At 36.1% G+C, this 144,179-nt stretch overlaps 1 protein-coding gene across 1 annotated transcript; it reads right to left on the bottom strand.

The window, feature by feature from the left end:
* Positions 1 to 37,806: 37,806 nt before the first annotated feature.
* FSIP2 (fibrous sheath interacting protein 2) lies at positions 37,807 to 139,908 on the bottom strand. The gene is made up of 16 exons (XM_004601382.2): positions 139,810 to 139,908; positions 139,370 to 139,495; positions 135,804 to 135,965; positions 135,058 to 135,147; positions 133,365 to 133,501; positions 132,524 to 132,665; positions 131,917 to 132,027; positions 126,455 to 126,581; positions 107,100 to 107,172; positions 90,173 to 90,209; positions 75,276 to 84,141; positions 64,160 to 73,623; positions 61,275 to 61,754; positions 59,547 to 59,638; positions 45,528 to 45,544; positions 37,807 to 37,940 (listed from the first exon to the last, which is right to left on the bottom strand). The coding sequence occupies exons 1-16, from the start codon at positions 139,906 to 139,908 to the stop codon at positions 37,807 to 37,809; spliced, it is 20,157 nt and encodes a 6,718-aa protein (XP_004601439.2).
* Between the last annotated feature and the right edge of the window lie 4,271 nt (positions 139,909 to 144,179).

Here is a 144,179-nt window from a genome sequence, read left to right as displayed (position 1 = left end):
TCAGACATCCAGTCTCCAGAACTAAGAGTTTAAGCCACCTTGGCATTGTTTTGGTTATAGCAGCTCTACAAACCTAATATATTCTGTAAGCGAAGAAAGACTTTATCTTTACTTTGACTTGACTCTTCATCCTCATTTGACACTTTGACATCTCAGCAGTTTTTTTATTTAACAGCCTATGATGGATGTTTTGATGAAGGAGGAAGCCTCAGTTTCCTCTTGGCAGCTGCTGGAACAGTCCCATTTTCACTGCCCTCATCCTACATTTTAATGTACTTTCAAATTCCTGAATTTTTTCTGAAAAATGGGAGGTTAGCAACTGTCCAACATCATAAAATTCTGCCCCAGAGCTTAGGCTCATAGGAAGAGTAAGATTGGGCTATACCTGAGATAAAAGTCAAAACCCTTCTCTATAATTCTTGCATTCTCTGTAACATTCTTGTCAAAGAAATGCAAAGAGCCCAATTTTCATTTAAAAGTGCCCTCATCCCCCAGATACCCCTTATTTTTAACTTACCTGCATCCTATAACATATTTGTCACTCAGTAATACAAAGACCCAGTTTCCTATAAAGATTTCACCAAAACACGTATACTAATAAACCAGTCCCACACTAAGTTCCTCCCAGTTGGAATTTTTTTCCCTTTCTTTACCACTTTCCAACAAACTTTTCTACTTTCTGATACTGGGGATCTTTATTACTCAATATTTTATTTTTTGAAAATATTGACGTACCTGGGAACCATGGACTAACACAGAGACTCACCGTTCCCATTCCTGTATCTTATGAAGATTTTTCTTTATGAAGAAAGATTGCAAGATTGTAAATAAACTATGCTTTTGTAAAGTTTGGGGTTGAACTTCTAGACATGCTTTTCATTTTGAGAAAGTTATGCTAGGTGTGAGGAAGAGGAAGAAAAATTAATAATGAATGCAACTTAATGCAAACATAATGATAATAAATTAATCTTAATTGGGCCCAGATACCTAGGAAAGCTCAGATTCAGATAGAGCTCAGATGCCCAGGAAAGCTCAGGTTCAGGCAGGGCCCAGATGCCCAGGTAATGGCAAGGTACTGAGCACAGGAGTCTCATCCACACGCACCTGGCCGAAGACAGGGAAAACGTACATGGGATTGAAAAAGCAGGGCAGGGACAAGATGGGAGTCATTCACGAGAGAGTGCAGTGTGGGGCAGGACCAGTGATTTCATTCACAGGGAGGTGAGTAGAGTGCGTGGGACAAGACAAGGGAGTTTTTTACAGGAATGCGCAGTCAGGGGCAGAATGGGTTCACGAGTAAAGGTGTGGACTAATTTGGATAGAAACCTGGACCTTCTACCCTTATCTGTATAATACACTCTAACTTTTCATCTACCAAGTTTTGTATACATATCTCTCATACAATTCTCAGTAACCCACCAGTGCAGGAAAATCTGCTTCGTGCAGATTTTACAGTGCTTAGTACAGTGCTTAGTACAGTGGGTAAGACACTTGCTTTGCAAGCTAGCAAGGTAAGTTCAATCCCAATGTCCCCATATGGTCCACCAATGTCCCAGGAGTTATCCCTGAATTCAGAGCTAGGATTAAGACCTGAGTAGTGCCAGGTGGGGCCTCTAAACCAAAATAAATAGATAAAAATTATTGCTATGAGTTAACAAAAATACAACCAATTTTGGTATTTCAACTTCATTTTATTCTTTGTTAAAGCAAATTTATTAAATTTTTTGTTATTATTATGGTTAGAAAATAGGATTATAAAAGTATTTAAGTTTATAGTATTAATATCCAAGTTATTGGTTTAGCACTGCCACAACCAAAGTGCCCATAATCCTCCACTCTTGTCTCTATGTCACATTCCTCCCGCACTGCAGGAGGAAATTTTTGCTCTATTGTAGAGGTTTAGAAAAATGCTGAATACGTCTTAGAAGTGGAAATAATTAGCTTTTTTTTGATTTTATGTAGGAAAATAATTCAGGATTTCTTAAATAAAGAATATATGGACTCTAGATATTTCTTGTACTAGTTTTATGGAATTTAGTAAAGTTTCCATTTTTTAAAGTTGTTTTGAGAACTAATTGATAAAGAGCTATACCCATTTAATATGCCTATTGATATATTGATACCATCACAAACCATAATAATATACACATATCTTTCCAAATGCTTAAAATTTTAGTTGTGATAAATACATTTAATTTGTAATCTACTATCAAAAAAGCTTTAAATTTTCCATACTACTTTGTTAATTTTAGGCATTGTGTTATACAGAAGTTGAAAAACATTGAAAAACATTACCTCCAGCATGTGCAAAAGTTTATACATTTGAAAAACAATTCTAAGTTTGTCGATCTTAGCCCCTGACAACCACCACTATATAATCTTTTATTAACATAACTATATAATCTTTTATTAACAAAACTATTTTAGATGCTTCATATAAGAGAATAATGCAACATTTGTTATTCTGTTACTTAGTTTTTTCACTTAGCATAACGTACTCCCTATTTGGTCATGTTGCTATAAATGGACGAATTTTCTTCCTTTTTATACTGAATAACATGAATGTATAATTATATTACATTGTACTCATTAATTTACCTCTGCTTAGCCATTTGTATTATTTCCATATATTAGATTTTGTGTACTTGGATTCACAAAATTGGGGATTGAACACAGGTTGGCCACATAATATAAGTGTACAGACCTTATTATGTGATCTTATTTTAATTCCCTAGAATGTGTATTCAGAAGTATGACTGGTGAATCATATGAGAGTTTTCATAATGAAACTTAATTCTCTACCGGCATGCAAAATGATAAGCCAACTAATACTATATTAGCTCTTCAGACACTCCAGTAGTTTTGCACAGCCATTAGATCTATTTCAGGCTTTTTTAAGCTTCTACAAAAATTAAGATTTTTGTCTTCAAACCTTAAATATAATCCAATAAAACTGTGCAAAATAAATGCACTTTTCATACCAAGATACTTATTATTTTGTGACACTTGGGGTTGAAACATCCATTTTAACTTTGTGTTTCAGTTTTCTGTTTCCTTTTTTTGTTTTTGTTTTTGGGACCACATCTGGCAATGCTCAGGTTTTTTCTACTGTTTCTGCACTCACTCTGAAGTCATTTCTGGTGGTGTTCCAAAGACTGTGTGGGATGCCAGGTATTGAACCTGGCTCAGCATGCAAGGCAAGCACCCTCTACACTACACTATCACTCTAGCCCCTCATGTTTCAGTTCTATTTACAATTTCTGACATAAATTATGTGTTGAATGTTTTTTTAAGTTGAAAATGCAAACTCACATAATTATACTTGTTAAATTGTAAAGTTTCAGTTACTCAGCTAAAATAAGACATGATGATGTCTTACAAAATGCACTGCAATTTAAATTATTTTTTAGCATTTCCTTTTCATATTTATTTGGTTTGGGGGTCACAAGTGGCAAGATTCAGGGCTTACTACTGGCTCTGCACTCAGGAATTACTACAGGTGGTATTCAGGAGGCCATGTGAGAAATGGGGGATTGAACGCTGGTTGGCCACATGAAAGGCAAGTGCCATACCTTCTTTATTATCTCTCCATGCCCCAACATTTTCATTCTTAGTTCATAGTATGTTTCCAAGTTCTGGTTATTTAAAATATTTTTTTATTAAGAGAGAGGGCTACTGCATTCATTAGAAAACTGCATTCATTAGAAATCCACACTGCTCATATATATTTTGAGCGGTTTTCAAAATTTGCTGCCAAGAAATTGTTTAGATTTATATACAGAGAGCACCAAAGGAGAGAACACTATTATTATCAGAGTCATTTATTATAATACACATTGACCTCTTCCAGAAGAGTGTTTACATGCTTTCTCTGTAGTTCAAAATATATTACTCCTTTAAAATAATATACTACTCTGTGGAGATCTTGCTGGCATAGCTCCCTGACCATCTGAGCTGCAGGGTTTGTGGGAAATCTCCAAGGCCCAGCCATGATGAAGGTGAACTGACAACAGGGGACCAGTCATTCCCGGGAGGTTAGTATAGCTTGATGGCCTTGCAGTTATAGGAAGCCGGCTTAAAGCATGAGAAACTGACACTGGTGGTATCTGGCAGACTTACTGCTCTGCTTCTGCATTAATAACAGTCCCTGTGTTCTTAAGACTTCCTATAGCCGCTGGATGTCTACACTACTCCTGATATAGATAAAATTGACAATAATATTATAATTGTCATCATTCTGAAAAGAAAAAGGGTTTATTTGTAATCATAAACTATGGAACTTATTCATTTTTTGTGATGGTGATGGCGATAGGAGCTGTATTTGTTTCAGTGTCCAGTGTTCACATACTGGGTTGCAGTGCTGGGGATTGCATCTGGAAATGCAAAGGATCATCCTTCACAGTGCTGGGGATCACATTCATGATTCAGGGAGGGCCTGGGAATTGAACTTGTAACCTTACATATCAAAAGCAGGATCCCTAAATAGTAGTTTTGGGTTTACAGAATATGAAATTTAACTTATCTGTGCTTAATGATTCACTGTAGCACTGTTGCCCCATTGTTCATTGATTTGCTCAAGCGGGCACCAGTAACGTCTCCATTGTGAGGCTTATTGTTACTGTTTTTGGCATATCGAATACGTGACAGGTAGCTTGCCAGGCTCTGCTGTGTGAGCGAGATACTCTCGGTAGCTTGCCGGGCTCTCTGAGAGGGGCAGAGGAATCAAACCTGGGTCGGCCGCATGCAAGGCAAATGCCTACTCGCTGTTCTATAGCTCCAGCCCATGCTTAATGATATTTTATTAATATTTGAAAACCATTCAACCAAAAATATTCATCTGGAAAATTTAAATTGTTTAAATAGAACTAATAATAACTTATTCAATTATATACATCATAAACAGAACAAATGTACATAGTATAATAGCTGGTAATTCATATGGGGTGGCAGTTTTCAAATTTTTTTCTCTCAAGAACATATAAAATCCTTTTTCTTTTTTTATTTTATTTTCTGTTTCTTTATTGTTTTTGGCCACAACAGCAATTCTCGGGGCTTACTCCTGGCTCTGTGGTCAGGGATCACTACTAGAGAACTCAAGGGACAATATGAGGTGCTGTGGATTGAACCCAGGTCGGTCATATGCAAGGCAAGCACCTTCCCTGTGATACTATTGGTCTGGCCCCAACATTTAAATTCTTTAACGTTACAAACCTTGTGGGACAGAAAGATAAGAGAGGGCTAAGCCCTGCTTCTCTGTTCAATTGGCTCTGAAAGGTGGCAGTCGCCATGCTGCCATGTTAATGACAGTTTAAAAAAGAGTTTTACTATAGATATTACAGATGTAGTGGTCACTAGAAAACACTAGAATATTATATTACTAATATAAAACACTAATATAGGTAAGGTGGTTGCTAGAAAACTGTCTGAAGACACATTGGAAAACATTAATTCTGAAGGTACTTCGGAAATTTTTAATTTTATTATTATAGTATTACTTATGATTATGAGTAACTCAGGATGTGTATGATGAATTACCTATGAGAATAACCTGGAACACACTTTGTCATTTTTTTTTTTTTGCTTTTTGGGTCACACCCAGCAATGCACAGGGGTCACTCCTGGCTCATGCACTCAGGAATCACCCCTGGCGGTGCTCAGGGGACCATATGGGATGCTGGGATTTGAACCCGGGTCAGCCGCGTGCAAGGCAAATGCCCTACCCACTGTGCTATCACTCCAGCCCCCACTTTGTCATTTTTAACAAGCACTAGCTACTCTAGAAGCATAGTAACTTCTGGAGATGCAATGTGTTTTCTCTATCAGCTTTATGGACTTAGATGTGTCATTCCCACCACCTTAGTTATCATTGAAAAGCACTTGGGACTCTTTCTGAAATGAGATGTGAGAGTTAATTGCTTTGAATTTGTAGCAGTAGATTATATTCTGTCACTCAACTTATGTCAGTGGCCTAAGTGAAATGATATCGTTTCTTGGAAGTGAATTTAAAAGGAAAGCTCTTAAACATTTCCATAGGAATCTTAGTGTGCAATTGTCAGTTTAATATAGCTAAGATAGCACCAACCTAATTTCCTAGTAAGTTTTTCTCGAGGTAGCGGCTAAGATCCACGACTAGTTACAGTTTTGAAATTGAATGGTGAGAGACATTTTTGTAAAGAAGTAAATTGCTTAATTTATTACTGATGTTGCTTGTCCCATGCACTGAAACACTGTGTTGCTGCTGCTGGAAAATGCAGCTACTTTCCTTATTCTTAACTATCCTTATTCTTATATTACAATAAACAACACACCACAAAAAATGCATTAGATATGCAATAAGACAGTTTATCACTGTAAAATTGACAGTCAGAAAAATGCAAATATATTTCTGTTTTAATTTTATTAAAATATTTTTCATTTTATTGAAAATATAAATATATTTTTAATAAATTAGTATATAATTTAAATAAGAGCATATTGATGATGTCCAATTATTCCAATTGTGTTGAAGCATTTTTAAAAAAATAACTTGTATTTTTTTTGTTAAGACAAAGTATCCATATTTCAAACTTTTAAAGATTATGAAAGCTCACAAATTTTGGTATCATTCTGTAATCAGAGAGGGGTGGGTGAGAGCGCTCCCTGCCCCAAGGGACACAACCCCAGCAGCTGACACTTTCGTGGCTGTGCAACACAATGTAAGACACTCCGAACTCATTTTGCATAATTACCACATCATATTTGGTTGGAGGCAAGATGGCGACAGTGCCGCCTGAACTCCTCGCACTCTCCCAAACCTGGCTCACCATCTCACCTTAGACAATTCGCAGCTCAGCACATCAGGCATGGAAATCTACGCATGATCCCTGCTGGAACACTACTCGTAATTCCTGATGGACATTGCTGGCTGTTTTGCAAGATTCAGACAGAATGGCATCATCAGGGCATGGAGAAAGCACGTTGGCAGCCACATCATCGCTGCCTTCCCTGGCTGGGCCGAATCGCAGTGCTGTTAGACATAGAGCCCTGGCAGCATTGCGCGCAGTGGCTCATCCACTGTGGGGTGCTTTGAGCCAAACACGGGGTGACCTGGGACTCGGTGCAGGTGTTCAACCTGGCACAGACCCTCTGAGATAGAGTCTTGTTCTGCCAGCTGCTCAACAACCTCTGTGCACATTCCATCAACCTCAAAGAGATGAACATGAGGCCACAGATGCCCCAGGTGCTGCCCAAAGATGCAGGCAGGTGCGTGTTTGTCAGTGTGCAGATTGTTACAACATGCCATCCTACCAAAAGCTTACATTCAGTAGGCTGGGCACACCTGTAAGGCAACTAGAGCCCGTGCCAAAAGCTTCCATCCCTCTCGGAGAGAACGGCAAACTACCAAGAGTATCCCCCCTGCACAGCAGAGCCTGGCAAGCTACCCATGCTAAATATGCTAAAAACAGTAACAACAACGGTCCTCATTCCCCTGATCCTGAAAGAGCCCCCAATATGCCATCGAGCTACACTAGCATGCCACAGGGATGAATGGAGACGTTACTGGCACCCTCTCCAGCAAATCGATGAACAACAGGATGACAGTGATACAGTGATACTGTAGTCATCTACATAAAAGGATTAGATGCATTTTTTACAGATATATGTAATTATACTAGAGTCTGGAACATATTAGTTATGGTAAACTTAAAAATATAATTGTTATTGAATGATATAATAAATTATAAAGATATGTATCCAAAATGCATACCTCAAAGTATGACTTAAGTGCAGATAAAACTCAGAGCCTTATAAATTTGAGGTATGTATTCCACCAGTGAGTTATATTTTTATTCCTTTAAATAATATATTTTCTAAAAAATTGAAGGAATAGTATTTTTAAGTAAAGTTCATTAACATGATATAAAGAAAATAATTGCTACTTAGAAAAAATAGTTGTAAATTTGGCTTTAAATTGTGTTACTTATGATTTTGGGTAATGCCTATTAACTTTTGGGGTCAGTTTTACATTTTCAAAATCAAACTACTAAACAAGTTCAGTAGTCGCTAATTGAAAATAAAAAAGTTATTGAGTATCATGTGTCTCATTCATTATAATGTTTTAATGAAATTAAAATATTTACTAGTTTATTTTATAGTAGGTACCCTAACTTACCCAAGAGATAATAGTATAAGATAGAGAGAGTGTATACCAGGTATATTTGCTTCTCACTTTCAGCCTGCTAGTTTCTACTACAATAATTCTATAGTTTGTAATGAAAGTAATACACATTAGTAGCTTATTAACATTAAAATAATGTCAATTTAATCATTTCATTTACAAAACCAAATTCTAAACACTCAATCTGATGCTTAAGCTAAGATATTATGATTACACAAGAAAGCCTTAGCAATAATAGTAATACTTTGTTATGCTTTCTTTTTCATAATTTTATTAATCCATATTATAAAAGTATTTTAACTAAAGCATTTTTAACTGCAATGCTTATATTCTTATAAAATTATGAGATTCAGTAGAAACCTGTTTTCCAGTTAAAACTGTCAAAGACCTTATTTAGTTTTCAGGGAGATACTAAAATTATTGGAAACATAGAATGCAAAGGACTGGAGCGATAGTGTGACCAGTAGGGCATTTACCTTGCATGTGACCAACCTGGTTCGATTCCTCCATCCCTTTCAGAGAGCCCAGCAAATTACTGAGAGTATCCCGCCTGCATGGCAGAGCCTGGCAAGCTACCCGTGGCATATTCAATATGCCAAAAACAGTAACAACAAGTCTCACAATGGAGGCGTTACTGATACCTGCTCGCGCAAATCGATGAACAATGGGATGACAGTACTATTATTATTATAGAATGCAAAACTGAACAACGTAAATCTAGAAGCATTTAAGCCAAAGCATTTTCTGCAGATCAAAGAGATTCCTTAAAGTGATAATGGATGACTGGAAAGTGAGAGCCAAAACTTGGGGACCATTCCCAAGCACATTGCATTTTCTGTGATGGAAATGATTTTAAAGAGCACTTGAACTACTGAAACATGAGAGTATTCCTTATTACTATTGGTTTTGGAAAAAGATTTCTTTCATATTGACATTGAATTTAGTGTCCTTTTCCTGAGTTTCTCTGCTGGAGAATTGAGAGGAAAATCATCCCTTTACCCTAAACAGTCTGCTAGGAGCTTGGAGGAGACAAGTAGAAAAGGCAACCAGCAATTCACATACTATTCTTAAGTTCTTTTACTCAATCTGGAGGGACCTTCCACTCATATCTGCTCTGCTTAGTCACCCTGAGGCAGAACCCTTCATGAAATCCTTGATCTTGGGTTGAAAAAAAAAATCTATTGCAGAGAATTGGCTGTGTATTCAACAACAGTGACTCAGTTAACCTTTCCTTCTCTTAAATAAGCAGGCAATTGTAGTATACTTTAGAAATGAAAGGCCTCTTCCATACAGGAAAGCATGCAGCACTCAGTCCTCTAGTTCACACCAGTGAGATACAACCACAGCCAGCATCAGAGATGAAGGTATAAGAATGACAAATGAGATTACCGCCCTTAGAACAGAGTCGGTTGCCTCCCATGGCGGCTCAAAGAAGAAACCCAGTCGTAGGCCATACTCAGAGCTTATGGGTCTTTGTCTTACCTCACAGAAATGAATGTCAGGAGTAGAAGAGAAATGAATTAAAACCAGATTTTATTTGGATGTTTTTGAGGAAGGGGAGGAGGGATAGAAAATGAGGAAGAGATTAACAATCAAGAGAAAAGGTGAGCTTTTCTGAAAGTTGAAAGAACATCTCAAGAGGGGAGATGCAGGCAACTACATGTTCTCAGTTAGCAAATGTGCTCAGTCATGTGAGCACAAGAAGCACCTGGGCTTGGGCAGCATATGCATGCACTTTGTGTGTCCAAGGTGGCTGTTATAAGGTATTTCCCAAGCTGCCCCATATGAGGCATTTTAGCTAGTTAAGAGTTCATTGCTAGGATGATTGCCAAGGGGGTAAAGTTGGAATTGGTAGATTGTCCTCTTTGAAATTCTTTTCCTGGCATTGTTCCTGCCAGAGAGCTTCTCTCAAGAGTGGAGGTCCAGCTTTCTCTGGACTGTTGGTGCCAGCTAAAATCTTATCAGACCTTACTAGGAACTAAGGTGCAAAGTGGGCTTTTTGCAATTTTGGGCTATTAGTTTTAATAATTCCTTGCTATGGGGACTTTTCCTTATCTACCTGAGTACATAAGGAAACTTCAGTGCCACCCTCGAGAACATCATGCGACTGGAATGGGAAGGAATGGGAGTGAAGATAGACGGTTGGCAACTACACCACCTCCACTTTGCTGATGACATCATTCTCATAATGCCAAACATTAGCCAAGTGGCACAAATTCTGGCCGATTTAGATTGTGGGTGTGGAAAGGTCGGATTGCAGCTGAATCTCAGCAAAATGATGCTCATGAAAAACAAACTAGTCCCTGATGTTCCATTTGCTCTCAATGGAACGAACATCTCCGAATGCAGCAGCTATGTGTACCTGGGTCGAGAACTCAACATGAGGAACGACTTAGCACCAGGACTGCGCAGGAGGAAGAGAGCAGAATGGAGCGCCTTCAAGAGCATCAAAGAAGTGGTTAAGAGGATGAAGAACCTCCGACTCTGGGCACATCTTTTCGACTCCACCATTCTTCCTGCACTAATATATGCCTCAGAGACCTGGGCCCTACGAAAACAGGATGAGAATGCTATCCGGGTATCCCAAAGAGGAATGGAAAGAGCTATGCTAGGAGTATCACATTTCACTCAAGTGAGAGAAGGAATTCAGAGTTCTCACCTCCATCGAGGGTCAAGAATCAGGGATGCTGTCTCATTTGCCAAGGCATCAAAAATCAGATGGGCTGGATACGTAATGCAATTCAGATATGACTGCTGGACTAGAGCTGTTACCAACTGGGTTCCAGGTTATGTCAAAAGACTGCATGGCTGCCCACCAACGAGATGGTCAGACTCCTTCTTCAAAATCCTGAATGAATGATTTCAGGGTCTTCCTGTTCCTGGAGCAAGCAGATATCATTGGGCTACATTAGCACGTAACAGGGACAAATGGAGACATTACAGGCGCCTGCTCGAGCAAATTGAAGATCAACGGGATAACAAGTGATACAAGTGATACCTGCATACATCAGTTTCATAATAATGTTTTGACTCCTGGAGTCCAGTTTATTGCATGGCCTGCAGTAGTCACTGAGCTCTAAGTAATTTGAGGAACCTGAGAAATTCATGGTGAAGTAGAGAAAGGCAGGTAGACAAAGCTCATTTTTTAAAAAAAATTTTTATTGAGTCACCATTTGGAAAGTTATAAAGTTTTCAGGTTTAAGTCTCAGTTATACAATGCTCGAATACCCATCCCTTCACCAGTGCACATATTCCACCACCAAGAATCACAGTATAGCTCCACCCCGCACCCCCACACCCCTAGCCTCCCCATGCCCCTAACCCCCAACCCTTAGCCCCCCTCGCCTGTGTAACTAATAAATTTCACTTTACTTTCACTTTGATTGCATTCAATATTTCAACAAAACACTATTATTGTTTGGAGAGTCTCTCCCCTAAAGTCGGACCTGCTTAAAAGGAAGCATTAGATAATTTGTTTTCCATTGCTGAGAATGAAGAGGTATGAGGTCTAGTGACCACACTTAGCGGCCTCACGGTTTTGGGTTTCTGTATTTTAGTAACTAAATCCAGAGAGATATCTGCCAGAAATTGCATCATTGCCAACTTGTACTTCTCAGTTACATTATATTCCACATATGAGTGCAGTCTTTCTATGTCTGTCTCTTTCTTTCTGACTCATTTCACTCAACATGATACTTTCCATGTTGATCCATTTATATGCAAATTTCATGACTTCATGTTTTCTGACAGCTACATAGTATTCCATTGTGTAGATGTACCAGAGTTTCTTTAACCAGTCATCTGTTTTGGGGCACTCTGTTTTTTTCCAGATTCTGGCTATTGTAAACAGTGCTGCAATGAACATAGAAATACAGATGCCATCTCTACTATACCGTTTTGCCTCTCCGGGATATATTCCCAGGAGTGGTATTGCTGGGTCAAATGGAATCTCAATTTCTAATTTTTTGAGAATCATCCATATTGTTTTCCAAAAGGACTGAACCAGTTGGCATTCCCACCAGCAGTGAAGAAGAGTCCCTTTCTCCCCACATCCACGCCAACACCGGTTGTTTTTGATTTTTGGGATGTGGGCCAGTCTCTGTGGTGTGAGATGATATCTCATGGTTGTTTTGATCTGCATCTCCCTGATGATTACTGATGTTGAACATTTTCTCATGTGCCTCTGAGCCATTCGTATTTCTTCTTTGGGAAAGTTTCTGTTCATTTCATCACCCCATTTTTTGATAGGGTTGGCAGTTTTCTTCTTGTGGAGTTCAACTAGTTCATTGTATATCCTTGTTATCAACCCTATATTGGATGGGTACTGCGTACGTATCCTTTCCCATTCTGTAGATTATCTTTGTACTTTGGTCACTGTTTCTCTTGAGGTGCAGAAGCTTCTTAGTTTGAGATAGTCCCATTTATTTATCTCTGTTTTCACTTGCTTGGCCAGTGGTGGGTCAGCTGAAGATATTTTTGGCTTCAATGTCATGGAAGGTTTTGCCGACCTTGTCTTCAATGTACCTTAGGGATTCTGGTCTGATGTTGAGGTCTTTAATCCATTTTGATCTGACTTTTGTACATGGTGATAGGTGGAGGTCTAAGCCCTTTTTTTGCATGTAGCTGTCCAGTTTTGCCAGCACAATTTGTTAAACATGCTTTCCTTGCTCCACTTCACATTTCTTGCTCCCTTATCAAAGATTAGATGGTCATATATTTGGGAGGATGTGTCAGAGTATTCAACCCTGTTACATTGGTCTGCCACTCAGCCTTTGTTCCAGTACCAAGATGTTTTAATGACTACCACTGACAAAGCTCATTTGAACCTGGGATGAATGCTTTGGAGTCAGGGTTTTAAACTCAATGGTTAGTTTATTGCTGATGACTTCCCCTCTCTGAAGAACTTGTTGGGAAGCTTGCTTTGGCTTAGAATATACCTGTTTCCTCAGGTCATCAACTTTCGGAGCCTAATCTTAATGCTTTTCGATCCACTGGGGCCTATTTTTCTCAGTCACTATCACTAAATCTATTCCCCCTTTTTTAAAACACAATTAACTTCTTTCTTTTTTCTAATAAAGACAAATGCCAGACTAAAATCCTCTCAACATTCTCATACTTTTAATTTTATGCCTAGAAGATATTCTATTGTGGAAATTTCCTATAAAGGGGCTGGATGATAAGCAAAATTATAATAAAGTTCTAGAAGTATATCCCTTTCTTACTGATGCTAAAATTCTCTCAATATGATCTATGTTATCCAGAGAATATAATTCTTTATAAATAAGAAGGTTATAGAACAGTAAGTTGTAACCTCATAACCAAGTGTTAAAATGTTAAATAACTGGAACTGGAGTGGTAGCACAGTGGCTAGAGCGTTACTCTTGCATGCAGCCAACCCAGGTTGGATTCCCAGCATCCCAATGGTCCCCCAAGCAACGCCAAGAGTAATTTCTGACTGTGGTGACCCAAAAAGAAAAAAAACAGGTAAATAACAAAAGTAGAATTTGCTTTCATATCTAATAACTGAAACCATTATTAATTTGTAAACGAATTAATTTTAAGAACTTGCCTCTGTGTATTGGTATTTAATATATCATCCTGAAGCATATAGATTATGGCAAAAATATTAATTTCATGTATGATTAAATTTTTTGCTAAGAAAATAGAGACTTTAATTGGGAGTAAAAAAACTTTACTTTTTCCACTGGAACAGTTAGATACCTATCTAACTAGTTGTAAATATTCAAGTATGTAACTTTTAATCATTAGTTACTGTGGCAGATAAAGATTTTTTTGCAAATAATGAAACTCTATTAAGGCAATGTGCATTGGCCTCAGAGATAAGAAAAGGCTTAAACACTTGCCTTTCATGAGACCATTCCCGGATGAATCCACAACACTGAATATGGTTCCCCTGGACACTGGCAAGGGAGACCCTGAGCACAGAGATAGGAGTAAGCCCTAAGAACCGTGGTGTAATTTCAAAACCAAAAAATCAACAATGAACTGAACAAACAAAATTTAAAAGTAGAGGCATTGTCATTAAGTGAAATTTTCGTAGCTAAAATAAAAAATGAGGAGTGATTATTATGATTCTTACTATTTTTAAAGCAGTATTATTTGAATCACCTCTCTTGTCTCAAGATGTACATTATCCTATTAAACATGTAAACATTTGTTGTTTTTAACTTTTGGAAGGAGGTAGATTTTTTTAATTTATCACAAGTTACCTGTGGCATATTCGATATGCCAAAAACAGTAACAAGTCTCACAATGGAGATGTTACTGGTGCCCACTCAAGCATATCTATGAGCAGGGATGCAGTGATATAGTGATCACAAATAGCTTTTAAAAGTATATAAAACTTATGCTACTAAAGAGAAATTAAACTATTAGACAAAGATGGAGGAACTGGATAAACAATTCTTTAGATCTCTGGGCCATACTGATAGTACTCAGTGCCAGGTGCAAGCACAAAAAGTGGTCCAAAAATAAGCTATAAAACAAACAAACAAAAAGCTAAAAAAAAAGAAGGAATTACGAAGGAGTTCACTTTTTAGAAAATCCAGGAAATCTCTAATATTTCTAGGATTGATCTGAAGCTGGACAGCAATAGTATGAAAACCAATCAATAGTGATCATCTGTGCAGGAGTGGGTAGCCATAAAGCAACCATATTTGCACATCTGATTTTAAAGCAATTAAACACTTTGAAATCAGTTTAAAAGTAACTAATCTAGAACATGCTGAATTACAAGATAGTGTAAAGCTCTCCAAGTGTATTTTAAAAAACAAGTTACATTAAGTAGAAATGCAAAAACAGATAATCTTTTAGTTGAAAACATTGGAAAGTAGGGCCTGAGATTTTTTTTAAATGATTAATTGGCTATGCATCATCCAGCATTGCACATACCTTTCTCCTGTACAATGTAGGAGAAATGGATTTAAACATTTCAGAAATGTCTTATTAATTTCTGAATTGGAAGGGTCAACATCTCAAAGACGAAGAAAAACTTCTAGTTATCCTCACAAAGACATGAAATAATATTGATGAAAGCAATATTCTATGTCTTTAGACTCCCTTTTCAAGTAGACAGGCATTCAACACAAATTTACACTTGCAGAAGTATCACATAACATGTAAATCATCCAAATCACCATTACCAATAGTCAATCGAGATTCCCAGAACAGTATATGCTTCTAGCTTTCATCCGCTAACAACTACCACTACTGAGATGGTTTGGGATTACAGATACAAATATAATAAAACTCTATCTTATTATGAGTTTCCACAAGGTACCAGATTTCCAACTAAACCTTTATTTTCCAAATTCTAATTCTAATATCCAGAAATCAATTTAGAACAGTTTTTCAACTCTACTTCTTCTAACCCTGTCCAGTTTTAGAAACTCTTGATCATATATATATATATATATATATATATATATATATATATATATATCACTGTATCACGGTCACTGTCATCCCACTGTTCATTGATTTGCTTGAGCGGGCACCAGTAATGTCTCCATTGTGAGACTTATTGTTATTGTTTTTGGCATATCAAATATGCCACAGGTAGCTTGTCAGGTTCTGCTCTGTGGGCGGGATATTCTCGGCAGCTTGCCAGGCTCTCCAAGAGGGAGGAAGAAATCTAACCCAGGTCGGCTGCAAGCAAGGCAAATGCCCTACCCACTGTGCTATATATATATATATATATATATATATATATGTGTGTGTGTGTGTGTGTGTGTGTGCATATATATTCTTACATATACATATATATGCACACATATATAATGTTAAAGTTATGAAATAATGTTAAGGTTTTATATATATGTATACATATATGATCTTAAAGTTTACAGATTGATGTACAAATTTACAGGACCTCCACCAACTATACCAATAACCCTCTGTGAATGTCTCTATGTTGCCTCTGGTCAGTTCTTAATTCTTTCCCTTTCTTCCACCCCACTATTTGGTCATCATTTGGGGAATCCTAGGCAAAGTATCTTTCATCATTCAGTATGGTGTACTTTCTTGTTTTTGTTTCTCTATATTCCACACATAGGTGAAATCATATCTACTTGTTCCTTCCCCATGACTTATTTCACTTAACATGATGCCCTCTAGTTATAGCCAAATTGCAACAAACTCTATAGTTTAATCTTCATTTAATTTTATAGCTTCATACCATTCTCTTGGGTATATAGAGCACCACATTTTATCCACTTCTTGTTGGAAAATTGGCTTTTCCCCTTATCCTGGGTATTGTATTAAATGCTGCAATCAACATAGGTGAACATATATCTTTTTTGAACTGATGTATGTGTTTTAAGACAAATGCAAAGATATAGAATGCAAAGATGTGGAATTGCTGGGTCACTTGAAAGCTTTTATTTCATTGAGGAATCTCCATACTGTTTTTCATTGAAATTGAGCCAGAGAACATTCCTACCAACAGAGAATAAAGGTTTCATTTTCACCTCATCTACACCAATCATGTTTGTTTGCAGTTTTTTATATATTCTATATCACTGCTGTAAAGGTCATATCTTATGTTGTTTTGCTTTGTATTTTGCTTATAGTAAGTGTTGACGAACACTTTTCATTCATGTACTAACCATCTCTATATCTTCTTTCAGAAAATTTCTGCTCATCTCCTCTTCCCATGTTTGATGTTATTGTTTTGTTGATGTTATTCTTATTGAGCTTTGTGAATGTTTATATCATTTTTAACCATCTGTCCATATGCCAATGCTAGCATTAATTAGAAGAAGACTGAAAACACTGGTATATCACCTGGTTTATAACTGCCATGCTGTGGACCAGTGTACAAGGCAAGTGCCAGTCTGCAGGTGTAAAAATGTTGCAGAGAACTACTTTACATAATCTCAGATATTAGCTCTTTAAAATATTATATGCAAATATTTACTCATGTTCAACATTATTTTAACACTCTCCTGAGTTTTTTGCCATACAGTTTTTAATGTAATCTCATTTTTTTGTCAATGGAATCAATTTTTGTTTTATTTAAAATTTTTAATTGCTTTTTAAAATTTTTTGGTACACAATGCTACTAATAATGGTTTCTTATGGACATAATTCCAACCATACCCACGACCAGTGTACTCAGCTCTCTCTCACAGGGCACTCATATCCCCACACTCCCACTCTCCCTCAACTTAATTGTATGGGTCAGTTCCCCTATTATGTTTCCTTTAGATATTTGTTGTTATTTTGCCTTGTATCTTTATGTCCTGCATATGAGAGGGATACTGGTCTCCATATCTGTCCATTTCACTCCAACTGACTTCACTCAGTGTGTATCCTCCAGTTCCATGTTTCTGCAAATTGCGGGACTTTGTTTTCTTAGAACTGCAATAATATTCTATTGTCTTTATACACCACAGCTTCTTGATCTATTCATCTATAGTTGAGCATCTGAATTGTTTTCATATCTTGCCTATAAATGCAAATCAAAACAATAAAATACCATCACATGCCTGTGAAAATGGAATGCATTTAAAAATCTGGAAATAACCAGTGTTTGTGGGGTTGTGATGAGGAAAAAACTCTTATACATTGATGATAGGGATATTGTCTGATTGAGCCTCAGTAGAAAACAATATAGAATCAAATCACTTAAAACATTTCTGATGCCCAAATCATGAAGAGTTTTGGTCAAGTTTTAATTCATGCATTTTATGGATTCTGATATAATCTATAATCCATTAATATACTTTAAATAATGTTTTGTAAAGAAAGTAATATATAATCCATGGGGGGTGGCATGTTTTATCCACACCATTTGTTGAAGAGAACTTCCTTGTTCCACTTCATACACTTCACGTTTTGGTAGTATATTAACTGTTCTTGAATGATAGGTTTTTTTTTTTAAATCAATTTGGACCCCTTTGATTTCTTTCACTGATTGCTGTAGCAAGAAATTTTAAAATATATTGAACAATAGTAGAGAAAGTAGACATTCTTGCTGTCTTGAGGAACATTTACTCTATCCTTATTTTGTTGAGGCTACTACCATGAATAGATGTTCAATTTTGTCAAAAACATTCTCTGCATCTTCTGAAATCACATGAGTTTTACATTTATTGTGTAGCTATGGTGTATTACATTAACTGATTTATATAAAATGAACTGGGCTAGAGCAATAGCACAACAGGTAGGGCATTTGCCTTGCACACGGCTACCCAGGTTTGATTCCTACACCCCTCTCAGAGACCCCGGCAAGCTACCGAGAGTATTCCACCCACATGGTAGAGCCTGGCAAGCTACCCATGGCTTATTCAATATGCCAAAAACAGTTACAAGTCTCACAATGGAGACGTTACTGGTGCCTGAAAACCGATGAGCAATGGGATGACAGTGATACAGTGATATAAAATGAACTGTCTTTGTTTGCCTTAAATAATTCCATTTGAATGGGATGTGTGGTACTTTTGATGTCCTATAGGATTTGGTTCACATATTCTTGAGGATATTTGTGTTGATGCTTACCTGGGATGTCTACTTGTAATTTTGTTTGTTTGGGGTTCATACTTGGTAGTGCTCAGGGCTTATTCCTGCCTGTAGTCTCAGAGTAACTTATGGAGTGCCAAGTACAGAACCCTGATAGCCTGCTTTCAAAGCTGATTCCTTCTAGCCTGTACTAGCTCTCTGGTCCCTATACATTTCTTTTTAGTAATATATCTGCTTGTAGCTCTAGAGTATATTAATTTCATAGAAAATGTTAGGGTTTTTATTTTTTTAGTGTTTTGGAAAAACTTGAGGGGCACAGTAGAAATTCAAAGGTTCTATAGAAATCACTAGTGAATTTATCTGGACTTGGATTTTTGGTCTTGGAGAGACATTAAATTACTGTTTCACTTCGCTTACTTTGGTATGCTCAGGTTTTTTACCTTCTGATTGGTTCTTGGGGTACTGAAGATTTTAAGATTTCATCAATTTCTTCTAATTCTCCAGCTTAGTGGCATAGAGTTGTTCATAGTTAATGTGTTATAGTCAACTTTAATGACATTTTTGGTGAGGCTTGGGGCCATACCCAGCAGTGTTCAGGGCTAACTTCTGGCTTTGTGCTCAGAGATTACTGCTGGCTGGGTCCAGAGCACCATATGGAGTGATGGGGACCAAACGAATGTTGGTCATGTGCAAAGCAAAAACCCTATTTTTTAATAGGTATAGGCAATGCAAAAAACCTATTTTTTATAATAGATATTAAAATAGGTTTTATACTAGGTATTCCTATGGTACTTATTATAATTTTATTTTTTTATTTGATCAGATTTATTTGGATTTTCTCTTTTTATTCTTGTAAAAATTTTTCAGTCTTTGTCAGTCTTTTAAAAAATCTGCTTCTGCTTTCACACCTTTATATTGTTCTTTATACCATTTCTGCTGTAAACTTTTATTATTTCCTTTCATCTATTTGTTATAGAATTAATTTATTGTTCTTTTTATATATAAGCTTCTCAAGCCATACAGATAGGTTATTTGCATTGATTCTTGTTTACAGTTCAAAGTCTATTTTGTTATGAAATTTCCCATTAGTACTACTTTTGTTGCATTTTATGTTATAATGATAGTGTCTTCATTCTTGTTTATTTTGAAAAATCTTTCTTCTTTAATTTCCTATTTTACTCATTGATAATTTAAATCTGTTTTTCAGTTTTTAAATGTTAGAGCTTTTCCCAGTTTTCTTTGTGTGTTTAACTTTTACTTTCAGTGAATTGTGGTCTGAGAAGACGCCTGTTGTGGTTTTAATTTTCTTGATGTTATGAATACTCAAATTGTTATCCATGGGACAGGAGTGATAGTAAAGTGAGTAGGGTGTTTACCTTGCACAAGGGCCACCTGAATTCATTCCCCAGCATCCCATATGGTCCCCCAAGCACTGCCAGGACTAATTCCTGAGTGCAGAGCCAGGAGTAACCCCTGAGCATCACTGGATGTGACCCAAAAAGGAAAAAAAATGTTATAGTCTATTAGGGATAATGTTCCATGTTCTCTGAAAAGAAAAAATTTTCGACTTCGCAGTGGGTTGAGTGGGAGTCAGGGTTGATGAATTCAGTACATGTCTTTTAACTCCAGTTCTTCCAATTTCTTATTTTATTATTTTATTATATAATTATATAATTCCTTAATTGTGCTCTTGATTACATACTGATGTACTCTCCAGTTGATCTGCCCAATGGCAAAGAGCAGAATGTTAAAATCTCTCACTATAATTGTGCTGCCATCTATGTATCACAAATGTATTAGCAGTTGCTTTAAAAACCATACTACTATTTCATTTGGCATATGTATTGATAACAGTTATTTTATTTATTCATCCTAACCAGTCCTTAATGTAATGTCTGTCACTATTTTTTACCATTTTTATTTACCTTTTTATTGAAAAAAAATACAAGTATTAGTAGTCTTTGCTATTTCCAGCCTAGTATTAGCCTGTAAAATTATTTGTTCATTCACTCTGAGCTGGTGTTTATCATGGTAGTTCAAGTGTATCTCTTGCAAGCACATGGCTGACTCCAGCTTAATCCATGAGTATTGCCGAGTGATCCCTGAGCACCAAACCAGTGGTAAACCCTGAAAACCACTGGTTGTGATCCCATAACAAAAAAATATTTGCCATCTTTTAAGAAAATCTTTACATAGGTTAAGCTATGAACAAATTCATTTTTTAAAAGATATGTTAGTTTTTTCAGTTAGATCTCTACACAATTTATTTAACGAGATAGGAATTTAATCCTTTCTCCTTTCATAATAACATCTGTAGAAAATGAATTTAATTATTCAGTATGTGTTATCAATTCACTTTTCCCATTTGACTTTAGTATGTCTGCTGCTTCAGTGAATTTCTACTCACTGTTGAATCATGGCGGCAGTAAACACAGCACCACAAAAAGTGCCCCTGAAGAGAGTAGCTGATGCCAAAGAGAATAAAACAATTTCCCATTATAAAGTTTGTTGTATTTTTGTCAAGCAAGATTCCCCAGCAGTTTTCCAAGTAGAATTGCTGATATTTTAGAAATATGAATTGCTAATTGACTATTATTTAATACATTTCTTGAGTTTATTTATCATCTGAAAAAACTATTGCCACTGTAGTTTCACTACCTATACAAGCTTTCTATCATTGTATCACTGTATCACTGTCATCTCATTGATCATCAATTTTCTCGAGCGGGCACCAGTAGCATTTCCATTCGTCCTAGCCCTGAGATTTTAGCAGCCTCTCTTTATTCTTTCTTCCCAGCGGTGCCACACTAGAGACTTTTTCAGGGTAAGGGGAATGAGACCCATCATTGTTACTGTATTTGTCATATCGAATATGCCATGGAGAACTTGCCAGGCTCTGCCAGACAGGCAGGATGCTCCTGGTATCTTGCCTCCTTTTCTGAGAGGTTTATAGTCTCTGTATGTTGGCTGTTGATTGGATTACACAGCATTGCGGGGAGTAGTTTGTGGGTGTGGCAGCCAAGCTACTGGAAAATAGGGGTCTGGGTGGAGGAGGCCCAGTCCTGATCCAAGCAGGCTTGGAGATCTCAGCCCCGGGTCCCGCACACCTGGGTTCCTCTGCCAGTTCCTTCATGCATGAAGCTTGTCCAAACATGTGGAGAGGGGCCTTGAGCATAGCTGTGGCTGGGTTCCGGAGGTCTTCAGCTGCTGGGGCTCTGCTCGGGCCAGGGAGGGAAACTCAACCCACCCTGGTTGGAGGGGTCCTGGTGAAGGCAGCCTGGCACGGGGGCAAGAGACTCTGCCTTTCTATATGAACATTTTTCTTTAATTTGTTTGTCAACTCCTCCCAGGCAATGAGGGAACGTAGCACAGCTAGCAGAGCTGCGGTCTGGAGGGCAGTGCATGCCCCGAGCTCTCCGCCTCCCCCCACTCGCAAGACCAAGGCAGCTCAAGCCCAGCCCACGGTCCCAGAAGCAGTGCCGAGAGCAGCCCCAGTAGCAGCATCATGGCCGAGTGGCAGGCCTATATCACTCCAGCCCCAATATTTAGTCTTTTGAAAAAAATTAATGCATTTAAAACCTCAGATAAATTATTTCTTACCAAGACTTATATAATTATGTGCATGCATCAAATAATTCTGATTATCTTGATTTATAATACTGCAACACGTAGATGGGTTTGAGGAATATGTGACTTTGCTGATTAAAACATTTTAAAATGTTTTCCTTATTTTTTTTAACTTTTTTGTTTCATCTTCCCTTTACTGCAATTTCTGACATGAAGAAGCAATGGGGCAGGTCAGACTCAGTGGTGGTATAAACTGCAAGCTTCACACGTGGTGTGGTGCTTGTACCCCTGTAGTTGTGCTCCTGTACATTCTTGGCTTCAGGGCTTACTGCTGTTCACACACTTTGTTGTGGCACTGTGAAGCTTTTGGTTGTACTCATTGGGTCACACTCTTGGTGTGGTACTCCTACTGCAATGATCTCTGTATTTCTCATACACGCTTGGTTGCTCTGTATCAGAGACCTCAGTTTTTGTGTTGGTACTGGAATCCCAAATAAGAGAGCTACTGGAATTTTTCTTGGTTAGGTATGGTGGTGATGGCAGTCAATCAATAATCTTTACTACTAGCCTGGTACTAGCCATGCATGTACTCTATCATGGACCCATCCCTGAGACAAGAAATTTTTACCGGCCAGGGGGAAATAGTGCAGAGGTTAGGGCTTTTAGGAACATAATTCCTGTACTCTCTCTCCCTGGACACTAAATAATTCAAGGCTTTCACTCTAGGGCTCACTTTAGCACTGCATGGCCTCCCAAGCATTTCCTTGTGGTTCTAGAGGTCTTTAACTCTGCTGGGATTACACTTTTTCTTGACACCCCAGGGCAAGCACAACACTTCATTTCCACACCCTAGCAATGAACTGCTCTGCATTTTTGGGTAAGTGTTGTCTAATGGTACAAGGAAAACTCTAAGGACCATTTGGGAATATCCTCCCCCCAAAATAAATAAATACCCAAATAAATAATTTTAACTCATTATTTAAAGATATTTAAAAAAATTTGTTCTTCACCTGTAAAATTAAGGACATAAGATATTAATGCCCTTTGTTTCCTATGTAAAAATTTCATGTTGTTTAAAAATTAATATTACTTGCAGTAAAATGCAATGAAAATTTAATTAGTTTTGTGTAAATGGAATAAGCATATTGATTATTGCCCTATAGTAAACATTAGAGCAATGTACTTATCACTTAATATGTTTTATTAATAAACATGAATCCCCAGTTTCCTCAAAACACAGAAAAGCAAGATATTTAGCAATTCAGAAATATGTTTGAAATGTAACTGTATTAGGAGACATATCTAACAGACATATGTGGAAAACTTAGGTATTTTATTTTTAATGCTTATTAGTCGAAATAAATTAATAAAAATGTGAGTAAGTCTGGAAATGTGAAAAGAAAGCTAATGTTTCTCTACTTCACATGATGAAATAATGTATTATAATATGGTGTTATCTAATTGAAAAGCTAGGACTGGCTCAATAGCACAGAAGGTAAGGTGTTTGCCTTGCATACGGTCAACCCAGGTTTGATTCCTCCATCCCTCTCGGAGAGTCTGGCAAGATTCTGAGAGTATCCTGCCAGCATGGCAGAGCCTGGCAAGCTACCCATGGCATATTCAATATGCCAAAAACAGTAACAAGAAGTCTCACAATGGAGACATTACTTGTGCCTGCTTGAACAAATCGATGAACAACGGGATGACAGTGACAGTGATACAGTGATATATAGTGCTATACAGTGCTATATAGTATGTCTGTGGAAAGCAACAACTTAAGATGAATTCATGCTTCAAAGTATACTAGTTCAGATACATTTGACATATTGAAATATGTCTAGTAAATGTTTAAGTATACATAATTTTTTCTAATGTTGCTAAGTATACCTTTATTTAAAGCATTTCAGTGGTGCTTGAGAAAGGTGCTTGAAAAACTGTGACATTGAAATATGTTATTTTAATATTGCATTGTCTGTAGCACTGTCATCCCGTTATTCATTGATTGGCTGGAGCCAGCACCAATAACATCAACATTGTGAGAGTTATTAACAATCAAAATTAATAAATGATTGCAGTTTTTATTTTATTTATTAATATTGATTTTCAAAAGTAATTTATAAAAGAAAAAATGTCTAAATTTAAAGCAATTTTTCATATCACATTCTGGACTTTTTTTTTTTTAAATTGAGTCATGGTAAGAAACACAGTTACAAAGCTATTTATGATCGGATTTCAGTCATACATCCAGCACCCACCCCTCCACCAGTGTCCATTTTCCATGACCAGTGACCCGAATTTTCCTCCTGCCATGCCCTCTTCCCCCATCCTGCCTCTATGGCTCTAGGACAGGCTCTTCCCTTATCTCTTCTCCCCTCTCCCCTCTCTCCCTCTTTCCATCTCTCCCCTCTCCCTCTCTCCATCTCTTCGTTTGGGTATTATGGTTTGCAATGCAGATACTGAGAGACCATCATATTTGGTCCTTTCAGCATGCAGTTCTTATCCAGAGTGATCATTTCCAGCAATCTTTAGCTTTATCATAATGGTTTCGTCTCTATCCCTTCTAGACTTTACAAAAAAATGCATGCTTATCTATAAATGTTTCTTTACATGTTTTTGTATCCAGGTTTTAGTTATGTAATGATAGTCCGTTATATTGTAATTTACAATATATTTTTAATTACCAAAATATTTGTATTTTAGTAATTTTATTTATTCATTTTTATGAATTACCGTGAGGGTACAGTTAGAGATTTACATATTTTCATGCTTGTGGTTCAGTCATACAATGCCCGAGTACCCATCCTTCCACCAGTGCCCATTCTCCACCACCAATGACCCTAGTATCCCTCTCACCCCCTCATCCCATCCCACTCCACCCCACCCTGCATCTGTGGCAGGGCATTACCTTTTGTTCTTTCTCTCCTTTTGGGTGTTGTGGTTTGTAATAATGGTATTGGGTGGCCATTGTGTTCAATTTATATATAATCTACTTTCAGCATGCCTCTCCCATCCTGATCGGGTCCTCCAACCACACTTTAGTTGGTGATCCCTTCTCTATCTGAGCTGCCTTTTCCTCCAGCATGTGAGGCTGGCTTTCAAGCCATGGAGAAAACATCCTGGTACTTATTTCTACTAGTTTTGGGTGCTAGTCTCCCATTCTGTTGTTTTATACTCCGCATATGAGTGTAATCCATCTATGTCTGTCTCTCTCTTTCTGACTCATTTCACTTAGCATGATACTTTCCATGTTGATCCACTTACATGCAAAGTTTATGACTTCATTTTTTCTAACAGCTGGATAGCATCCCATTGTGTAGATGTACCAAATTTGCTTTAACTAGTCATCAGTTCTTGGGCACACAGGCTTTTTCAAAATTCTGGCTATTGTAAACAGTACTGAGATGAACATACAAGTGAAGATGTCATTTCGATTATACTTCTTTGCCTCTCCGGAATATAGTCCCAGAAGTGGTATTACTGGGTCAAATGGGAGCTCAATTTCTAATTTTTTGAGAAGCGTCCATATTGTTTTCCAAAAGGGCTGAACGAGTCGGCATTCCCACCAGCAGTGTAGGAGGGTCCCTTTCTCCCCACATCCACGTCAACACTGGTTGCTTTTGTTCTTTTTTTAAAATTTTTTTTTATTGAATCACTGTGAAATACAGTTACAAAGTTTTCATATTTGATCCACTACCAAACCCCCGCAATACCTCCCTCCCACTCCCCCTCTGCCTGTGTGGCAGACATTTTTCACTTTACTCTTTCCTTACTTTGATTACATTCAATTTTCAACAGGAATCTCACTATTATTATTTATTTTTTTTAAGAAATATTTTATTAAACCACCGTGAAAACAAGAAAAAAATACAAAGCTTTCAGGTTTAAGTCACAGTCAAATAAAGATTAAACCACCATCCCTTCACCAGTGCACCCGTTCCACCACCAAGAACCCCAATACACCCCCCTCCCACCCCACCCCCCATCTAAGTAGCTAATGATATTCCCATTATTCTCTATATATATTGAGTACATTTCATATTTCCATACAGAACTCACTATTATTGATTGGAAATTTTCCCCAACAATCAGGCCTGCTGAATAGGCATCATCTAATAATTTCTCTTCATTGGTAAGTGAAGACTTTGAGTCCGCGTGGCCGCACGATTTTGGGTTTCTAATATTTTAGCTCAGTTCACATTCAAAATGGATGGCTGCAAGCATCCGCTCTGGTGCCAAAATGGGTTAGGAGACCTCAGGATCACAGTCAATAGGCGCGGAGGCTCTGCTTCTCGTGCCGCGGCTCTTGGTTCATCTCTGGGCGGAAGGCGCGCCGGGAACACTCCCCCTCCCAGGACCACCTACAGGCTACGTCACTAAAGAAAGTCCTACCTCCTGGTGGAGGGGTCTTAGAGGGTGGCTCTCACCGCGTGGCTGCTGCCGCTGCCACCATTTTCACTCAGAAAAATGGGGTGGAGAGGGAAAAAAATCCCTCCCCGGGCTGCACGAGGTTGTAGCTCAGTTCAGAGTCAAAATGCATGGCTCAAGCATCCGCTCTGGTGCCAAAATGGGTTAGGAGACCTCAGGATCACAGTCAATAGGCGCGGAGGCTCTGCTTCTCGTGCCGCGGCTCTCGGTTCATCTCCTCACTATTATTATTTAGAGGTTTTCCTCCAACAGCCAGACATGCTGGATGGCATCAATAGATTGTATGTTTTCATTTTTCAGAAAAGGCTGCAAAGCTATTTTGTTTGGAGATGTCCCAGTCCCAAATCCCGGAGCCGTGTTAGTTGCTGCTCAGTGTCACCCGGGCTCCATCTGGAGAAGGCATGCTGGCTGTACCTCCTTCGTCTGGCTCCCTGGTGTTGCTGTCCCGGTCTGGGGTCCGGAGCATTCTCCGGCCAGCCTGCGTAGCTTACGGAAACTCCCGGATTCTTCTCTGTTGAATTCGGCAAGATGGTGCCGAGGGTGGGTGGAGGGCGTGACTTCTGGAGGCCGGGGCGACCTGGAGACTGGGCTTGCGCCGCCCCACTCCAGTGCCCCCCCCCCACAGTCTGGAGATGTCCCAGTCCTGCATCCCGGATCCGTGTTAGTAGCTGCTCAGTGTCGTCAGGGCTCCATCTGGAGAAGGCGTACTGGCTCTACCTCCTCCGTCTGACTCCCTAGTGTTGCTGGCCCAGTCTGGGGCCCGGAGCATTCTCCGGCCTGCATGGCTTACCGGAACGCCTGAATTCTTCTCTCTGCTTTTGTTCTTTTGGATGTGTGCCATTCTCTGTGGTGTGAGGTGTGTCTCAGAGTTATTTTGATCTGGATCTCCGTGATGAAGAGCATTTTTTCATGTGACTTTTGGCCATTCATATTTCTTCCTCGAGAGTTTCTTTTTTTTTTCTTTTTGGGTCACACTCAGCGATGCTCAGGGGTTACTCCTGGCTTTGCACTCAGGAATTACTCCTGGCGGTGCTTGGGGGACCATATGGAATGCCTGGGATAGAACCCGGGTCGGCCGCATGCAAGGCAAATGCCCTACCCGCTGTGCTTTCGCCCCAGCCCCCTTTGAGAGTTTCTGTTCACTTCTTTGTCCCATTTTCGGGTAGGATTGGATGTTTTCTTCTTGTAGAGTTCAACCAGTGCCTTATATACCCTTGATATCAACCCTTTATTGAATGGGTATTGGATGAATATCCTTTCCCATTCTGTAGATTGTCTTTGTATTCTGGTCACTATATCTTCTGTGGTGCAGAAACTTCTTAGTTTAATACAGTCCCATTTGTTTATCTGTTTCCATTTGGTTGATCAGTTGTGTTTCATCTTTGAAGATACCTTTAGCTTCAATATTGTGGAGGATTTTGCTGACCTTATGTACTATATGGAATGTGGTCTGATGTTGAGGTCTTTAATCCATTTTGATCTGACTTTTGTGCATGGTGTTAGGACAAGGTCTAAGCCCATTCTTTTACATGTGGTTGTCCAGTTATGCCAGCACCATTTGTCAAAGAGACTTTCCTTGCTCCACTTCACATTTCTTGCTCCCTTATCAAAGATTAGATCATCATACATTTGGGGTTGTGTGTAGAGATATTCGTTGATACCCTTGATATCAACCCTTTATTGAATGGGTATTGGGTTTATATACTTTCCCATTCTGTAGATTGCCTCTGTATTCTGGTCACTGTGTCTTTTGTGGTGCAGAAGCTTCTTAGTTTAATATAGTCCCATTTGTTTATCTCTGTTTCTACTTGATTGCTTAGTTCCATGTCATCTCTGAAGATAACTTTAGCTTCAATATCGTGGAGGGTTTTGCTGACCTTCTCTTTGATGTGCCTTATGGAATGTGATCTGATGTTGAGGTCTTTAATCCATTTTGATCTGACTTTTGTGCATGGTGTCAGGTTGAGGTTTAAGCCCATTCTTTTGCATGTGGTTGTCTAGTTATGCCAGTACCATTTGTTGTAGAGGCTTTCCTTGTTCCACTTCACATTTCTTGCCCCCTTATCAAAGATTAGAATATCATACATTTGGGGTTGTGTGTAGGGATATTCCACTCTGTTCCATTGGCCTGCGGCTCTGCCTTTGTGTCAGTACCATGCTGTTTTAATTGTTACCACTTTGTTATAGAGTTTAAGGCTGGGGAGGGTGATGCCTCTCATTGTCTTTTTTCCCAAGAATTGCTTTAGCTATTCGTGGGCATTTGTTGTTCCATATGAATTTCATGTTGCTTGATCCATTTCTTTGAAGAATGGGGATTACATTATAGGGATTACATTGAATCTGTATAATGCTTTGGGGAGTATTGCCATTTTGACAATGTTAATTCTCCCTATTCATGAGCAGGGGATATGTTTCCATTTCCTCATGTCCTCTTTTAGTTCATGGATTAGTGTTTTATGGTTTTCTTTGTAGAGATCCTTTACTTCCTTAGTTAAGCTGATTCCGAGGTACCTGATTTTCTGGGGTACGAATGTAAACAGGATTGCTTTTTTTCATGTTTCTTTCCTCTGTCTCATTATTTGCATATAGGAAGGCCATGGACTTTTGGGTATTGATTTTATAGCCTGTGACTTTACTGTACAAAAGTCTATTGTTTCTAAGAGTTTCTTGGTTGGGCCTTTAGGATTCTCTAGATATAGTATCATATCATCTGCGAATAGTGAGAGTTTGATTTCTTCCTTTCCTATCTGGATCCTCTTAATATCTTTTTCTTGCCTAAATATTTTAGTATATTTTTTGGCATATCGAATATGCCACAGGTAGCTTGCCAGGCTCTGCCGTGCCAGTGGGATACTCTTAGTAGCTTGCTGGGCTCTCGGAGAGGGACGGAGGAATTGAACCTGTTCAGCCACGCATAAGGCAAACACCCTACCCACTGTGATATTACTCTATTTAAATCCTAGTAGTACACATAAATAAATTTCCCTCTCTTTTTTTCCAAAATCAGTAACAAGTCTCACAATGGAGACGTTACTGATGCCTGCTCAAGCAAATTGATGAACAATGGGATGACAGTGACAGTGAATATGTTTTTCTGGAAACAAGAAGAACTGAATGTTTAGAACATAAAAATTATGTGATCTGGCACCTTTATACCTGTCTTTAATCTATCTTTCAGTTTTTGTTCATTTGCATTATTGGTCATACACTCATTACACAGTTTTGCCACTGCCAGTCAATATGCATTCCTTAAATGTGTTATTGAACTAAAGACTATAAGTTGTTTTAATTATTCTTGTATTAATTTATCACTATTTATAGAACCCAAACTATAGCAGAAGTTCAGGAAATGTTTGGTGCGATTCTACTCATGGCACTGAAGAACATCAGGTTATAAACTTACATTTCTTAAGAAAGCTTACATTTTCTTGCAGTTTAACTTAGCTTTTAAGTTTTTTGAGATTAATTGCAGATGATTTATAGTAGAAAATGATAGTGAAAGTCATTACTACTCTCCTGTGTCTTTTAGATCTTTCTGAACACATGCTGCAGTATTCTCTAAGGATGCCTCTGTGTTCATTGGGAGCAATTTATCCCACAATAAAATAATATATTGACATGGATGTAAAAGAAACAAACCCTTCTTTCAGAGGGGGACTTAATTTAGGCCTAGACCTAGCTGTGCTCAGGGCTTACTCCTTGTTTTGTTCTCAGGGATCACTTTGGGCTGGGATTGGTGCACTAGAGAGTACCTGGGTTCAAACCTGGCAAGCTCCAGAACCACCTCTCTGGCCACAAAAGAAATGAACTCTTCCAAGAGATAGACTTCAACAACATTAATGCTTCCTTAACATATTATTTTTATCCCTTGAAATTCTTAGTACGTCTCCAAGTTATATAATTTATCTCCTAAAAATAATGTGAACTTAATGACACCATTTAGCTGATATAATTGGCATACATGCTTCATCTTTAACACAATACAAATTCTTTTCAAGGACATATGAAATAGCCACATAGATAGACTCAATCTAAGCTAAGAATGCAACTTAGTAAATTTCAGTGAATAGAAATCACGTAGTGTTTGCCCTCACTTCAGGATAAAATTTAATTAGATTAACAAAAAATGAGAACTTGTAGAAATTTTCTTAAATTATAGTATTATAATTTAAGTTTTAAAATTGTATTACTTTTTTATTTTATTATAATTTGGGGGGATCCTCCCAAATGGTGCTCAGGAAACCCAGGGCAATACTTAGCCGACTGAACTAATTATGAAAGGCATCTGAAAATCTAAGATTTCCCATTTTTGAGCATTTGGTACTATAAGCAATATATCCTCTTTTGTTCATTAAATTTTGTGGTATTTTTCTCCATATAAATAAAAAGGTCATAAGGAAAGGAGAATAGTTAAGCAAAATCATAATTTAAAGATTATTAATACCTGCTCAATAAATTTTTTAAAAAGAGAATAAAGCTATTGTACTGAAAAAGAATACAGCAAGTTCATCCATTTTTAATGTTTCTGTAAGAGACTTTATCATACACGTGAACTTTAAAATTTTTAAATATATATAACACAAAATAAATTTTTAGCAAACTTTAGAAAATTCTTACTGTAAATTACTCAGATTTTATATATACTTCCTAAATGGTATTTTGTTTAAAGTAATATCATACAAATAGATTTCAAGTGCAAAATGAGCATAATTGAAATAATACCGCTTTGCAATTACAGAATTCCTGACTTACAATAAAATTGTTAAGTTGGGGGGAAAAAGAGTAAAACTATTAGTGCCATTTATTGTGAAAGTCCTCAAGTTTCAGAGAAATACATCTGGGAGCAATACATAACTAAAAGACATAACCCTTTTTTACTATTTTGCATTTTTATTGTCTAATATGTTGTCCTTTAACCATTTTGTGCAATGGACATTTGCATGTCTTCAAAATCATCATTTCCCTGATGACCCGCCCCCCCATCCCACCAGAATTTTTGTGCTAACATAATGAACTAGAATAAAATTGATTTCTGGATTGGAGATAACATCTTTTTTTTTTTTGTATTGCTAAGTTTAAAGGTAGATGGTCTCAATTTCCTGAAGTTGGTGAAATCCAGTATTGGGGTAAATGGCAAGTATTTTTTTTTTTAATAAAATTTGGTGGCATGATTTACTCCTGACTCCGTGTTCAGGGATAACTCCCAGAGGACCATATGTGGTGCCAGGGATAGAATCTGGGTCATATAGGCAAGTGCTCTATACACTACACTGTCACTCTGGCTCCCCAAAGTTGTGTGTATGTGTGTTTTTAGCCATCGGGGGGAGGAATTGTTATATATTTTCAAGTGGATTATCTATAATATCTGAGACTAACTGCTGAAAATTTTAGTCAACCAAGTTTGTTTTGATATTTTGTCTTATGCATGGGCCTTTTCATGATTCTGTATAATAAGTGGGTTGCTTTACATAGCTAAAGAAAATGGACCCCAAAATATTACAGGTAAATTTCATGCATCGCTTATCTCATATAGTGGGTACCCCCTTGGACATCCTTTGCACTGTGAAAGCCAGGTGACCTCCATCTTATCTCCTTCCTGTATCCTGATTGGTGGGTGGGAGTAATTTGGTCAGCTCCATCCTCAGGCTGTCAGTGACAGGAGTTAGGAGTGAGGGCAGGTGGGCCATTGTGCAGAGGATGAGTAGCTGGTTTACGCCCAGGTTTACACAGACTAGAAGTTCCCTGGAACTGCTCTCAGCAGCAAGGAAGAGAACATGGGGGGCTTGTGCCAGGTAGCTTCGCTGCTGCCTTCTCCTGTCCCAGTGAGCCTTAGTGCCTTTAGACTGCCAGGTTCGGTTTTATGTTGTACAACTTATCAAGCTTTCATTCCTTCTGATGACTGAGAAATAGTCCACCCTATGCATTTATCATTTTTCCCAATTAGTTTGAAAGACATGTTGTTTTCATTTTTCAAGTCTAATTGAAGCTTATAAATTTTATTCATCTTTGAAAAATAACCGCAACTTTGGGTTGGAGATTTATCTTACTGTGGGTAAGGCCCTTGGCCAACCCAACATCAAGGGTTCATATTGGTGGTCTTCCAGCACTGCAAGGATTAATTTCTGAATACAGAGCCAGGAGAGAGCCCTAATCACTGTTGGGTGTGGACCAAAATCTAAATTACAACAATAAAAGTAATCATAATTTGAAAGATTAAAAAACTTCTGAATTCATAAATGTTATTATTTTTATCATGTCATTGTTATCTTTGAGTTTAGTTTGTTTCTTTTCCTATGCCTGAAAATTGCACATGTAAGCTAATTTATTTTTTTTTTCATTCCTTTAATTGGGAAACACGCTCCAGGTGGTGCTTAGGGAATCAGTCATGGATCACTCCCAGTAAATTGTGTGGTTCAATGCTAGACACAGAGGATGTGGTTCTGCTCAGGACCTTCAGTATCAGGGGCCCTTATGGTCACACTCGTAGTGCTGGGAGTAGGGGTGGGGGCTGAAACATTTCTTTTTAAATGTTTTCACAGCTATACATTTCCTCCTGAACACTGCCTTTGATACACACCATATGTTTTGATATGTTGTGTCATTAGTTTCATTTATTTAAATTGTTTCTAATATTTTTTATATTTCTTTTAACATATTTGTTAGTGTTTGTCTTGATACATGCTTGTAAATTTTCCAGTTTTTCTTACAGAGAGTAGCACCACATCTTCATGATCAACAAAGACAAAACAACTGTGGCTGATTATGTATTTTAAAATTCAGTGCCTTCAGCAGAATGAACACTGAGGCAAAGTCAAGCAAAACAAAGACAAACATGGAACATTGAATTAAAAAATGTCCACACAGCAAAATATTATTAGCTATAATAAAAAGATATCCTATTATAATGAGAAAATGTTTGCACACAACACATCAGAAAAGAGATAATATCTATAAAGCACTTACAAAACTCAACAAAGTCTAATGATGTCCAAAAGTCATATGAAGCAGTGGTCGTTGTAACTTATGACTAGGAAAGTACAAATCAAAACACTGAGATTATATTTCAGATTAAATCTCAATATATGCAAATGGCATATAACAAGAAGTCTGGAAACAGTCACTATTTTGGTGATAACAGAGCCTTCATCCACTGTTGGTGGGAATATTGTCTAGTTCAACCTTTATAGGATAATGTTGGTTTGCCCTTCCTCCTTGGCCACTGGGAGCTTGTGTTTGTTGATTGCCACTTGACTTGAAAATTACCTTTGTCTTCTGATCAGACTCTGACTTATAATATTGTCTTTCTCTTTTCCTTAATGTCCTTTGCATGATTAACTATTTCAGAGCCATTGCTTTTTGTATGGATACTGGAAGACAGTTCAAAAAGACAATTCTGTGGCTTGGAAGTTGACTCCAGATAATATTACCTCCAGGACCTCTGCTCTCTCAACTTAAGCCTCAGCTGCCCTTACTTCCTAGATCCCCAAAAGTAGGGTCCCCACGAGGGATTGGATTGATCCAGGTCATGTGGTGAGCTATGAGCTTCTCTGGCATCGACATGGGCCTGGCCAAAGTGCTCAATTGATTAACTATAAGTAAAGAGCGTGGTCATGGATAGATTCTGTAATGATCAAGAAAGCAATAACTAGATTTGGACCCTGCTGGAGTTAGGAATGGTTGATACGGCCTGAGCACTGTAATCTGAGTCTGTGGTGAGACGTCCCCAGGGGAGTCACTCTACAAACCTGAAAGGATCTATTACTGTATCCATACAGAATGGTAAACATTAGGAAGTAGAATTAAAGATGTTAATTAAGTTGTTGGTCTAAGGAGAGGAGAAACCACACCTTGAAGGTTGTTTTGCCCTTGTGGGCTGCAGGTGGTAGGGAGGACTGGAAAAACAGTTTTTATTGCGCTTTCCATGGGGAGGCGTGGCTGGAGGGTTCTGGTGAGAGAGAAAGAAAAAGCAGCTGCTGGGAGAAAGGGGGGTATTGAAGGATAGAGAAAGGAGAGAAGAGGAGAGAGACAACAGAGAGAGAGAAAGGGAGAGAGAGAGGAGATGGATGCAGCAGGAAGAAAGAATTGCGCTGTTAGAGTGAGATAGACAGAGAAAGAGGGTTGGAGAGAGCTGGGAGAGCAGAGATTGAATAAATGGCAACTAATCAGCAACCAGCTTGGGCCCTCATGCATCCTTTGTCCATTCAAGGCAATAGTCTTCCCAGATGGAGAAGCAGCTCAAGAGCACTGAATGCAGGCAGTTAGAGAGAGTCACCAGGAGAGCCCATGAACATCTGTTAATATGCAATCCCCTCGCAAAAGGCGTTTAGACAGCCTGTGAGTTGGGGTTTACACGGGCAATGTGGAAATTTCTCAAAAAAACAGCAATAGAACTCCTATTGCTACTAGCAGTACTAGTAGCTGCATAATTTGCAGTACTAATTCTTGTCATCTACCACCTAAACACAACCTGTTAAATTTAAAGGATATATGCACACCTATGGTAATGGTAGAGCCTTATATAATAGCCAATACATGGGCATAATCCAAAGGTTCAACTACAGATTAAGAAGATATAACATGGACCACCATCCTGTCTGCCCCCGTGCCATCCTCAAGCACCACCCCCGGCTTGCTCCTTGTCCCAGCACTATTTATAATAGCTGTTTACAATACACTGTTTACAATCTGGAAAAAATACCCAGTGCCCAAGAACAGATGACTGGTTAAAGAAACTTTGGTATATCTACACAATGGAATACTATGCAGCTGTTAGAAAATATGAAGTCATGAAATTTGCATATAGGTGGATTAACATGGAAAGTATCATGAGTGAAATGAGTTAGAAAGAGAAGGACATACAGAGACAGATTGCACTTATTTGTGGAATATAAAGTAACAGAATGGAAGACTAACACTCAAGAATAGTAGAGATAAGTATCAGGAGGATTACTCCACAGCTTAGAAGCCAGCCTCACATGCTGGAGGAAAAGGCAGTTCAGAGAGAGAAGGGACCACCAAGTAAAGGGTACTAGGATGGCCTGCTCAGGATGGGAGATGCATGCTGAAAGTAGACTATAGACCAAACACGATGACCACTTAATACCTCTATTACAAACTACAACACCCAAAAGAAGGGAGAGAGCATAAAGGAATGCCCTAGGGGCTGGAGTGATAGCACAGCAGGTAGGGTGTTTGCCTTGAACTCGGCCAACTCAGGTTCAATTCTCAGCATCCCATATGGTCCTCGAGCACAGCCAGGAGTAATTCCTGAGTGCGTGAGTCAGAAGTAACCGTTATGCATTGATGGATATGACGCAAAAAATAAAAAAGCAAACAAACAAACAGAAGGAATGCCCCACAGAAGCAGGGTAGGGTGGAGGGGACATGGTGGGGGTGGTGGGAGGGATGCTGGGAACATTGGTTGTGGAAAATGGGCACTGGTGGAAGGATGGGTACTCGATCGTTGTATGCCTGAAATACAAGCATGGAAGTTTGTAAGTCTGTAACTGTACCTCACAGTGATTCACTAATAATTTATTTTTTTAAAGAAGATATGGTGTGTATGTGTGTATGTATACACATATATATGTGCATATATGTAATGTAATGAAGGACACATATATATGTGATGTAATAAAGGACAAAACCATGCCATTAGCTGCAACATGGATTAAACTAGAAGATAGTTGAGTGAAGTCAGTCAGAAGGGCAGTGTTAGACATAGAATGCTTTTTCATACGTGGATCTTAGATACACAGTGAGGTAGCAATTAAAGGCTAAAGGCAGCTCAAAGGGAGAATTTATCCACAGAATTCAGTGAGGGAGGTAAAAGAAAGGGTATTAGGAGGGAGTTAGGGGATGGAGTTTATTACATTAGAAATGGATATGGTGTTGGAATTATGTACATATGAAACAATCATTAATAGTATTATAAATCACAATATTTCAGTCAATGAAAAAACTAAAAAGTTGTTTTGCTTTGTACCTAGTTTGTGGCCTAGTCTGAATAATGATCTTTGTTACACATATGTATTATGCTACTGTCCAATTAAGCGTTTGCTGTGTTTAGTCTAACGAATTAATGTTTTCAACTCTTTTGTTTATTGATCTTTTCTCTATTAAAGTTCTATTATAATAAACAAATTTCACCATTTGAAGCAATATATTGAAGACTTCAACTTATTGATAACTATTTTCCTTTGAATTCTATCAATGTGTGTTTCATGTATTCAGGGATCTATCATTAGTTATATGTTTATAATAATTATATTTCATGTATTGCTATGCAATTATAGCAATTTAAATAATTACATACTTTAAATAATTACATAATATAGACACACTGTTTTTTAAAATTGTGTATGAATTGACATTTTCATCATTTTAATTATGATGATATCTTGTAAAAATTTAAGTCAAAATCTTTCCAGTCTGATACAATGTAGCAATCCCAGGTATCTTAACTATTTATTGAAATCTACTACGTTTTTGTATTCCTTTAGCTGATTTCACTATTATGTCCAAAATGAGTTGTCTACAGACAGAATAGTTAGATTATGCTTGCTTTGACTTAACAAACTGCTTTTGGAAAGTTTAATAAAATTGCATTAAAATAATTACTGATACAGTTTTTCCCATTGTTAATTTCTTATGCTTTTTAATTTTAAATTTTCTCTACCACTGTCTCCTTTTGTGTATTGTTAATTTTTCTTTCAGAAATAACGTGATTTTTTCTTCATTTTAATTTTTTGGGCATGTTATTTCTAGATACTATGAAGGTAAGATTTAAAACCCTAAATTTATAACATAATTTGAAATGATACCAATTTTAATGATATGATGGTGCTTTAATATTATGCCGTTCAGGGCATTGAATTTTGACTTATGCACTCAGCCCAAAGTGTTCACTCAATCCATTGTAGTTTGTACAAAGATACCAGCATGGGGTAAAGAAGATGGACATGTTTTATCGAGCTCTCTTCAGTCTCCAGTATTTATCAAATATTTTGCATGCCCAGTGGAGTATATGAAATATAAAAAGAAAAGAGTTTCTTTAATACTTCCTTCTTTGTTGTTCATTATTATGAGAATTACCTATAGGACACTCTTTTATGCTTTAAATATTATTTTATTTTGTAAGTGATATGAGAATAGTTGTATTAAGTATAAAAACTTTAATTTTCATCTTGGTGGGGGGATGAAGATTTGGGGATATTGGTGTTAGTTTGACTAAACACCCTTGATAGAGCTGAAGATACCTTTGCCAGCATTTTGGAGCCTTGCTTGGGAACATTAGGTCTTGAAGTTTCTATGGATAAAACAAACAAAAAAAAAACCATGGGAATTTATTAGAAATTATAATCATAATACTCATGACAAACTGATAATTTAGAAATCATAAATTGATATTTATAGAATATTTCATGCATTTTCAACATATTCCCAAGCATTATTTTGATCTGAACCTTTCATTAATTTTTTTTTGGGGGGGTCACACCCGGAGATGCACAGGGGTTACTCCTGGCTCTGCACTCAGGAATTACCCCTGGCGGTTCCTGGGGGACCATATGGGATGCTGGGATTTGAACCCGGGTCGGCCGCGTGCAAGGCAAACGCCCTACCCGCTATGCTGTCACTCCAGCCCCTCATTAATTTTTTTTATAGAAAGAACATCATCTCCCTTTTATGGACAGTGAACCTTGGCATGGTGAGCTACCTAAGTTCACAGAGAGTGAAAGTGATAAAGTTTATATGCCTGCATATTTCTCAAGCTCTGTGACTATCACTTCTGGTTACAAGTTTACATATAACTCATCCCCAGAGTCAAGAGTGTGTGTGTGTGTGTGTGTGTGTGTGTGTGTTTATGTGTGTATTGTTTCACAGCACACTATAGTTACCCTTGGTCCAGGCTAATGTGGACCTCTTTCTTGGATGCAGTGACTGGACTGTGGAACCACAGTGCAGAGTGGTGAAATATTCTGGATAAATGTCAGAGGTTTGCTTTTGAGCCCTCAGAGCTCTCCATTTGTTGACTGGGAAATCGCAGATGGTCCTTGATCTTCATTTTCATTATTATTTTTTTTTATTAAGGCTTTGTGGTTTGTACAAAGATACCAGCATGGGGTAAAATAGGTGGGCATGTTTTATTTTACAAAAGCTGTGCTTACTCAATAGCAATTTAAAGTCAAAAATTTTTACATAAAGTTTCCATTTTCAGTTCCTTTGGAAAAGTGTTAAGAGCTCAATTGGAAAAGTAACTTTTCCACTTGCCACTGACTGAACCTGAATAGCACAGCTGTCTCACTTATGCTATTGAGTCTTGTGAGCATTTGGGTATGTCAAGTATGGTCAAGTTTTAAGTTTGAAGTCTTAATTTTGAAGTCAGGTAGATTTGTGTTTAATTGCTAGTATTGGAGTTTTGTGGCTATGGGGTGAAATTGAGTGACCAATGACATTACTTTCATTCTCTGCCTCTTAGTGATAGTTGCTTTCCTTTTCACATATAAAGGTCATAGTTAATTTCCCACAAAGATTAGTTTATTTCTTGGTGAGGCAAAATAGAGAACACAATAAGCTTATTATATAAAGTGAAATTGATACCAAATAGTAGTAAGAGTATTATTATAACTCATATGGATAGACATAATAGTGCAAGGAAGAAGTTGCTCTCTCTTTCTAGTAAAAATGATTTAAAAAATAGTTCATTAAAAATGATGAAACTGAGATCTTCATCATATGAACCGTTAAGGGAATAGTGCATTTTGTACCTGTAAAACCTCTTGAGGAATACATACCACCAATAACTTTCTCATTTCCTCCAAAGAGAGTGACAAACTGTTAATATAAAGAAGAATACTTAAGTCTTTTGGTGAACACTCACATTCTTAAAATTAAAAAACTATATTGGTCATTTTCTAGAATCATAGATAAAGGATTAATCCTTAATACTTAAGACACCAGGGAATAAACCCTGTCTCATGCTTGCCCAGGGAACTTATTAAACTTCTTAAACCACGGAGACAACTTGTAGGCATTTTTCTGTCTTGAGAATGAAACCGATGGCAGAGTTGTCAGGATCTCTTCCATACACAGGGGTATCACCAGAGTTTGAACACATAAGCTTATGCTTGCTTGGCAGGCAATTTAAGCCAATTAACTATCTTTTGTGCACCAAAGATTACTTAGAAAATCTGAGAAATATGAAGAGACTATATATATATATATATATATATTTTTTTTTTTTTTGCTTTTTGGGTCACACCCAGCGATGCTCAGGGGTTACTCCTGGCTTTGCACTCAGGAATTACTCCTGGCAGTGCTTGGGGGACCATATGGGATGCCGGGGAATGAACCCGGGTCGGCCGCGTGCAAGGCAAACGCCCTACCCGCTGTGCTATCACTCCGGCCCCTATGATGAGACTATAGGAACAACTTGGGCTGGAGCAATAGCACAGAGGGTTGGGCATTTGCCTTGCACGCGGCGGACCCAGGTTTGATTCGATATGCCAAAAACAGTAACAAGTCTCACAATGGAGACGTTACTTGAGCAAAGAGATGAGCAACGGGATGACAGTGGTACAGAAATACAGCAATAGAAACATCTTACATAATTAATAATGGTGAGCCGCAATCTGACAACAGTTCTTTGACTTTAGTCTCACACTTTTTTGCCAATTTTGACCATCATCATGGATATGGACCTTGATGACCATAAAATGATGATCGCAAGTCATAAAAATGTCAACCTGTATACTCACCCTCTTTGCCTGAATCAGAATGGGTACGAAATAATGCATTATTTTCTAAGAATTGTTATAAGGGAAAAAGGGAAGTGAAGTTTCACTATATACTCTCAATTTTCTTTCTTTTTTACTCTTTTTATCTTTTGCTTTTTGGGTCATACCCGGTGATGCTCAGGGGTTACTCCTGGTTCCACACTCAGAAATTACTCCTGGTGGTGCTTGGGGGACCATATGGAATACTAGGGTTCGAACCCAGGTTGGCTGTGTGCAAGGCAAACGCTCTATCTGCTATACTATCACTCTGGCCCCAACTCTTAATTCTCTTTCTACAAAATAATCCTAAGCCATTTGCAAGTGTGGAGTAATAAACAGGTTATGTGAAAATTTGATAGACCATGACTCAGAAAGTGGTTTTGCTCTGCTGGCCTTCACTACCTCTTCAAATGCAGAAGTAGCAGCTTCCCAAAAAGTATAACATAGCCTCCAATGGAATAGAAAGTATAAATAATCATGAAGACAGACCTACATATGTACAGATTATATAAAGAAAATTAGTATTATGTCTGATTTATATTGATAGAGTCAACATTACAATATTACAACATTACAATATTTCTTAATAATAACATTGATGATCATAATTTTTGTATTTATCATTAATATAGCACATAATATAAATTATATAACTATATAGTATAATGTTTTATGCCATTATATTTATTTATATATTGTATTTATGATATATATAATTAGGTACAGCATAATCCTTGTAAGGATTTAATGCTTCTTCCTCTAAGATTATTTGAAACAGTCTCTATATTACTATTACAGTGATACATTAAAATTTAAAGCAGGTTATCTGTGGAATGAACCAAAACAGACTAATTGCAGATTAAGTGCTAATTGTTAATATTGACTACATAATAGGTATCTTTGGAATGTTTTTTAAGTTGTGAATTCTAATTTAAATTCCTGAAGGTGGGTGAAGTAGAAATACACATACGACTCTAATGTGTGAGAATTAGAGTTGAGGTTCTCTGGTCTAAAAATAGTTGTTCCATACATCTGAGATTAGTAGATCCACGTAAATTCTGCAGAGAACATCTACTATCCCATTAGACTAGAGTATTTTGAAAACTTCAAAATTTTGACTACATTGAAGTTGGTATCTCTTGTTCTTTCTTTAAAGTTCTAGATATTGTCTTAGGTTTTTTAATACTGAGTGAATTTGAATCATATCCTCGGAATCTTAAATAACTTATCAAATTCTAAAATCAATTAAAATCAACTGAATAAGGTTTGTGCTTTGCTACCTTATGTAATTTGTGAACTCTGTTTCACACCACCCATATCTGTATCATTTGTGGCTTTGTTTTCAACAAAAATTCACTTTCCAAAGTATATGCATAATTTTTTAAAAAATTATCTCTGTATGTACGTTATTTTTAATGCTATAGTTCCCAGAGTCTTTTGTCTTTATAACTTCTTGTCAGATTTACAACATTTCTCTGAGATTTCCTTCAAGGTCCCTGAAACTCAGCAGCAAATACTCAAATTTTAGGTCCCTGCTCTCCACAATTTCCTTCCGGCCCCTGATTCCCCCACAGCTCTTTTTTCTGGTCGGAAGACAAGAACCCTGTGGTTATTGTCTCAGAATTGCATGCATGCCAGGGCATAGCAAAGTGGCAAGTTGTAGGATGACATTACTTTGTTGTAGGATAACATAGCCTCAGGTAGTTTAGGTTTATTGGGTTACTCCCATTACAGTGCTCCCATTCCTCTTTGTTTATTTGTAGCTTCTTTCTTAGTGTTTTGTTGACTTGTAAATATTGTTTTTCTCTTCTCCTTGAGTCCTTTGCATAGTTTATTCAGAGCAATGTCCTTTTTGTATGGACACAGAAAGACTTAGCAAATGCTATGCTTTTATAACCTGGGAGTCATTTGACTCTACATGATATTTTCCTCCTGGGCATCTGTTCTCTCAACCTAAGCCTCAGCTGCCCTTACTTCCTAGCACCCCCAAAAGCAGGCTCCCGATGTGGGACAAGATGGACCCAGAGCAAGCGGTGAGTTGTGTGCTACCCTGGCACTGAGATGAGCCTGGCCAAAGTGCCTAATGCTTAACTATAAGTTAAGAGCTTGATCATGGACAAATGTTGTCATGATCCAAACAGTGATAACTAGATTTGGACCCTGCTAGGGTGAGGAGTGATTAATCTAGCCTGAGTGCTGTGGTCTGAGACTGTGGCAAGATGTTGTCAAGAGAGCTTCTTTGCAAGCCTCAATGTATCTCTTGCTACGTCCATACAAAAATAACTAGTATTAAGATGTTACTAAGTGTTTGGACTAAGGGAAAGAAAAAAAAAAAAAACCTTAAGAGTCAGGAAGGGCTTTGGAATGCCCTGCCCTCAGGAAGGGCTTTCTTATGTTGATTTTGCTACCTGGCTGGGTGTAGCCTAGAGGGCAAGGTGGGAGAGAGAAGTAGGAGGAGAGACTGAGAAGCAAGAGAGGCTGCAGTTGATTGAGAGAGGCAGGAGCTGGGAGTGCCGGAGATGAGAAAGATGGAAGATTGAATAAACGGTAACTAATCAGCAACCAGCTTGGTCCTTGTTCTTCCTTCGCCTGTCCTTGACCACCGGCCGTCCTGATCCATTCCACACACTGCGGTTCCAGAGCACTGAAAGCGGGCAGTGAGACAGAGCCGCCCAGAGAGCCCGAGAGTGCACGCGCCTCTTGGCGTGCCTTAGTTTTTTACACTTTGTCATCTCCCCTCTTGCCATAAGGAGCTTGTCCCGGTTTTTCCCAGAGTTTAGGCTTACCCCAGTCACACCCATCAAGGTGCTCCCGAGTCATTCCAATTCCTTTGTTTAGGTGTAATCACTTCTCTATGCGCTCTTCCCCAAAATAGTTAATCAGCTTTTCCCCTAATCTGACTCTGCTAATTTGTAAGGTCAGACCTTCCTAGGACACTGAACTTATGTTATAAGTTAATATTGACTTTCTCCTCTCCTTATGCCTTTTGAATAATTTACTTTAAGGCAATGTCCTTTTTGTATAGACACAAGAAGACAATATTATGATTTAGTAACTTGGGACTTAGTTGGCTTCGAATATTATTCATTCCCGGGCATCTGCTTTCTCCACTTAAGCCTCAGTTGCCCTCAGTTCCTAGCACCCCAAAAGCAGGGTCCCGACAAGGGACGAGACGGATCCAGGGCAAGCGGTGAGTTATGTGCTACCCTGGCATCGAGATGGGCCTGGCCAAAGTGCCAAATTCTTAACTATAAGTTAAAAGCTTGATCATGGACAAATGCTGTCATGATCCAAAAGTAACAATGAGACTAGGACCCTGCTAGGGCTAGGAAAGACTAATCTGGCCTGCACACTGTAGTCTGAGATCAAGATGGCCTCAGGAGAGCAATTCTATAAGCTTTAATGCATTTCTTATTGTGTCCATACAAAATGATTAACATTACAAATGCTTATATGTTTGCTGGATGATGAGAGGAGAAACACACTCATGGGACTCCGCCCTTGGGTGGATCCTCCTGCTGAAAGAAAATCAGTCCTAGGAGAAGCATCCTCTGAGGGAAAGGAACCTTACCCCTATTGATTGTGACCACACCTAAGTGTACGCCCCAACCCCCTCATGCTGGAGAGATTTAACTAGGTTGTAAGAGTGGGTTGGGGGGCGAGATCCAGAGAGAGATCCAGAACCGGGAGAGAAACAGAGAAAATGAAATAAACTGATCGAGCAACCAGTTTGGCTTTCTTCCTCTGTCACCGCCCTTGACCAACAGCCACACACAGTGGTTCCAGAGCACCGAACGAGGGTGGTGAGACAGAGCCACTCGGAGAGCCCAAGAGTGCACATGCCCATCAGCGTGTTTTTTACAGCAAGTGAAATCATGGAAACAAATTAGCAAGTTTGTTCTGCATATTCTTCAGATTTATAAACTTCTTTCCTTAATTCCTTTGGTCAGATACCAGTACTTTCTCTCTGACTCTTAATTGCTTAGTAGTCTTCATTGCTGAAAATTACCTTCATCAAGGCAGGGCCAACAGAGGAGGGGCAGAAATAATATAGGAGAGAGTGGGATGGAGTGTGGAAATGGCCTCTCTCCTTCAACTAGATCCCACCCCACAGAGAATTTCTCTAAGAGCTTTATTTTATCTATTCTCTGTATTCAATTCTGGAATCTAAACTGCTATGAACCAACATTATAAAATTTAAGGAGAAAAAAATAGGAAATTGGCATTGGCTGCTCTTTGAATCTTGGGTTTTCTACCCAAATTCACATAGTTATTTTTGAGAATCCATAGTAAACATCCAGCATTTTTAATTTTAAAGACTGAGTGATACAAGGTGGAATGTACTTAGTTCACCATACTCAGACCTTAACTGAATAATATCTTTTGTTTTCTGTTTGTTTGTTTTTTGCTTTCTGGGTCACACCTGGAGATGCACAGGGGTTACTCCTGGCTCTGCACTCAGGAACCACTCCAGGCGGTGCTCAGGGGACCATATGGGATGCTGGGAATCGAACCAGGGTCGGCCACATGCAAGGCAAATGCCCTACCGGCTGTGCTATCTATCGCTCCAGCTCCTCAACTAAATAATGTCTTAAACCACGATGTTACTATAGAAAAACCAGCAATTGATAGAAAAGATGAAGAATAAAAAGAGTCTATACTTGCCCCAAGGTTGGCAAATAGATGTTTATATTCTTAAGGCTGAGAGAGGAACTAATTCAGCATCTTTGGTGGTTTTTTAAAGTTACTATCAGTATTAACTGTGAGACCCAATCCTGAAAATGACTGATATTAGATGTCTTGGCAATTAGTGGGTTTTTTTTTGTGTGAGATGCTCTTAAACTTGTGATAAAATTTAAGAAACAGTGTGATAAAACGCAAGAAAGAGGACCTGTATCTTATAAAAGCAATTGAAATTTTCTCAGCAGAATAGGAAAAAGGAAATTTCCTGATTTTACATTGGAGAATAATTGTATAACCTAGAAAATTGCTTTTAAATAGCCATCAGAATTTTTTAAAAAATCCGGTGTAGGAGGTCACTTCTATTTTGACTAGTCCATTCCCTCTTTATCAAGTCCAACATGTGAATCTATCTGCCTAGCAATGTCCAAGTGACTTACTTTTTCTAGGATTTTCCCTAGAGAGATCATTATCAGAGTCAAGAAATAGAACCATATTTAGGTGCTGTTTTGGAGAATAGTGATTTATTCAGAGCACTTGGATCAAGGACTTAAACCTATGGGTAGAAGAGCTGTGCAGGGATTATTTTTGATTACCAGAACTAAGTCTGTCTGGGAAGAATATAATGAAGTTTATATTATTATATGTATTATATTATTATATGTAATATAATAATATAAAGAGGCAAATGTATTCTGATGTCCCACAAATTATACCACAAGCTCCCGATTTTAGCTGAAATCAGGGTTATATTTAACGGAAATATTTATATACTAATTAGAAACTACTGAAAAACATACTTACTTGAACATCGTTTAAATTATCTGCCTGTTGTTTCTGACAACATTCTGTGGGGATGAGGGAGGAAAACATTAATATATTTTCTGAGAATAAAAAGTATCAACACAAGCATGATGTTATTTTCCATTAAATTTGAAATCATGCAGATACAAGTTATTCTTTATTCAGCATATAGACTTTGTAAATAAAATTGAAACAGATGAGATCCCTACAACTCTGGAAATGTCATAACCCTTCTTGTAGATGTAAGATTTATGAAAAATACCGTGGCACTAAAATGGAAGAGGCTGACTCTAACTCAGTAACTTGTAACTCTGCAGTTATTTTATTTTAATAGCCCTCACTATTTATTTGTACAATAAGGAGTTACCCTATAAACTAAGAGGTTTTTTAAGCTCTAATAATCTTTTATTCTTCTTAGATAATAATAAGTCAATTACAGGAATAAAAAGAAAGGTACTAGTTTTATAAAATACTTCCACTTATAATCAGGATTATTTTGAAAAAATAACAAGAGGATATCTGGTGGTATTGATATAGAACTGAACATTACATTCTTTCCAGAGGTTATTATGTCATTAAAAAAAAAAAACTCACTTCAAGGACATGGAAAATACATTGCTAGTGTATTACACAAACACCCCACCAGGGAGAGAGTTTACCTGCTAGGGAGTTAGGAAATCCGAGTTTGAGTCCATTTCACTGATAGAAGCTAAGCTGAAAAATTAACTCTAATTTCTTAGTCTTCTCATATGCAAGATATGAATGAGACAATTTTCTTTGTCTTTCACAGGGACACTAAATAAGACATTTTATGCGTGAACACTTTTAGAGACTTACAATAATCAAAAGTTAATATACGGGATAATTCTCTGAATTATACTTTGGGTCACTATAGGTCCTGAGTAAGAATAGTAATCGTAAAATCTCAAATGTTATAGTAAAAATTCAAATGTAATAAGAACTGCTTAACTTAGTTGTTTGGTTAAACTAGTAAAATTTAAAATTTTGTTGTTGGTTGAAAATTTCTATGTTTAACACTATACATCACATTATTAAAATGATTTTTGCTTTTAGATGACTAAGGGTACTTGGGTTCATCAATGAGGCTGCAGTTTTAAGTTTTAATTTTACAAGATTCTGAATTAAATAGCTGTCTTTGAATACACTATGAAATTTGGCCTGGTAAAAAAAAGTTTAAAATTTCCAGGAATTGGAATTAAAATTTAAAATATTCAGAAAAATTTCCAGGAATTGAGAAATTCACATACTCATGTGTAACTTGTTAGATATTGTGTGTGTGTGCATGCATGTGCATGTTCATGTGTATGTGTGTGTGTGCATGTGTGTTTGTGTATTGGGGTCCTACCCTTCTGCGTTCAAGTACTTATTTCTAAATCTTTGATCAGGAATCCCTCTTGGCAGTACTTTGGGGATCTGATGGTACTGGGGATTGAACTGGTGTCAGCTGCATGCAAGGCAAACATCATACTATCTCTCCAGACACATTTATTTAACATGAATCTAAGATGTTTATATCCAGCCCTGACCTCTCCATTTACCTCATCTTAAATACCCCATTACTAATGTGACCTCAGCTCAAAACTTTAATGGGTACCACAATCTCAACATTAAAAATAGATAATTTGTCTGACCTCTTTCCCAGCTCCCCTTTCTAGTTATTCTTATTTTTTTCATATATCTTACCAAAGGCCCCTTCTCCTGAATATTTTAATCCTAAGGGAAAAACCCAATATATTGCTTATAGAGCATGCACTCTACAGGATATAGTGAAAAAAATCAATAAAACAAATGTATCAGATAGTAAGTTCATAGGTGGAATAAGAGATGTCATGGAGAGAATGAGGTAACAAATTTAAAGAGCCATCTAGAAATGATTCACTAAGAAGCTAAAAGTCATTCTTTAAAACTGAGCTGGAATTTCCTCGTATAAAAATGAGGGTGGTGAAAGTAGTGATTTATTTTTATCTTTAGCAACTGATTATTTTAAAATCATATCAATTATTATTTTGACACCTTCTGGTTATGACATCTAATTCAAAGAATTTTAACATAATTACTTGAATTTTCTTACTGAAACTTACTTCCATTCACAAGTTGAGAAAATGTGCTCCTCACAAGTAAATCCATGAAGGATTTGGGTATTTTAAAAGGGTCAGGGTTAATCTTTGATTTGAGTTCAAGATCACTTTATAAATTAACATAAAATTCTATTTGCTCCTACTATTAGGACATATTGATTTTCTGAGGCTTCAAGAAAGAACAAAACAGATCTTTAAAAATATTCTAAGGAATCTACTGATCAAAAAAGAAGTTAACTACAAACTAACTAGATTCTAATATGAGAAAATCCAAAAATTTTTGTATCTAATTTTAAAAGACTTTGGGGGAAATAGTGGTATAGCTAAGCACAGGAAGAATAAATACTGAAAGAAACTGTTTGACAAAAAATAAAATTGTTGTCTTATTTTTTTTTGTCTTATTTGTAATTTCAATTACAAATATAAGCTACTGCATAATACACCATTATTTTGTTGCTATTTCTCATAAAAAGTATTAAATTTTGCCAAAATATGAATAAAATTTTAGAAACAATTCAGATAATGCAAGTGGTTGCTCTAATACAAGTGGGTGTCATAATTTTACACCTAAGTTATATAGTGTGAATTAATTTTACAAAAAATACATAATCTCACAGAAAAATATTTTTAATTTGATAACTAAAAAATTTATAGAAGCAGCAAATATGCTATTCTTTTGAATATGTTTTAATTTAAATTAAGAAATGTAGTTCAAACCTTCACATATGTTAGTACTTGTATCACGGGAACTATCTTCAGTCTCTCTAAAACAAAAAAAAATTCATTTTCTTTGTATTTAATCAATGAATAAAGTGTCTAAGTAAAAGAACAATCTGCCAGTTTTCACATGAAATCATACTTGGAACAATTTATTATGTAATCTCCATTTTAATAAAAATATTTCTGAAACTTAATTTTTTACTTAATTTTTTTGAGAAAGTATACCATACAACTATTGTTCAGTATACAGTTCCTTGATTTAAAACGTTTACATTGTTTAAAATTATTTTTAAAAATTATATTCTTATAAACTTTATAAACCAGAAACATCCATACACAACCTAGTTCATTTCCCCAACTGAAACTAGTTACATCCATTTCCCTCATCTTCCTGTCAACGGGACCCACTCTCCTACTTTTGACTTGGGAACCATAAATAGCTGTAGACATGCAATCTTTGCCCTTTAGAGCTTATTTATTTCATATGTTCAGTAAAAATTCATATGTTACAGTATATGTCATAGTATTTTTACTTTTAAGGACTAAATAATATACACTTAATTAACACATTTTGTTTACTCATTGATGCTTACTCATCATGGAATCTTGGGATTGCTTCAATGATTTAGTTACTGTAAATAAATCTAATATGAACATGTTCGTACAAATACCCATTCAAGTGCCTATTCCTAATTCTTTAGGGGAAATACCAAATTCTTGGAAAATGCCAGAATATTCAAAAGTGGGACTGTGGGATCACATATTAAATATATATAAAATACATATTACATTTGTATCATTATATCACTGTTATCCCATTGCTCATCAATTTGCTCGAGTGGGCACCAGTAACATAGCTTGCCAGGCTCTGCCGTGTGGGTGGGATACCCTCAGTAGCTTGCCGGGCTCTCTAAGAGGGATGGAGGAATAGAACCCGGGTCGTCTGTGTGCAAGACAAACGTCCTACCCACTGTGCTGTAGCTCCATCCCATATATAATATATATAAATATATAATAGGATCACCTGTAAGGATGATTAGAGGCCACCCTAAAAGCCTCTGTCCCTCTCAGAGAGCCCGGCAAGCTACTGAGGGTATCCCCGCCTGTACGGCAGAAAGTGGCAAGTTACCTGTGGCGTATTTGATATGCCAAAGACAGTAACAATAATGGCCTCATTCCCCTGACCCTGAAAGAGCCCCCAGTAGGCAGCATTGGGAAGGATGAGTAAGGAAATTCTGTGAGGCTCTTCGTTTTCCTAGAGTAAGCAGACACCATTGTTCTACACTAGCATGAGACAGGGACAAATTGAGACGTTACTGGCGGCTGCTGGAGCAAATCAATAAGCAATGGGATGACATGTGATACAAGTGATATATGTATGTGTGTGTGTCTGTGTGTATGTATGTATTTCAGAAAATATGAGTAGGATTATGTACTATTGCTGCGAATGCAAATTCACAAAATATGGTATGGATAGTTCTTAATAAAGATGGAAACTCCTGGCTGGAAAGTTTGTATAAGGAGCGGGACATTTGTCTTGAATTCTGACCTCCAGTTTCAATTGTGACACCTCATATGGTCCTGCAATGCTCACCAGAAGTGATTGCTAAGCACAGAACCAGGAGAAAGCACTGAAATACACCAGATATGACCCAAAATCAAATAACAAAAAAGGAAATTCCATTTTTATCTAGCAATACTATGCCAAGGATTTGACCTGGAGAATATGAAAACACTAATTTAAAACAATATTTGCACTCATATTCACAGTATCATTATTCACAATAGCCAAAACACATAAAATATATATAATATGTTATATTATGTTTATTCAAAGAGTAAAGTAAGTTTTACAGGGGCCAGAGAGAGAGTACATTGAGTAAGGCACTTGTCTTGCTTGAGGCCAACTTATGCCAGGTGCGGACTGAAAACAAAACAAAAAATTTCCATTCGAAATATTAATAATATTGCGGCTGGAGCGATAGCACAGCGGTTGGGCCTTTCACGCGGCTGACCTGAGTTCGATTCCTTCTCCCCTATCAGAGAGCCCGGTAAGGTACCAAGAGTATGGAACCCTCACAGCAGAGCCTGGCAAGCTACCCGTACATATTGGATATGCCAAAAACAGTAACAATAAGTCTCTCAATGAGAGACGTAACTGGTGCCCACTCGAACAAATCGATGAGCAACGGGATGACAGTGACAGTGGCTATATTCAGTTATACCCAAATGAGACTATTTTTTAATACATACTTCATTTTCATAAAAGTAGTTCACAATAGTTCATTAAAGATAATATTCAAATACCAATCCCACCACTGAGCACCTTCCCACTACAATAAGACGGAAGTGTGTGAAGTTTGTTGTATTTCATTCTGGAACCATTAAGTCTGTATATAAGAGAATACAAGCAAGTATGTTAAAACCAAACAAACGTGTACTACTTTTGTTACATCAGTGGGCTAGGGTATAAGAGGTCCAGGACATTATGCAGCGCTCTTTTCCGGGAGCTTTAGTTTATAGTCTCTGGATCTTGGTGGTTGATGTAGTCTCTGGATCTACATGGCCCTGGGTGACCAGTTTGTGCGTATGACTGTCAAGCTACTGGAAAACTGGGTATGGCCAGGTCCTGCATACTGGGTTTTCCAGCCAGATCCCCCTTGGGTGACGCTTGTCCCTGCTTAGGTGAGGCTCCTCCAATAGTGTGGAGAGTGGCCTTGAGCATGGCTGCAGTTGGGTTTAGGAGGTCTTTGGCTGCTGGGGTTCTGCTTGGGGCAGGGAGGGAAACTTAACCTGCCCCCCTCTGGGGTGCCCTGGTGAAAACAGCCTGGTGCGGGGTAAGGACATTCTGCCAAAATAAAACTATTTTATATCCTACAGATGTTTTTAAATTTTAATGGGAGAGCCTGGTAAGCTCCCAAGAGTATCCCACCTGAACGGGCAGAGCCTGGCAAGCTACCTGTGGCATATTCAATATGCCAAAAACAGTAACGATAGGTCTCATTCCCCAGACCCTGAAAGAGCCTCCAATTGTTGGGAAAAAGGGGTAAGGAGAGGCTGCTAAAATCTCAAGGCTGGGAGGAATAGAGATGTCACTGGTGCCCTCTCGAGTAAATCGACGAACAATGGGGTGACAGTGATACAGTGAATATTATACACTATCATATACATTATTATAAAAACTTTTTATACCATACATTATAATACTATATATCACATGTAGATATATAATATATACTATGTACATAATTGGTTGGAGTGATAGCACAGCGGGTAGGGTGTTTGCCTTACACATGGATGACCCAGGTTCGATTCCCCCATCCCTCTCAGAGAGTCTGGCAAGCTATTGAGAATGTCTTGCCCGCACGGCAGAGCCTGGGAAGCTACCCATGGTGTATTCAATATGCCAAAAACAGTAACAACAAGTATTACAATGGAGACGTTATTGGTGCCTGCTCGAGCAAACTGATGAACAATGGAACAAAAGTACTACAGTGCAGTGCTACTATGTACATAATAATTTCTTTGTTTCTTAGTTTATTTATATGTCGTTTCTTTATATATGCATATATATAGATGTACATATGTGCATATATGTATATTTATATATACTCTTCCATTAAAAGAGACAAAATTAAGTCTTTGGGGAACAAAATGGATGGATCTTTATTTGATTATGTTAAGTGAAATAAATAAATAATTGGGATTGGAGAGAGAATACTGCAAGATAAGTTTCTTGCCTTGAATACAACTAAGATTCCATCCCCAGTGCCCATATGGTCTCTCAAACCCACCAGCAGTGATTTCTGAGCACAGAGTCAAGAATAAGCCCTGAGCACAACAATGCATCCTGAATTAAAAAAAGACAAGAATAGAAAAGAAAACAGGGATAGGAGAGTTAGTGCAGCGGGTAGGGCACTTGCCTTGCATAAAGCCTACCTGGATTCAATCCCCGGCATCCCATATAGTTCCCAGGCACCACTGGGAATGATTCTTGAGTTCAGAGCCAAGAATAACATCTAAGTGTCACTCGTTGTGGCCCCAAACCGAAACAAAAAAGAAAAAATATAAAACATAAAAACCCCAAACAGACTTCCCCCCAAATAAAGAGATTAGGGGGGAAAAAAGGAGGGGGCAGTAGAAATGTGAATAACTAAAGAAAATGACCTATTAAAAAATAAAAGAGAATATTATTAAAAAGTTTTATACCTGGCAAAGACTATCAGTGTTACTAGAATAACAAGGAAAGGGATTGAAAGGAATGAGTAAATGGGTCATTTTGGCAGTGAAATGGCACTGTGAGCAGGGGCTGTAAAATCCCATATAGAGAGTGTTGTGATGGGTAGTCCCTGAAATTCCATAGAATTAAAGATCATTAAGAAATCAATGATCTGGACCGTCTATCACATTACATTATCCTTCATGTCTTTTTGCTACTATCACATTAATTTTAATATCATGATTCTGCAGTAAGTCAGAAATCAAACTTTGTTTTACCGTTTCAAAATTAGCTATTAGGAGAATACTAGATTATATATAAATAATACTTGTTTTTTCTGTAACACACCATTAATACTTTTATAGGCATTCAATTTAATCAGATTAATTTGGGAGATATTGACATTGTAGCAATATTGGTTTCTAATTCATTAACAAAATATGCCCAAAATATGCCTTTTCATTTGCGTCTCTTAATTTCTTCTAGCATAACTTGTCATTTTCAGTGTGCAACCATTTTCCTCCTGGTAAATATTATTTAAACATTTTAATCTTTTTATAGTCTTACTAATGTTTACCCATTAATTTTGATTTATGATTGTTCAAATATATAAAAAGCAATAAAAATTTTCATTATGATTTTGTGTCCAAATTTGATCAGTTAATTAATATGAGTGTGTTACTTTAGCATTTCTACAGAGAAGATAACATTTGTGAACAAAGATAATTTTACTCTTCCGCTTGGATTTCTTTTAACCTTTACCTAATTTTTGGACTAGAGTTACTAGTACTGAAGTGCATAGCCTTGTCTTGTTCTTTAATCTTAGAGGAAATGTTTTCCAAGTTTTCACCCTTATTAGGAAATGAGAAGTTTTCTGTATTTGCTTTGATGAATTTGAGATATTTTTTACTATCATCCGGGAGGAGTGTGATGGGGAGGGTGCAGCAGGCTGATTTAGCTTGGATGGAGGCTCAGCATATGGTCCCCAGAACACTGCCAGGAATAAGTCCTGAGCACAGCTGGATGGAGCCCCCAAACAAAAACTCAAATAAAAGAACTGGGCTAGAGCGATAGTGTAGCCATTAGGGGGCTGACCTTGCATGTGGCAGACCCACTTCAGGGTTCAGTCGGGCAGAATTCCATATGGTTCCTTCAGTACTGCAAGCAGTAATTCCTGAGCAAAGAGCCAGAAATAATCCCCAGCACTCCTGGGTGTGGCGCCCAAACAAACAAACAAACAAAAAAGCCCCAAAGCCCCCCCAAAACAAAAGAAAAGCCAACTCCAAACCAGTCTTCATAAAAATGTATATGCATATATTTCATAAATATCTAAACACACAACATTGATAGGTATACATTATAATGAGATTCTCTTGCCCCAGCACCTGGCTGTCTTCCCCGGGCCCCTCAGAGAGGCTGGGTTCCAGTTTCCTTCTCCGCCCTGAGCAGAGGCCCTGCAGCCGAAGACTTCCGGAACCCAGCCACAGCCATGCTCAAGGCCCCTCTCCACATGTTCAGATGAGCCTCACACATGAAGGTACCGCAGAGGAACCCAGGTGTGTGGGACCCGGGGCTGAGACCTCCAAGCCTGCTCTATCAGGACTGGGTCTCTTCCGGCCAGATTTCCCATTTTCCAGTAGCTAGGTGGTCTACACCCAGGGACTGCCCCCAGCACCGTGTAATCCCACCAACAGCCTAAAGCCAGAGACTACAAAACTAAGCTCCCGGAAGACATCTTAAAGCCTAGTTCCCCCTCTGGGACAATCTGGCAAGCTACCAAGAGTTTCCTGCCCACATGGGAGAGCCTTGAAAACTCCCCATGGTGTATTCATATGCCAAAACCAGTAACAATGATGTGTCTCATTCCCCTGACAGTGAAAGAGCCTCCAGTGCGGCACCATTGGAAAGGACGAGTAAAGAGAGGCTTCTAAAATCTCAGGGCTACGATGAATGGAGACATTACTGAGACCGCTCGAGAAATTCGACAATCAATGGGATGATGATGATGATGATATTATGCTGATGTTTGCATCATTAGGCTAAATTAAAGTACTCCTCAAACTAATTTATTACTAACTGAGGTTTGTTACTGTGTTTATTTTGAATGTATTCTATGGTATCATGCCAGAGCCTGGCAAGCCACGTGGCATATTCGTTATGCCAAAAAACAGTAACAACAGTATCACAATGGAGACATTACTGATGCCCACTCAAGGTAATAGATGAGCAATGGGATGACAGTGATACAGTGATTTTTACTAATTCCTAGCTTACTTTTTATTGTTACCATTAAAATGTGTGGAACATTGTCAAATTAATTTTCTGTGTAAATTTATGATAAAAAATGCATAGCATTTCTCTTCCCCTTTTGAGGTAATATCCTCCCTAAATAGTGCTCAGGAGGTCTAAGGCTCCCTCCCATAAATAGTTGACCAACCAGGACAGTGGTTCAAGCAAGAGCTGAAAGATATAGTGTCACAGTCTCAGGGATACTACCAGAGCCCCACCAGTGATGCTTGGGTGCCTCTAAGGCTGCACCTTGTGGTGCTCTGGCACTCCAAGTTTGCACCCTGCAATACTCAGAAGATGGTGCTGTGCTGGGTCATGAATCAAACTTGGTTATATGCAAGATATGTGCCTTAACACTGCTGTTCTCCTCCTTAATATTATGTTTCACTGTTTAATTGGTTAATATTTGAACTTTCAATTTTAGGGAAGAAATCCTTCTTATTTGTGAAGAATGATGAAGAATGATGCTTTTAATATGCTGTTGAATTTTTAATTAGCATTGTTGAAGACTTTCACAATAAATACCAGCTCTATTGGTCCATTGTATTTTTTTTCTTGCCTTGTCTAATTTCAGAATTAAAGTAATGCCATCTTCATTACTTTGAAGTCATATGGTTCTTTCCAAACATTTGGAAGGAATTTGATAGGAGTTTTTCTTATTAGTTATCCACTAAAGTTTGCTAGAATTCATAAGTAAAACTGCATCCTAAACACTTTTTTGTTAGACTTTTGCTTACTTAGCTGATTTAATCATTTATTAGGAATCAGGCTCTTTAGATTTTATTTCATCATGATTCAGTTTTAGTAGGTCCTGCACTTCTAGGAATCTATCTTTTTTTAAAAAAAATTTTATTGAATCACCATGTGGAAAGTTACAAAGCTTTCAGGCTTAAGTCTCAGTTACACAATGCTCAAACACCCATCCCTTCACCAGTGCACATATTCCACCACCAAAAACCACAGTAAACCTCCCCCTCACCCCCCACCTCCCCAGCCCCCTACCTGGCCTGTGCAGCTGATAAATTTCACTTTACTTTCTCTTTACCTTGATTACATTCAATATTTCAACAAAGGTACACCTGACAATGTTCAGGGATTACTGTTAACTCTGCACTCAGAAATTACTCCAAGTAGTGTTTGGAAGATCATATGGGATGACGAATATCAAACCCCAGCCAACCATTTGCAAGGAAAAGACCCTACAAGTTGTAATATCACTTTAAGCCCTAGGAATATATCCATTTTTATCTAGGTTATTTGAGTTCATATACATTTGATAATAATTCTTTGCTGTAATCCTTTTTGCTTCTATAAAATCAATTGTATTATCATAACTAATCCCTTTAGTTATCTAAATCTACTCTTAAAACCATCTAACAAATTATTCAATTCAGATACTTTATATTTAAGATCCAAAACTTTTCTCATTTTATCAATTTAATTTCCCCCATGACCCTTTGGGTCTTTCTATAGTTTTTGAGAATATTTAATGTAATGATTTTAAGTTAGAGGAGGAGAGATAGTACAGGAATTAAAGCACTGACCTTATAAGTGTGCACGTGGCCAACCTTGCTTCTATCCTAGCATCATAAATGATTCATCTGAAAATTGTGTGTTTGAACACTGAAGGTTCAATCTTAAACACAGAGCCAGGTGGAGACAATGAGCTCTGTCAGATTTGCTCCCTCCAAATGAGAACAAAATTAAAGATAGTGTCATATATGTCTAATTAATATATTTTAAAAGAAATTTTATTGAGATTAGTTTTGATTCTATTCCTAAACCTACTTCCTAAGATCTCAGTATACTTTGTCATCTTCAGTTGAACTTTTGGCTTTTGAAAAAAAAAAAGTATTATCTAGCCTGCTTTATGAAGGCAACCATGACAGTTCTTCTCTAATTTGGGTATTCTGAGTCTTATGTTTTAGATCTTTTGACAGGGCTTTGCCTTCTGAGTGTATATGCTTCCTTTCTCCCTCCAGTCTTCTTATACATGTTGAAATATTTTATATTTCAAGAGTCACATCATGTTTCTTTCTGAGTGTTTTCACATGCTTGATTACATTCCTTTGATACTAATCTCTTCCCTACAGTGTTTGGCATTTGCCACTATCCTGACTCTTCTCTAACATTACTACTATCAACTATCCTCTATGATTTCTAAACTTATCTTTGATTTATTTAATCCCAATCTATATTTCTTTTTTCTTTTTTGTTTGTCTGGGTTTTAGTCCATACATGGCAGTGCTCAGGGATTAATCCTGGCAGGCAGGCTTGGGGAGCCTTATGGGATGCTTTAGGGATTGAACCCGGGTTCCCTGCATGCAAGGCAAGTGCCACACCACTGTACTATTGCTCTGGCTCTTAACTATGATTTCCTATTTAGGTAAAGACAGAAAACATTTTCTCAGCCATCCAAATGATAGATCAGAACATTGCTAACAAATTTCAGTCTTATATTTCCTTCCCCAAGAAGGGAACTCTAAACTGGGCTATTTCCTCTTAAGTATGCCACATTATCTTAACAAAAAAAAAGACCAAAAAAATCTACATAGTTATTACTAACTTAAGTATAATTAATACAGTTTTATATAGTACATAGTTTGTATAGTATAAAGTATAGTTTTAAACTCCCATATGGGAGTATAAAATGAGGCTTCCATAGCCACGCCACCGGATTCCACATCAGACTGTTTTCACTTGGGGTGCCTCGGAGGGGGGTGAGTGAGAATCCTCCCTGCCCCAAGGGGCCCAACCCCAGCAGCCAAACTCCACTACCCAACTGCCACCATGGTCCAGGCCGCTTTCTGGGCACATTATATAAGACACTTCCTACCCATTTTCCATAATTAGCACACCATATTTGATGGAGTTCAGACAATAGGCAACAAATCATAGAGTAATATATGTATATATACATATACACACATAAATGTACACATACATATACATTATATATGTTTATGTATATATTATATACATGTGTATACACACACACACACATACCCCTCTGAGAGAACCTGGCAAGCTACTGAAAGTATCCCACCCACAGGGGCAGAACCTGGCAAGCTACCCATGGAGTATTCAATATGCCAAAAAACAGTAATGATAGGTCTCATTCCCTTGACCCTGAAAGAGTCTCCAATCATTGGGAAAGATGAGTAAGGAGAGGCTGCTAAAATCTCAGGGCTGGGAGGAATAGAGACATTACTGGTGCCCACTCGAGTAAATCGATGAACAATGGGAGTATAAAATTTACTCCCGCTCGAGTAAATCGATGAACAGTGAATACAGTGAATACTAACTTAAATGCAACTTTGTCATATGTATTTTTAATTATTATTATAGTTAAATGACTGTATTCCAGAGCTATTAAAATGTTGCTTTATAAATTGATAATTATGCATTTTTCATTTCCATGAGAATTGCTCTCTTTAGATCTCCCATATCACTCCACACTGATGTTTATTTGGTAGATGTGTGCAAACTGCCTTCATAATTAATACAGATAATAGGTGCCTATATTACTAGTTATATAAATATAGCAATTCTGTAGGAGAGAAAAGTCAATGGTGGGTCATGAATAGATTTCAAAGATAAGATATCAATGTCAAAAAGAGATAATTTTATTGTTCTATTTGGGAGAAACATAACCAGATAAATAGTTATCCTTATTCTGATAGCTTCTTTCATGAGAAAAGTGTGAATATTCTTACAAATTTTAGATATTTTTTTAACTATTCACTGAGTCATTGTTAATTAGATTTCAGTGTACCTTTATCTACTCTATCCTCTATAACAGTCACCATTCAGACTTAGTTCCTGTAGTCATTCAAACTTGAATTAACTTCTTATGCAAACAATGCTCTCCCTTCCTTATAAATGCCATAGTTTTCTAAAATTCATTTCTGAGTATTGCAATTTACACTGCTCATTTTCTTCATATATTTTATAGGCAGATTTGCACTAAAACATTCAACTACTTTAGAGAGTTGAGCAAAACTCCTTTGGCTTCATAGTATAGGTACTATTTGTGACCCAGAGTTGACCTACAATATTATAATGGAAAAGCAAAGGCCACATTAGCAAACTCTTGACCTAAAGTGTCTGCTCAGTAGAAAAAAATAAAGAGTTCAAGTAAACAAAATTGAAGGCTGGGTAGAGATGGGAAGACTTAAAAAGTAACCACAGTGTGGAGAGAAAATTAAAGAGTAGTGAGGAAAAAGTCAAGAACTGAATACTAGTCTAATCACATGTTTTTAATGGGTCCACTTATTCTTCAGGCATTACTTGTATTTTATTTACATTTTACATGAAAATTTACTTACCCAGCTGATGAAATTAGATCTTCTTGATTATAGGAAGATGTACTCATAATTCTGTGTATAAGATAATGTGTTGGCTCAGTATTTTCTTCCTTCTGTAAAAGTTCAAAGTGTTGTACAGATTTGAGATTAATTTGCATGTCTGTACATTAATGGTATGGTCTATACTATGTACATTGGAATGAGAAAAGTTTTAAAAGTAATTTACAAGATGAACACTATAATTCAAATATTAGTGTCATTTTCTGATATAATTTTCTGGAAATGGCTCAATGAAAATGATGTATGTTATATGGAGAAGCTGAAAATATTTTAGAGACAGGCCTAAAAATAATGAAGAACATAGTTTTTCATTTCTGTACTTACCAAATATTCAAAATAATATTTTACTAAGTTGAAAAAGGATAATGAACAGACACATAAATCTGATCAATTTAAGAATCTAGGTCAATTATCTTAATCCATACTCTGATTTAGAAGTCATGAGTGACTTCATGGCCAACCCATTTATAAGAATATCATTACTATGCTACCTGTTAGAATCTATTAAAATAAGCTATTATAATTGGGAATTTTGTTCATAGAATCCATTCTAACATTAGCTAATATAATGCTATAACATTTATCTTAACATTTCTCTCACTATCTCTGGAGCCAGAATTTTCTAACTATGAAGCTCAAGAAAAAAGTCTGCAGATTTAATATGGTCCTGAAATCACACATAGCTTCATAATAGAGATGAGAGTTTTTGTTAATTTACATTTTAATAGCTTTTAATTTGAACAGAGTTATATATTTGCTCTTTTTTTTTCTCGTTCCTTTCAATTTGGGGGTTAACCTAGAAATAAAGTGATCTCAGAATTTTAAGATAAAGATGTTGGGACCCTTTCACCAGGAAATCTTAAACTATGCATGAATTTAAAAACAAGAACAAAAATGATACTTCTGGTACAGATATTTGGACAGAGGCAACTGAAAGGATCTCTGACCCAGATCATTAATTGGAAAGTCTGATGTGAATTAAAAGTTGTTTACATAATTTAACTAAGAGCAATGCAGCTCTTGAGATACAAGACTTAAGCTTACACAAAATATGTGGGGTTTTTTTCAATTCTTCCTATTTTGGTCTCTCTTTTAGTGACACTTTGCCTATATAGTTTGCCTTCACACTTACTGTTCAATGGATATTCACATTACAAATACAATGCAAAAAATGATAGAGCCTAATGCAAAAAAAAAAGGTGCAAATACACTTAAATAGCAGTTTTAAGTAATTAGATTCTATTTCTCTAAGACTAATAATCTCCTCGCTTTAATTTTCCTGTTTGGGCCTCTACATGTCCGGGGTTTCTTTCCATTATGTCAAAATTGAATATTTTGGCTTTATTTATCTCACAGTTGAGTATTGTGGCTTCATTTGTATAGTTATCACACTCTCATTTTTCTTTCTTTCTTTTTTTTTTTTTTGGTGGGGAGACACATACTGAGGTGCTCGGGTCTTATTCCTAGCTCTGTGCTCAGTAGTCACTCCTGGTGTGGCTCAGGGATCATACATCATGCTGGAGTAGAACCTGGTTTGAACAAGAGGGAGGCAGACAATCTGCCTGTTATACTATTGCTCTGGAGTTATTATTTATCTTACACTGAACACTGTAAACTGAGAAAACTGTCTAGAATCACTTTTTTATCTGTAAAAAAAAGATTTTTATGATTGAACTTCTCTTCACTTACCTTAAACTGCAGCTTTTTCTCTGAAGAAGAGTGAATCTGCGCTGAAGTTGTGGAGTGTCTATCTGTATGAAGCTTCAGGACAGTTTTTTTAATTTCTTCACCCTTAACTCCTGGGATATTACTCAAAGTGGTGTCGAAATTTTTGATATTTACACTGGATGTGGATTGACAACATCTGCTTAATGACAACATTTTTTTCAGATTACATGTGCATAACATTGTTTTGGGAGAAATATTTTTGTTTTCTACTGGTTTCATTGCTTCATCCATTTCAAAAGGTTCTTCAAAATCTTCTTGTAAAACTTCACGTATAATAACCTCATCTTCATCAGAATCATATGTTCTCTCTAATTCCTCTTGATCAATATCATGGGCTACCAGTCGAATAATTAGATCCTTTTTGGTGTGAACATCTTTTAAAAGTTCTACCTTGGTGATGTCAGGTTTTCTTATATTTTGAAATGAATTTCTGCAAACAGCCTGCAGTTGAAAGTATGAATATTTTTTAAATGTCTCAATAACTTTTATGTGTTTTAACATAACTATTTTAGTATGATAAGCAGTTTCAACTTAAGTATTATCTTCAAAAGTCACTTAGTTTTATATTAGCAATATATTAAGAAACAAAAGTTTGATCATTTAGTTTTGTTCAGAGATAATATTTATCTAGCATTATTGACTACACAGCTTAAGGAAAAATCTAAACTTTTTTGTTTGAACTCTTTTTTTTCCACAACAAAATTTGCTTTACAAATACTTTTCATTTACCTTGAAAATTTTGTTACAGTAGTAGTAATGATATACTTATCTATTTATCATTGTTAGGGAGTTCATAGAAAAAGTTAATGTATGTTATATCCCCCTCCTATAGCTCTATTTTTGGTGGAGGGGGTTTGAGCCACACCATGCTTAGCTCAGAGTTTACTCCTGGCTGTTTGCTCAGGGTTCACTTCTAGTGGTGCCCACTGGAATTTATGTGGTGCCAGCAATTAAACCCATATGATCATGATTGTAAGGCAAATGTCTTAATAATTGTCCTATATCTCTGGCTGAATCTAAATGTTATTAACAAAATAAAAATGTTATATTATTTTCATGTCTTTTAGAAATAGCCCACTGTAGCACTGTAGCATTGTCATCCCATTGTTCATTGTTTTGCTCTAGTGGGCACCAGTAATGTCTCCATTGTGAGACTTGTTACTGTTTTTGGCATACTGAATATACCACGGGTACCTTGCCAGGCTCTGCTGTGTGGGCAGGATACTCTCGGTAGCTTGCTTGGCTCTCCGAGAGAGACGGAGAAATCCAAACCGGGTCGACTGCACGTAACGCAAACACTCTACCCGCTGTGCTATCATTCCAGTCCAGAACTAGTCAAAAACCTAAATTTTAAAGGACTTTGAGTCTTTTCCTTATTTTTCCAAGGAAAAATATTTTCCAAGAGAAACTTTTGACTATATATCTTTATTTTATGTATCCTGCCTAATAAATTGTTATTTCTGGTTTTAAATGTATAAAGACAAATAAAAGGAAAAACACATATAAATGACCCAACTTCTGTATCTTTCAAGATGTCATAAAAGCCAGTTTTTCAGTGAGTGTCATAAAAATTACCTTTAGTAGAAGCAAAATCAAGAAAAAGGCTCCTCAAGAAATAAAAACCATCAAGCCATGGTAATTGCATGAAGTTAAAAGGGTTTGGGCCCCTGCATCATATATGGTCCCCTGACCCTTGCCACAAATGATTCCCGAGAGAGAGAGTCAGGCTCAAGCTTGAGCATTGCCAGGTGTGGCCACAAATCCAGAAAGAAGGGAAAAACAATTTTATATTTCCTTTGAAAGTGTAAGGGACATAAAAATAATTTTACATGTTTCTAAACTTTGATTAATGTATGTGACTGATGAATTGGGAATTTGTTACCTCCAAACAGGATATACAGACCTGACGTAGAGCTAGCAAGTGTCTATATTTTCTTCTCTAATCTACTGTTCTTTGATCCTTCTCAATGTCTATGTATGAGATGTAAAACTATGGTAACAAGAATGGTGCAACGTCTATATCTTAAGGGTCTTACTCCAAATAGATACTTTTATCAAAAGGTTACCAAATAATATGCTAATACAATCTGCTAATATGCTAATAATTTAAGGGCTGCAGATATAATGCAGAGGGTAAGGGTTTTTGCTTTACACAGGCAGACAGGGTTCAATCCCCAGCACCACATATGGTTCCCTAAAACCCACCAGGAATGCTCCCTGAGCACAGAGCCAGAAGTAAGCCCTGAACATAGCCAGAATATAGTGCCAAAAACAAAATAGCAGAAAATTAGAGTATCTGCATCTATAAAAATGTATAGAAGAGAAAATAAAATGGTACTTAATAGTATAGAAAATTTTTTAGAAAGGCTAATTGAGTGGAAGTTAGAAAAGAAGTATCCAAGTTTGTAACTATGTGTTTGTTGATGGATTGATTTTACAAAGTTCTACTGCTAGTCTTCTGAGTTTGATATTCTATTAAGTGGCTCTTTGAAATACTTTTATATAGTCATAATGAAGAGCTATAAGAATGATATGAGGTCGTATTTTTTTCTGGATCATCAAATGATTGTTTTACTACTAAAAGTATGTTCATGTATTATACAAATGAGCTTATAGGTTCATATATTCCTATTCCTTAAAAAGTATGTAAGATAAAGCTGATTGTCTTGGGGAAAATAGCTTGAGACTTCTAGAGTGAAGCAATAGGTTATTTGGAATTCCCATACAACTATATTAGTAAATTGATGAACTGGTATAATCAATTATCCTATTGAAAAAGTCAATAAACAAAAATACAGTTGATAAAGGATCAGAGAACTATTTTATGCTGTTGTCCCTTCACTTACCTCTAAGGGTTTTGTATCTAGTCGTCCTGTTCTATCCAATGAGATCCGTCTTTCTTTCTTTATCTTCTCTACAACTAATCCTGATGTGTGGTAACTTTTCCCACTTATTGATGCTTTTCTCAACTCTGTTATACTATGTCCTGTGGTTCTCAAACATTCTGCCTTTAGTTTCTCAAGAGGTAGTGTTTTTACAGAAATTACTGCTAAGTGTTCTGCGATAATGTCTGGATCAATTTTGATTGGTCTATTCCCTATATGTGGAATTATTTTAACTTCTGAATCCTCTTCAGATAAATATATGTCTGAATTTTGGTCCTCATGAAGACTCATATTGCCAGCATGTTCCTCAGCCTTTTCAAGAATTCTACTCGTGTGTAGGTCACTAAGTACACCGGAGCTCTCTATGTCACTAAGTGCACCGGAACTTGTAGGCGGGTTAGTTTCTAATGAAATATTTGAAACACTTTGAATAATTAAACTAGCCACTTTTTTAGGGAAGACATTGTTTGTATCTCTTAAATCATCATAAAGTTGCTTCTGGTTTCCAGATTGTTGCAGTACTTTATTATATACAGTATCAATTACACGAGAAATAATTTCTATACTTTCTGAATTTAAAATGTGTTCTTCAGGATCAGATGTGATAAGATTAATATTACTTTTGGAAATTTCAGTTGTCACAGATTTTGTCAATTGAGATGCAATTTTGTTTAACTCAATCTTTGATATTTTTTTTTCTTCTTTGCTTGAGGCACTTGGTAACTTTAGTACTTTTGCCAAGAATAAGGCTAGTGCTTCTTCTAAAAATGTGGCATCTAATGTAACACCTTTTTTGGATAAAGATTTATCCTGAGACTTATGTTCATCCACAATTTTGATCACTTTTTCTATGATTTTGAGAGCTTCCAGAACTAACTGTGAACTCGATGCTTCCTCTACTTGAGGTTGAAATTCAGAATTAGCAACTTCCTTTATCATTAAAAACCCTATTATATCAGATAGGACATTGCTCTTACTCATTAAATCTTTAAATACAGAAGTAAGTGAGCCAGAATGTTTTAAAACTTGGGTATAAACAGAGTCAACAACTTTTTCAATTGTTGCATTGTTGGCAGAGTTATTAGTAAGCAGTTCCTTGACTGGTGGTACAAGTTTAATATTACTTTTTGAGATAAAGTCTTGTAATGAATTTAAGATTTTTGAGGCTATATTTTGCATTTCAATTTCTAGAGATTTGGATTTTTCCTTCTCTGCTTTTGGAAACATTGACAGGAGCTTTGCTAAAAATTTTATAGCAATTTCTTCAATTATATTGTAAGGCAGTGTATGACAATATGATAGTCGATTCTGGGGAGTACTAACAGTTTGGATAACACCTTTAAGAATATTTTCAACAACACTGTCAACTTCTGCACACTGATGTGGAGTTAGCTCTCCAGAAAAGTAGTTCTGCAACTGATTACCAGTAACTTCTCGTAGAACTAAATCCACTATGGTTTCTGAAAGAATTTTGCATCCACTGGATACACAATTCTTTATTATATCTTGTGATCCAAACTGTGACAAAAGATTATTATAGATAGAATCCATCACTACTTTAATAATTTCATCATCATTGGGATGTAAGCATTCTACATACTGTATAATAATATCATCATCTTTGGAGATCTCTGCTTTAATTGTACTTACTAGCTTGACTTGAAGAAAATCCAGTTCTGTAAACTGGTCATCCTCTGAAGTTTCTGCTTTGGCATTATATACTGAGGAGAATATTTTAGATAAAAGAGCAGAAATAATATTATCCAAAAATTCATGATTCAGCAAGATAGTATATGGTGATGATGTTTGACATTCTTTGCTTACTGTTTTAACCATCTTTTGGATCTTTTGAACAACATCCTTTGATTCCAAAGGCAAGCATTCTGAAGCTAAAACCTCATCACAAAATAGAGAATCAAGATTATGTTGAAAAATTTCATCTATCATTGCACTAGTTAATCTTTTGGCGAAATTTTCTCCATTACGTTTTATATTCTTACAAATGGAGTCTTGCGATTTGAATTCCTTCAAAATATTGCATATAGAGGAGTGAACAATTTTGTTGACTAATGTTTTATCAATTTTTGATATTTTATCTAGGAAAGGTCTTCTAGTTGATGAGGGTTTCTTACTCATTTTATGCGCATTTGACATTTTATTCACACTTAGCTTCTTAGAAGTGCTGAATGATGATTCGTCTGTATTCGTGGGAGACAATTTAGGAATTTCTGACAGTTTACCAATAGGTGAAAAAGACTGGCTTTCCTTATCTGGACTAAATACCTTAATTTGAGCATCTGTAAATTCTTTTAATAATGTTTCAATAAGTTTCACAGCTGTGTTATAGAGCTCAGTTTGAATTTCATCATCCTTTACATTTTCACTTTTATATGTTTTTGTTTCTGGTGAGGAAGAAAAGATCAATTTCTTAATCATTTCAGTAATAACATCTTCTAGAAATTTAGCCGGGAAAATCCCAGGTTTGCTCTTTGGTGAGTACTGAAAATTGTCATTCTTAATCGGTTCATTTTTAATTTCCTTAATTTCGATTTTTTCTTTTTTCTCCGGCTCCCACTCCTGTCTCGTTTGCTCTTCTTTGTCTGTGGCATGTTGATTAACTGAGGGTTGTAAGTTCTCTGCTGTAACAAGCTGTTCAAAATCCCTGACAGACACTTGAGTTGAAAGTGATGCTGTGTCCCTTGGAAAACTTTTGCTTTTTGAATTAACTGTTTCTTGAGAATTATACATTTTCAAGACATTTTCATAAATGTTTTCTGTGACATTTTGAACATGTTCATAATCTGAGTATGGATCGTCAAGTGTATCTACGTAGAAGCATTTTCTGTCCATGCTATCTGCTTCCTGAGGGATTGCTTCCAACACTGGCTCTGTTGTAGTCTGTTTATCATTCATTTGGGGTACTACAGGCAGCTCACTGAAGTTGTCACCTTTTTTCAGTGACCTTTCTGTTTTGTTAGTCTTCTTTTCATTGCCTATTTCAGAAACTGACTCATAAACTTCCTTCTTAGATGCTGTATCATTAGTAAATACTGAGCTTTGTTCATATTCACTAGTAACTTGCTGCTCTTTTTCTGAAGACATTATGCCTTTCTTCTCAGACTTACTGTTCTCAACTCTCTTCTCAGGTCTATTGTTTTCAACTGTAACCATCAAATTTGGCTCTTGAATAGCTTCACTTTTCACACTAGTATTAGCACAAGTAACTTCTGATGCAGTCTCATCTTTTTGACTTGGCATTTCTGTTCTATTTTCATTGTGCTTTTTGTTAACCATACCTGAAGCTGACCCTGATAATAGGCTTGTCATTTTTCTTTTCATAATACTAGTTATAGAAGTAAATTTCAGGTCTTGGTTGCCAGACTTTTTTGTGGATGTTTTCTCGGTTTTGAAACTTTTCTTTTTATTGCGGTTATTTATATCTGTTTTCAAAGGAGTCAACAGGTTTTTCTGCTCTGAAGTTGGAGAAATGTGCTTCTGTGGTTTTTCTGGCAAAGTTAACTGGTCTGCTTTCAGACATCCACTTACCTCAGTTGGAATTATTTGTGGAAGGTTTTGAACTCTTTCAGTGACGTTATCTGGATTTAGAAATGCAAAGAAGGTAGAAGACCAGTCGCCTGAAAACAAAGTTTGAATCTTGAATGCAGAGATTGCCTTCTGGAGTAAAGAAGCAACATTTTCTATAAAAAAGTTGTTTTTATCATTATTATGAACATTACTTGATCCATAATTTCCTATGAATTGATCATACACGAAATTGGATACCATATCAACTGTCTCTTTATCAATTGATGGAAAAGAAAATTTCTCTTCAGCATTTGGTAGAACTTTAATTTCACTCTTCCTAAATTCTTCTATCAAAGAGTTTACAAATTTTATAGCCAATTCAAGAATATCTGGTTCTGCGATTTCTTTTTTTTCAGAATCTTTAGTCTTACTTGGAAGACAATAAAATTTATGAACAAGATCAACTACTACATCTTCCAAAAATTTTGCTGAATATAGTGAAGGATGTTTCTTTTCTTTTCCATGTTTAGTAGGAATAGAGACATTATTAGAATCAGGTAAATTACCAGAAAATGATTTTTCATCATGTAAAAATGGCTGCAGATGATGATCCATGATTTCTTTTATGATGAAACCAGCTATTTTAGTAAGAAATGAATCTCCTTTTTCAGTTTTACTTTTCTGTATTTCAGCTTCAAATTCAGATTTTTTCAAAATATTATTACATATAGAGTCAACAAAAGTTTCAATTTCATCAAATTGCTCACTTTCTGCATTCTGCTCTGCCACAGCAAGATGGATCTCATGTTCAGAAATTTCTTCTATGATTTCATCAGTCAGCTTTGAAGCTGCATCCATAAACTCAGAATCCGAGGAAATTTCTTCCTTGTCTAGTTTACTTTCTGTGTTGGTTGAAGGGAAGAGATGTACTAAAAGCTTGGAAATTATATCTTCTAAAATAGGACGAGATAACACAGTAATGCATGATGGCAAGGCATAGCCATCATTCATAACATTACTTAGCACATTTTTTATGATATTATCAGCTTTAAGGGAAGAATATGAAGAAGATATCAATTCTCCTGAAACTAATGATTCCACTTGATAATCATACATTTTTTCCAACAGCAAATGATATATTTTCTTTCCAAAACAAACAGTCTCACATTGCATAGCCATGTGTATATGAGCCATAGATTGATATTGATCTAATATTCTTTCATAAATTAGATTCACTGTTTTTTTAACCATTTCTTTATATAGTTCTGAAAAACACATAGCTTTATCAAAATTATCTGCAAGTAAAATCTCTGATTTGGTGAACTCCAGAACAATTGATTTTACTAATGTTGTAACAATGTCAGTAATTTGGGCTTTTACTCTACTTGGGTTTTCAGCAGCCAAGACATTATGTGAGAATGCATAAAAGAGTTTACCTAAAAGCTCAGAAATTACTTCTTCAAAGAAGAAGGTTGAGTTCACAATGAAAGACAGTTCTTTTTGTTTAGGATTTGTTGCTGTTTTTTTAGAAGTTTGATCAATTGTGCCTGAAAAACAAGTTTTATTTTCAGATGAAAATGACTGAAGATGATGGTTAAAGATTTCTTTTATTATAAAACTTGCTGTTTTTGAAACAGGTATGCTACTTACTCCCTTCTTATCTTTTGTAAGAGAGCGGTAAGTATTTGAATATGAAAGATCAGCATAAATAGAATCAACCATAGATTGAATATCTTTTCCTGAAATCAAATTTTGTTCATTTCCATGGTTCGTAATGCATATTGCATGGTTTGAAATGATAGACATGATTTCACTTATCAATTTTATGACCTTATTATTAAAATCTGATTGAGAAATCTCTGAGTGTTCTGTACTAGAGGCTAGTGGATTCACATGGGACATAAGCTGAGTGACAATTTTTTCCAAATGAGAATGTGACAACATAGTAGTATATATAGTCCGAGACTGTCTTCGGTGTTTTGATTTAACAATGTCACATTGCAGTCTTTTTATCAAAGCATCTGTATTGAGTTTGGAGTGTGACTTAAAAGGAAGCTTTGCTACAATATTTGCATGGATTTGGAAACCAAAGCTTTCAGTCAGTATGATTTTAGTTATCCTTGCAGCCAATGTCTTTGTGTCACTTATAAAATCTTTATCGGGCAATATTTCCATTTCATAGTCTTGTAAAACTTTGCTATACACTGTGTCAATAATATTTTTGACATCTTCTTTGGCCACTGGAGGCAAACAATATTTCTCTTCAACATTCTCAAAAATGCTAACTTGGGCTTTCGAAAATTCCTCTGCTATCAAATGTATGAGTTTTTCAGCTTTGTCAAACAGTTCATCATCTGAATCTCTTACTGGTTTAGTTTGTACAATGCCTAACGCCCTGTGGAATATTCTACATAAAATCCCAGAGACAACATCTTCCAAAAAAGTTGAGGAATAACTACTTGCATAAAAACAATTCTTTCTAGCTTCACAATGTTTGTCTGAAGAAGTCAACGACTTTCTACCCACAAATGGCAGAAGATGTTTTTGACAGATGTGTTTAATGATAAAACCTGCTATTCTATCAATAAGATCATCATTTACACTTGTGATATTTTGCTCAGGTGATTCTTCAAACTCACGGTTGTGTGAAATATTCTTAAATATTGAGTCAACAAGATGCTGAACATCATCTTCTGAATAAACACTTCTGGCTTCTTCATCTTTTGAGAATCTAATTTCATGCTGGGAAATTTTCATTCTAATATCACTGATTAACTTTGAAGTAATTTCATTGAAATTATCTTTTGATCTCTCTTTTGGCATTTCTTTGATTGAAATGTTAGGTGCAGATGGAAAGATTCTATATAATAGTCCTCTGACCATGTCTTCCAAAAATGTATATGGAAGCAAGGTGTTATATGAAGATAAATTTTGACTTGTCTTAGTAGATTTACTCACATTATTGATAATATCCTGAACAATATTTTCAGCTGCTGAAATAGAGTAAGAAGAAGTAGAAGAATCCCCAGAAAATAATGGGTGGAGGAGGTAATCTGAAATTGCTGCTACAACTAAATTGGTAATACTTTCCACAAAAATATCACTGTTTCCAGGTGCTTCATCAACTTCAGGGTACAGTCCTTGTTGTTTTAAAACATTTAGATAAACTGAGGTGACAAGTTCATCGACAATATCTTTATCTATGGAGGGGTAACACTTTTCCCTGTCATCATTTATAATGTGAGTTTCAGTTTTCCCAAAATGTCGATTTATTGACTTTACTAATTTTTGAGACATGTTTTCCATATCAGTTTCAGTATTATGCCTTGGATTAAAAATTTTTGATAGAAGTCCAGCAACAATTTCCCCTACAAATTGATCAGGATAAATCCCTGGCTGTGATAGTTTTGGAGGTCTCTGAGAATCTATGGATTCACTGATAACCTGCTTAACCATATTTGATATTGCATCCAATGGAGATTTTGAACGAGATAAGCCCTCTCCCTGCAAAAATGGTTGGAGATGATTTTCAATAACCTCTTGGATAATAAGACTGGCTATTTGGTCGACCATGATCGGACATTGGCTAACTATTCTTTTCTGTATTGAAACAAGAGAGTCATCCATCTGCATAATATTGCTATACACAGAATCCACCATCCTTTGGAGGTCTTTTTCTGTATATAGGCATTGATTATCATATATAGTGAACCAAATTTTATGTTTTGAAATTGCTGACTTAACTTTATCTACTACATAGGTGAACATTTCATTAAAATCCTTACTCAGGTGAATGTTTTTACCCAAAGAGGAAGTCTTCTTGGGTGAAGGAATGAGTTGTGGCAAGAGTCTTCTAATGATATCTTCTAAAAATGAAGGTGATAACATGGTGGTATAACGTGAAACTTCGTGTTGAAAAGTGAATTCTTTCAGTTTACTTTGAAGTTTTTCCAGTATAACTTCAGCATTGAGAGGGTGATATGAACTAGGAGTAAGCTTCGTCCTCAAACAAGATGGAAGTTGGTAGTCTAAAACCTCTGACAATATGCCATTAGTTATTTGTTCTACTATTGAGGTATTCTCATGTGCTAGATTACCACCACAAGTAACTTCCAATTTATATTGCTGCAAAACATCATAATAAACTGAGTCAACAATCCTACTAACAATTTGTTTATGGAATTGTGGGCAACACAGCTTTTCTTCAGCATTCCTTAAAACAGTGACTTGAGCATTATTAAACAGATTCACTATTCTGTTGATAAAGAATGTATTCATTTCATTGAGCCGAGTCACAGTAATAAGTTCATTCTGACCCCAAAGTGAAATGGAGAGATTAAAAAACAGTCCTGAAATTATTTCCTCCAAAAACGTGGCTGAATAGGTACTGGTATTCATTTCTCCTAAATATAATTTACTCTGATTTGCTTGTGTGTCCATATTGTTTAGTCCCTTTCTGTTAACATGTGACAAATTAGGCAATTTAAATGAGTATTTCTTGGCAAATGGTACCGACATTTTGGAGCCACTCCTCTTGGTACAATCACCGAGAAAATCTCTCAAAGCAAAATGTTTATCACTTGTGAATCTTACAGAGCCTTTGCTTTGAGTTAATTCTGTTAATTCAGGGTTCTTTGCTTTTATGAAGTTAGAATTTATTTCTCTTGTTCTATACTCTAAATGCTTGTTTGCAGGAGGTGGATTTTGGGGACATTGTATACAGTGAGATAGATTGTCCATCAGTGATTTAACCAAGTTGTGGGAAATATCAGTAAGCAAAGAGTCTGATAACAATAAATCTTGATTCATTTCTGCCAAATTTCCCAAAATGTCTGACATATAATATCCTTGAAATTGTTCACAGTCCATAATTCTTTTTTGATCATCAAATTCTTCATCTTCTACACTTTGAAACATCTCTAGACACTGTTCTTCCGATGTTTCAATAGAAAGTGCCCCATCATCAAGATTTTCATAAAGAGTGTTTGTGCATTTGTCCAGAAGTGATCTAATAAGTTTCTCACACACTACATTTAAAAGGAAAACTGATTTGGAGGTGAGCCCTAGGTTATTTTCAGGCATATAATCATTTGAGGATAAAAAAAATGTTCTTGCTACTTTATCAGAATCTGTAACCTCATTTTGGTGCTCATCTGGCAAAAATAAGTCAACAACAATATTAAAAACCTTATTCACTATTTCTTTGGATTCCTGATTCTTTAGGTTACCAACAAGATTGTCTAACTTATATGCCAGAAAGTTTAATTTATTTTTTTTGATTATACGATCAAGTTGGTGAGCAGATGACTCCCAATCTGTAGAATTTTTTTGTCTTTCCAAGGGATTTGTTTCATTGCAAATAGGCACACAACAGTTACTAAGCATAGCAAATGATTCTCTCCCTTTTTCTTCAAGGTGGTTATTTAACCCAATTTCTTTGGACAGTACATAAATTATTCCAATTAAGATATCCTGGAAAAGATCATCAAAGTCAGCAGCAAATATTTCAGGGCAATACACATACTTTTTTCTTGAAGAAAAAGGTTTGTGTGACATATTATCTTGTATAATGTTACAATTGAAGAGAATTTCAGTAATAATTTCAGAAACACTTAATGCAAGTTCTCTGATGGAAATTATCCTGTTTTCAAATACTTGAGAGTCAATTGAAATGATCTTGTTACATGCTTCATCTTGACTTTTCCATGTCTTCTCTTTTTCTCTATCATCTCTAGTACTATCAGAAATGCTTGAGATTAAGTGGCAAATGACAGAGTCACTGAGGTGGTCACAAAGTTGATAAAGTGAAGAATCATTGTACATATTTCTTAAAGGCCGTTTTGATTCATGTTTTTTCCTTAAGAATGTAGGTATAATAGACATTGTTGCCTCACTGAAAACTTAAAAAAGAAAACATTATTAATTTTAGCATTCATAAAATGTTTTATGTGTAATCTTAAATATAAACAATTAAACATAAAATTTTCTTAGCCTATCTCACACTTTCTTTTGGTCAAATGGCACATCTTTCTTACATGTTTAGGACTTGTATAGAGCAGGCAAATTATTTCCAAATTTAGTGTTATACCCTATCCTGTTTTCAGTGATCTCAAAGAAACTCCACATCGTTATTTTAAAATCTTCAGTCAAAATATTTAACATTATGTTATATTTCTGGTAAGAATGCTAAGGAATTGTGTAGTTAACTAATAACTAAAATATAGGAGTGAAAAAGTAGCTAGGAGCTATTTCTTGGAGCTATTTCTATTGACTGTAATATCAGTAGTGCTTTAATTCTTACAGTTTGTTAGATGGCTGCAGTCTCAGCCAAGTATACAGGATCCTATTTGTATATATCTATATAGCCAAGTATACAGGGCCCTATTTCTATTCAACAGAACATTATTCATTGCAAATTATATAACAATTTGTTAATTTCAAGTTGTTTAGTAGCACCTAGAATATAATTATTTCCTCAGAGCATCCTCAGTATTTGGAATGAAATCAGCTCAGATCATGTGCAAATGAATGATTTTCTATTAGTTTTGACCAGTTAGATAGGCATTGGTCATATTGAGATAGAGTATGAGGAAAGAGAATTCCATATAAAGGGAAACATGAATTCAGGCTCTGCAAATATCTGAAATTAGATACATTTGATCGAGTCAAATACCAATGAAACAGAATCATGAACTTTTTCTTTCTCATTTTTATATTTTTCCAAATTAAACTAGATTGTGTTTGGAAAAATTCTATCTGAGAAACTAATTACAGACACAAAATTTTCCATCATGAAAGAATATCAGTTTCAAGGGAGGAAGATAACCTCTTTGCGCTCGTGGATAAGATTAGTAGCATGAATTCTCTTATTCAAATCATTAACATGTGAAGTTTCTAGACTAGTATGTAACAACTAGTTTGCAGCTAGAATTAATGATCAGGTTCATGGCTATAACATTACTAAATCAATAAGTTTTGATAAAAGTATATGATTCAAACTAATACAAATAGGCATTCTTAGAAGGGAAATGCAGGTAACTTTTTAAAGATATTTAATTGACTTAAATGTTAGAGTACTATAACTAAAAGCAATTTCCAATTACCAGACTGAAAACAAAACAAAATGCTTAATACCACTGTTCTTATAAACCGATAATGGTAAATAATGGTAAATCTCTCAAAGAAATAAATTATAATGGTAAATCTCTCATAAAAATAAATGATCTGAATCAGTTAATTATACATTTAATACAACTATAAATAAGTCATGAATGAGGACTGCAAAAAGTCTCTGATGTTCAACAAAAATCCTCTACTTCTAAGTAATCACATTCTTTTTCTCATTTGAAATTATATAAAAAGGAACAACTGGCACTTTTCAGATTTAAAAGCATATAAAAGTTTAACTTAATTTTTTATCACTGAGAGCTAGGAACTAGATACTTCATATCCGAAGGCCATATTCATTAAAACAGTAAATATAGATTACTGGATGGGAAACTTTAAAAATGTTAACTATTTTTCTAAATTTATTTTATAATTTTTTTCTTACCTCTTGTTTTCAAGTTCTTGAAATGTGTGATCACAGATGTGGTTATATGTTTTGCTAGCAAATGAATTTCATTTGGACCCAGTTCATGATCAGAAAAAGAAAGGACATCCAATTCCTTCACAGTCTTTATTTTGGGGTACAGGTTGGTTTTCCATTTGTGCAATAAAGGAATATTTTCTTCCTTGATTTTAAGCTTTATGTTTTCTTCTTCAGATGTATATCTGATTCTTTTATCACACATTCTTAGCAAACTTTTCTCTTCACTCATTTGTTTTCCAGGTAGTACAGACAAAGGGTTTTGCTTTGATGTGAAAAAGGGTTTGATTGTTTCCATGTTTTCATTTGTGTGAAGTTGACTTGGAAAGCCATAACTTGACAGCACAGTATTGACAATGTTTTCTGCAGCTAAACATATTTTGAGTGGAGAAACTGTTGTCTCAATGTGATTTGGCACAGCAACAGAATTCAGGCTCTCGTAATGAAACTCTCTTGGATTTTCCCTTTCCCCCACTTCTATGAAAGCCATCACATCTTTTAATGCTGTGTCTGTGGATTTGTTTGCTTTCTTAAACAGTTTTTGTAAGACACTACCTTCAGGGGGACAACTATTCTTTTTCACATCTGGATTAAAAGGGCCAAAGTCAGATCTTCTTGGGCTGTAATTTTGTGAGTTGTATCTGTAGCATGATGGCATATGTTGTGACTCAGGTCTTTGCGTTGGTTCTGAGCTTTTAATTTTGTTTTCTACAGAGGCCTTACCATATGCAGGTAAAGCTGATAAAGACCTGTATCTGCTATTTATATCTTCATCTGAATAAGACATCAAATGAGGTCTATTGTTATGTGAAAGATTATTCTTCAAACTAACTTCTTTTAATTTTGATATTGGAATTTTCAGATTAGTTGCAAATTCCACATGATTAACAATGTAAGTATTTTCAACTCCTTGAAACAAAGTCTCCTTTGGAAGATCTTTAATCAAGGACTCACGAAAATGTGCGCAATGACTCATCAGCGTACCAATGATCGAACTTGCTGCAATGTTCTCTTTCAATATGCTAACTGAAGATGGTTCCTCTTGACTTATTTCTCTGTCAAGTTTATTTTTCAGTAGGGCAAGCATGTCAGTGACAATATTAATGGCATAGGTAAGTAATTCTGAATGGAACAAGTGAACTTCTAAAAGAGTATTCTCTATGTTTTCCTTAGAAATATTATTTGATTTGGATTCATCAAACTTTTTCAGCCCTTGTGCTTTTGGCAACATCTTTTTGCTTAATAGTCGCTGTTGAACAGGAAAAAGGTTTTCTATGGGCATTCTCACTATTTCAGAAATCGCATATTTAGAAATACGTTTGAACCGCAAGTCTACAAATGACTCCAACATGTTGAAAACCTTTTCTACAATCTCTTTAATAATTTGGTTGCTAGACCCTAAATATATTTCATTTTTCATATTTCTGTTATAAGCTGGCACATTGCTGAGGGTGCCCTTTATTGGAAAACTGTATTTACTTTTAGTAGTAATGTGCTTATTCCTGCTTAATAGTGTCTCTTTACTATCTGGAGATGGCATCTGGGATAAAAAGCATAGCTGTAACTTTTCAAATAGCAGTTCGACAATTTTCCTTCCAAACGTATGAATTTGTGCTTTGGTATCTTCAGCTCTGGTTGATGTTTCCCTAAAATGATTGGCAAATCTTGTCTCACAGTCATAACAAGGTGGCAAATTTAAAAGAGAAAGAGAATAATCTAAGTCTTGTGCTTTTATTGAAATTTCAGTCAAAATAGTTTCAGCTATCATTAATAAACTACATTTTTTGTTTTCTGTGTCATTTGACTCTGTTTGCCATTCATCAATTTTTCTAAATATTCCTTCTTTAGAAAAAATCTGTTCTAGCTGTGAAGAAACATTTTCCAAGTAAAAACATGCTTGAGATTTGGCAAGGTGCCCTCCAGCAAGAGTGTTCTGTGAATGTTTCAGATCATCCAGATGTGAAAATTTAACTGGATGGGAAATAGTGTGGTTATTTGCAGTAAGTAATCCCTGCAAAATTGTATTAACAATTTTATTTGCCTCTATAATTTTATCAGATGGTAACCTTTTAACATTTGCCATTGTTCTAGCCTGCTTCACTCTTTCAAATTCTTTAACAATTTGCGTCAAGATTTCTATTACTATATCATTGGCATACATTTTTAGTTCTGAAATAGGCAATTTTGTCTCCAGTACATTTTTGGCATCTCCTGTTGATAGGATGTGTGGCAACCCAACATCAGGTTTTGATGAGATATCTTTTAGAGTCTTCTCCGCAGGACCCAATTTTATCTTGTTTTTGGCTTTAGCACTGCTAGATTCTATACGTGATCTTACTTTAAATTTGGGTGAAGAATTAACTTTTGATTTTGCTTTTAAATTTCTTTTGAAACCTGGCCTAGGGTTGCCCTTTGCATTTACTTTAGAATTTTTCAGCAACTCCTCAGAATGACTGTTAGGATGCAGGGATTCATTTAAATGAAATGAAGCAAATTTTGTGAGCTTAGTGAGAACCATTTGGACTAAATCCTTCCCTACTTGTGATGGTGAGTATTGCAAAAGATTTTTTTCAAATAGAGAGGCATTCTGACTACCTGCATGAGGATAAGTCTGTGGTACTACATACCTAGTAGAATTGTACTCTGACCTCCCTTTATTTTCTCTGATGCATGGTGATTTTTTGAATAATGTATCATGATCAGGTGTTCCTACTTCTCTACTTTTATTATATTCATACAATGATGTCAACACAACAGAATACATTTTCTCCAAAATACTTTCAAGGATATCATTTGCGACACTCTTAACATGTGATTGAAATAGATTTTTCTCTGTTGTGTCTGTTTTAATTTTAGAATTAGTTGTAAGGTGGGGGGTTTCACTAAATGAAGGCAAGTGATACAAGATTTCCATGATTCTTTGATGCACTTTACATAAAACTGTTTCCACTGTACTGAAGAATACAGTTTTATCTTTTTGTTTTGTTTCTTCATTTCTCATAAATATTTCTTCCAGAACAATTATCTGACTTTCATTTTCTAATATTACTTTGTTTTGTGCTAATGGATGCTGTGAAAGGAGTGAGATTTTGGTATTGTCTTCTTTTTGTCTCATTAATATTTCATCTGATGAAGTTTGTTGTGAAAATAAACTAGGGTTATCTTTTGAATAAAAAGTAATTTCCTTATCAGATTTTTTATCATATAAAATCTTTAAAATACTATTGACAATTTCACTAACAATGATATTTTGTTGGAAGGAAGTATTATTTGAATATGTATATGCTTTCTGGATTTCTAGATCTGAGTAATTTTTAATAAGCTTCAAAATGACACTGGCAATGATATCAGCATATTCCTTAAGACTAGCTTGTGATAGATGAACTGTTGGTCCAAGTTTTTCTCTGTAATTGATGAAAGTCAAATTTGTGGAAAAAGTTTCAGTTGCTATTTTCAGAGCATTTACGTTTGATTCTATTTGGCTTGACTCATGAACAATGTCATCTTGCTTACAATCTTCCAGTTCTCGGTTAACAATTGAATCTTCTTTAGACTGGAAAGCAAGAGTAATTAATGAATCTATTCTTTCTGTGGCAAAGGATTCTAACCTATTGAAAATTGTCTTAGTAATGAAGTCAGCATTTTCCTCACATAGGTCATGAACAGAATTCTTGGAGTTATTTTTCTCTATCTCAGTTATTTGTTTATCATCCATTATATCTGATTTTATATTTCTTGAAGGTGGGAAGCACACTGCTTTTCTTTCATTTTTTGACCCTACTATCAACGACTGTTGCCAATCTGTTTTTGGAAACATATCACAAATGGCGAGGGGAAAACTTACAGAAGTAGAGTCTTTTGGATTTATACCAAGCAAGACAGCAGAACGGAGATTATGGAGAACAATATCGATTATATCATTGGATATCAAAATAACATCTGACTTAGGAACTGAAAGTTTTGGAGTAATCTCTTTTGATCTCTCAATTAGCATTTCAGAATTTGTTACAGAATGTTCACCATCTATGTTATAATTCAGAGTAGGCTTTCCAAATGTAAGATTATTCTGGTACAATGTTTTTTCATAAATATCACATAAAATACCTTCTATGGTATCCTGTATTTGAAACTGAAGTACATCCCGATATTCAGTCTTATTAAAGAACATTTCAATAATTCCTTCTTGGTGATTTGAATCAATTTCTATTTCAGAATTGCTTTTGTCATATTTGTTTTTAGATGAAACAATATCTAATACTGCATTAACGATTTGACTTGCAATGTTTTCAGAAACCACAATATTCTGAGTTATGAGAGGACTCTCCGTTTCTTTATCTAATTCATGTTTGATTCCTTGTAAAATTTTTCTAGCCACTTCTGTAGCATGTACATTTAATTTATTTAAAGAGAGTTGAGACAATGTGTTGGTGTTTTTTGATGTAATATTATCCACTAAGCTATAAGAAAGTGAATCATCAGAATTTGAATCTTTGGCTGGCAATGCCTTGCTTACCATACTCTCATCTAACTGGTTAGGTAAAGGAGCCGAAACTGTGAAGTTGATTTGATGACAAAAGAGAGATTTTACCTTAGAAGTAGCAAAGGTTTCTAAATGTGTCAATACTGCCTTCACAATATCTTCAACTACACTTATTTTGGTCTGTTTGTCAATAGTGACTTTAGACTGGAGAGTACAGGAATTCTTATTGATCACAGTAATGGATGAATTTTCACCATATGTATATTCAGGAAAAGAAACATTTGCTGAAAAGCTGATGGTTTTATACCTATTTTCACTTGTATTTCTATCTGTCATGGCAGCTATAAAGAGTTTCTGAAATACGGTTCTAACCACATCATCTGCCACTACAGTGATATCTGTTTCAGAAACCAAAGGGCTCATTGTTTTGTCTACAAATTGAATGGATGTTTGAGCAATGGGTTCATTAACATTGTGAGGTAAGACACTTAGGTGAGAGAGGGGAAGGACATTTAAGTGATTAGTCAAAGCACCCTGAAATATTTCATTTAAAATATTTCTTACAATGGGAATAACCGGAGATTTCTGTGGTTCTTTGAGTTTCACTTCAATTTTACTTAATGTTCTCTCTAAAATTCGTTGTTTAAGGGAATTTGATTGACTTTCTTCTCCTTCTGGTGTTCTTTCTCCATTTAATTCTTCTTCTGTTTGTGCAGCATTTTCTACATTTGAATTTGTTTCACCTCCTCCAGGAAGGTAATTTCCATAGGTTGGTTTGTAATGAAAATTATTTGTTTCTGTCTCTTCAGGTTGAGTTTCATTAAATATACCTGAAGATACTGCATTTAAAATTGAATTAACTATATTCTTAATAACTTGTCTCTCAGGTGGCGTGTTTTTTATACTAGCTCTCAAATCTAATGAGTTCATATTTAATTCTGTTTGAATAGCTTTCAGAACAGTTTTTGCTATTTTCTTTGCATGCATGTATAAAGGAAATTGCATTTTTCCTTCATGTGTGTCTCCCAAAACATTGGTACTTTCACATTCCATCTCACTGAATTTCTTATTTTCATCATCAATAGAGTAAGAATTTTCTAAATTGACATTGGCAAACCTTTTCAAATTATCAAAAACCATATTAAGAATATCTAAAGCCACATCTTTCAGTTTATTTGGATGTACTACTTTTGTGTCTGCTGTTTTGGATGTTACAGTAGTTGTTTTTGCCATGCTTTTAATTACCTCTGTATTACCTTTCAAAACCGTTCTGGAGACTATGTTAGAGATAATTTCAAGGCATTTGCCTATTTCTTCAGTAATTGAAACAAATGATAGGCTGTCAGTATCAGGAGACTCTAAAAAAATTTTACATCCAGGGCTTGTGAAATTGTTATCTGTGTCGATGTTACACAGTTTTGCAAGGATGCAGTCTAAAATTGTTTGGGAAATACACTGAATATTAGACTTCAACTCAGTAGTTGCTTGCTGATCATCCTTCATTCTCTCCCTGTTTAGGTCAATACAAGATGTCAGGGAGTGTGGATGAGTTCCTCTAATTTTCCTTAACATTTCACGTAGTGTTTCCCCAATGCTATCTAACACTTGCAATGTGGCATTCTCTTTGTTATCTTTTCCACTAGACACACTGTTGAGACAACATGGAGTTGGAAAAAATTTTTTTAAAGATTTTTTATTATGTCTATTTGGCAAAATGTTTTGTTTACCATTGCCAGCAAGTCCATATGAAGTTTCAGGTGAAGTATCCCCTTCAGCTGTCTGCCTACTTTGAAGCAACTCACAAATAGAAGTTAATAACGGGGATGCCATGCTCTCGTCATCAATACTTGAGAGAAGAGATTCCAACTCATCATGGTCATAAAAACATCCTTTACTTGTGAGAGATTTGGTACAGTCTGTTTCCTTAAGTTTTAGGTTTTTCTTACCTGATTCCAGTTCATTCTGGATAGCACGCAGAACAATATTTACCACTTTTGTTGTATAATTACTAAGTTGAGACTGAAATGCAGGTTTCTCCATAAGTGAAGGTTTAAAGGTCATTTGCAATTTTGGACAGATGAATACTTTCAGTCTTTTTAAAACTGTGTTAATTATCTGATCATTAATGCCATCTATAAGTTCAGGCTGATTTTCTGAAAAATATAAAAGGGATGAATCTTTAGGATCCAAATTACATGAAGATAAACATTTCATCTTCGTTTCACTGTCAAACCATATATGTAATTCCTCTTTCTTTGGTGCTTTTTCAACCTTGTGGTGTGTGTCAGATTTATCTTGAGCACTTTTATGAATTGATGAGGAACTTTTTATTATATTGGGAATGCAGTCAGATGCACTCATGAGTATATCTAATACATCGTCTGTTATTTTTTGGACTACTGTACTAATTTCTGACGTAGAAAACATCTGATCCATCCATTCCTGATATGAAAATCCTGGAGGTTTTTCTGAAGGAAAAAATGAAATTTTCTGTCCAGTATTACTGTCTAAGTAACCAGGAGGTACAGAGGATAAATCCTCAAGCATTTCTGTTAAAATACATCTAACTGTGTTTTCTGAAGCCTTTTGTATTTGGTGCTTTTGATCTTGGGTGAAAATCATGGTATCCTTATTAAAGCAGGATTTTCCCTCCAAAATATCTTCACTGTGAAAAGGTGGTAGATCTGTCTTTAACTTCCTATCAGAAAAGGCAACTCTGCTACTTTTTCTAGCTGATTTTATAGGTGATTTTCTATTTCTTCTATTTTCAAAACACATGTCTCCTTTTGTGAATAAATTCTCAGAAATATGTTCTTCTGACATTTTATCTTCATCTATGAAAGATGAATCAATTACAGTTTTTACAATTTTTTCTATTTCTTCATTATTATCATCAGAATAAAGGACCATGCCAGGAACATTAATAGGAGAAAATGGTCTTCCTGACTGACAAGTACTGGCTAATCTAGTGCCAGTTAGTCTGTACTTTTCTTCAATATCAAAAGAATTTCTTAGCATAGAATATTTACATTTTTGAACATCCACTTTTTCTGGCTTCTTATGGAGCTCAGTAAAGATATCATCAAGTAGCTGAAGAAGTACTATTGTTTCTTCAGATGCACAAATTCTGTCATTATTAAGTTCAGCTTGTATATATTCTAATATTGTACCAATTGCTTCTTCTATGTAACCAACCAAAGAGGACTCTGAAAAAATTTTTGATACTAAATTTTGTACTTCTTGTTTAATAATTAAATTAGCTTCATCGGGCTCAGTACTGCATTTTATTTGGTTGGCTTTTTCATAGAATATATTTATTTGCTCTGGAAGTTTGGTTGCATTTTCAATATGAGGAGGTTCATTTTGATTACAAGATGTAAGAGTCATTAGCTTTTCTAAAATGCCATGTACCATATCTTCTGCAATATCAGACATGGGTGACCGTGAAGGTTTTCCATTTGATGAAGTGGGATTTTCTCCAATGTGTACCAAGTTTGATATATTGTTGCCTGAAATGTCTTCTTGAGAAGAAACCTCAACACATCTTTTCTCAACTGCAAAATGTAGCTTATCAAGTATGTTATCCACAATCTCTGAAGCTGCTGCAGAGATATCAGCGTTCGAGGACAACTCCTCTTTTTCATTCTCACACTGGTCAACAAAAACTTCAGCAGTTACAGAAGAAATAGAGGGAATGGCTTGTTTCAAATCAGACATTAGTTCATGAAATATGTTTTCTAAAATCAGTTCAGTTTCCCCTTTTAAGTAACATTTAAAGTTAACAAAAATATTTTTTAACTTTTCCAATTCATTCAGGACTTTTGCCTTTTTATCAGACAGCAAAGCACCTATTAAATTTTCTGTTTCAGTAGTAGCATCCTTTGATTTTTTTGCCTCTTTATCAAATGGTATTATAAGGGTAGTATCAGTTTTACATAGGACTGTCTCATCACATATCATTTTTGGTTTTTTACATTCGAGTTGACTTGTTATAGTTTGCCCTGACATGTGATAGTTTTTTCTCACAATTGTCCTTTCTACATGGGCAGAAGGTGGTTTTAAAGGTGTGTCTGGTTTCCTTACTGATATGTCAACTGCAATGGGACAGGGATCTCTCGTAAATGTTTTAGGTGTTGCAGTTGTATAGGTTTTATAAGTAAACTCATCACTACATGTACTACAGAAACTTGAACTATCTGAAGAGAGGACAGACTCATCAGACACCCGGTATGCAGTATTCTGAAGCCTTTCTTCATACTTTGTGATGGCTGGGTATAATATACTGGTCACTGTAGCTACAACCCAGGTCATTACATTCTGAATTATACTGTTCAGTTCTTTAGAAGTTACCTAAAAAGAGAAGCAAACAAGATTTTTTAATCATGAAGTTACTATATTGCGACAAAGGACTTACTTATAGCAAAAATGTTGAAATGGTTATAGAACAGTAAAGCATCCATTTGGAATTGAAAGTTAATAACAGGCTGATATATTCTGTAACGTGCAGTAAAGTACTTCTCTACACATTTTTACCTTTGAATATTGTCGGGTTAGCTTGCGTTTTCAGTAAATAAATTAATACCCAGGATCTGGGGAGTTAGTATGAGGGTTGAAGTGCATGTCTGGCCACTAATAGAATTCCTGGTATCACATGGCTCCTAGGTACCACTGGGTATAGCTGTGGAAGTCCCTACCAATTAGGTCCCTGGTGGCATCTAAAACCATAGGTTTGGTCCTACTAGCCCTAGAAGTGCTGGGCTAGTGCAGCACTGCATAACTGAACTGAAGCATTGAACCATTTGATCTGCACTGCCGGTCTAAATATCACTGGTTGTTAACCCATAAGCACTTTTTTGGCTTATCTCCTCCTTGAAGAGATCACAAAACTTTTTGTAGGGACATACATGTAAGTAGTTCTGTCACTGATAAAACTACTGGTTGCTATCTACCTAGAAAAAACCTAGCAAAGATCTAGCAAAGATATCTACCTGGCAAAGTTGGCAAGATTGCAAATAAATCATTATTCCTAACTATTGCCTGCAGTAGCAATGAATCAGTGATCTGTACATAATGACTTCTTGCAGGTATTTTTTTAAAAAATATTTAATAGACAAAAAAACCCAACCAAACTTTTAAAGATTTATGTAGATTAAATAGAATTATGGGCCAATAGTATCAATGCAAATAGTCTCAAAGGCTAATAAAAGATAATTAAATGGGGAAAATTACATAGTAAGTGAAAAATAAGAATATGTGGAACATAAAGAGTCCAGAAAATTCTTCTCTTAGAACTGAAAATAAAAACACAGAAAACAAATTTGAGTGTCCCTGTCCTTAATAATAAATTTTAGGCATAATAATAGAATGTGCTGCATTTTGATATATTTCTACTTAATTACTAAATTATAGTTTGGGAGCTTGAAAATAATTGTAATAGGCTAAAAAGTCTGTTTCAAATATGTTATTAACCTTGTCTAAAAGACGGATGTCTGGCATATTGGCACTGGAGTCACTAACAGGATTCCTGAAATTTGGCTGTTATTTAGTGTAGAATTATTCACATTACAGGTCAACACTCTACTATGGTCCTTGTAGTCACAGCATTGCTGAGCTAGCGCAGCACTGTATAACTAGATTGAAGCATTAGTCAAAATTAGACAATCAGAAAAAAGCAATATTGGCTTAGCATTTCAGGAGCTACCAGGACTAGGTTGGCAGTCTTTGGGTACCTTGATGGATATTTACAACTGACTGCATGGAGACCAAACTCAGGTTCTTGAAATGTAAGTCATGTAACTCTAACCAAGAATACTTTATCTGGCTAAAGTCTCACTCAAACCTGAAGGAATCATACATTATTTGTCAGATAAACAACAGCTCAGGAACTTCATAGACTCAAAACCAAACTTAAAAGAAGGACTAAAGGGGCTATTGTAAGACAAGGAACAACCCCACAAGAACAACAAACCCCAAAGGAAGATGACACAAAACCCCATAACAATAATCTCTCTCAATCTCAATGTCCTAAATGCACCAATTAAGAGACACAGAGTGGCAAAAGGGATCCGGAAACTAAACCCAACATTCTGCTGCCTGCAAGAAACACACCTGAACAATCAGACCAAACACAGACTCAAAGTCAAAGGATGGAAAACAATCCTGCAGGCAAATAACTCCCTCAAAAAATCTGGGGTGGTCATCCTAGTATCCGACAACACAGATTTCAGGTTGAAAAAGATTCAAAGGGACAGTGAAGGTCATTTTCTGTTTATCAAGGGATATGTACAATAGGAAGAAATCACACTCTTAAACATATACGCACCTAATGAACGACCGGTTAAATACTTAAAACAACTCCTAACAGACTTTAAAGAGGACATCAATAACAGCACAATAATAGTTGGAGACTTTAACACTGCCGTATCACCTCTAGATAGATCAACAAGAAAAAAACTCAACAAGGAAACACTGACTCTGAATGAAGAAATAGAAGAGAGAGGCCTTATAGAGTTATACAGGGCTTTACACCCCAAAAGGAAAGAATACACATTCCAGTGCACATGGAACATTTTCCAAGATAGATCATGTACTGGGCCACAAAAATTACCTCAATATTATCATAAAAATAGAAGTTGTACCAACTATCTTTTCAGACCATGATGCGCTTAAGATAGAAAAGTTAATCACACACAGACACAGAGAACCAAAGCAAACACCTGGAAATTAAACAGCTTGGTGCTGAAAAATGAGTCGGTCAGGAAGAAAATCAAGGAAGAAATCAAGAGATACCTGCAAACAAATGAGAATGAAGACACGAGCTACCAAAACCTATGGGACGCAGCTAAAACCATGTTAAGGGGGAAATTTATAGCTCTGCAAGCATTCCTTAGGAAGTAAGAAAGGGCCTACATAGATAGCTTGACTTCACAGCTCAAGATCTTAGAAAAGACCAGAAAAAGGAACCCAAGCCTGACCAAAGGAAAGAAATTATTAAAATTAGATCAGAAATTAATGACATGGAAACCAAGAAGACAATCTGAAAGGCCTATGAATCCAAGAGCTGGTTCTTTAAGAAAATAAATGAGATTAATAAACCACTAGCAAGACTCACAAAGAAAGAGAGAGAGAACCGTAATAAACTGAATCAGAAATGAAAAGAGGGACATAACAACAGAAGCTAAGAAACTTCAAAAGATCATCAGAGACTACTTTGAAAGTCAATATGCCACGAAACAAGAGAACCTAAAAAAAATGGATTAATTTCTTGATTCTTACAAACTCCCAAGACTGAACCAAGAAGACATCGAATACCTGAATTCGATTTCCATTAATATCAAGGATATCGAAAATGTAATCAAAAGTCTCCCCAAAAACAAGAGCATAGGTTGAGATGGATTCACTGGCGAATTCTTCCAAACATTTAAAGAGGATCTCTTGCTAGTTCTTCTCAAGGTTTTCCAGGAAATTGAAAAAACAGGAACCCTCCCAAACAGTTTCTTTGAGGCAGATATCTCCCTAATACCAAAACAAACAAAGACACCACAAAAAAAGAAAACTATACACCAATATCCCTGATGAATACCGATGCAAGGATCCTCAACAAAATATTAGCAAATAGGATCCAACAATTCATCAAAAAGATCATACACCATCACCAAGTGCGATTCACCCCGGGGATGCAAGGATGGTTTAACACTTGGAAATCAATCAACATAATCCATCATATCAACAAAAGTAAAGATCAAAACCATATGATCATATCAATAGATACAGAGAAAGCATTTGACAAGATCCAACATCCGTTCATGGTGAAAACTCTCACCAAAATGAGTTTTGGAGGAACTTTCCTCAAGATATTCAAAGCCATCTACCACAAACCTATGGCAAGTATTATCCTCAATGGGGAAAAGCTAAGGGTCTTTCCTCTAAGATCAGGGACAAAACAAGGATGCCCACTCTCACCACCGCTGTTCAATATAGTACTGGAAGTACTTGCAATAGCTGTTAGGCAAGAAAAAGATATTAAGGGCATACAGGAGGGAAAAGAATAAATCAAACTCTCACTATTTGCAGACGATATGATACTATATCTAGAGAAGCCTAAAACTTCTACTAAGAAACTCTCAGAAACAATAGACTTGTACAGTAAAGTTGCAGGCTATAAAATCAATACCCAAAAATCTATGGCCTTCCTATTTGCAAACAATGAGACAGAGGAAAGGGGCATGAAAAAAGCAATCCCATTCACAACCGTGCCCCAGAAAATCAAATACCTTGGAATCAGCTTAACTTAAGAAGTAAAGGACCTCTACAAAAAAAACTGTAAAATGCCACTCCATGAAATAAAAGAGGACATGAGGAAATGGGAACATATACCCTGCTCATGGATAGGGAGAATCAACATTTTCAAAATGGCAATACTCCCCAAAGCATTATACAGATTCAACGTGATCCCTATAAAAATACCCATGAAATTCTTCAAAGAAATGGATCAAGCAATCCTGAAATTCATATGGAACAACAAACACCCACAGATAGCTAAAACAATTCTTGGGAAAAAGATGATGGGAGGCATCACCCTCCCCAACCTTAAACTTTACTACAAAGAGGTAACAATTAAAACAGCATGGTATTGGAACAAATGCAGACCCACAGACCAGTGGAATAGGGTGGAATATCCCTACACACAACCTCAAATAAATGATCATCTAACCTTTGATAAGGGAGCAAGAAATGTGAAGTGGAACAAGGAAAGTCTCTTTAACAAATGGTGCTGGCATAACTGGACAACCACATGCAAAAGAATGGGCTTAGACCTTGACCTGACACCATGCACAAAAGTCAGATCAAAATGAATTAAAGATCTCAACATCAGACCACAATCCATAAGGTATATCGAAGACAAGGTCGGCAAAACCCTCCATGATATTGAAGCTACAGGTATCTTCAAAGATGATATGCAACTGAACAAGTGGAAAAAGAGATAAACAAATGGGACTATATTAAACTAAGAAGCTTCTGCACTGCAAAAGTGACCAGAATACAAAGGTAATCTACAGAATGGGAAAGGATATTCACCCAATACCCATCTGATAAAGGGTTGATATCAAGGGTGTATAAAGCACTGGTTGAATTCTACAAGAAGAAAATATCCAACCCCATCATAAAATGGGGCAAAGAAATGAACAGAAACTTTTCTAAGGAAGAAATACGAATGGCCAAAAGGCACATGAAAAAGTGCTCTGCATTACTAATCCTCAGGGAGATGCAGATCAAAACAACTATGAGATAGCACCTCACACCACAGAGAATGACACACATCCAAAAGAACAAAAGCAACTGCTGTTGGAGTGGATGTGGGGAGAAAGGGATCTTTCTACACTGCTGGTGGGAATGCCAACTGGCTCAGTTCTTTTCGAAAACAATATGGATGCTTCTCAAAAAATTAGAAATTGAGCTTCCATTTGATCCAGCAATACCACTTCTGGGAATATATCCTGGAGAAACAAAAAGGTATAGTCCAAATGACATCTGCACTTATATGTTCGTTGCAGCACTGTTTACAATAGCCAGAATCTGGAAAAAACCCGAGTCCCCGAGAACAGATGACTGGTTAACAAAACTCTGGTATACATCTATACAATGGAATACTATGCAGCTGTACGAAAAGATGAAGTCATGAACTTTGCATATAAGTGTTTCAACATGGAAAGTATCATGCTATATGAAATGAGTCAGAAAGAGAGGCACAGATATAGAAAGATTGCACTCATCTGTGGAATATAAAATAACAGAGTATGAGACTAACACCCAAGAATAGCAGTATATAATACTAGGAGGTTGGCTCCATGCTTGGAAAGTGTCCTCACATACTTGGGGAAAGGCAGCCCGGATAGAGTAGGGAACACCCTGACAAATGTGTTTGGGGACCCCGAGTGAGAAGAGAGAAGCCTACTGAAAGTAGACTAGAGACTGAACATGATGGCTGGTCAATACCCCTATCGCAAACCACAACACCCAAAAGGAGAGAGAACAAAATGGAATGCCCTGCCACAGAGGCGGGGTGGGGTGGGGATGGGGGATGGGAGTGGAGGGTGGGAGGGATACTGGGTTCATTGGTGATGGAGAATGGACACTGGTGGAGAGATGGGTTCTTGAACATTGTATGAGGGAAACACAAGGACGAAGATGGGTAAATTTGTAACTGTACCCTCATGGTGACTCAGTCATTAAATATAAATTTAAAAAAAAGAAAAAGTAAACAAGATAACCAACAAGAATGGTTACTATTGAAGGATAACACTATTTGATTTACATTTTTTTCTATTATACATTAGAAAGTGTCATTAATATGATTACAATACCTACGTATGATACATACTTTTTCATGCAAGCAGTTTTCTAGTAGTTTTTGATTTCTGCAAAATCAGAAAATGTTGGAAATTTAGTTAGGGTCAAACTTTATGTAATTATACCTAACATTTCTAATAGGTGAATCGTTTTTTTCTTTATAGTTTAGTTTTTCTCCAGAAATTCTTAAATTTTGTGCACTTTTGTTGTCTCTGTCCTGTTTTTCATTTTCCTTTAATATTGGCCCTCTGGATTCTGAAACACATTTTATTACACACAGTAGAATTGTAGCTGCTGCACCTCATATAGTAGTACATAGTTCCTATTATTCTCTAATGCTTTAACTAAGTTTCAGCTATTATCACATATAAATTTAGCTTTATATATATCAAGTTATATATATATATGTATATATATTTAAATTCTATTTCTTACCAAGCTTAGACATCTTTATTTTGAGCTATTCATGCAAAACATAGAATTTAAAAAAGCATATTTTTTGTTTAATGTATTGCTAAGACGGTAAGGCATTTGATTAGATATTTTTCATAATCTAATATATTCTTCAAATCCCATTATTTCACATACATAGATAATTGAATAAATCTAAGTAGAAGTGTTAGATCATATTGAGTATCAATTTAAAATGTAGTTCTTTTACATATAGGACAGTAGTCTACCATGGATTTTTAGGCTAATAACAAGAGTCTCATGTAGACCCTTTTCCTCTCCCAGCAATGATGTTTGGCAGGATGTATTAAGAGCTCTACCAAGGAAGCTCACCCAAGCTTTGGTGTCAAGCTATTTCCTGAGACTAGGACATACAGTCTTGGATTGACCTTAGGTCATCTCCAGTCTTTGAAAAGATTAAATTCATATAGCATATCTCACATTTTGGGGGCCGGTTCTAGTAACATTCAGTGCTGGATAAGCAAACTTGGCACCCTCCACATACAAAGCATGCACTCCTGACCCCTTAGTCCCCAGTACTAATGTTATTTGTTTTTGTATTTTATTTTATTTTATTTTGCTTTTTGGGTCACACCCAGCGATGCTCAGGGGTTACTCCTGGCTTTGCACTCAGGAATTACTCCTGGCAGTGCTTGGGGGACCATATGGGATGCCGGGGATTGAACCCGGGTCTGCCGCGTGCAGGGCAAACACCCTATTCGCTGTGCTATCGCTCTGGCCCCCCTCATATTATTTGTATCAACTATCTAGACTTACCCAAGCTTTTGAATACCAGTTACTTATAACAGTCAGAATATAGCAAGGGATCAGAAGTTCCCTTGCTGAAGTCAATTCAAGACTAGTTCTTGATTTTCAAATGTGCAGAGTTTGAGCACTTCAAACCAACTGAATTAACACTGTACTACATAGCAGGGGATATATATGAACTCTCTAGAGCATCTTTTAAAGAACCCCTTTCATTTCTTGAATGATAGCAAATTCAAACTAGTTGCTTGGGTGGAGTGAGGAAGACTCTTGATTCAGAACAACTCAAAATTTAATCGGTGACTTACGGGGTTTCCAGTTATTTTAATATTTCTTGTCTTTTAGGATAACTCTAACATTCCCCCCTTACTTTCTACAATATATTGAGAGTTAATACAGCATGGATCTGTGAAATTTTACTAAATATATTTTCCCTAATGAAGGATATCATTGGTACACCTTAACACTTTTAGCACTTCCTTTTCTTAATACTATTGTGTTTTGTGTTTTTGCTGATAAAACTTCTCTGAACCTGAACAAAATCAACTTTCTCATAATTTCTATAAAATTTGTTCATCATATCCAGATTTTCTATCAGCCATTATTTCAAAATACATTGTAAGTACATTAGTTAATACCTTTTTATAAACTTGTGGCTTAGTAAGAATTAGGTTGGGGGTTTGGAAGAAAACGAGTGGCAAATCCCCATCTGCAGTGGATGTGATTTGCAGGCAGCCATTTATTTTTCAGTCATTTATATTCCCATATCTACAATGACAGAGATGTCTAGGTGTCTGGAGAAAATAATTTTTACTATGACTAACAGGACTATTCCCATTTTTAAAAAGTTACCATAAAATAGTATATTGTTACTGTTTTTCTCTAGTGCTCTAGATTTTAAGCATCATTTAAAATTTGAAATGTATTCGATGATGATTTATGGCTCTACTGATGAAATTGCTATATTTGTTTATATTCTTTCAATGTTGTACAAATATATGTCTTGAGAAAGCTATAAGGTTAATCATATGACTTTGCTAATCCTATTATGATGTAACAAATAACAATGAAGAAAATGGAAAAAGATATGTCTCCAGAAACTCAGTATTTTCAAAAATCTCATATGAAATTAAAGCCAGAAAATATATGACTAATTCCAAGCTGAGATGACTTTTACCCATACTGAGAAAATTCAGGGGAAATAGATATAAATTCTGGCATTTAATATAGAAGTAGTACATCAGAAATGTCTGCAGAGAATAGGTAAAAGTCAACTGCTATGATACTAGTTTGGATGAGTGAGGCAGCGATCAATGCAGAGTTGGAACCTGTCTGGCAAGGAATAAAACAGAACTATGAATCTTTACTGACATCAAAATAGTAAACCTCACAATTATTAAATGTAACCAGTAGTCCAAAAAATGTGAATACTCTTTTTCTGCCCCTCTATGAATATACCTAAGGACACAGCTACAGCTTTGAGCAGTTAGAGATAAAAAACATAAGAATGGCAACAATATGTTGCAAACGATTAATATTTCAATTTCTTATGGAAATGAAATTTATTATTCAAAAAACAGTATAGACTTTGATGATCTTCAGAATGAGCAGTAATAACCCTTTGTTATTTTTATTGGGGATAGGGAGGGAAAGTTTGTCTGTTCCAGCATTTAAGCATTGCTGGCAGTGCTCTGGAACCACTCCTGGTAATGCTTAGGGGACTGTGCAGTGCTGAAGATCAAACCCAGACATCCCACATGTGTGTGCAGCATGTGCACTAAGTTATGGATCCAGACCCTGTTTGTCTAAATGCTTTTTAGGAGCTTGTTTCTGGTTTTGTTTTCTTGTTTTGTGGTGCAAGTGATAGAACCCTGGTTATCTAATATGCAAGGCATGTTCTCTGACGCTGTTCTCTGCATCCCTGAACTGGTCCTATTTCTCTAATTTATGTTTAAAAATATAGATGAGAGCAGGGTCAGTAGTAAAGTGGATAGGGCACTTGCCTTGTATGTGGCCAACTTGGATTCAATCCCCAGTACCTCATATGGACCTCCAGTCCCCCCCCCCAACCTCCTAGGAGTGATCTCTGAGCACAGAGCGAGGAGTAAACTCCAAAGACTACCTAGTATAGCACTCCTCCCCGAAAATTTTAAAATATATGTATAAAGTATGGATAGAGCTTATATTACTTATCTTGATAGAAAATACCCCTGTGTTTATATAAGCAGATTTACATAAAATTCTAGCAATATTACCTTTACTTTGGCACTCATTTAAAATGTGGAAAGAGTATGTCTTCCTTTGTCCCATAAATAGCTTATTAAAACATTTTAAGCTTTAACATTATTTATTTGAATAATTTTATAAAATAAGTAAGTTTATCTATGATGAACATTATGTTTCCTTATTTTTCTTAATGGAAGATTAACCTACATTTTTATATATGTTTAAGAGATGGTATTTTTTGTTCACAGTATATGAGTTTTGTATCAAGAGGGAGTTCAATAGGCCGAGCACATGCTTTGCATGCAGAGCCAGGGTCTGAATCCCTGAACACTGCCAACAGCAACCCAGGAGGCAGAGAGTTGGGACTAGCACCTAAACACCAATAGTATGCCCCCCAAAATAATCAAAAACAAAACAAAACAAAAAAACAAAATGCATAAACTTTGACGTCATCTCACTTTTTTCACTTTGTAAACTAAAGCAATTTTATATATATCAAGTTTTATATATAATGTTTTATAAACATTCTAAGAGGCCAATAATTTATATTTAAATTGATTGCATAGTTGATTTTTTCTCAGCTTATTATAATTTTTTTATAATGCAAGGATAGACATGATTACAGATTTTTGAAAATGACCCTGATGGGTCACACTTTGTTTTGTGGTGTGTGTGTGTGTGTGTGTGTGTGTGTGTGTTTGTGTCTGTTCCCAAGAGGTACTCCAAGAGAACCTGTAAGACAAAGATACACCTAGAAGTATCTGTAAGATAATATTGATGGGGCTGGAGTAATAGCACAGCAGGTAAGGCATTTGCCTTGCATGTGGCTGACACGGTTTCGATTTCCAGCATCCCATATTGTCCCCCGAGCACCACCAGGCATAATTCCTGAGTGCATGAGCCAAGAATAACCCCTGTGTATTGCCAGGTGTGACCCAAAAAGCAAATTAAAAAAAAAGATAACATTGAATTAGAATATCTTTCATAAGTCTTATATGAAGCCATGTCTTAGTGAAATTATGAGTCTATTCACTCCTGAAACTTATTATATCAAGATAATATTATGATGTATTAATGGAATATAGAATATTCCACAGGCTTACACTACTTTGCCACAAAGTTTCCACACACTTTATAAAGTCTGAACTATTATGCCTATCTAATAGAATTTCCTGTTCAATTTCCTTTTTTTTTGAGTTTGACATCTTTGCCAGGCAGCTACTTATTCTCAGGTAAGAATGCCTAGGTCACTTGGAATAGAAGAATATATTTACTACACATAGCAGAAATAGTCAAAAAATTAAATACTCAGTTTTGCCTAAGCATATCTTGGTCAAAGTTTACACTAATGATGAACTTTAATTTGCTAAATCTGTAATGTCACTGTCACTGTCACTGTCATCCTGTTGCTCATCGATTTGTTTGAGTGGGCACCAGTAACGTCTCTCATTGAGAGACTTATTGTTACTGTGTTTGGCATACCCAATAAGCACGGAAATCTATAATGAATTAAAGCAATTAATTCAGCACTTTAATGTGCTAAATCTGAAAATCAAAAAGATCACAATGAATGGTATAAGATATTTTATTTTTAGATTGCCAAAAATACTAAACTGTTGGTAATGTGATTCAAGAAAGGAAAACAAACTCAAAGTATGACTAATATGGCCTGTTCTGCATGAATCAAGCAAGGACATAAATCATAATCAAGCACTGATTCTCCTAAATTCTTGGTCTATTTATTGAACTATTCGAACTGGATAAACTCCAAAAGAGTAGAGGTCATGTGTTTTAAAATTCACTTCTTATTCCTGCCAAGAAAAATTTTGGTAACATTAAGGAAGTCTTTGGGAATATCTTTCTTACACATCAAACAGAAAAACTATTACGCTTCCAAATTTAAAAGATTACTCATTGATAGACTATTTCCAAGGCATTATAGAGCCATACTTTTTGGCAAAAATACTAATTTTTCAAAGAACAAACCTATCTGCTCTGTAGATTTCATTTATATAAACTGAAAGTTCATTGCATTTGTAAACAAACTACGCTTACATAAGAAGCACATTTATTGAGCATAGATTTTATGTATTAATTTCATTTTCTCATTTTTGCTTTAAATTAAAACTTTTTTAAATTAAAACTTTCTTTAAATTAAAACTAACACAATAAAGTTGTGTCCTTTCAATCTAATGTGGATTGTAAATTTATTAAAAGTTATAAGTGTAATGATGAATCCATTTGAATTTCCTAATAAATGTAACTTCTTAAAATATTTTTATTTCCACTTTGTAATTTCTATTAGAGTGTGGTTGCTTGTCTAGGGAAGAATATTCTTCTGATGATGAGTTTTCCACTGTTAAGCAAATTGATTCTCACAAAACCCAATTTTTAAGGACTGAAACTAGTTGAGCACAAAGAGAGTGAAAAGACAAGCTAATTGAGGAAAATTTCATTGTCTAGTTACTTCAGATACATTCTCTATTCTAATTAACATATATTTGCACGTATTAATGAAATGAAAATTGTTTTGTGAATTCCAACAAAAGAATGAATAATAAAAGATACAATGACAATAAACTAGCTAAGAAGATAAGATCTAATAACTAGTTCTGATTTATTTTTATGTATGTTGTTAACATGGGTCTCTTTATCTTTTCCCTAACTTTGTCTGGGGGCCTTAGGATCTTTAACAGTGCTCCAAAAGTTGGGGGATGGGGAGTCGTCGAAATGGGGGAGAAAACACCACCAATAGTTCCTCTCCAACCATTCTGTTTGTTTGGTATAAAGGCCTCAAGATAAGGGGCTGACCAGGCTTTAAAGTTCCAGAGCTGTTTGGGACTGCAAGGCTGCACTGAGAGACACTCAGAAATTCATGTAGTACTAGAAATCAAACACCGGGCTGATGCAGGTCAAGTATGCTTCCTAACCTCTACACTATCTGGCAGTCCTTCTTCCTACTTTCATAAATGAAAGTCAATACTATTTTTTAAATTCATTTTTCTGTAATCTGTGCATTATAAACTGCAACTTGTTTGGAAAGTGTGAATACAAGAATAAAACTAAGAGTTCTGTATATTCTGTCTTTTTTTTTCTTTTTGGGTCACACCTGGCGATGCACAAGGGTCACTCCTAGCTCACTCAGGAATTACCCCTGGGGGTGCTCAGGAGATCATATGGGAAGCTGGGATTCAAACCCAGGTCTGCAGCGGGCAAGGCAAATGCCCTACCCGCTGTGCTATCACTCCAGCCCCTATATCCTAAGTCTTGCCATAAAACAAAATAAGACAGGTTTTTAGCTCAGAAATTGGACTTGCTAGGTTTAGTTCATATTTAAGACTAAAGACCTTCTGTAATATGGAATCTGGTGTTTGAAACTGATATCATCTTTTGGGCTTGATTTTTTTTTTACTTTTTTTTTAAATTGAATCACTGTGAGATAGTTACAAGCTTTCATGTTTGAGTTACAATCACACAATGATCAAATACCCATCCCTCCACCAGTGCACATTCTCACCACCAACATCTCTGGTATACCTCCCATTTTCCCACCTTCCCACTGCCTCCATGGACTTGATTATTTTTCAATGACATTTTTTCAAATGAACCTAAGTAGATTTCTTTCAGACATTCCATAATCTAATTCAAATTCATTTTGGTCTTCATTATAATTTAAGCACCACATGAAATTCAAGGAGCCCAATATATTTGCTTTAACAAATTTCAATGTATGTTTTCCCTAAATGTACGTGTATAGATCCAAAGTGATACAAATACCTAATAAGATGAATCACATAGAAACTGGTGTGATGGTACTGTGCTTGTCTTACATATGGTGACCTAGATTTGATCCTCAATAGTCTCTGTAAATGGTCCCCTGAGTCCCACCAGGAATGATCCCTGACTGCACAGCCTGGAGAAACCCCAGAGAACCACCAAGTGTGGCCCCAAAATAAAATTAAACAAGAAAACCTTAATAAATTATTGTAAAAACTTCAAAGAAGACCAATTTAAAAATAGTGACCAGATAAAAGATAAGACTGGTGAACACGAATAAGTAAAATACCCTGTAAACTTTACCACTTCATAAAAGCAATGAAATATCCCTTACAATTTCATGATAAAATTATTTTATGGTACATTGTTTATTGTTTTCAAAGGCAATCAGCTTTCCAGAGTTTTTTCAAGAAAATTACAGTTAATCTAGCTAAGAACAGTGAGTTTTGTGGTGGTTTAGCTTTTCCTATTTCCTTCTTTTTCCTTCAGTTCATGGTTTATTTGGAAAATAATATCTCACAATTAAATTGTGGTATCTGTCTAACATCTTACATATGCCTTGAACACAGTAGTTTCTGTTTAATAAATCAAATATATGTTTAATAGATTTCTAGCTAAATAGTAGTATATAATACCAGGAGGTTGGCTCCCTGGCTTGGAAACTGGCCTCACATGCTGGGGGAAGGGCGACCCAGATAGAGAAGGGAACACCAAGTAAAATGCGATTAGAGATCCCGAGCAGGAAGAGAGATGTGTGCTGAAAGTAGTCTAGAGATTGAACAGGATGGCCACTCAATACCCCTATCACAAACCACAAAACCCCAAAAGACAGAGAGAACAAATGAAATACCCTGCCACAGAGGTGGAATGGGGGGTGGGGAGATGGGATTGGAGGGTGAGAGGGACACTGGGTTCATTGGTGGTGGAAAATGGACACTGGTGGAGGGATGAGTTCTCAAACATTGTATGAGGGAAACACAAGCATGAAAATATGTAAATCTTTAACTGTACTCTCACGGTGACTCACTAATTAAAAAAAATAAGTTTAAAAAAAGTATTTTGTATAAGAACCTACTCTATTCGAAATAAAGGCTTTGAGCCTCTGAAAGTGAGATTCAGGGAATCTAGGGACACTTCTGGAAATTCTTGGATTAACTGATTGAACACTAGGGCCTAAGGATATGGTAGATCTGCACCACCACCCGTATGTGCTTGGTCATCAGAGCCATGCCTGGCAGTGCTCAGGAGGTTTCCATGGCTAAGCCTGATAAAGTTCAGAGGGCCATGCTATGTCCGATCACATCAGAATACCATGTGTATAAGGAATTCACCCTAACCCCCATTCTAAATTTTCCCAGTCCTGATGGCAATTCTCACCATCCATTTTGCTTATTGTGGCAAATTATCTATCAGATACACTGATTTGACCATACAATCTTCCTTTCAAGCCTGTTATCCAGTACATAAATGAAATTTCCTTGCAAGAGTCTGTAGGACATAAAACTTAATTCTTTTTAAAAACATTTTTTTATTAGTGAATCACCGTGAGATAAAGTTACAGACTTACAAACTTTCATGCTTGAGTTTCAATCATACAATGATCCAGTACCCATCAAGTACCTCCACCAGTGCGCCTTTTCCACTACTAATGGTCCCAGCACCCCTCCCGCCACACCCACCCTGTCCCCTCCACCCAATCCCACCTCTGTGTCAGAGCATTCCCTTTTGCTCTCTCACTCCTTTTGGGTGTTGTGGTTTGCTATCACTGGTATCACTTGTAGTCCCGTTGATCTTCGATTTGCTCGAGCGGGTACCAATAATGTCTCCACTTGTCCCTCTCGAGAGCTAATGCAGCCCAATGATATATGCTTGCTCCAGGAACAGGAAGAGCCTCAAATCTTTCATTCAGGGATTTGACGAAGAATTCTGACCATCTAGTTGGTGGACGGCCACAAGGTCTTTTGACGTCCCGTGGAATCCAGTCGGTATTCAGCTCTAGTCCGGCAGTCGTCTCTAAATTGCATTATATGACCTGCCCATCTGATTTTTGATGCCTTAGCAAATGAGACAGCATCCCTGATTTTTGACCGTTGATGGAGGTCAGAACTCCGGATTCCTTCTCTCACTTGACTGAGACATGATATTCCCAGCTTAGCTCTTTCAATTCCTCTTTGGGATACCCTAATAGCATTCTCATCCTGTTTGCATAGGGCCCAGGTCTCTGAGGCATATGTTAGTGCAGGAAGAACGGTGGAATTGAAAAGATGTGCCCGGAGTTGGAGGTTCTTCATTCTATAACCACAAGGTGGTGGTTAGGTGGTTTGCTATAGAGGTATTAAACAGGCATCATGTTCAGTCTGTAGTCTACTTTCAGCCTGCATCTCCCATCCCTAGCAGGCCCACATATCATCCTTTGCTTGCTGTTCCCTTCTCTATCTAAGCTGCTTTTCCCCCCAGCATGTGAGGACAGCTTCCAAGCTGTGGAGTAATCCTCCTGGTACTTATCTCTACTATTCTTGGTTGTTAGTCTCCCTTTCTGTTACTCAATATTCCAGAAATGAGTGCAATCTTTCTATGTCTGTCCCTCTCTTTCTGACTTATTTCACTTAGCATGATACTCTCCATGTCCATCCATTTATAAGCAAATTTCATGACTTCATCTCTCCTAACAGTTGCGTAGTATTCCATTGTGTAGATGTACCAAAGTTTCTTTAACCAGTCATCTGTTTTAGGGCACTCAGGTTGTTTCCAGATTTTGGCTATTCTGAACAGTGCTGCAATGAACATATAGTGCAGATGTCAATTTTACTATAGTTTTTTGCATATCCAGGATATATTCCCAGAAGTAGTATTGCTGGGTTAAATGGGAGCTCAATTTCTAATATTTTGAGAAGTGTCCATACTGGTTTCCAAAATGGCTGAACCAGTCGGCATTCCCGCCAGCAGTGAAGGAGAGTCCCTTTTTTCCCACATCTGTGCCAATACTAGTCGCTTTTGTTCTTTTTGATGTGGGCCAGTCTCTGTGGTGTGAGATTGTTGTTTTTATCTGCATCTCCCTGATGATTAGTGATGAGGAGCATTTTTTCATGTGTTTTTAAGCCATTCGTATTTCTTCCTTGAGAAAGTTTCTATTCATTTCATCACCCCATTTTCTGATGGGGTTGGATGTTTTCTTCTTGTGGAGTGCAACCAGTGCCTTGTATATTCTTGATATCAACCCCTTATCAGATGGATATTGGGTGAGTATCTTTTCCCATTCTGTAAATTGTCTTTGTATTCTGGTCACTGTATCTTTTGAGGTGCAGATGCTTCTCAGTTTAAGGTAGTCCCATTTGTTTATCTCTGTTTCCACTTGCCTGGTCAGTGGTAAGTCATCTTTGAAGATACGTGTGGCTTCAATGTTGTGGAGGGTTTTACCTACCTTATCTTCAATGTACTTTATGGATTCTGGTCTGATGTTGAGATCTTTAATCCATTTTAATCTGACTTTTGTGCATAGTGTTAGGTATAGGTCTGAGCCCATTTTTTTCATGTAGCTGTCCAGTGTTGCCAACTCCATTTGTTAAAGAGGCTTTCCTTGCTCCACTTTACATTTATTGCTCCTTTATTAAAGATTAGATGACCATATATTTGAATCACACAGTGATTCAACTCTGTTCCATTGGTCTACTGCTCTGCCTTTGTTCCAGTACCATGCAGTTTTAATTATTACCGTTTTGTAGTAGAGTTTGAGGTTGGGGAAGGTGATGCCTCCCATCATCTTTTTTCATAAAATTGCTTTAGCTGTTCATGTGGGTTTGTTTTTCATATGAATTTCAGGAGTGTTTGGTCTACTTCCTTGAAGAATGTCATGGGTATCCATTGAATCTGTGTAATGGTTTGGGGAGTATTGCCATTTTGACAATGTTAATTCTCCCAATCCATGAGCAGGGGATGTGTTTCCATTTCCCCATGTCATCTTTTATTTTGTGAAGTAATGTTTTGTAATTTTCTCTGTATAGGTCCTTCACCTCCTTAGTTAAGTTGATTCCGAGGTACTTGATTTTCTGAGGCATGATTGTGAATGGGATTGCTTTTTTATGTCACTTTCTTCTCTCTCTCTTTTTGCGTATAGGAAAACCATGGACTTTTGGGTACTGATTTTGTAGCCTGAAACTTTACTATATGAGTCTATTGTTTCAAGGAGCTTCTTAGTGTAATCTTTGGGGTTCTCTAAAGAAAATATCATATCATCTGAGAATAATGAGAGCTTAATTTCTTCCTTTCTAATCTGGATGCCCTTAATGTCTTTTTTTGCCTAATCACTGTTGCAAGTTCTTACAGTTAATCAGAAGTGGTGAGTGTGGGCATCCTTGTCTTGTCCCTGATATTAGTGGGAAGGCCCTTAAATTTTTCCCAATTGAGAATAATGCTTGCTATAGGCTTGTGTATATGACTTTGACTATATTGAGTAAGTTCCCTTCTATACCCTTTTTGGTAAGAGTTTTCATCATGAATGGGTGCTGGATCTTGTCAAATGATTTCGCTGCATTTATTTATATGATATTATGGTTTTTATCTTTTGTTGATATGGTGGATTATGTTGATTGACTTCTGAATGTTGAACCATCCTTGCATCCCTGGGATGAATCCCACTTGGTCATGGTGTATGATCTTTTTGATGAGTTGTTGGATTCTATTGCTAATATTTTTTTGAGGATCTTCACACTTGTTTTCATCAGAGATATTGGTCTGTAGTTTTCTTTTTTTGTGGTGTCTCTGTTTGCTTTTGGTATTAGGGTGATATGTGCCTCATAGAAATTGTTTGGGAGTGTTTCTGTTTTCTTGATTTTCTGGAAAAGCTTGAAAAGAACTGGCAATGGGTCCTCTTTAAATGTTTAGAAAAATTCACCGGTGAATCCATTTGGACCTGGACTTTTGTTTCTGGGGAGACTTTTGACTACAGTTTCAATTTCCTTGTTAGTAATGGGTCTATTCAGGTATTCCAAATCATCTTGGTTCAGCCTTGGGCAGTTATAGGAATCTAGGAATTTATCCATTTATTCTAGATTCTCTTGTCTCATGGTGTACAGACTTTTGAAGTAGTCTCTGATGATCTTTTGAATTTCATTGGTTTCTGTTGTGATGTTCTTTTTTTCATTTCTGATTCAGTTTATTAGAGTTCTCGCTCACTCTTTTTTTGTGAGTCTTGCTAGTGCTATACCAGTCCTATTTATTTTCTCAAAGAACCAGCTCTTAGATTCATTGATTTTTCTGATTGTTTTTTGGGTTTTCATGTCATTGATTTCTGCTCTAAGTTTTATTATTTCTTTCCATCTCCCTGGTTTGGGTCACCTTTGTTGTTCCTTTTCTAAGGTCTTGAGCTGTGAGATCAGGTTATTTATGTGGGCCCTTTCTTCCTTCAAGAGATATGCTTGCATAGATATAAATTTTCCCCTTAACATGGCTTTAGTTGCCTCCCACAGGTTCTGGTAGCTCGTGTCTTCATTCTCATTTGTTTCCAGGTACCTTTTGATTTCTTACTTGATTTCCTCCCTGACCCACTCATTGTTCAACATTGAGTTGTTTAATTTCCAAGTGTATGATTTGGTTCTTTGCATGTGTGCATGATTAACTTCTATCTTCAGTGCATCATGGTCTGAAAAGATAGTTGATGCAATTTCTATCTTCCTGATTCTATTGAGGTATGCTTTGTGGCCTAATGCATGATCTATTTTGGAGAATGTTCCATGTGCACTGGAAAAGAATTTGTATTCTTTTTATGGGGATGCAAAGCCCTGTATAGATCTATTAGCCCTCGCTCTTCTATTTCTTCCTTCAAGGCCAGTGTTTCCTTCCTGAGTTTTGATCTTGTTGATCTATCCAGAGGTGATTAATCGGTGTTGAAGTATCCAACTACTATTGTGTTGCTAGAAATGTCCTCCCGAAAATCTGTTAGCAGTTGTTTTAAATATTTAGCTGGTCCCTTATTAGGCATACATTTAGTAGCGTGAGTTCTTCCTGCTTTACATATCCCTTGATTAGTAAAAAATGGCCTTTTCTGTCCCTTCTAATCTTTTTCAACCTGAAATCTATATTTTCCCATACTAGTATGGCCATCGTGGCTTTTTTGAGGGAGCTGTTTGCTTGAAGGATTGTTTTCCATCCTTTGACTTTGAGTCTGTGTTTGCTCTGACCATTCACATGTGTTTCTTGTAGGCAGCAGAATGCTGGGTTAAGTTTCCAAATCCATTTTGCCACTCTGTGTCTCTGTGTCATTTAGACTATTGAAGTTGAGATTATTGTCATGAAGTTTTGTGCCATCTTTCTGTAGGGGTTTGTTGTGGTTGTAAGGGGTTTTCTTGTCTTGCAGAAGCCCCTTTTGTCCTTGAGTTTGGTTTTGAGTCTATGAAGTTCCTGAGCTGTTGTTTATCCATAAAATTGTGTATGGTTCCTTCAAGTTTGAGTGAGAGCTTAGCTGGATAGAGTATTCTTGTTGAGACATTCATTTCATTGAGTTTTTTCACTATATCCCATCATTGTCTTCTGGCTCGGAGGGTGTCCTCTGATAAATATGCTGTGAATCTGAGGGGTGCTTCTTTGTGATTTCCTTTTTTGACCTTGCTGCTTGCAGTATTGTGTCCCTATCTGTGGCATCCATCATTCTGACTCTGATATGTCTTGTTATTAGGGTCTTTTTATTAGGGTGTCTTCTAACTGGCAAACTTCGGGCTCCTAGGATCTGGACATCTGCATTATCCAGTTCTGGGAACTTTTCAGCAATGATTTCTTTAACTGTGGCTTTTTTATTAAGGTTGCCTCCCTTTCCTTCTGGTACTCTGATGATTCTAATGTTACTTCTCTTGGAATCATCCCCTAGGTCTCTGATTTGCCCTAGAGCGATTTTGAGGTCTTTTCTCATTATTTGTTCTAGCCTGGGAGCTTTCTGCTGCTCGTCTTTAAGCTCACTGATTCCATCTTCAGCTGTAGACATTCTACTGTTGAGGGCACCCACTGTGCCAAGTCTATCCCTTCTGTCTACCAAGTCTTTTATTATGACATTTCTGAATGTAGCTTTCCTATTTCTGCTCTCATTTCTTCCCGTATTTTCTTCACTGACTTCTCCACTGTTTCTTTAGTTCATTGAACATTCTCAGCATTTCTTCTCTGAATTCTTTATTGGAGAGATCATATTTGTGGGTAACCCCTGCTGAGACTTCTGGACTCTTCATCCTCTCCTTGTGCTGGGGATTTGCCCTGTTTCTTCATGTTGTTGCAGTTGTATAGAGGTGGGACCTTCCAGTTCACTAGTGCTGTTCTCTCTTTGTGAGGTTTCTGGTGAAGGTTCGGAGGATGTGTTCTTTTACATTGTGCTTATATAACTTCTTGTGCTCACTGATATTTTGGTGCAATTGGAGTAAGCTAGTGGCTTATTTGACTTCTGTGTTTGAGGTAGCTGGGGATTTCTCTACAGAGTTTGGTAATGGGCATTGAGATATCTGTTAAGTGTACTGGAAGAGGGGAAAATAACTGTGGCCTCCTAAGTGGCTGCACCAGAGACCACATCCCCTGCAGCAAAGGCCACACCAGTACCGCAGAGGCAATGCCCCCTTCTGGCCCTGTACGAGGGGGGCTGGTGCACCTGGATAAAGAAGCAGGAAGCGCAGGGTTTTCTGCAGTGGCTGGGAGCCAGGGGTCCCTGACCACTGGATGCTGGGTTGAGGTTGGGTCCTGGGGCTGTGCAGACGTTCAGGCAGGGGCAAAACTTAAGTTTTTATTATTCTTTAAGTCTTTATTACCCCTTGCATCTTTAATTCCAATCATGGAAACATTAATTACCCAAATATACTACTTAAATATTGTAACACTGCTTAACCACACTTCCATAACATTTGCTATGTTTTCAATATTTTGGTCTTTAATTCTCATGTCAATTTTACAAATCTGTCTGTGTAGTATTAGAAAAATGAGACTGAGCATAAAAATTCATAGGTATTGACAAAAGTGTGGTGATTCTACTGAAAAACTTATGAAATCTGAAGCTAAATCATTCATTACAAGACAGAATATTATTCACAAGGTGAATAGCATAAGACCAGAAATACTTTTATTTTTAATGCTTTCTGACATGATATTAGACTGAGTGGGTGCAACTCAAACTATTTTATTCTTCCAAATTTTGTTTTATTTTATTTTAGTATTGTATGGGTTGTGTGTGGGTCATACCTAGAAGTGCTCTGGGTTTTATGCTGAAGGATCACTCCTGATTGTACTAAAGAAACCCCACATATTTAATACCAGATATTGAAATGGGGTTGCCTAATGTGAGGCAAGCACCTTACCCCCTATACTCTCTTTCTTGCCCCTACTCCTGTCAACTTCAAAAATAAATAAGGTTTCAACCACACTGGGAATCATTTTTCCTAGGTTAGTTAATATGTTTTAGGAAAAAACCCAAAGGCATTGTTTTGAAAGTTTCAAGTCACTTTAGATATGTATTCTTGTATTGTGGGGCAAATGAAAAAGGAAGAATAAAGATTTCATAATGAATCTCCTCCAAGCCTTATATAAAAATGATATAATACCATAGGCAGAGATTTATGTTTGCAGTGAATTAATGCATGTTAAATTAAAATAATCATTTTTCTATACATGATTGTGTTATTATTTCATATGGTTCTATTATTTTAAAATGGATTAGTTAGTTTCCTTCTGTTTGATCTGTTACTGTATAGGTAACTTATGAACTCTCATGAAGTCACACAACCTGACTTTTACCATTTGTAAAGTCAGGATTCCTTTGAAAAGAAGCTTAATCTGAGTATATCAAAATGATTTATCATCATGCACTACAATATCTATTTTCCATAGAATTTAGCTAATTTCAAAGTCTTCCACCATACTTGGCATGCTAATCTTTTTTAAGTTTATGATTGAGTCCAGAATATATTTTTTCTTCTCCTCTAAAGTTGAAAATGCTCATACAAAAACCAACAGAATATATGACCACAAAGATTTAATAAATTAAAAGCCCTTAGGTCCCTTAAATTCCTTCTCCAGATACATAAAAGTTTTATCATTAAATGTTAATTTGTCTGATGCTAAAATTCTTTAGGAAAATAGTAACTGATTAAACTCATTAATTCCTAACATTCTCAAGAAATCAATAATATTAAAAGGCCTAAAGTGTGGTGTTTTAAAAAGGACCAATGTGAAGAGACATGTCCAGATCTTGGGAAGTATGAAGACAGGATATGTAATATGTGTATACAGGGAAAGTATATATAGCATCATTGTCAGGTTAAAGTCATTGAAAAGGAAGAAGAGTATTCACTTGATCAAGTTTACAACTTTATCTTATTTCTAAAAATTTTTAAAGAATATAATAGCTTCATGGACTGGAGCAATAGCACAGAAGGTAGGGCGTTTGCCTTGCACGCGGCCAACCCATGTTCGATTCCTCTGTCCCTCTCAGAGAGCCATCCAAGCTACCGATAGTATCCTGCCCACACTGCAGAGCCTGGCAAGCTACCTGTTGCATATTCGGTATGCCAAAAACAGTAACAAGTCTCACAATGGAGACGTTACTGGTGCCCAATGGAGCAAATCAATGAACAATGGGATGACAGTGCTACTACAGAGCAGTGCTACAATAGTTTCACTACTCTAAGAACTACAAGAGTGAGACGATCACATATAACAACTTACTTTTAAATAGCACCTTGACGATTATTAAAATATTAATATTTTCAGATACTTACACATTTACAAAAGTGCGAGTAGGAAGAACACGTTGGGCTTTGACATGGCACTGAGGATGGTACTGAGGTTCTACTATCAGAAAAAGAATATTTTAGTTAGAAAGTAGACTAGAGACTGAACATGACGGCCACTCAATACCCCTATTGCAAACCAAAATATCCAAAAAGAGAGAGAGAACAAATTGGAATGCTCTGCCAGAGAGGCTGAGTGGGGTGGGGGGATTGGATAGGGGTATGGGAGGGATACTAGGTTCATAAGTGGTGGAGAATGGACACTGGTGGAGGGATGGGATCTCAAACAATGCATGAGGGAAAAACAAGCACTAAAATGTGTGAATCTGTAACTGTACCCTCACTGTGACTCACTAATTAAAAAATAAATAATTTTTTAAAAAAAGAATATTTTATTTAGTGTCTATACTTCTCCAAAAACAAGTGAGTTTTTGCTGGCACTGTATCATCTAAAAGCCTGTAGAGATTCTCCAGAGGGAAATCGAAATTCTTCATCAACATGTAAAATGTAAATTCTAATTCCTTTTCCCTACCTCTCCAGTTATTTCTAGCATTAGTTCACCATAAATAGCTTATGGTCACATATTAAATCCAAGTTGCCACAAGGTTCCCATCCACAAACTGAATGGTGTGAATACACTGGGCAACTGGAAGACTTCTAGACTCTCACGCTGTAGGATCACCTGCTACTCTGGCTCTACTACCATGTACTCAGGCATTGCTAAGCATTTGTGATAAGCCTGGCCCCTCCCTGGGGTTGAATATATCTGGCACCCAGCTATCCTTGGCGGCTCACAGGCTCAAATTCATTATAACTGCTATAGTTCACGTCTTTGAAAACCGGAAAAATATAGTCCTGGTTGCCAGAAATTTAGCATACCATGAATCACAACAAAACAGCTCACAGTAAAAGGACCTATAGTGGGTCAGTGACAGTGCACTCTTGGTCAATTTTCAGACTACAGGTATGCAGGGGCACACAGGAATTAGTTCATCTGGTAGCAGCAAGTTGACAACTTGGTGCTACAGGCCTTGTCAAAATATCACCACATGGCAACACAGGCCATTACCCTGTTCCAAGGAACATTTACTCTACAATTGCAGTCAGGTGCTGAACAAAATAAAACTCCCTCCCTGCCAGTCCACTAACTGAGAAACTGTTACTGAATATTCATGGCTCTGTTCCACATTCCTGCTTTGGCTCGCGGGACTTTGTCTTACTGACAGGCACCAGCTTCTCTGAACCAACAGTCTGATCTCAGAGCTGCCAATATGTCAATATGGTGACTGCAAAAGGACATTCGCAACAACACATTTCCATTGGCTGTCCAGGTTCACGCAAATTTAGAACCATGGGTTCCATCTTGATTTTGCAAACTTAAGCCTCTAACCACTAGTCAGCTCTTCTGACTTCACCACGACTCCTCAAATAATATGGGAGAAAGTAGAATTAGAATATAATTCGATTTATTTTTGGTTTTATTATTCAGTTTTGGTTTGGGGGCCACACCTGTTGTGTTCAGGCGGACTCCTGGCTTTAGACTCAGGGGTAATGGTTGGCAGTCCTTGGGAGCATATTTGATGCTATGGACAGACCTAGGGCCAGCTGAATTCAAAGCAAGTGCATTGCCATTATACTATCTTTCATATGATTGGCTAGCAACATAATTCTTAAGTAAAAGGAGAAAATAATCATGATTCTATTAATAGCTATGAAAGAGATGTAACTCATAAGTTTCTCATGAATTTATATCACGTTTCAGAAAACAAAAGTAATATTTGATTCATAAATATTTCTTCAGCCATATAAGTCCAAATAAAATAGAAAATAAACACAATTTAAAAACAGCAAATTCTATTTGCTAAAATAAATAACAAATATCGTTGATGGCAATACCCAAACTATTCAAACTATTTCAGATAGCAGGCAGAATTTAATAAGCATTTTGATAATCACCACTGTCAGTTAATATTGGAAGTCTTAGTAAATATTGAGAAACAATATTAAAAAGAATAAAGTCATTTGGAAAAACATTAAGTGCTCTCATGAATTTTTTATCAAAAAAAGCAAAACAATAAAATTATTGAAATTTGTGAGTTTAAACTTGCAAATTATTTTTCTCTAGCAATAGGAATATATAACCAAATGTTAAAAATTAGTTATACAATGCAAAATTTATCAATTTTATAAGAAATATATTCAAGATCTAGCCAATTATATTCAATACCTGATATTTATATTCTATACAATGTTTATATATCTTATAAAATTATATTCAAAGCATATTCTAGACAAATAGAAAGCTCTCTATTCAAAAGAAAGTTCAAAAGAAAATGTTCTTATCTTATAACTGTACTTGAAAATTACTCCTCATCATTCAATACTTGAATCATTCATCATTCAAGTATTCCTTGAGAGAGCTAGTCACTATCATTTCTGATCTTACTCTGATTTGTATACATTGTGACTCTATTGTACTTAACATACTTGGTTTTGATCATTGACATGACTCTCTTCTTATGGCACAGTAATAGCCCTTTATGTGTTAAAAACCACTCATTTTCTTTATTCAATATTTAACACCATCCCTGGCATGAAGCAGGAGTTTAGTAGATATTAGTTGAAATAATAAATTAATAGATAATTTACTCAGTAGCTGTTGTTATTTACCTGACTCATAGATGTGGTTTGATTTCTTGTTTGATTTTCCAGCCCAAATAACATTCACCTCCTACATAATCCAAACAATAAAGCAAACAACTTAAAAAGATTATCTAGGTTTTTAACAGCAACCACATATTTTATATAAATGAATTAAAATTTGTGACATATTATCTTAAATGTACATTTTAAAGAAAAAAGCCACATTTTTTGGTGTTAATAGTATATCTTTTAAAGACAGTGGGACTTACAAGTGGTAGTTATGTGGGTCTGGAGCCTCTTCTCAGTGACTCTGTCAGCCATATTGGTGGTTTAGTGCTAGAACCATGCAGTGTCAGAACCACTAGAAGGGCTTGGGACTTCCAAGACTACAAAATGTCATGCGTGAGGATTGCAAAATCCTGGGAATTAATCCCAGGTTAGGTGCATCATAGTCCTAATATAATTAAAAAATTCACTCTAGTATTAAATTAGGTCCATAAGACATCCCATATATTTGCTGATTTTTAAAGAGTTAACAAATTAAGAAATAGTTTTAATTGTACCTAATATGTATTGCTTTATGATTTACTATACCATTAGCAAAGAGAAAAAAAAAACATGTTGTGTTAAAAAAAATCTATGCAGTTCTCCTCATGGCCTCTATTTCTCCTTAGAAGAAACATTTGAATAATGAAATAGAAGAGATGTTTAAAAAATACTATTGACAATTGTGTCTCAGAAAATCAACTAGAAATTAAGCAAAAAAATGTAAAAGACTAAGAAAATTATAAATCACTACTAAAAGAAATAGAACAGGAATACAGAGCAAATGGAAACACATCATCTGCTCATGGATTGGAAGGATTAACATAGTCAAAATGGCAATACTCCCCAAAGCACTATGCAGATTCAATGCAGTCCCTATAAAAATACCCATGACAGTTTAAAAAACAAATAGATCAAAATCTATTGAAATCTATATGGAGTAATAAAACACCTAAAATAGACAAAGAAATCCTAAAAAGTAAAAAAGAAAACTGGAGGCTGCTCTTTCACCAATTTCAAATTATGCTATAAATCTGCAGTAGACAAGACAGCATATTTGGATTAGGACAGAACTGGACACCAATGAAATAGATATGGGAATTCAGAGATATATCCTCATGTTTCTGGACAATTAATCTTTGAGATAGGAAGAAAAACCATGATGTAGAGCTAAGAAAACATCTTCAAAAATAATGTTAGAAAAACTGCTAGGTTATATGCAAAAAAACAAACTCAGACACCATTCTAGTACCTTGATATCTAATATCTAATATCTTGATATCTAGTATCTAATATAAGGCCTGAATACATAAATTATATTGAAGGGAAACATAGGTAGGCTACTTCAGGACATTGAATCCAGAGTTAGCCTTGATGATTCAATGGCAACAGACTAATTGAAACAAAAAAAATTAGCAAATGGAGCTGTGTAAAACTAAGAAGCTTCTGCACTGCAAAAGAAGTAATCACTGTATTACTGTCACTATCATCCCGTTGCTCATTGATTTGTTTGAGTGGGCACCAATAACATCTCCCTCGTGAGACCTGTTGTTACTGTTTTGGGCATATTTAATACACCACAAGTAGCTTGTCAGGCCCTGCCGTGAACGTATTTTAACATATTAAATGTAATTCTTAGAACTTTAAATTGACTATTAATGAAATTTTTTATTTTCAAACCCAAAGTTATGTTTTTTGAAAAGGAAACTATTTTTTAAAAAAGAAGCATTGACCAGAATAAAAAAGACACTCTATGGACTGAAGAAAATAGTTTCCTATCATACAGTTGACAAAGGATTAATTCCAAGATAAATTAAGCACTGGTAGAAATTTACAAGGATTAAAAAAAAACTCATAAAAAATGGGTGGGGGGAAAGAGGTACAGAAATTATCTTAAATTCACACATGTCAAAAGATATATAAAAATGTTCTGCATCACTTATTATCAGATAAATTCAAACCACAAAAAAATGAGAAATATCAGTATTGCATGGGAGTGGGGAATAATTAATCCATAATTGGCATGGATCCTCGTCATGGTGGGTGGGGATGTCAACTCGTTCAACTTTTTTGAAAAATAATATGAATACTTTTCAAAAAACTAGAAATTGAACTTCTATCTGATAAGCAATCATTACCACTCTACCTACTCCAAAGGCCCAAGAACTCTATTCAGAAAAATACATTTCAACTCCTATGCTCAACATAGCTATAATGGCAACAGCCTAAATCTGGAAACAACCCAAGTGCTCATGAACATCTGACTATAAACATATACGCAATGGAATACTACTCAGATATAAAAAAAATTATACAATCATGCAATTCATTGCTATTTAACTGCATATTGAGAATATCATGATCAGTGAAGTTTGTCAGAGGGGAGGCACGTAGACAGAATGATCTTCTTTATATCTGTATATAAAGACACACATTAAAAAGATTTTTTAAAATGTTCCACAGTAATAGACATTGAGAAGTAATCTTTCCTTGTCTGTTTGACTTTTTTGTTTGGGGGCAACTTCCAATGGTTCTCAGGTATCACTCCTGGCAGGGCTCAGGGAACCACATGTGGAAGAAGGATTGAAAACTGGCTGGCTGCATGTAAGGCGAGTACCCTTCCTACTATACTATATCTCATGTCACTGTCACTGTCATCCTGTTGCTCATAGATTTGTTTGAGCGGGCACCAGTAACATCTCTCATTGAGACACTTATTGTTACCGTTTTTGGTATATCCAAATAGCACGAGTAGCTTCCCAGGCTCTGCCACGAGGGATCGATACTCTCGGTAGCTTGCCAGGCTTTCGGAGAGGGGCGGAGGAATCAAGCTCGGGACACCCACGTGAAAGGCGAACGCCCAACCGCTGTGCTATAGCTCCAGCCCACTATATCTCATACTTAGTTTAATAGGAAGCATATCTCTAGTGGAGGGGGGTTGGAGGATGAAAAAGGATAGTATAAGTATGAGAGCATTGGAACAACCATGAGGGGAACAAACACTCTGGTGAAGATGTGGTGTTGGATTATTTTATGCCCAAAGCTCTCCCAGTTTTGTAAATCAGTATTCTTAGTATTATATATCATGGTACCTAAAACAAAAACCCATTAACAAACACACACACATACACACACACATTTGAGTATGTTCTTATCTCCAGCAATTAAAGAAAAATTACTGTACTAAATATAACAAAAGATGGGAGGGGTATATAAAAATTTCCAATGCAAAAGTAACTAGGGCTAAAATAAAAAGACATCTCATGAAAAGTATGAAAGCATTATACTCAGCACATCAGAAAATAAGGCTAATATCTAAAATATATAAAGTATGCAGAAGTCCCTATAAAAACAACAAAAAACGAATAATGCCATCAAAATTGAATAGATACACAAACATTTCTCCGAATAGGAGAATGTAAAGTAGATTCATAAAAAAATGATTCATGGTCTCTCATTAGTTGGACAAATCCAAATCAAAGTGACACTGCAATATTTCAACACCAATGAAAAGGCATATGTCAAAATGATTGGAAAAAAACAGTATTGGTGAGGATGTGGTAAAAAATAAACATCCATTATATATAGGGATATTGTCAGATTTAGCTTTTATGGAAAACAGTATGGAGATTTTACAAAAAAATAAAAAGAGAGCTTCCATATGAGTTGGTGATCCTACTTATTGGCATTTACCTCCATCACAAAAATTTTAATTTAAAAATATATATTCACACCTATTTTCATTGAAGGTTCGTAGTCAATTGCTGGGATATGGAAACAACCCAAATTTTCAACAAATCAATGAATGGATACAGAAACTGTGATATATGTATGCAATGGGACAACATGCAGCCACAGTAAAATGCAAATTACTCTGCTCATTGTTACCTGGGTAAAACTAGAGGGTATGGTATTAAGCAAAATAAGTAAGAGATAGAAGGACAAATACCCACAACTTCCCTCATTTTTGGTATATGGAACAATGGAACAAGGGGACAGGCAGAATCAAACAATGAAAAACTGTTGCCTCATTACAAAACAGATCACCTAACATTGTGGGGTTGGCTGGTTGTGAGGTAGAATGAGGTTGATCAATAGAATCAATATTGGGCTGTTGGTAGAGGAACTTGGGAACTTCGAAAGTGGTAAGGCATAGTGACTATATGCATCAATATCATTGAGATTAATACTATTTTTTTAAAATACGACTTAAGCTACAATAATAAAGTAAAAGGGGTATTAGCATTTGTATAAACTATATTTATTGACAATTTAATCAGTTCACTTGGTGCTGCTTAGAAAACAAAGGATATGGTTCTTATTACTTTGACAACATGTTGGCAATTTACAGAAAAAAATCAATATTATATCCAGAATCCAGAACACAAATCTTGACTATTAACTTTATAATACCAGGTTACTGATGACTAATCACAAGAGAGTGGGGAAAGATAATGTGACTGACTTGGATCAGTTGTTTAGTACTCTTCAAATAAAGCCCAATTTTATAATTACTCCAAAGGTTGCAGATATATGATGCCAAGAATCAGACTGTAGCCTAGATTAAGAAGGTTATCCTAGGGCTAGGCATTAAAATTTAATTATGATATGATTTTTTTGGAGCATGAATATTTTCTGTATGGTTATTTCATACTGTTGTTTGCTTTGTTTTGTTTTGGTGACATGCCTGGCTGTACTCAGTTATCGTTCCTGGAAGTGCTTAGATATGCTGTGACAAGGACTGATCCAGGGTTGGCACATGTAAGGCACGTGCTTTACTCACTGTACTATTTCTCCAATCCTGAAGGTTTTTCAATACAATAATGATTCTACCTCATTTTTCTCTGTTTGAATAAGCAGTAAAGTAAATACTATGTACCTCTTCTTTTGAAGGACTGTCCTGGGAGCATGAACATCTGTAACAATTTCTTATGGGTGAAGTTTGAGGTGTTACAATTGACTCTTGCCTTGAGTTAACCATTCCTAAAAAAAAGAATATTCCTTAAATAGAAAATTATATTGCTGGAATGATGGTTAATACATAAAATTGATACAATTCTCCTTGCTGAACTGCTACAAATATTGGATTACAATATCAATGTATTTGAGATACTATGTCTAGTAACATAATCTTTTTAAATGATAACTATATACAAATTTCTAGTGATTTATCACTGCTTTGAAAGAGATAAAACTTTGATCTTTGACCATAATTTAACATCAGCCAGTTTTAACCAACCATAGTCATTGTCAAAATTAATTGCTTTTAAAACTATTCATGACTTAGATATGGCTGAATCAAGCAAAACTATATTTTTGAAAGATTGTATTCATTAAAAAAGTATATCAATATACCATAGAGGCAGGGAGAGGGTGGGAAAGGGGGGATATACTGGGGATATTGGTGGTGGGGAATGTGCTTTGGTGTAGGGATGGTTGCTTGATCATTTTGTGATTGTAACCCGAACATCAAAGCTTGTAACTACCTCACAGTGATTCAATAAAATTTAAAAAAAGAAGAAAGAAAAAAACATATGAAATATTAAGAGTAGGAAAAGATTGGAGAAAAGTTTTTGAAATTACCAAGGATGTAGGGAAAAACAGTGGAGCCACAGAAATGGAAAAAAGAAGAAAACAAGAGAAATTAATGAGGCAGATCAGACATAAAGAGATACAAAAATACAAGGAAGAAGAGTCACAAAAGATAATTTATATTTTTATTGGAGTGAAAAAGGAAGGGTAAAAGAAAATATGAACTTGATTTTATTTTAAATTTGAGATGGTTTTTGCTTTGTCAGTAGCTTGTGGTACATAGTATTTCTGAATATTTAGGTTATTAGGAATATTTTTCATGACTTAGAAATCTAACAAGGCATAGAAAAAAAAATAATGTATAATCCACTTAAGAAGATATGGAAAATAGGATGTTTTGTCTGTGATAAATTTACAGCTGTGGTGTGTGGGACCTTTCTAAGGTAGAGTTTTCTGTAGTGTAGTCACATAGTTTAAACCACACTGTCAGTGGCATACTCAACTAACAAGTAATACAACAAGAACCTTAACGTATTCACACTGAAAATTTCAAAGTCATACTCACCAATCACTCAAATATATTGGCTGAGTACAATATTCATATAAAAAAGTTTTCTGATATCCTTCACTTTTCAACAGCATAGTAATAATTATGTACTGAAAGCCAGAACAATCAGTATTTTTTCCCTTTCTTACCTCTGATTTCATCAGGACTTGGTTTTTTGACTGGTGTTCCACACTTCTATATAGTACAATATTAAAGATAAAAGAATAATTAATAACTGAAATTCTGGAAAAGATAAAGCCTCTCTGACAATCTAAATTAAGGAGGATTTGTTATTATTATTATTCTTGTCTTTGTTGTTGTTTTTCCTCTTTATCCTCTAATTTTGTCATGAAAATTCTCTCAGGGACAATACATACATTTGAGAAACCTAGATATCCTAGGTATAATAAGGTATAATCAACCTCCTAAGATACCTTCCCTTCCACAGGGATCTGTAACTTGACTAATTCAAAATGAATTTAATATGTAGGCATGTACTAATTTGCTTTGCCTCTTATAGTCCTTAGTTTATTTAATGACAATGTTATTCAAAGTTTATTGTCAGGATCAGGGAGAAAGTACAGCAGGCAGGTTCTTGTATTGCACAAGGCTGACCCAGTTTCAATATCTAGCACCCTATATGGTGCCCTGATTACTTTCAGGAATGTTCCCTGAGCACAGAGTCAGGACTAAACTCTGAGCACCACTTGGTATTGTCCAAAGCCGCATTCCCTGAAAAAAAGTTTAGAGTCATTCAATTTATTCAGTATAATTCATTGCAGTTCAATGTACTGATTATCGTATATGTTGATTTAATATCAAAATATACCATCTCTGGGGCTGGAGCAATAGCACAGCGGGTAGGGCATTTGCCTTGCATGTGGCTGACCCGGGTTCAAATCCCAGCATCCCATATGGTCCCCTGAGCACCGCCAGGAGTAATTCCTGAGTGCAGAGCCAGGAGTAACCCCTGTGCATCGCCGGGTGTGACCCAAAAATAAAAAAATATATATATATACCATCTCTGACTCTCATTTTATTGTAATAATATTTTTCTGTGTTGGTCTAACCTAGTAGTCATATTTATATATTATTCATCTTTGTCCTATATAATCCAGTTTCATTTTTCCTCTATTCTTTTATAAGACAGGATGTGTTCAATCACAAATAATCAATAAACACTAGTTATTTATATTTTGTAATAGCTATTCATATTAGTTTATATGGTGAGTTCGATACAATGATAGTACTTCTAAGAAGGATCAGCTTATAAATAATACTTAATGTCTAGTCAAATTGGAACTGGAGCGATAGCACAGTGGGTAGGGCATTTGCCTTGCACTCAGCTGACCTGGGTTCGATTCCCAGCATCCCATATGGTCCCCCGAGCACCGCAAGGAGTAATTCCTGAGTGCATGAGCTAGGAGTAACCCCTGTGCAATGCAGGGTGTGACCCAACAAACAAACAAACAAACAAACAAATCTAGTCAAATAAGTAAATATTAATAAAGCATACAGTATACAAAACTGAAAGTAAATACATAAATGAATAATCACCATACAAAAGTTTGAGACATAATTTTATACCTTTGATTCAGGATGAACATCTTTTATAATTGGTTGATAAACTGAAGTTGTTGAAGTTTTAAAAACATTCTTTGGACTATTCTTCGGTGGATAAATAGAATTTATTGTAGGTTCTAAAATTAAATGAATAAAAAATTGTATTTTAAATTGCTTATTTAAGTATAATTAAAAACCAATAAACTATAATTACTTAACCAAATTGTTTTTTGATATTTTAGAAAAATATAAAACTATCATCAACAGCTGCAATCCAAGTAGCACTTTCTATTCTTTAAAAATTTGTATTAAATTTATAATTCATTTATGATTTTCATATACTGACAATACTGCTGAGTACTCTATCATACAAGATTAGTATTAATTTTCTAGAACTATATTCCTTATTGTTTCAGACTACCTCCATAAATTCAATACACACATGCTCTAGGTTTTAATAATTTGATGATTTTTATTTCAAAGCATTTTGTTATCTTGATAAGTCACTATTCTACCCATTCTCATAATGTTTGGGTTAAGTTTGTTGTTTTTACAAATAATCTTTATGCACTCTCATCATGTTGTTTGTTGGATCTATTTTTATTTCTACTAATTAAGTACCTAGCAGTGTCATATGGAAGAAGTATATTAATTTTCTAAGAAACTGTTTTCAAAAGTAGTTCTGTCATTCTATATACCTCATAGCAGAGTCAGAGATACAATTATCCACAACTTCGCCAATACTTAGTAAATAGAAGAATATATTGAAGATCAAATTTAAGTAAATTTTAAAGTGACTAAACAGACAAAGAGGGACTAATTTATATAAAAATATTAACTCAGACAATAAAAGAACCACACTTTCAGTGTCAGGAAAATTAGTGATAAAAGCAGAGGAGAGTCTATAGATAGCAATAAAAATAGCAATAATTAACTACAACAAAAATATGTTGAGCAATTTCTACAACAAACTCCAGGATAATGTTTCCTGAAAGAAAAAAGTACTGTAAGTCATTTATTATTAAACAGGTAATATGAAAAACTTCTTATAAAGAAATCATGTAGCTAAAAACATTTCCACTAAGAAAAATTCAAGCTCAAAATACTTGATAACTGAATTGTACCATGTATCTGAGTAAGAAATTGCATCAATTATGCTCACAATTTTCTGGAAAATTTAAGAGTGAATTCTCTTTGCAAGTAATTTTTTGTGTTAAGAATCTCTGACACTGAAATCATTATAAGAAATTATGATAAAGAAAACCTAGATCAAGTAAACCTGAAATCAACCTGAACCATTCCCCAAGAAAAGAGAAAAGATCAAATAGTATACAACAGAGATAATGCTTAGTTGTTAGAAAAGTTATTTTAAAATACGGGCTAGAGTGATAGCACAGTGGTTAGGGTGTTTCCTTCGTGCAGCTGACCTGAGTTTGATTCCTCCGTCCCTCTTGGAGAGCCCAGCAAGCTACCGAGAGTATTTGGCCCACACGGTGGAGCCTGGTAAGCTACTCGTGGCTTATTCATTATGTCAAAAACAGTAACAAGTCTTACAAAGGAGAGTGTTATTGGTGCCCACTCGAGCAAATCGATGAGCAACGGGATGACAGTGGTACAGTGATTTTAAAATACAGAGTTGATGTAACATATAGAAATAACTCAAAAGAACTGGACACATTAAAAGAAAAATATAATAGGTGAATATCTCAAAGGTCAGAGAAAATATGTAAAAATCAATACTCATTTGTGATGAATAAAAACAAAACACTGTTTGTACCCCAGGAATATAAGGATATGTCTTTGATGAAGTTTACCTTCACATCTATACAACTATTGTTCACATTTATAATAACGTTCCCTAACTTTTTGAAAAATATTAGGAAGCACATTATCAGTATCTTATTCAACACTGTCTTGGAGGCCCTTGTCAACAAAAAATAAACAAATAAAAAGCGAATCCAAAGAAAATCCTAGTACATTAATTTGGAAAAACTGAAAATTTTAACATATATAAAGACATGCAAAAGTTCTAGCGTAACTATGTCATTCTAGAAGTATGTTAAATGTTTGAAATTGCCAAATTTCCAGACTTGTTATAAAGTTTTGATAATTATGAATATATGCATTCTCACAACAACAGGGAAATAGGTAAATACAAGCAAATGTCCCTAACTAGGACTCCTTATATATATTTTTTTCTTTTTGGGTCACACCCAGCGATACTCAGGGGTTACTCCTGGCTTTGCACTCAGGAATTACTCCTGGCGGTGCTTGGGGGACCATATGGGATGCCGGGGATCGAACCCAGGTCGGCCGCGTGCAAGGCAAACGCCCTACCCGCTGTGCTATCGCTCCGGCCCCCCTTATATTTTAACATACTTCATTAAAATAATTCCAATATAATTTTGCTGACAAGCTGATGATAAAATTTACTAGAAAAGAAAATGAATTAAAATAGAAAAAAAGTTAAAGAAACAAAGCCAATTGATGTTGGCAAAATAAATTCACGCATAGTAATGGAATAAAAAATGAAGAAAAAGTCAGAGATAATCTATTTGAAAATAGCATATCATATACTCAAAATAGAAAAAAAAAATACTACCTGAATTCAACAGTAACAAAACTAGTTTTTAGTGAACAAAGAGCTTACAAATACTTCTTCAAGCAAATTTTACAAAATTAAAGCATTGTAGCACTGTAGCACTGTCTTCCCATTTTTCCATCAATTTGCTTGAGTGGGCACCAGTAATGTCTCCATTATTAGGGTTGTTGTTACTGTCTTTGGCATATCAAATTTACCACGGGTAGCTTGCCAGGCTCTGCCATGCGGGCTCAATACTCTCGGTAGCTTGCCAGGCTCAGCCGCATGCAAGGCAAATGCCCTACATACTTAAAAAGACATAAAAAATTATTTACCACCATTAACCATCCTGTAAATGCAAATGACAATCATGACAATTCAAACTGTCCATAGCTATGAGAATAATTAAAATTAAAACTAATGATGATCCCAATGTTTAAAAATGATGCAAAAAAACTCTACATTGCTGATGAAAATATGAAACATGTTAATTGTTATGAAAATAGTTGGGATTAAATTTATAACAAGTTATAAATTAACTAGTAAATTAATTATAAAATTTGATAGCACAGCAGGTAGGACGTTTGCCTTGCCTGCAGCTGACCCGGGTTCGACTCCTCTGCCCCTCTCGGAGAGCCCAGAAAGCTACCGAGAGTATCCCGCCCACATAGCAGAGCCTGGCAAACTCCCCGTGGCATATTCGATATGCCAAAAATAGTAACAAGTCTCACAATGGAGATGTTACTGGTGCCCACTCGAGCAAATCAATGAGCAATAGGGTGACAGTGACAGTGATTATATAATTTATATTCTTAAATAGAACTGGAGCGATAGCACAGTGGGCAGGGCGTTTGCCTTGCACTCAGCCAACCTGGGTTCAATTCCTCCGTCCCTCTCTTGAGAGCCCAGCAAGCTACAGACAGTATTTTGCCTGCACGGCAGAGCCTGGCAAGTTACCCATGGCATATTCAATATGCCAAAAACAGTAACAAGTCTCACAATAGAGACGTTAGTGGTGCCTGCTTGAGCAAATCAATGAGCAAAGGGACGACAATGCTACAAAGCTACATTCTTAAATATACATCTACTACAGCATTTCATTCAAAACTTACCATGTTATTATATTGAAATTGTATTTAATTTCAATACAAAAACTTATTTTTGACTTATTTAATTTTATTTGAGGTCACACTCAGGAGTACTCAGGGATTTACATTCAGGGATCACTTCTGGAAGGTTCAGGGACCATTGGGGTGATAATGGTCCCTGAACCTTCAGGGATAAGGGAATAATATTACCAGCTGTATTATCTCTCTCTCCAGCCCCTAATACAAATACTTTTAATCTTCCTATCATAATCACCATAATTCACAATTCAAATTTCCTTCAACTGGTTAATCATACATTATGTGGAGTAGTACTCAGCAATAAAAAAGGGTAAACTATTGAAACATTCAATAATTTGGACAAAGTTTAATATATTAGGCATAGTGAAAGATGACATTATCAAAAGGTCAAATACAATAAAATATTCTCCAAGAAGAAAGAGCTAAAATAAGGGAAAAATTAGTGATTAGTCAGTGGGAAGTAGAAATACTAACTTCAAAAATAAATTTCAGGAACTTTGAAACTGTTCTTAAGTAACTGTGGTAAATCAAATATACACACACATACATGTGTTCAAATTCAAGTTATTTTACAAAACTTCCCAGTTTGCTTTTGAGATTTATTTATTTATTTATTTATTTATTGCTTTTTGGGTCACACCTAGCAATGCACATTGGTTACTCCTGGCTCTGCACTCAGGAATCTTCCCTGGCGGTGCTTAGGGGACCATATGGGATGCTGGGATTCGAACCCATGTTGGCCACATGCAAGGCAAATGCCCTCCCAGCTGTGCTATTGCTCCAGCCCCAGAGGTTTAGTTTTTAAACTTTTCTTCAGACCTATATATCATGCAATGAAGAAAAAGAGAAACATGTTCAGAAGTAACTCAGAATCTACAACTCTTCTTAGAAAAGAGCAAGCTACAGAAATGGTGGTGAGGCAATAAAACTGTAAAGACTGTGTATAATATTGCAGAGTTCATACTCAAGTGTTCAATAATGAAATGAAAACTACAAGCATCTGATTATGAAAAATGGAAATAAGGGTCATATTAATTAACAAGATATACTAACTTGTGATGCCAAAATTGTACATTTCAAACTAAAAAAATAGAATGACTCAGAGTTGCATCAACATATAAAGATAATACCTCTCCTAGATATGTGTAAACATATTGTCATAATCCATATACAAATGGAATATTTCTTCCAGTCTTGATTAATTAAATTTAAATACCTGCTCCTGGACAACTGCCACAATTCAAAATTCTAAATTTTGAATGGATTTATAGATTTAGTAGTGTATTGTCTGACTGGTAGCCGTGAAATTAAAACAAGTTATTTTACCTAAAACCATTATAATTTTTAAACCAATGAAACAAGTCTAGGTTAGATTAGCCATTAGTTTAGCAATGAGGTAATTGCTCTGAAGATAGATAATTTAGTTTGACAACATTTATTTAATATTTATTTTATTATTTATCATTTTTTAGTTTGGGGGTCATACTTTGCTGTATTCGTCGCTTACTTCTTGTTCTGGGCTTTGAGTCAGTGTTGGCTGTGTGTAGAGGACCAACTATACGTGATATTAGGGATCAACCAAGATTGACTGCATGCAAGTCAAACACCTATTCTCTGTGCTATTTTCACAGCACCTAGTTTGACTAGACCTAATAGATTTATATCTTGCATTACCATCATTTGGTGTGTTGCAATAAATGTTATTTAAAATCTTCGGATTTGGGGCTGGAGCGATAGCACAGTGGGTAGGGCATTTGCCTTGCACACGGCCAACCCAGGTTTGATTCCCAGCCTCCTGAGCACTGCCAGGAGTGATTCCTGAGTGCAGAGCCAGGAGTAACCCCTGTGCATCACCAGGTGTGACCCCAAAAAGCCAAAAAATAATTTTTGGATTTAAGTAACAGGACTCATAAACTTTGTATAAAATTTGAATTAAATTTATATAAAATTTATATAATCCTGAATGGAATACAATAACTAATCTAAGGAAAACTTGCCTCTACTGAGGTTACTAAGGATTAATTAGACCAATCAGACACACTCATGAAGTAAAATTTGGCGTTTTAAAATTTTATTTTCACTGGTAAGGATGAAAAGATTCACTACGAAAATACTTAATTTTTCCCTAGAGGTATAAAAGAGAGGAGATATTATATTGCTTAGTTTTGAATGAATTTATAGCTTTGGTAATGTATTGTCTGAATGATTTTTATTGTCTGTTGCACTTACCATAGCTGGTTTAATTAGGTAAACTCTAGCAATTAATAGTTTAATTTGTCCAAACCCATGACAGTTTTAAATTCAAAACATTGTCAATAACCAAGAATCAAATTCTCATAATAAGAGATTGCATTATTTCTAATAAGCAGTAAATTTGTTGCCTAACATTCATCTACACTTAAGCAAAAGAGCCCATCACCAAACTAAATTTTTTCCTTTAATACTTAGTAAATTTTTATCACAATATTTAATTACCATATGTTCCTTTACTTGAATTCTGCTCAGTAACAGGATGAGTTAACTTCAAATTACCATAGGTCTTTTTCTTCTTTGGATAAAAAGCTTTAAAAATATAACAAAACATTTGCTTTTAATAATACTAATACAAGAATTAATCAAGATCAGCTATCTTTTCATGCCCAAGAGGAAGTAGATGTTCTAATTCATATGTGAGATTATAACGCGTAGGAAAGGAAACAAGATGGAAAGGATATGTAATGAAAGGAAATAATTACCTTGAAATGTTATCTTTGCAAGTTAAAAGCTAAAACAGAATTTTCTTCAGGCACATATTCAGTAACTAAATATTTATGTTTGTAAATTGATATGTATCTATAAATGGAGATTTGACATAGACCTAGATATAGATAGTATAAATATTTGTATCTACACATACTTTTATTCACCACATATCATACATATTATATACATAGTTATGCCATGCATTATATACAAACTTCACATGTATACTCATGCATATGAATGCACACACATATATTTTATATATACATATATTATACTGAGTATCAGTGACTGAGAAATGCAAAGGTAGGAATCAAAATATAATAAATGATCATTGTTACATTCATTATGCATTTCATGACACTGTGAAGTATACAGTAAGAATGATATAAAGTACTACAGGGGACCAAAGAAGAACTTTCTAAACAGTGGTCCAGGGGCCTTTTCCATGCTTTCTAGGTCAGCCAGGACAGATGACTTAGTATTAGGGCTAACATATGATATTGTGCTGCAGTGCTCGAAGTGATCATTAGCCTCAAGGCCATGCAATACCTGGCAATTACAGGAGTCAGGTGAAGGCATGATATATGTATTATCTTTTACACTATCTCATTTAGCCCTAATTATGACTAAAAAGAAGGGCTGGAGCGATAGCGGGTAGGGGTAGGGCGTTTGTTTGCCTTGCATGCGGAAGACCTGAGTTGATTCCTCCATCCCTCTCTTGGAAAGCCTGGCAAGCTAATGAGAGTATCCCACCCACACAGCAGAGCCTGGCAAGCTATCTGTAGCATATTGGATATGCCAAAAACAGTAAGTAACAAGAAGTCTCACAAGGGAGACATTACTGGTACCTGCTCGAGCAAATCAATGAACAACAGGATGACAGTGACAGTGATGAATTGTCAACTATAGAAGAATTTAAAAAATTGTAACATTCTGATATACAAATACAGTGAGAAATCTCTCTTGGAGAGAGAGAAAAGCTAACTGGAGTTCTAGGAATTGTCAGTTGTCAAATGAAATAAATAGTTTTACAATGGGCAAACACTCTCAGATTCCCTAAAGTCATTTGGAAATACTAGATTTCTTTTCAGAAAATTAAATTCTGACTCAAAGAGATTATGTCATTTATCGAGTGATTTACTATAGCACTGCACTGTCGTCCCATTGTTCATCGATTTGCTTGAGCGGGCACCAGTAATGTCTCCATTGTGAGACTTGTTGTGATTGTTTATATCACTAGAAAATGCAAAAGCTTGGCTTGGATTTAATTTGGCTTAAGTCTACACATGTCACAATAGAATTTAGCTGCCTTTTTTAAAGATGTAGTCTAAAACAAGGATTAAAATGTTAATTTGGGGACCTAGAGTGATAGTACAGTTTGTAGGGCATTTGCCTTGCTGACGAGTACCCATGTTCAATCCCCAGAATCCCATATAGTTCCCTGAGAACTGCCAGGAGTAATTCCTAGATGCAGAGCCACGGGTAACCCCTTAGCATCGCTGAGTTTGACCCAAAAATCAAAACAAAAAAGAAAAGGTAACTTTCGGTTGGATGCTAAAAAATAATGAGTGGCTGCATATATAAGTTTTGTTTAAGAGGGAAAATTATGTTTGGGGACCTGAAGACAAAAATCACAATAACAGAAATATAAGTGTAATTAAACATTCGACAAAATGGGTTTGAGGAAGGTAAAAACAAAAACCACTGGGTCTGTGAGTAGTCTGTTAGAGTGAAACAAGGATACTGTTTCCAAAAGGATTTGATGGGATAAAGTGATAAAAAATTGCATAGAAGAGTATTATATTATTTTTTGCATATTATATCATCACATAAAACAAAACTATAATTTAAAATTGTAAATTTTAATCAATATTATTAATTTAATTTAATAATGTTTGCTATAATTACAAACTTTCTTATATCATGATTATTATCAACTTCTTCCTAATACTTTCTATGATGTATTTTTTGGCTACTGAAACTTAAAAAAAATGTGTATTAGTTAATCATTATTTTATACCAACATGGTGTTCTCAGTGTTGAAAGAATATATAGTAACAGAAAAAGTAAAGAGAATAAAGGATAAAGTAGAGTAGATAAAGGAAAAAATAAAGAAATAAAAGTTTTTAAAAAAGGCAGGCCATAATTTTGCTGCTGTGCCCAATGTCAGCCAGATTTTTAAATTTCTTCTCTTTACTTTTTCTGTTACTATCTATTTCAACAGTAAGAACACCATGTTGGTATACAATAAGAATTACCTTATACACATTTTCAAAGTTTCAGTAGCCAAAAGATGCATCATATAAAGTATTAGGAAGAAGTTAATTAAAATTATGATATAAGCAAGCTTGTCTTTGGTCACTTGACAAAACAATGTTTATATAAATTTAATATATATGTCTACTTTTCAACTTGAACTATAATAGAAAATGCTAGAACTATGTGCATTTTGCAAAGTTGGTATCAATTATAAGTAAGGATGAGGCCCCAAAATGATTTTTACACAAATACATAGAAAATCACCTACTACATAATTATTTCAGCATTTAATGTTCTTACATTCAGAGTTTTTCTCATCTTGTCCTTTGTAATCAAATGCATTTTTTCCTATCTCTTCTCTTTTAAGGCCATTTTCTTGCATTTTTTGTAAGTGATAAGCCATTTTTTTTTCTAGAAGGACTTGTTTCTAAAATATCAAAGAAAATGTATTAGTTAATTTAAACTTGGCCTTTGAAATGCAAAACAAATACAATGTGATGATATAATGGAATTGAATAGTCATTCAGTCTTGTACAAATATAATTTGAGGAAGGTAATTAACAAATTTCCAAATTACTATATACCTCTGGGGAACACACGTAGTATCCATTTCTTAACTTGTAACTCACCCTGGTGGGTTTAGGTAATTTCATCTTCAATTGGTCAATTCATGAGTGTCTTAACCAAAAGTTCTCCAGGTCTACCATTGGTAAACAAAATACAGAATAAGATGCATGACTTCACTTTGTAAATGTCAGACCTAACCTGGCTATACCAGATAGGACATAATATCAGCAATGAAGAATCCCAGTAATCCTCAAATTTTTCCCCTAAAATTTTTAGCAGGATAACAGCTATTACATAAGTCTAAAATATATCAACTGAAGGACAAAGAAAAGACCACCCTAAAAGATTAGGGTATGTAGTTTACACCAACTTATAATGCTTATTCTCTCAGCTAGCAAAAAATAAATGACACAAGTTTGAGATTATTGGGCAAATTACTAAAATAGTTCTTGCCTAAATAATGGGAGAAAACTTTAAATGTAGTTTATCCCAGTTTAAATATAGTTTTGTTCCTGTTTACAAATTCTTAAAAATATTATCTATAATAAGCACCTCCAGATATACCACATAAACTTGAAAATAAGGAGCTGAAGAGATTGTACAGAGGTTAGGGCATTTGTCTTGCACAGGGCCGACTGTGTTTGATCCCCAGCATTCCATATGGTCCCCTGAGCACTGCTAGGAGTAATTCCAGAGTGCAGAGCCAGGAATGACCCATGAGTATTGCCGGGTGTGATCCAAAAAGCAACTTATCACTGTCATCCCATTGCTCATCAATTTGCAGGCACCAGTAATGTCTTCATTGTGAGACTTGTTGTTACTGTTTTTGGCATATTGAATACACCATGGGTAGCTTGCCAGGCTCTGCCATGGGGCCAAGATACTCTCAATAGCTTGCTGGCCTCTCTGTGAGGGACGGAAGAATCGAACCTGGGTTGGCCACATGCAAGGCGAATGCCCTACCCGCTGAGCTATTGCTCCAGCACCCCCCCAATAATAATAATAAAAATAACTGTGAAAATTAGATATTATTTATATATACGATATGAAAATATTTTAGTACACAAATAATAAAGGTCAAATCTGACTATCAAGCAATTAATATGTATATGAAGAGGCAGGAACTGTTACCGAAAAAATGACCCAGAGATGACTCAAATGTCAAGTTTAGAACTTTAAGACATATAAACCAATTGCATTTCATATGTTTAAATGACACAGAAGAGACTGGATAACGTCTAAAGTTTCAAGTTAAACACATGAAATGAGTAACATAGTGAAATAATAAATTGCAAAGAAAGAACCACATAGGTAATTAATATATATCAATTTAAAAGGAAATAGAAAAACAATTGCAATATAAAGTAAGTTATTTGTGAAATGTGAGACAACATACATGGTATTGGAAAAAAGACAGATCCACAGAAACAGTGGCATAGGTTTGAATACCCTCACATATACCCTCAAATATATGATTATCTAATCTTTGCTAGGGGAGCAAGAAATATAAAGCAGAGCAAGGAAAGTCTCCTTAACAAACGGTGCTGGCAAAACTGGACAGCTACATGCAAAAAAAAAGGCTCAGATCTCTACCTAATACCATGCACAAAAGTCAGATCTAAATGGATTAAAGACCTCAAGGTCCAACCAGAATCCATAAGGTACATTGAAGATAAGTTTGGGAAAACCCTCTATGACACTGAAGTTAGTTATCTTCAAGGATGAAATGCCACTGACCAAGAAAATAAAAACAGAGCTAAACAAATGTGGCTATCTTAAACTAAGAAGCTTCTGAACCTCAAAAGAAACTGACCAGAATACAAAGACACTTTACAGAATAGGAAAGGATATTGACCCAATACCCCTTTGACAAGGGGTTAATATCAAGGATATACAAGGTGCCAGTTGAACTGCACAGGAAGAAGACATCCAACCCCGTCAGAAAATGGGGTGATGAAGTGATCAGACACTTTCTCAAAGAAAAAAGGCCAAAAGGCACATGAAAAATAAAAACACTAATCATCAGGGAGATGCAGATCAAAACAATGAGATATCATCTCACACTACCGCAGAGACTGGCTCACATCCAAAAGAACTAAAACAACTGGTGTTGGTGAGGATGTGGGAAGAAGGGAACTCTCCTTCACTGCTGGTGGGAATGCCAACTGGTTCAGCCCTTTTGGAAAACGGTATGGACGATTCTCAAAAAATTAGAAATTAAGATCCCATTTGACCCAGAAATATCACTTCTGGGAATATATCCTGGAGATGCAAAAAATAATAGTAGAAATGACATCTGTACTTGTATGTTTAATGCAGCATTATTTGGTGTCCAGAACCTGGAAAAATTCCGAGTGCCCAAGATCAGATGATTAGTTAAAGAAACTTTGGTATATCTAACACAATGGAATACTATGCAGCTGTAACAAAAATTAAATCATGAAATTTGCATATAAATGGATCGACCTGGAGAATATCATGCTAATAAAAAGAAGTCAGAGAAAGAGGGACTGACATAGAAGAACTGCACTCATTTGTGGAATATAAAGTAACAGAATGGGAGACTAGCACCCAAGGATAATAGAGATAAGGGCCAGGAGGATCACTCCACAGATTGGAAGTGGCCTCACATGCTGGGGGAAAAAGCAGCTGGAATAGATAAGGGACCATTAAGTGAATGAGGCTTGGAGGGCTGACTCGGGATGGGAGATGCGTGCTGAATGTAGACTATAGACCAAACATGATGGCCACTTACTACCTGTATTAAGAACCATAACTACCAAAAGGAAAGAGAGAGTAAAAGGGAATGTGCCTGCCACAGAGGCGGGGTGGGGGAGCAGGGATGGGATAGGAGTGGCAGGAGGGATACTGGAAACATTGGTGGTGGAGAATGGGCACTGGTGGAGGGATGGACACTCCATCATTGTATGACTGAAATGTAACCACTGAACTTTGCAAGTCTGTAACTATATCTCACAGCGATTCATTAATATATAAACATATACATATATATAGAGAGAGAAGCTAATATATATGTGGAGAAGAGAGGACGAAACATACTTGATAATGATTTTTCACTATCACTTATATACTTATTGGAGATTCTACTCAGTGAAATCAGGGAAGAAAAAGGAAGAAGGGACTAGAGCAATAATATAGCAGTTAGGGTGCTTGCTCTGCATGCATCAGCCGTAGGATAGATCCCAGTACTACATATTGTCCTCCAAGCCCCACTGGAAATGAGTCCTGAGTATAGAGACAGGAATAATCCTGATAACTGCTTAATGTGTCCCCAACTCCCCCTGCAGGGTGGACAGTTGTGGGAAAAAAAAAAAGACAAGGGCATCTACATTTAAAGAGATATGAAACAACCATTATTCATATTCAGACAACATGATAATTAGGTAGAAAATCAGCTGCATCTTAAGAAAAAACACACTGGAACTAATGTACCAATGAAGTTATCAGATATATATTAAAAATGTCTATGTGTGGATACCAAATAATTAGAATCTGAAAAAATAGTTGCATAAAATGGTCAAATATCTAGGAATTACTCTATGATGTAAAAGTAAGATATTTTAAAGAACTTCATTATTAAGTATTTAAATCACATAAATTGAAATAAAATATGGGATCTGAAAAATATTTTAAAAGCAAATATTATTAAAATAGTAGTTTTATTTTATTACCTATTTTTATTAATAGTGATAGAGTTACTATTTTATTACTATTTTTAGAACTGTGATTCCAAAGACAATTTTGAATGACCATACATATGAATACCAATAATTCAAATAGCTTTGTCACTAATATGGTTCAAGTAGCTAGTGGTATTATAGTGCCTATCATCAGTTGTCATGCCTAATGAGAAATCCCAGTGCCAGAGTTTGGTCTACTGCACCTGTTTTCCACTACAATTGGCCAGGACTCCTCAATTAGTAATCTGTTTAAAAAATAGGTTTTTTTGTTGTTGTCTTTTTTAGGAAAAAATATAATAGTATACTTTTATTTTGCTGCATAATTCTGTTTTTCTCAAAAACAAAAATACTTTCAGAAAGGCCTTGCAGCAAAGAACCAATCTGGAGGAACTATCCCGTGGGGGGGAAAAATTGAAAATTGAACATTAGAAATTAGCAATTACAGTAAATTGAAATAAGCAGGGTCTCCGCTAATAATTTATTAGAATGATAGCAAGTCCCTGACAATACTAAAAAGGCACAAATACAAAAAAGTAAAAAAAAATCATATTTAAATATATTTCAGTTTCAAATTAATTATTTAAAAATTGAGGGGTTGGAAAGATAGTATTATGGGTAAGGAGCTTGCTTTGTAGGCAGCCAGCCTAGGTTTGCTCCCCAGCACTGCATATCATTTCCCTGAGTCCTGCCAAAAGACCTCTAAACACAAAGGCAGGAGTACTCCCTGAGCACCACTGAGTGTAGTCCCAATCCCTCCCCTCAATTTTTTGTATACAACAAGGACTATTATAATGCAATTATTCAAATACTCCTTTTACATCCAGGGTTTTTCAATAAGAAACTACTTAATAATGACTGCCTAGGATTTTAAAACAATATTTGTTGGTCATTATATAGAGTGATACTGGGGTTTAAATTATTTTATCTTTCTCATACTTGTCTTACACTTCCAATAAAAAAATGTTACAAATATACAATAAAAAGACACTTTAAAATGAGCTGGTAGGAGAAAAATTGAGAATTTTTTCATGATACTCTAATATAAAACAAATTGTAATTAGTAGTATCATTGTTTGCTACTAAAAACCAAAGTGTAGTGTATTCTGAGAGAGTCAACTAGAGCTGGAGAGGAATCTGGGTAAGTTAGGCACATGTTTTGCATTCATGGCCCCAGTTTGATCCGCCACCACACAATCCTCTATCCGCCAGCACATTCAGTAGTACATTCTGGACACTGAGTTGGCAGTGACTCCTGAAATGTGCTCTATCCCAAATACAATGGTATCAACTAGGACAGCACCTTTCTTTTTACATTATAGAACAAATATGTGGTGGTGGAAAATATAGATAATATTTTAAATGCTTTAGTTTATTATAATGCATGCTATCTGTGATAGGCTAGCACTATCTCACAAAAATATTTATGTTTTTCTAAACTAAAGTCAGCAAAATACCTCTCAAATACCACATGTTAAAGGTTAAGGCCCACTTTACCCTTCTGTCATTTTCTTCTCTAATTTTACGTCGTTGTTCCTCTATCCTAGCTTCTCTTTTAACATCCTCTCCAATTTTTGTCAGAAGTAACATCTCTTTTGTCTTCCATTCCTGTAAAGTATAAAGTTAATTGAAATCAGTATGTGTTTAAAATGAGGCCTTGTATTTTTTCCACTCTCAATAAGCAAGTTAATAAAAGTCACAGGACTAATAAAAATAAGGCCCAAGAATGAAAGTCATACATATACTATCTTTAGACTTTCCTTCATCTATTCTTAAGAATATAAGCATGGCAGTTTGTTTTGGGGGGGGTTGTTTCTTTTATTGTAAAGCTAAATCTGAAGAGCTTTCATCTCCACACAGAAGGCTATAGGAAAGTTAGTGTTAGAAAATACTGCAACCATCACTTTAAAACCAACTATCAACTCAAATTTATATAATTTGTGTCATCAACATCATTATTTCACCTAGCAACTTCTGTAATATAACTGAGAAGAAAGATGAATATAGGTAAGTTATTTAGAATTGAATGGCTAATTTTATAACATCTAAAGTACTTATAAATAACATCATGAAATTTTTCTATACTCTTAAATTTATCTGTCACCTCTTCCATTTTTCTGCGAAGATTAAGTTTTCGTCTTGTGTGTTCTCGCTGTTGCCTTTCTTCTCTATCCATCCGAAGGAGGCGTTGCTCTTCTGCTGTGCGTTCCAGTTGCTCTAATTCCTGGTTTATCATGTCCATATATCTTAGTTCAAATATATGGTGAAGTCAGAGTTTCGTTATGATGGAATCATCTGCTTTCATATTACTAGACTTCTTGCTTAATATTTTATTTAATTTTTTAACAACATGTCACTTAACAAATTTTCTGTCAGTTCTGTTCATGGGACTTTATTAAACTTGATTCACTGACCATTATAAAGGTCTACTTATTATACATATCTATTTTTAAGGTGCATATCTAAATATCTAATAACATGGAACAGATTGATTGATACACAACTTGGTGACAACACTTGTCCACATTGGCATTACATGTATACCAAATCACCAGTTTTAGACATTATACTAAATTATTCAAACTTAATTTGTCAATAGAGATGTTGGTCAATAGAGATAAACCATAATAAGAATATTAGGGATATATGCTAAAGAGATTTCCCTTATATTATTATAGGAAGGATTTTGATCTGATTTGATATTCAAGATCTTTATGATCTTGATAACATCTTGGAATTTGAAAAACTGAAGAAATTTTTCTTTATAAACTTGACACCAAAATTTCCAATTCCTGTGCTTTTTCTTCTTCCTTTTTTCTACATTGAAATTAAGAGTGATTTAAATGTCTAGTATTTTTAAAAAATTCCATCATCAAGTCTTTCTCATTTTCAAACTTGTTTAAGTCCATAATATGTACACAAAATACACATTAACTTGACCTTACCTATGTCTTATTAATTTTTCTGGGTCCTTCAGACAGTGGCCATTCTCTTGTAACAACCAATTTTGGAACTGCTCAGTGTTTTGTCGGGGTATTTGATTATTTTCTTGTAGTTTATTGACTTCCCTTGAAAGCATTTTCTAAGAACAAAATTTTTGTATATCAAATATAAGTATGTGTAAGTTTTTATGCATTGATATGTATGTATATGGAAACTTCAAATGAAGGAAGAAATAATACAGGTCGAGTCCTCAAATATTTATTTCCCAGGGTTGGCTTAAAGCAATGTTATTTGAAGACCTGCTGTGCATGTCTCTCTCTGTATGTATTATACATACATATAAATAAAGTTTGTATGTATGTAATTATAAGAATGGTTCTGCTAGGTTACTACTTGTCTTGATTAGTTTCTATTTGTCTTTCTATATTTATACATATGAATACATGCATAGAGTATATATAATGTTTGAAATATATAAATGTTTTTCCAGAGACAGAAATTCCCTTTGATTTATCTTTTTATATTTAATATTTGGTAAAATTCCTGACTTTGAAATAGCTAATTATGTTTAACTGCATTTAAATCTGTTTTGGACCCACTATAGACATGAACAAGAGAACCAAAGTCAAATTTTCTTTCTCTAAAAGTAAAATATATTTTATTTTAATTTTATTCCCATCCTAAGGAAATTGGGTAAAAGAGAACTGCATGTGAAATTCTACTGGTGGAAAAGGGGGAAATAAATATTATATGAAATCTATTTATGGATTACTCATATTTATACAAAACTCTTAAACTAGAACATAAATATGTAAGTTAAAAAACATGCAACTTTTTCATTTTTGTTCAGCCTCCTTCTCTAAAAACAGAATTCATTCACACATTCACTCACTGCACACTTGTAAGTAAATATACATAAACATGCACACACACACAAACACTGAAACAAATATTGAAAGTAGGTCATTATACCCATTCTGCATAACATCATTCCTTATTCATTAATAAATATAGATGCATGTATGTAGATATAACACTGTGTGATTTTTATATTGTAGATATCTGTAATTTATCTAGTTTTTTGTCTAATTTTTATTGTAATTTGTCTGTAATTTATCTGTAATTTAGTTGTAGGTATGTCATTCTATTGACTTCATATTTAAACTATATTGGGTTCCAACTTGGTAATTTTATTGCTACTCAGACCCTTTCTGTTGGCCTAAGATTGATAGAAGGAACACACATGAAGAGCACCTCAATGACTAAATTATACTAGATTTCACAGGTATACTAATAGATGACTTGGCCCTTCATTGATGTCCTGATCCTATGTCTTTTTTTTTTTTTTTTTGCTTTTTGGGTTACACCTATAGATGCACAGAGGTTACTCCTAAGTCATGCACTCAGGAATTACTCCTGGCAGTGCTCGAGGGACCATATGGGATACTGGGAATCGGACCTGGGTTGGCCAAGTGCAGGGCAAATGCCCTATCCACTGTGCTATCACTCCAGCCCCATCCTAAGTCTTTTTTGGGCCAAACACAGCAACCTCCAAATATTTCTTCCTGTTCAAAATTTCCCTTAGAGAAAAAAATAGTTTATTAAAACCAAAGCTAAAAATACTATAAAACTACTTTAAAAATGTCTTTCTTCTAAACCCTATCTAAAGAATCAAAATATAAGTATTTAACTTACTTGTTCTTTTATATAGTTTCTTTCAAAGTCTAATTTTAAACTGGTAAGATATTGTCTGTACTTATTCAATTCCCTCAATGAACATATAATCTAAAAAATAAAACACAAAAAATATAATCACTTAATAGATACTTAAATATAATCACTTATAGATACTTAAATATAAATTTTTAAAATCACAGAAATCACTTTCCAGAGGAAAATTAATGATAATATACAGCTTGATAACAATTTGCTTATCCAAAATAGTACACTGTTATTAGTATAATAAGTGCATTTTTATAATTGCAACTCAAAACTTCTATACAAATAATATTAGTATGATTTTAAAAGGCCAATCTAATGATAATGCTCAAACTCAATAATAATTATATCTATCAATTTTATACTTTATTTTCTTAGATTTCTCTTTTGTACTTAGGTTTGTTTGTTTTTGTCAGTGGGTTGGACATAACACTTGACAACTATATATTACCTTTAGAGACAGATAAAGAGGGCCAGAATGGGTTGGAATATTTTCTCGCATCCTCAAATTATTTGATTCACAATCTTTTGATTACAGAGAAAACAGGTGAAGAAGTAATTTTATTTTGTCTCATTTTTGTTCATGCAACTACTAAGTATGTTATAGAATTTCCTATTATTTCTCATGGACAAGGTTGAACAAGTTCTCCAAGGAGATAAGGAGAAGTTTGTATCTAAATTCATAGGTTTCACTCAGAAATAATAAGTAATCTTCAACTCACTTTATTATTGCTGGTGATGTAGCCACCTTTTTTCAATCGTTTCAGAATATCTTTCCGCTTATAGTATGTCTTTAAATGTGGATCGTGGAGACTTTTATACTGATTTTCCAAAAGTCGACAATAAGGATCAGTCAGATTAAAACCATAGGAAGGACGAAAAAGCTGCAAATACATATATATCTTTTAATTATAAATTTTAAATGAATAAATTTCAACTGAAAATATCAATCTATTGAAATAACTATAAAGTTTGCAGAAAAGAAAGCATACAAGAATTCATGTGACAAAGAAGTAATAAAAGATTGGATCGTGCAATATTAACTAACCACTTCCATGCCCCTCCCCAACTCCCCACCACCACTTACCTGAATTATTTAAAATATTCATAGTCATTCAATTAATCCCTCCCCAGCTCTCCATCAAGGCCCCTGTGGCTGAGCCAGAAGAGAAAGAAGTAGAGCAAAGGGAATAGGATAAAACTTGTTTCAATGTGGATAGATTCTCTCTTTTCCTTTTTCGTCTCCCAGGAACAGGGAACATTGCAATCAAGAGAGAAAAAACTGGTAATATTAATAACTATTATATCTTGACAATTTGAAATGAAATTAGAAAATCTTTCAATGAGACTCATAGAAATAAGAAAATAAAAGTAAAACTCAGATATAAATATAAGTAAAACTCAGATATATAAGTTATATATGAATTATATATATATTATAGAAATTTTCTATCTATAAACTATAGGTAGAAAAGCTATCGTATTTTGAATTTGTTTTGTTTTAGGGCCCTGCCCATTTGCTCTCAATGCATAGATCTGGCTCTGCACTAAAAGATCAATTCTGTCACAGTTTAGGAATCCTTATCAGGTACCAAGCAGCAAACCCAGGTTTTCCACATGCAAGACAAGCATCCTACTCACTATACTATCTTTCTTCCCAATTTTATATGATGCAAGAACCCCCAAAGCCTCTGAGTTAATAAAAATGTCAAATTCTTTATTATCAAGTTTGACATACTGAAGAATGAATTGCAAACAATAGTGATGAAAACTGGTTTCACTTTATGTATTATGAAGACCCAACACAAACTTATCTGCTTGTCATTAATACACAAGAGGAAAAAAGTGACAGCTAATATGTGATTTTTTTATATGAGTAGTTCTTAGCTCATTTTTATGGGTAAGCTGGTGATGTGTTACAGGAGAACCACTAAAAAAGAACATAGAGAGGATGAGACTAGGTGTGTGCAACGTATCCTAATGTTTCTGTGGTTTCTATAGAGTTTTTTTTTTCTTTCTTTGCTCCAGAATAATAGGCACGTCTAAAGGGACATCAAAGCAGGAGTTAGCTCTAGTCAAACGACAAAAGTAATGAGTGGAAAATAAAGCAACAACAAAAATAATGAGTTGGAAATAAACCTGAAAGCACAGGCCCTGTTTGTATAAGGCATCTACTTCAATGTTTAAGGACACTCCCCAGAACACTCATACTGCACACCAATCCAGATGCTCCTCAGGTTTTAAGTTGTGAGTTGTTTTGAGTTGGGTAGCATGCATCTCATTCACATTCCAAAGAGTTATGAAGGCTGGCTAGGTAGAACCTTTAATTAAAATGAATTCATTCCAAGGCAGGTGGAAAGGGAAAAAGGTGAATGAGAAACAAGATAATTCTTGGTTTGTTTTTGTTTTTGTTTTAAAAAAAAACTCTCTTTAAAGCTTCTGATCTCTCAATAAATATCAAACTTTAATCTTTTCCAAGGGACTTAATCATAAACAGAATCCCACAACTACTGAAGTTTCCTTAACAAAGCAAAGGAAGGAATCCTATGGGATAATGTCTAAAATTCAATGAAACCACATTTGAAGTCCTAATTTTGACTGTAAATGGAGCAGTCACTAGTCAAGGAGAGGTTGTTGAAAATGTTGACATTAAGCTATCAATTTCTTTTACATGCTGATTTTTAGCTTTGATGACATACTGTTTCTCAGACAAAGAACACTTTTCAACAAATGTTGAAAAGTGACAAAAGAGACAAAGTAACCCTTGTGCTCATCATCATCACCATCACAGTAGGCGCCCCTATAAAACAAAGATAAAATATTATAAAAATCATTATACCACTGTGACACTGCAAATTAAAATAAAAACAATGATGATCTCACAAAGTCAGCCTTCATGTGGTTTTGTGCAGACTCATGACAAAATTTTTAAAAATGGGGGGTTGGTGTTGTTAATATATTGAGAATAGACAGAATATTCTTTAGAAAAATAAATGGTGAAGAGATGATAGAGTAAGTAGGACTCTTGCCTTGCATGTTCTAACTTTGAGTCTATGTAGCAGATACAGTTTCCTGCACCTCAACGGAATTGATCCCTGAGAAAGAGCTAGGAGTAAACCCTAGGCAAGAGCCAAGAGTAAGCCCTGAGCACTGTTACTTACAACATCAAAACAAAAAACAAGCTTCAAAATTATTTTTGATAGAGAAAATAGCAACATAGCAAAATGAGTGTGTTTGAGGAAACAGACAAAAGTTTGTGCAAAATTTCACACATTAAGGAGTAGTAATATTAGCATTAAATAGATTAGTGGCAAGCATATTTCAGCAAAGTCATTTGTATCCATGAAACCCAGTTACATTCATGAGTTTTGAAAATACTTTGTTTGCTATTTCAATAGAAATATTCACGTTTTTTCTATTACACTTTTCCAAATACAGCATTTACTTTAAGAAACTACATTAAACAACTAGCAAATAACAAATTCACTATTCACTTATGATGACATCATAAACAACAGAAGGGTTATGAAGTCAATTAGAATTCTTTCTTGTAGAAGTTTTGCAATATTGGCCTAAGCAACCACTTAGAGAGATAATACTGTATCTTCAGTATTATGTACTAAATTAGGAGGTTGGAAGATGAGGATAATGTTGAGAAGTGAAAATGGAGCTTTGAGGGGATTACACAACAAACTAAGTGTGAGATCATTATTAGAAAATAAAATTACATTGTTGAGTAAAATTATTCAAATCAAGGGCATTACAAATTCTAGGGGAAATATAAACTATTTGGGGTGGGGGTATGAATGGAGAAAGAAGCTAAAGAAAATCACGGAGACTTTGTCTTCCATTCAAGTGAGGCTAAATGACCAAGCTGATCAACTCATTTCAATTTCACTTGCGCACATTATGTATGAAATGGAAACAAAACCTTACCAAAGTATTTTTTTTTTTTGCAATGGGCTTTTTCTTGTCCAAGTGTTTTAAAACCATAAAATCTGAGCATTGTTTAAAAATAGCTAGCATGGACCGAAAACCTTCCACCTTCCAACAAGCAATAGTTGATAAACCAAATTTCACTAACTAAATCTTTGAAACCTTTTTAAAGAGAAGTAGCTCTGCGTACCTCAGTGCTAAGGAATCTACACCTGCTGGCCCACAACTCGACCCAAACCATTCTAGAGAAAGTTTCGGGGGGCGGGGACATGGGATCTGTTCTATATTGTCCCGGGCCCTTGAGTGCCACAGAGATGCCTTTATGGGACGCTTTGGGGAGGACGGAGCGAACCTTTTCACTTAGCTTGGTGGTGTAGTAGACAGCGTGGCCTCCCGGGAGCATCGGCAGTTTGACCCCCAGGGGCAGATCCAGAAGTTGAGTGGCTCCAACTCCTGGAAAGTGGGTTTTGTGCACGCCCTGTCAGACACAAAGGGGACAGTTTGCTCTCGGAGCCTCCTGAGCTCCAGTACTTCAAGCCGGTGGGCTCCTTGTTCAGGAGACAGAGCAGCTCTGTCACCGACTCAGGGTGGCAGTGCTGCAGCCAGAGTTGCACTCTGGGTTGCAGATACCTCCGCCCTCGGATTAGGACCAGTGACCCAGGGTTAGAGCCCGCTCCCGGCTCCAGCCTCCCCCCGCCCCTTGCTGTAGGGGCGAGGCCTGAGGGCCCCAGGAAGCCTCTGCTGCTGCTGCTGCTGCTGCTGCTGCTGCTGGCCTGTCCAGCTCCCACTCACTTCTCCGCAGCGCTGGCTGTCCGTGGCCAGGCTGCTGGCCGCCGTCTCGGTGGCTGCGACGGTGGCAGCCTTGGAGCAGGCACTGAAGTACAGGTCCATGGCCGGCCTGGGACCCTGCGCCCCGGCAGCGCAGTCTTCCCTTTTTGCTTTCCCTTGCACCCTTTCCCCGTGGTCGTCGTCGTCGTCGTCTTCCCTCTGTCCCCACCGGACAGGGAATGGCCAGTAACCCTGGCCCGCGCCCCACCCTGCAGGCGTTCTAGCCTCGAATGTGTTCCCCAGCCCTGCCCACGGGGCGGGGCCGTCTCCAGGGCCCCTCTCACTGTTTGGGCCCGAGAGACTCAGAGGTGGGGCATTGTATCAGGGGCCGCTCACCCGGCCCCATCAGGAAGCTAAGCTAAAACCATTGCAACCTTGCTGACTCTCTGACTGGGTTCTGTCTACCAGGAAGAAAGCAGCAAAGACCCTTTCAAGGCCAAAGGCTGGGATTTCTCTGACTCTGCCGTTGTACCTTCTCAGCCACATCTTCTCAAACCAGCTCCCATCTACGCTCCGTTCACTTGTTCACGGCCCAACTAGCAGCTTCATCCCAGTCTTCTCTGTCCTCTAGTCTCCTTTCTGCCTCAACTATCCTGTCCTTTCGGCCTCCTTTGCATCTGCTGTCCTGCTCTTTCTGCCATATCCCTTTCTCTGCTTGCCCATCTTACTGCAAATATTTAGTGTCAGACACTTCAGGCCAGCGGATAGTTTGTAACCAGAGGCTGTGTGCAAGGTAGGGGGTTGGGGTGGGTGAGGTGGACGAGTAATAGTACAGAGTTGAGTGAAAGTAAAATGTGGTCCCTGACTTCAAGAAGCTAGCTAAGTTGTCAAAATGGAGAGAATAGACAGAGGTGATTGGTTTATCTGGGAACTAGAACTCAGCCTCCTTCAAATTGTGCCCCTCTCTTATTCGCTATTATTTTGAGGAGTGTCAGAAATAATATTTACCAGGTATTTACTAATCTAGATATGTGAATAGACTTGTCCCTTGTCATCCTTTTGATCTTTGATTTGCTCAAGTGGCTGCCAGTAACATCTCCATTCATCCCTGTTATGTGCTAGTGTAGCCCAATGGTATCTGCTCGCTTCAGGAACACGAAAAGCCTCAAACCAATTGTTTAGACTTTTGACAAAGATGTCTGACCATCTCGTAGGTGGGCGACCATGTGGTCTTTTGACCTCCCGTGGAATCCAGTCAGTAACAGCTCTAGTTCAGTGGTCATCTCTAAATTGTATTATGTGTCCATGTGAATACACCCCACATTTAATTTTGCAATAGCATTTTTAAGAATTACCTTCCAAAAGATTAAAGAAAAATGATGATTATCATTAAATGATGGCCCTAGAGGAAGTTTCTTAATCGATGTATGCTCACAAGCTCTCAGGGCTCTCAAATTTGAAACCTAGTTTTAGGATATAATCCACTGGTTATATCCTATGGATTATATGAAGATGGTTCTCCATGAAGATTTGCATCACCCCCTCAAATTCAGTGCACTCAAATTTCAACAGCCATCTATAATTCACCAAAATAGGACAAAACAAAGCCCCTAATTCTCCTTTACATTACATATTTATATTAGTGCCAGAATATACCCAAACTAGACAGAATTTCTCCTAGACACTTATCGATCTTATTATCCTCCACATTCAGGTGAGCTCTAATAGTGCTGATTTATCATAAATTTAATCGCCTTTCTTCTCTATTCTGGAAGTGGGTCTCTCAAACAGTGCTCTCAGAGCAATGTGAAAAACTGCCACCAACCAAGCAAGCTTTCAAGATGCAGTATTGCCAGAGCACTCTGGTGGTACCAGCAGGGTCATTGCTGCTGTTTGAAATATCTAGGGTCACAGCTAGTGCTGAAACCTAGAGGTAACAATTTGGGGTAATACTCATACCCACCTCTATATTCTGCATTGCTGGGAGACTGTGTGGTGTCATTTATCAAACTCTGGTCATGATTTGCATATTCCCTAAGCCCTGTATTTTCTCCTTTCCCCAGCCCCCAACCCACTCATAATTTATTGGAGGGAGTCCATCTCATTGTCAACGCCTCAGAAATCTTTCTGACAGCATTCCAATAATTCTTACTTTTTCAAATTATTCTTTGGTATCATTGCTCTGTCCATCAAACACCCAATTGTCCACTGGCAGATTAACACAAAGTAGGAGACATTGCAACTTTATCCCTTTGTTAGTTTCCTATTCCTCTAACAAATCACCACACAATAGGATAAAAGTAACTCAAAGTTATTACTAGGAATAATAAGGTCAACACTGAAAATTAATCTCTTGGATCTGAAAGTTTTCTTCTGAAGACTATCAGAGACCATTTCTACCCTTTTTCTTTCTAATTTCTAGAATTTTATCTTTCTTCGTACCTTGGATCCTATTTGTAGCAGCTTAAAATCCATTAACCAGACCTCTGTTTTCCTTCTCTATAATTAACGAAATTGGTTACATAGGGCACATCTAGATAGAATAATAATTTTATGGGGAGCTAAAAAAGTAAGCTTAATAGCAGAAACAATCTTAATTTCCCAACTCCATGAGGCATAAAATATTCATAGGTCTTATAAATTAGGATGTAAATACCTTTGGGAGACACTGTACTGCCTATTGCAGCATCATTTTCCTCTTGCTTCTATACCTCCTTTCAGATTTGAACCTTAAATGATGTAGAATTCTTTGTAGTTAGTTCCCTACATGGAGACTGCTGATTCAAGCAAGAGTTGATGTCTGTGCTGTCCCTTCTGCTGAGGCCTTTTTCTATTATTGCTTGACTAATTTCAATCAACCTTTATGGCAACTTCACTAAAAAATCATCTCTAGGAAGTCTTCCATAGAAGTTTTGCCAAATTGACTTCTACTCTGTTTTCCTCCATCTAGTCTTTTCTACATTTTACCACAAATATCTGTTTCTTGTGTCAATCTTCTTTAAATAAAATGTACACCTCTTAAGATAAACTATTGACAGGTTCAATTTATTACATGTAGCATAGTGTCATCAGGTGTATTTGAATTTTGTGTATTTTGTGAGCTCCAAGTATGTTTCTTTTTATGACCTAAATAGATGCAAATGGGAACCCTAAGAAGTTTAAATTTACTCTCTCTACAATTTGGAGGATGGATTTCTGGACAGAAGGCCTAGGGGACTTCATTGCATAATTATATATATATATATATATATATATATATATATATAAACTAATAAATTCCTAAAATAATGAATTGAAAATCCCTGTTGGGAAGTCTCAGGCTGGGACTGGTACCGGCTCCGGCTCGCGCTCCGCCTGGATTCGAACCGGGTGGCCATGCGCTTGCATGGCCGCTTTGCTGCTGAACGACCAACATCCAGAGTGAGCTAGATTACTTCTGAACCCAGCAAGTGCTCGCAGCCATGTCCCCAGACTGTGAACTAAGCTTTTGCCCCACATCAGCTAAGGGGGGAAATATCCTTCCTCCTTGGTTTTTCTTCCCTCTGGGGGGAAGCAGCGTGGTGTACGCCATCTAATGGACCTTTAAACAGGTATGAACTTGGTGGCTTGGGAAAAAAAAATGTGTTTTGAACTTGAAACAGCGGGACGCTTGGGAAGTCTCGGGCTGGGGCTGGTACCGGCTCCGGCTCGTACCCCGCCGGGATTCGAACCGGGTGGCCATGTGTTTGCACTGCTGCTTTGCTGCTGAACGACCAACATCCAGAGCCAGCTAGATTACTTCTGAACCCAGCAAGTGCTCGCAGCCATGTCCCCAGACTGTGAACTAAGCTTTTGCTTTATGCTGCCCCAGGAAGGGAAATGATGAAATTTCCCACTTAAATCTCCATGTACTTAATTACTAAAACACAGAAATCCTAAACCTTTTACCTCTTCATTCTCTTTAGTTGAGAACTAATTATCAAATGTTCCTTGTCAATAGGGCCGTATTTCGGGGGGATAAACTCCAAGAAGAATAGTGAGTTCTGTGTTGAAACCCCAACAACAATAGTGAGTTTTGGGTTGAAATATGGAATGTAATCAAGGTAAAGAGAAAACGAAGTGAATTTTATCAGTTATGCAGGTGGGGGTGGGGGGGTGGGAGGTGTACTGGTTTTTTCTTTTATTTTTTTTTTTTTAGTGGTTGAATATGGACACTGGTGAAGGGATGGGTGTTTGAGCATTGTATAACTGAGACATAAGCCTGAGAACTTTGTAACTTTCCACATGGTGATTCAATAAAATAAATTTAAAAAATTTCCCTGTTACAATGAAAGCATAATGAAAAAAGTGAGAATAGGCAAATATTGAATTGTTAGTAAGCAAAAATTGAATTTTGCTTACTAATAAACCACTCA

This window comes from Sorex araneus, chromosome X (assembly GCF_027595985.1).
Source record: "Sorex araneus isolate mSorAra2 chromosome X, mSorAra2.pri, whole genome shotgun sequence".
In the NCBI taxonomy this organism is placed as follows: domain Eukaryota; kingdom Metazoa; phylum Chordata; class Mammalia; order Eulipotyphla; family Soricidae; genus Sorex; species Sorex araneus.
Note: the sequence above shows the minus strand (reverse complement) of the source record. Positions and strands in the feature narration are given on the sequence as shown.

Bases quoted from the DNA above. Each gene is read 5' to 3' on its own strand.
- FSIP2 (XM_004601382.2), bottom strand. From the start codon at position 139,908: ATGGACCTGTACTTCAGTGCCTGCTCCAAGGCTGCCACCGTCGCAGCC. The intron at 132,666-133,364 runs GTAAGGTCAAGT...ATTTGAACTAAG, and splicing joins GAAAAATTAATAAGACATAG to ATATATGGACATGATAAACC. The intron at 107,173-126,454 runs GTAAGAACATTA...TTTTTCTGATAG, and splicing joins AGATGAGAAAAACTCTGAAT to TAGAACCTCAGTACCATCCT.